Source organism: Paramisgurnus dabryanus, chromosome 23, assembly GCF_030506205.2.
Source record: "Paramisgurnus dabryanus chromosome 23, PD_genome_1.1, whole genome shotgun sequence".
NCBI lineage: Eukaryota > Metazoa > Chordata > Actinopteri > Cypriniformes > Cobitidae > Paramisgurnus > Paramisgurnus dabryanus.
In genome coordinates this window covers 5,535,248-5,636,601 of record NC_133359.1, presented here as the reverse complement: position 1 = coordinate 5,636,601, position 101,354 = coordinate 5,535,248, and the positions used below count along the sequence as shown (strand labels likewise).

General features: G+C 36.8%; 5 protein-coding genes across 9 annotated transcripts; 2 read left to right on the top strand and 3 right to left on the bottom strand.

Annotated features, from left to right (window-relative positions):
• Positions 1-10,421: 10,421 nt before the first annotated feature.
• Positions 10,422-54,765, top strand: lsp1a (lymphocyte specific protein 1 a). 2 transcript variants are annotated; one of them, XM_065292205.2, is made up of 13 exons: positions 10,422-10,622; positions 22,189-22,335; positions 29,397-29,778; positions 29,861-30,000; positions 30,905-31,109; positions 32,338-32,478; positions 38,559-38,602; positions 39,260-39,341; positions 39,933-40,073; positions 42,862-42,960; positions 47,833-47,925; positions 48,007-48,091; positions 53,931-54,765. In XM_065292205.2, the coding sequence occupies exons 1-13, from the start codon at positions 10,564-10,566 to the stop codon at positions 53,954-53,956; spliced, it is 1,644 nt and encodes a 547-aa protein (XP_065148277.1). In that variant the 5' UTR covers positions 10,422-10,563; the 3' UTR covers positions 53,957-54,765. The 2 variants fall into 2 exon arrangements, with proteins under 2 accessions (XP_065148277.1, XP_065148276.1); XM_065292204.2 differs by having other exon boundaries at positions 30,902-31,109.
• On the bottom strand, positions 48,410-56,342 carry prr33 (proline rich 33). Its single transcript, XM_073813370.1, has 3 exons — positions 56,185-56,342; positions 55,860-55,895; positions 48,410-52,832 (listed from the first exon to the last, which is right to left on the bottom strand). Exon 3 carries the CDS (start codon positions 52,815-52,817, stop codon positions 49,938-49,940), a length of 2,880 nt encoding a protein of 959 aa, XP_073669471.1. The 5' UTR covers positions 52,818-52,832; positions 55,860-55,895; positions 56,185-56,342; the 3' UTR covers positions 48,410-49,937.
• Positions 56,343-57,523: 1,181 nt separating this feature from the next.
• tnnt3a (troponin T type 3a (skeletal, fast)) lies at positions 57,524-68,071 on the top strand. Of its 4 annotated transcripts, none has more exons than XM_065292207.1 (13): positions 57,527-57,614; positions 59,772-59,811; positions 59,933-59,946; positions 61,010-61,027; positions 63,161-63,179; positions 63,296-63,341; positions 63,436-63,552; positions 63,641-63,718; positions 63,805-63,918; positions 66,658-66,770; positions 66,866-66,956; positions 67,198-67,238; positions 67,830-68,071. In XM_065292207.1, the coding sequence occupies exons 2-13, from the start codon at positions 59,792-59,794 to the stop codon at positions 67,864-67,866; spliced, it is 708 nt and encodes a 235-aa protein (XP_065148279.1). In that variant the 5' UTR covers positions 57,527-57,614; positions 59,772-59,791; the 3' UTR covers positions 67,867-68,071. The 4 variants fall into 4 exon arrangements, with proteins under 4 accessions (XP_065148281.1, XP_065148279.1, XP_065148282.1 ...); XM_065292208.1 differs by lacking the exon at positions 57,527-57,614 and adding an exon at positions 57,797-57,814; XM_065292209.2 differs by lacking the exon at positions 61,010-61,027 and having other exon boundaries at positions 57,524-57,614.
• A 1,653-nt stretch (positions 68,072-69,724) lies between these two features.
• On the bottom strand, positions 69,725-72,170 carry myod1 (myogenic differentiation 1). Its single transcript, XM_065292206.2, has 3 exons — positions 71,442-72,170; positions 70,940-71,015; positions 69,725-70,579 (listed from the first exon to the last, which is right to left on the bottom strand). Exons 1-3 carry the CDS (start codon positions 71,949-71,951, stop codon positions 70,341-70,343), a joined length of 825 nt encoding a protein of 274 aa, XP_065148278.1. The 5' UTR covers positions 71,952-72,170; the 3' UTR covers positions 69,725-70,340.
• An 832-nt stretch (positions 72,171-73,002) lies between these two features.
• LOC135781872 (ferritin, middle subunit) lies at positions 73,003-76,660 on the bottom strand. The gene is made up of 3 exons (XM_065292436.1): positions 76,313-76,660; positions 75,246-75,392; positions 73,003-74,413 (listed from the first exon to the last, which is right to left on the bottom strand). The coding sequence occupies exons 1-3, from the start codon at positions 76,478-76,480 to the stop codon at positions 74,117-74,119; spliced, it is 612 nt and encodes a 203-aa protein (XP_065148508.1). The 5' UTR covers positions 76,481-76,660; the 3' UTR covers positions 73,003-74,116.
• Positions 76,661-101,354: the final 24,694 nt, after the last annotated feature.

Here is a 101,354-nt window from a genome sequence, read left to right as displayed (position 1 = left end):
AAAGCAGTAACTTCCATCCTCCACCATAAAGTTCAGACTGATGACGTCCCGCAGAGATGCTTGTTGTTTTTACAACTTCTGCTCTCTAAGTACCTAACCAAATTCCTTTTCTAAATTACTTGCTAGTTTTGTGTACTCACAAAACAAAAGTGTCAGTCAACTCTAGTCAACACCAAGACTGTTGACAACTTTATTTGCATGGGTTGTTGTCTTGTTGTAGCACTCATTATGCAAATTGGATAACAGCGCAAACACCCAAAATAATAAATATATTTTAACAAATTATCTGGGCATCGAATCTACAGGGTTCACTTCCCACACCTTAGTTAACTCTTTAAATTCAAGGACCTTTCAAGGACTTTCCAGGTGCAATACGCTCAAATTCAAGGACTAAATGTGAGGACACATTTCAAGTGAGAGCAAGGTTATATTGTGTTACCTTTTAAGATACATTGTTACAGTTTCCTTTTGAGGGAACTCGCGCTGCGTCACCGCAGTGACACTTTGGGGACGCCTCCAGGGGTAAGTGCGTCTGAATGTCTATATCAAATTCAACCAATGGTGAGGCTTAACGACAAAGACAGGGTGACGCGGGAGACAGGAAGTATATCGCTATCTGAAATATTGCTAAAGACGGCGTTACAGGGACGCAGGATGTATGGCAAGGGAGACGCAGCGTCTCGTTCCCTTCTCAGGGAACAACAGTTACATACGTAACCAGAGACGTTTTCATGTGTCAAACACAACTATGCAAAAAAGCATTCGCATATAGAAGATATAAGCATTTAAAGCGAACAGTTTAGCACGTGTGTTTAAGAAGTCTAGAATTTTTATGATATTATCCTACAATGCACAGGGAATAATACAGATTTTTTTTTTCAGAAAACTTCTCGCATAAAATAGATTCAAGCACTTTCAATGACCTGTATCTATGTATGTATATTTTCAAAAACTTCCCAGGGCCTTTAACTTTTTTACCCAGATTCACAAACTTTCAGGCATTTCAAGAACTCAATGGAACCCGGAATCTATGGCCTTGGTGTTGCAAACGCAACCTGGGAATCGAACCTATGACATTGGCATTGCAATCGTTGTTTTTATGTGGTTTGGCAAATTTGTTTACACGAATTTGGCGTTTTTTTGGGGTCCTTTTAAACACGGGTTTCAAAGTGCAAGTTAACGCAAATCTGTGACCACAGTGACATCATGTGCTTGTGCTCATTTTTATAGGCATGCGCAAGTATATCCAAAACAACAATGATGGCCTACAGGACAAAGTGTAAAAAATTTGTGCTATAGTTTGTTGCTTAGGGTTGTGGGGTTCATTCAGGTTTCAAACCCTAAATATGAGCGCTAGTGTTGCATGTCTTAGCAAACAGCACTTATACTCACTGAAAGAAAGTACATGAAGGGGAAATATAACAGATGAGCTGGTTTGTGTGTAATTATGTGTATTTGAGAGCGCAGGATTGAGTAAGTGGGAGGTGACAGGAATGTGGATCATGGTTTGAAACTCTCACCGATATTGTGTGCTTGTGAGGGAGTTCAGGACTGTGCATTCCCATGGTGAGTCATAGGTTAGCCCTTAGATAAAAAAGGCCTATTTCCTGTAATCGTCAGCATTTTGTCTTTCATCTGTGATCTGAGAGAAAGAAAAGAGAGAAAGATGGAGTGAGAGATACACTACAGGGTCATCTTTTGCCCTAAAGCTTATAGCAAAGCCCTCAGTATCAAACAACACAACTGAACAATGTTTACTTTTGAACAATGTTTACTACAGCGTTGTACATAAAGCATTATTTAATTATTGTGTAATCATAGCAACAATGGCTATTCATGTTTATGGGTTGTATAAGCTAATATCTCTTTAGATGACATAATAGGAAAAACAGGAGAAACCTGTCATTATTTACTAACCCTCATGTTATCGGAAACTCATATTATTTTTCCTGTTTTTCCCTGTAAGTCTCAAATTTCATTTACCCATATTCAATCATGTTACGTCAGGTTTGATGTCAATAATGCCAAACAATATTTATTCTTGTCTATCTTGACTACACTCTAAAAAGGATGGATTGGTTATCAACATTGGGATTTAGAAATAAGGGAAATTTCATGAACAACCACCAGTGGGATTTTTATAGAAAGATAAATAGTCAATTTTCTTTAAAAAATCCAGATAATTTAATCACCACCATGTCATCCAAAATGTTGATGTCTTTCTTTGTTCAGTCGAGAAGAAATTATGTTTTTTGAGGAAAACATTCTAGGATTTTTCTCATTTTAATGGACTTTAATGGACCCCAACACTTAACAGTTTTAATGCAGTTTAAAATTGCAGTTTAAAATTACTCTTAACGATCCCAAACGAGGCATTTTTGGCAAGAAAAAAAATGCACTTTTAAACCACAATTTCTCATCTTCCTCTGGTTATGTGACGCGCCAGCTCACGCAATACATCATCACATCAAGAGGTCACGAATGACGTATGCGAAACTACTCCCCAGTGTTTACAAGTGTGTTGGAAGAGGACCGTTCCGACGTTTTTGTATGTGGAATGATACTAAGTAATGTCTTTGTGTCAGTTTATTGTTTAAAATGGTCCGCAAATGTGCGTTTCATATGTAACACGTGACCTTTCGACGTCATTACGCAATTACGTGAGATCGCACTGGCTCGTCACACAGCTGGAGGAAGAAGAGAAATTGTGGTTTTAAAGGGCATATTTTTTTTTCTTGCCAAAAATGACAATCGTTTCGCTAGATAGACCATTATGCCTCGTTTGGGATCGTTTAGAGTCCTTTGAAACTGCAATTTTAAACCGCATTAAAACTGTTAAGTGTTGGGGTCCATTAAAGTCCATTAAAATGAGAAAAATCCTGGAATGTTTTCCTCATTTCAACTCATCAACATTTTGGATGACATGGTGGTGAGTAAATGATCTGGATTTTTTTTAAGAAAATGGACTAATCCTTTAAAAATACGTGAGAAATACAGGAAAATATTTAACCGGGATGATATCGGCATAGAATGGTCAAATACAGGAGAATCCCGGGAAAAACGTGAGGGTTGACAGGCACTGGTTTAACTCATGGTTAGGTTTTCCATTAAAAATTTTCAGGTTAATTTTAGATTTGTCCATGTTTTACCCAACCATGGATTGTAAAAACCCAGCAGTTTTAGAGCATAACAGATCATGACACGACAAGTTTGAGTATGTAGACATGCAAATGAGAAATTTTGTATTTGTCTATTTGGGGGTCTGACAGTATTTATCATCATCCATCCCTGTTGTTGTGAAATACAGCTCAGACTATCTGTCTAACCTTATAGAAAGTCATCTTGACTGGAATGACGTAAGGGTGAGTAAATGATGACAGGATTTTCATTTCTTGGCCAACAATTTATATACGACAAACTTGAGCTGACTATACTTAAAGGATCTGGGTAGATATTTGCTAAATCTTTTATTTGACCAAGTATGTAGTCATTTACAGTATCATCAGATTATAATGAAAGTCCCTAAAAATAATCTAGAGGGCTTGCTTAACACTTTGAGACTGTTTTGCTCAACCACTATGAGACTTAAACCAGCAACCTACATTACATCTTTCCAAAGCAAAGCTATAATGCACACAATATCCTGTTTCTTTGTTTAATGAAGTGGTGAAACAAAATTTTCTGCCAGCAAGTTCTCTCTGTGGACTTTTATCTACAGGAGCCTATATGAGCTATACACTGTGCAGATGCCTGGAGATGTTGAAGTTCACAGCATGCACAAGTTTTTTTTCAGTGTTGCACAGTGGCGGCCGGTGACTTCTTTTCGAGGGTGCAAGATAGGAAGCTCGTTACAACATGTATGTAGCCTCATAGATATATACACTAGATGTCACCTTGGGGTTCTAAGCATGCGTCAAAACCGCCGCCATCTTGGAACAGGGGTCTTGTCATAGGAAGTAGCTGGGTAAAGCTGCTATCTCCGCCTGGACTTCGAATTCTTGACTTTTGAGCTGCGTATGGATGTTAGGGCTACTAGCACTATGCATTACAGTTGAAAAAAGTAGATTTTCAAAATATCAAAACTTAAATTTTTTTCTGGACTCAATGCTAAATACATGTCTGACTGTTGAAATGAACCAAAAGAAAACCTAGAAAACAGCATTCATGACGATTTATGGTGATTTTAGTTCCGTTACACCAATGACACTGATGCAGGGCTTCCCTGTTTCAAGATGGCGGCTCTAATTGACGCATTCGTTCCAATGAACTGCCGTAGTCAAGGCGACATCTAGTGTACATATCTATGTGTAGCCTTTCATGTATGTGGCTAGTCATTTGACAATATGTGTTCGCACATGTGATGTCAAAATACAAGTCTGCTGCAGATGCTTCTAAGGGGTTAATGATAAAAGAGACGCTCGCTTAATCTAATGTGTAATCAGAGTTTAGTGTTAAGTATCTTGCGAATATTTCGTGAACATGAGTGTCTCTTTTATCGCAAAATCCTTTCGACGCGTGTGCAGGCACGTATTTTGACAAGACGCATGGTTAACATGGCGTAACAAACACATATTTTGACATGACGAGCAACACACATAGCACTCCAAACACATATGTTGAATTCACGCTTCTCGGAAGGGAAGTCACCGGCCACCACTGGTGTTGCAGTTTATAATTGTAAGATTGTTGGTGTACTGCTACACCTATGACTAAAAATCAGACATAATATTTAGCTGGAGGTGCATTTTGGACACAATTCAAAGGTCATTCAGAGTTTTTGTAGCAACATCCATACTTTTAAAAACTTTTTAAAAAAGTTTAAAGAGGACATTTAAGGAAAATCTGACTTTTCCATGTTTAAGTGCTATAATTGTGTCCCCAGTGCATCTATCAACCTAGAAAATGTGAAAAAGATCCACGTAGTAACTTAGTTAACCATTCTCTGCAAGCATGTGAAAAAATAGGCCATTGAAAATTTGGCTCCCCTTGTGATGTGAGAAGGGGATCTTATTATAATAATACCCCCCCCCCCCCCCTACCTGCACAATCCAACCACGGCACTGCCATTTAGCATTTAACAGGAAACATCCAACACATTTTGGCAAACACCTACAAAGTGGCAATTGTTATAATAAATTATATGATATTTTGAGTTAAAACATCACATATGTACTCTGGGAGCACTGGGGACACCAAAGATTTAATTTAATAAAACGTAATAAAACATGCTAATGACTGATGTCTTTAATAGCTAACATACGTTGCTAATTGGTCATAAACCTAGCATAACTAGCAAAAAGTCTTCTTGCCTCTCCTCAGGCGACTAAATAAGTTAAAAGCTCCAAAAAGGTGATCCATCCATCATAAAAGTAAACCATACAACCCCAGGGGATTATTTTAAGCACATATTTTGAGGGCGGGGGCATTTTTCGGTGAACTATTCCTTTAAAGTTCCTCGCTTTTGCCATGTGTTCATCTTGTTTATTTTTATCCCACTATGCATTTCCTTCACACACTGACACTAATGCATCATTGATATTTAACCTCACAGATGTGAGAAAGGGCTGCCAAATGTACTGTCTGCCTATGAACGTTATTCGTCATCATTTCATGCTTCACATACTATGATTTATAGTTTATGATAATTATGAGCCAGTATACAGATGTGGTCTTGGATTTTCTGGTGACAATATTGACATGTTTCTAGCTCAGAACATCCTGGAAGCAGTTGTAATATTTGCTTTCAGTAGAAATCTGTCCATCAGCACATACAAATAAAATAGACAGCACATACGAATAAAATCACAATTGAAACCTGGATAATAAAGATAATTGATTTAAGATTAAAATAATGTTAATATCCAATTTAACACTGATTCAAATCTATTATTTTTGCTATCTGGGTATCGGGTGTGATTTTGTTTGTATGTGCTGTCTTTGTGACTAACTCACAAACACAGTATCAGTTGAATCATCCGTCTAGACCAGTAAGTTTCTGAGTCGTCGCCTGTTTTGACAATGTATATGACCCTAACCCATGTAACAAAATGAAAGCATTTTAGGATCACACAAAACACATTTCTCATAGTAAGCATCAACCATGTTAAATTACTGGTGTATTTATTGTTTTAAAAACAGTTTGATTTAAGTGCGAGAGAATTTACTTATTTAAAGTTGCAATCCATAACGTTTGCCTCACTATCGCCATCTGTGTTTGAAACATAAAATTGCAGCTAACTTTATATACTAATGTAATAGTGTTGGGCGATATGCCCCATTTTGAGATCGTCCTATCGTCAGCCTGTGAGATCGGCGATACACGATAGTATCGGGGGGCGGGGCAGTAGTTTACTCATTTATTTATTTGTTCATTTATGACAAGACTTGATTGGTGGAAAAAAGATCAAGAGCAACACCGTCATGAATGCATCTTTCTTAAAACTAATGGCATTAATCTGAGCGCGTCATTAAAGCCAGACGCTCTTTGCGTACCAGAGAGCGAGAACAGGACACGCGCTGGTTTTAACCCTCTGCGCGCTAACAACCTCTCTAGTGCAAGGAAATGTCAGAGATAGGGCTGCTCAATTATAGGAAAAATCATAATCCTGATTTTTTAACACGATTACTTAATGACTGTAAAAACATGCACCTGCGCAGACACACGCAGTGCACATAAAAATAATTAAATGCTTGAGTTTAGTGCTGTTGCAGAAGGTTACACGTGTCAAGCAGTGGTGCTCTCAGAGGTGCTTTTTAAACACACTGGTCCAGCGAAACACGATCATATTTTAAACACGAGGGATGTATTGCTAAAACTCCTTGAAAAGCATATCATAAACAGGATTACTATCTGACTTCAAGTTCAGACAGAGCGCAGCTCTCTGCACGTACGAGAGAGCGGTGCCAATATGCAGCGGGTTATATTTTAAACAAAAGGAATAGTTTGCCTCAGCTCTCATGAAACGCATTAAACCGCACAAATACATAAGGATTACTACTTCAGTTTATGTTTAGACTTCGGACAGATGCGAGAGCGCGTGCATGTGAGACAGAGGGAAGCGTAGCTGCTAATCCACGCGCTGGATTTAGGTGCTAGAACGAGTCCGAGACGCGCACATTAAGTCCATCTGCGTGCAAGAAGGAACTCTCTCTCTACAAGCTCTTACCGTAAAGTGACGCACAAACCCTCATGCGAGGAAAAGCATGCAAAACTATGATGATGATAATAATAACAACCATTCGCCAACTATCGTCATGACTATCGCCATGAAAGCTTGCCATTGGCGATATGTCGGACGATCGTCGATACACGATACTATCGTCTATCGGCACAACACTATAATGTAATACTAAAAAACAAATTCCGACCCAATAGCTCAACTTATAAATTATTATTATACGCCTACTGTTATTAATTGTGGTAAGGTAGCCAATTTTTTTTTTTTATTACAAACTGCAGCTTTAATTCTTTCCACACGGATATAGACTGGTATCACAATTGGGTATTAAAAGGTTGCTTAAAAGGTACCATAGATAAAATCTACTGTGAGCCACATGGCTGGTTGATTAGCAATAATGTTTCAAAATCAAGCTTGACCACCTTTAACTGGTATGACCAGCTTTTGCTCGTCCAATGTGGTTAAGTTGAACCAGTTATTGTACTATGCTTCAAAATACAGTGACCACCCTAGGTCAGATTTTCCATCAGGTGACCGGTGAAAAGTTTGCTTGTTTCCTCATAAACTTAATGTCAAACATCAACAAAATCCAACTACGCAACTACTGTAGGTCTCAAATAGAAACTCAAACAGAAACACCGTCATCTAACAATACTGAAAGGCTTGAAAAGGAAGTCTCTCTCAAATTCCCCTTTTTCTGTGTGGGCCGGTGGTGTTGAAGTGAGGAGCAGTCTTGTTATACAAGGCCCAGTAAAGTGCTGAGGACAGCATGAACTGAGTGCCTTTATTGTCTGGAGTACGACCATAACAGCTTCGTTGGCCTGAGCAGTGTGTAGTTTACCATAGTAACACAGTTAACAATGTGGCTACTTGGGTAGATGGCTGTGTGTGTGGTGAATTAGGGAGTAAATGGCATCAGGAATAGTATAAATATATGTTGCTATAGAAACGTGTGTGTAAACCAATTGAAAAATGTCATTTTGGTTTGGTTGCCTGACAGTTAAAGGACTAGTTTACCCTAAATTTACTCTTGTCATACTACATATGAATCATTTTCAGTGACAAATATATCGTTATGTACTGTAAATAAGACATTTATGTGACCCTGGACCACAAAAGCAGACATAAAGTTCAATGTTTTGAAATTGGTAGGATAGGACCATATTTGGCTGAGATACAACTATTTGAAAACCTGAGGGTGCAAAAAAGGTTTTGATTGAGAAAATCGCCTTAAAAGTTGTCCAAATGAAGTCTTCACGATAAACATCTGGGATGGCATGAATAAAGTATGATTTGGGTGAACTATTCCTTTAAAGGTGATTTTCTATTTATAAATATTTTCCCATTCGGCAGTTTGAACTACTAAGTAACCCGTTTGTAGATTGACGGTGGCACTTTCAGATTTGCTCTGTTTATTTGCACAGCCCGACCAGCCTGACTCAACAACATTGGCTTGACCGATGATGTGATTTTGGGACAGGACTCTCTGTTTGTTTACCAATGGCAGGTAAAGTATATATATATGGTCGCTCTTTTTTGTATTTTTCTTTATTTTTTATAACCTTATTCCCAGTTCATTTAAAGCTGCAATCCATAACCTTTGCCTCCCTGCCCAGATAACAATTTTTGGTTCCCAGAAAGTTCCCCTTACATTCCCAGAACTTTATTTTTCAGTGTTTGTTTTTAGTTATCCAGGAAACTTTTCTTTACAAAAACAGAACGGTATTTAGGTTAGTAAAACGTTGTTCTAATGTTATCCTGATGTTCTCCTAACGTTATTAGGAAATAACCACCCTGCAACATAGTGGGATCGTTATTTTATGATTGCAAAAGATAAAACCTAAAAAAAAAAACATTTCCATAACGTTATTATTTGGTACGTTATTATGGGAATGTTCTGTGTTTGCTGGGTATCGCCATCTCGGTTTGAAACATAAAATAGAAGTTACTTTATATACTACTGAGCCCCTAAGATGACATTGGAGTAAAAAAAAATCTAAAGTTTAGTTTCGCGTGCTCACGTGAAACTTTCGCGTGCTCACGTGAAACTTTCGCGTGCTCACGTGAAACTTTCGCGTGCTCACGTGAAACTTTCGCGTGCTCACGTGAAACTTTCGCGTGCTCACGTGAAACTTTCGCGTGCTCACGTGAAACTTTCGCGTGCTCACGTGAAACTTTCGCGTGCTCACGTGAAACTTTCGCGTACTCACTTCATGTGCAGAATTTTTTTTAAAGTCTAGTTTCGCGTCCGCACGTGAAACTTTGGATAGTTCACGTGCGCAAGCAAAACTAAACGTGATAGTTTCATGTGCGCATGCGAAACTAAACTTTATTTAATTTTTTCTCCATGTCCCCTTAGGGGCTCCGTAATATACACTGTAAAAAAAAAATGTAAAAAAACGTTACAATTCCATCAGCTGGGGTGCCGGAAAAATACCGTAAAATACCGTAAAATACCAGGACTTTTTTGTGATACAAAAATACAGTTTTTTTCATAATTTTAAATTACTTAAATTACATGTATTTAAAAACAACTAACATTTCTTGTCTGACCCGACAGCTAAACTAAGGCCCAAGGTCGGTCCACTTTTTATGCATATGCGAGGGTCCGCTTAAAGATTGCACATGATGCAATTTCTGTCATCAGTAGAGTTTGCGCGCTATTAAGATAATGTAGAAAGCATATGGTAGTTCAGATTACATCTTGTTTATGGTGTTTGAGTTCAAATAATTTCTCAGAAATTCAAATAACTTTTCTTGACAACACTCGCAGACACATGTAAAATGACTAAGGGTTTTTTTTTATTAGAAAAATGCGAGAAGCAGAAGACTTGGGCCTCTCTATTTGTTTTGCATTTAATATCACTGCTGTCAAGGAAAAACAATTAAGATATCAGAGAGATCTCTTTTATGACTTTTCCTTCTTATGAAACAAACAATTCGTAATAACATTTCCAGTTGTTTGTTTGTAGGTGTTTTTAGGTGAGCTCTGTTGCCTGTGTAAACAATGGCAAAGAATTGTTGAGTTCTGGGTTCGGGATGGGGGTTTGTGGGGGTCTGGATTCATAGCATGGGGTCGGGTATCAACTTACATTTTCCCCTGGGATGGCCACATGAGCCTGAAAAAAGAAGGAAAGGAGGGGAAAAGATGGTCTGAGCTCGCTCAATGAGAACCACATGCAGGAAAAAAGAAAGAGGGAGGAGAAAAGAGAGAGGAGGGAAAAGTGTGTGACTAAAGCGTGTGTGTGAAACAGAAGCGACTGTCGCGTGGATCTTTTCTCAAAAGCTGAGCGTCTGAGGAAGGGTGCGAACGTGTGCAAGGGATCTTTGTGAATCACATTCGTCGGATTACAAAACTTCCCAGAATTCCACAAAAGAAACAACAATGTCAAGTGCAATGGTGAGACGAAACTCCAGCAAACAGGGTCTGCAAAACCTACTGAGGTGAGAATTGTTTTGTAAACTTGAATTTAAAGGTTAAAGCCGGCTTCTCAGGTGTGATGATGCGAAGATGATGTTGATCTATTGTCTATAGGGGATTCTTGTTTTGAGAAAATGTAATTCATATTATTATATATTTATATTTTTGCACAAAATGTATCTTTTGTTGTAGCACATGGTCTGTCTCGTTGACATAAACATAAATGAATGAACTTTTAATTCATCATGAAGATTTTAGGATTAATTTATAAAATGTGTATCTTAGTCATTATTTGTTTTAAGGTATTTGAATAATTTTTATTGTGTTTTTATTTAGTTTATTTTAAATGCAGTTTGAACTTTTGCCTACAAATGCAGTATTCAATGTAGTCTCTATATTAATACAGTGATACAAACGTATCAAAAGCATGTATATATATCTGAAAGTTTCTTTATAAAACACTTACTAGAGTTACTATAGGGTTAGGGTTAAGGTTGGTTGCATGATTACAGTATGCATACTATACTGTTATCTGTAAGTATAAAGACACTGTAAAATTATACAAAAGTTTTGGTTGAACTTTTATGGTGGCAAATATTGAGTCTTTAATGATGAATAAGGTAAGTTAGTGTACACTGTCAGACAAAATGTTCAGAAAAATCATTTCTAGAGTTTATATTACTACCTCAAAGGTACATTTTGGTACCAAATGTATACATATCTGTACTTAACGGTAAATATAAGGACCTTTTTAAAGCTATAGGGACCATTTTCTGACAATTTTTCTGACCTACGGTTTAAGAAACCTTTAAATGTACCAGTAACATTACATATTTAAATATACTTATATACAGTACAATAAAAATGCAATATACATTTTTAACACAGTACATAACACAGTTATTAACAAATTAACACATTTTTCACATCACACCTTGCTGTTTTAATAGAGAAACTACGTCATGTGTAGTTTAGTGTGACTTTAAGATCAGAAATGTGGTCAGGGTTCCAGTTGAGAGTTTATTGTTTTTTCCAGAGGTGCTATGGGATTGTGGTGGGGGGATAAGGGATCGTTTTAGGGCATATGGGACCCATTATTAACCTAATGACCTTTGTTGCAGTAATTTAGATTGATAGGATCGGTAAAGGGGCTGTAAACTAATTAAATTACTAAATACTTTAAAAACAAAATGTCTAGTATTTTACCATGCAGAGCCTATCACTTCTAACAACAAGGTCATTGGTTTGTTCCCAGAAACACGCAGGCTAAAATGTATTGTATAAAGAGTAAATAAATACTGTAGTGTATACCTGCACTGTATCTCGCATTCTGCCAAATGCAGTGTAAATGTTTAACCATAAACATATCCATGTCCCTTCAAGCATTCATCAAGAAAATGACTCGGGTATTCATGGAATAGCAAATCAAATGCATATGAACAATACGAAGGTGATAAAACAATACAGTAAGCTCTCAGGATGTGCACACTGTTACTGTATTGTTTTCAGTACAGACAGGATTTCAGGTGGATCAGGTGTATGCTTTGTCAAACAGGTTACAATAATGACAGATTTCCCTAAGCTTTTCAATGTTGCCAACAAACAGCTTTTCTCACACTCATCCAGACGCTTTCTCTAATAATGGATTTAGTGTCAGTGCTGTGCCGTTTGCAAAAACACATACCGGATATGTCGAATAGATTTCTGTGTATACAATGTTTTGTATACACTTGAATGGTTTTGAAAACCATTACAGGTTACAAAAACACTGTGTTGCAATGACTCTTACAGTAAAGTGTAGATCGTACTATATAAGGATATTAGCCCAAAGTTAAAATAAGTTATTTATTTCCCATTAAATACCTTAAGCAAGGACAAGTAGGTGTGTGGATAAAAATGCTGAGTGTGCGCTTGTAATATCAGCTGGAGAAGTGATTCAACATTTCCTTTCCTATCTTATCTTCATACGTACAATGTTAGAAAAAATGGTCAAAATATGTACCCCAGCTGTCGCTTGGGCAGTACCCTTTAAAAAAAAAGTTATAATATGTACAATTAAGGTACAGATATGTATACATTTGGTATCAGTACAGTATGTACCTTTGAGGTACCAATACGTACTATTTGCTACAAGTATGTACATCTGAGGTACTACAGTAATATGAACTCTTTAAAGGGATAGTTTACCCAAAAATGACAATTCTGTCATCATTTACTCACACCCTAACCTTGTATACATGTCTTTGTTTTGATGAACACATAGGAAGATATTTTGAGAAATGTTTATATTTAAACTGTTCGTGGACCCCATTCAGTTCCATAGAATTCGTTTTTTTCCTAAATGATGAGTAAATGGTGACAGAATTTAAATTTTTGGGTGAAATATCCCTTTAACCGTGGGTTCACACCAGCCCTGTTTGAGGTGTCAAATTCGCGTCTACCGCGTCTAGTTTGCTGCTTGAACATTTTGAGTTTATTCGCACGTGAAGGCCGCACTTGAAATTCTAGTCATTGAGACATTCACGTGGTAATTCATGTCATGGGAGGGGCTTCTGCGACTCTGCTTGCTTCCTGTAATCATGTCACAACTAGAGCAAGCTCCTGATTGGTTAACAGCGGGCGCGTTTTTCCGCCAAAGTTCGAATTTTTCAACTCGCGTGTTTCTGGCGGCAACGCTCAATTTGGGCCATGAGGCGGAATCACATCTACCATGCCAAACGCCTCATTCATGCCACAAGACCTCCAGACAACCATAGACTGTAAAAAAAATATGGACGTAGTGTCCGTGACATCACCCATTGGTTTGTGAAGATCGTTTTTGAAGCTTAAAGTAGGCGTTACCTGCCGTCGCCATCTTGGCCGTGCATCACCGCGAATCACTCGTGGATAACCGAAAATGTGTAAAGAGGCGGGACATGGGTGAAGCTGAGGTGGCTGGGTGCTCAAACTACGCCAACTTACCACAATTCTACTGACAGCAGTGGCCGTTCACCCCTCACTCAAGTGGCCACGCCCTTAATTATGCAGAAGTGTAAGCCTTAATATAATTTAAACGGATGAGTTACAAAGAAATTCACTCCCCTCACAGTTGTCATGCAGGGCAAAATTAGCTATATAGGCCAAAAACACTTTTTGTACCAGTCTGTAAACATATTATTTTCTACTGTAAAGTTGGGCATTTTAACACCAGCCTCAAGCGGCCAGTCGAGGAATTGCAGTTTAAATCACTTCCGTATTGGCTTTATTAGAGAGATCGGAAGGTTGCCCCTCGGCGTCAACGTGTCTTCACATTGATTTAACATTGAAATCACTCATGCTTGACGCCTCTACCGTGGCTGGTGTGAACGCAGCATTAGTCCAAAGCTGTAGTTTTTGAAAGGGTACCGCTGTGACAGCTGGGGTACACCGTAAAAAGTTGGACTAAAAAATTACTTCAAAATTGGTAACACCAAAAAAAAACTTTTTGATCCAACTTTTCACTTTTTACAGTGTACATACTGTATTTTGACCATTTGTCTGACAGTGCCGAGACATAATGAAGTCAAAATTTGTATCTCAAGTGTGTCTGCTGTATGGTTGCACTCCTTAAATTACAAATTTACAGTCTTTTTCTTTCATGAAAACAGACCCTAAAAATAGTTGACTCATCTGTAACTCTAGAACATATGTATGTATGCTTTAAAAAACAAAAATGTACTAAATAGGGTCTCTGGATGTCAATGACAAAGAACCTTTTAGAAACCTTTATTTTTAAAGGGATAGTTCACCTTAAAATGAAAATTCTGTCATCATGTTCTCACGCTCATGTTGTTTTAAACCTGTATAAATTTCTTTTTTCTGAAGAACACAAAAGAAGATATTTTGATAAAGATGGTAAGCACACAGCTGTCGTACCCATTGACATCCATAGTAGGAAAAACAAATATGATAGAATTCAATGGGTACAGACAACCATCATTTATCAAAAAATCTTCTTCATAATTTATCACAATATGTCCATAATATTTGTTTTCATACTATGGCAGTCAATAGTTATGGCAGCTGTGTGCTTTTTTGAACACATTTTTGTTCATGGTCAGGGACAATTTTTTCTAGTGGAAGGAATGCTTTTTATTGATTTAACTTTATGAAAGTTGCACTCATATTTTTTTTTAGGGATGCACCGATAGGATTTTTTTGGCCGATACCGATACTTATTTTAACAGACAACTTCTGGCCGATACCGATATTAAACACTTGTATACAATACTATACAGTTGGTCTATTAGCTAGTTTATTTCTGCATCAAATTATTTTTACTGAACATGGATTTGATCTAATTAACATTCAACTGACCAACATAATAAGAGAGGCACAAATTAAGCTAAAACAAATATAAAAAGACAGCATGACAACCTTCAAAGGTGGTTTTTGCTATTCAGCATTTATTTTATTAACAACATTAACTAATTTTTTTTTACATATAATGGATTTCTTTATGCAGTTAATTAATAAACAATCGGTATCGGCCTTTCTCGTGCTATTGCCGATGGTTTCAAATTCATAAAAAATCGGCCGATAAATATCGGCGGCCGATACATCGGTGCATCACAATTTGTTTTACTTTAATATTGTTAGGTAACCATTTTATAAAAGCAATAAGGAACCTGAGGCAAGTGCTGTATTGTGAATAAGTAACGGCTGAAGGGGTTGCAGGCACTCCGCTTCCCGTCGTGCCTAACAACGCCCTTCAGCCGTTACTTATTCACGATACAGCACAGCATAATAACATAATCTTCTGTTTTCATCAAAATAAAAAAACTCATACAGGTCTAGAACAACATGAAGGTAAGTTAATGATGACAGAATTTAATTATTTCAACTATCCGTTTAAGAGTGCCATACAAACTTTTGTCCAATAAGATGGTCTCTAGAATGAAACTGTCCCAGTGTCCCTAAAGCACAATATGTGGCAAGGGGCAAATGATAGGTCCGCTGGACTGTGACACAAACAAAATGCTATTTAACACAAGTTTACTGTGAATAAAAAAACATCTGTTAAACTCTCAGGAGGATTCAACAATCTGTTTCAGATTTGGCGGGCTGTAAAATTTGCAATTTCCTACATCTAATGACAAACAAATACCCAAATGTCAGAGAAAACAATGAAAACAGATTGGGTAAGGGAATTGCTCAGTAAATTCATGCTTTCATTTTTAGGCTGAATAAATAGCATCTCTCATTGTGGTCAAAACCGTGACCCTCTAATCTAGGGACTTTACGTAAGCCGCTCCTCTGTTTACGATACTCTGATAAGAGCTGCAGGAATGCAGGTTTAGCTGTTTGACTGAAAGGGGGAATAAACTTTACAGTTCCCGTGGTGGAGCGCTCTTTCAAGGTTCACCGATTTAGGGAGCACGGAAGAGTAAACTTTTTTGCTGTTATGTACAAGAGTCCTTTTTATTTGGTGTTGTGTGTCTTTTTATGTGGACCAGATGTTAGTCAAAGTCTCTGGGTAACTGCAATAGTTTATGTCCATATAGTTCACCCAAACATGAGACGAAACAACCAAGATTTTTTGTGTGTAATGTATTGAAAAATGATTCAATGCATTTCAGCAACATATAATTAATTTGGAAAGCATTTATAAAAGTATAGCATGTTAATACACCAACGTTTTGGTGAATGTTTATGCGGGAAACGGTTTTGTTTTTTAAAGTGTGTAAAGACATAAATCTGCTCTGGCACTCTCTGATAAAACGACATAATTATAGATCACCGTCCTCATGACACACTTTCCACAGCTTTGATCAATGCTTTGAAATTCCTTCAGTCGTTCAGGGAATGCTGGGAATCTTATGCGGCCACACACACTGACTGCAGGAGGATACTGTCTTTGTCCGGGACAATAACTCTCCTTTACTGCGAAAATCTGTCTTGTTGTGATGACTTCATCTGGCTGAAAGAGTCTGTAAACCCCACGACCGCCCTTCAATACAGATTTAAAGAGCGCGAAGAGGAAATAACAACATCCGTTATTCACATCTCAAATACCAACATTTGTTTCTTTGTAAACATGAACAAAGGAGAACAAAAGAAAACATTTATATGGTTTCAATTAAAAACAACGATTTGTTCTTTCATACATAGAGGATCAGTAAACAGTTGAAGGGAGCAAGGTGGCACAGCAGGTTATAATCCCATAGTGAGATATTCAGGTAAAAAGCTTGGCACATTACGCAATTGGCAGACACTTTTATCGTCTTCTTTGCATGTTTCTTTGAGATTGAATTCATATATATATATATATATATATATACACATAGTAGGGCTGGGCGATATGACTCAAAAAATTATCGAGAAAATGTTTTCCATATCAGTCGATATCGATAATTATCATGATAAATAACAAATCTTTACTCCTGTCAAATTTAAAGGCAGATTTTTGCTCCTGAATGAAAATTGTAAAAACCAGACAGTTAATAATGGTTTTAAACTACTTTTTATTCAGAACATGACAAATACAAAAACTAAAATCTTGTTTTAATGCATCTGTATTAAATGTAAATCTATTTGTTATGAAATCAACACATTTCTGACACAAAAGCAGCAGACTACTGTCACTTTAAGACCCAAGACAGACTGCTTTAAGTTTCAATATACTGAGTAACAGCTGTTTATGTTCACTTAAACAAGAAAGAAAACTTAGTTCAGTGATCACGCGTGTGTTATACATATACGAGCTATACACGCTGATAAATGGATGTCAAGGGTGTCACTTTGCTGTGGGAGCGCACATACCCAAACACTATATTCACTGCAGTGGTGGATCTGCTGCTTTTCCTCAGTTTCCTGAATTTGTGAATGTCCTGTAAATATACTTTTAAAGCTGGGCGGACGTGTGCGTGCGCAAGGCGGACGCTGAATGAAAGTAAAGTATACTGCACGCACCTGTGTCTGCTATGTTTGACGAACCCTGTTTGCGCGTCCAACATTACACACAAGAAAATGTTTCCGCGCATTTGGATTCCGTGATTCCGTCCGCGTTATCCGCATCGCGAAAATCATAGGTCTCTACTAATAAATGAATAACTTGCCTCATCTTCCACTGCTTCAAGTCTGACTGTCACTGTGATTGTAAACCAAGAGCGCGTGCCGCATCCGGAAGTGCTCGCGCAACATTACGCACAGTGCTTAAACATTATCGATCACTTATCGAACTGTCCTTATCGCTTTATCGAAAAAGTTTATATCGGTAAAATTATCGTTATCGAATTATCGCCCAGCCCTAACACATAGTGGGAAAAATAAGTTTTTGACACATCAGCATTTTAATCAGTAAGGGGATTTCTACGTGGACTATTGACACAAAATTTCCACCAAATGTAGCCATCAAGCCAAATATTGAGTTCATACAAAGAAATCGGAACATTTAAGTATACAAGTTGAGTCATAATAAATAAAGTTAAATAAAGTTTCCACATCACTTGCTTATTTGCATAAAAGTAGACTTTGTGGAGTCTCTAAGACATTCCCAAAAAAGATGTGTTGGTTCAACTTATAAAAGAAAGTTAACCTTTTGAGTTATTTTGATATTAAAGAGCACATATTGTCTGATTCACGATTTTACATTTCCTTTGGTGTGTAAGTGTTTATTAGTACATGTTAACGATATGCAAAAGGTACAAACCCCAAAGTAAAAGATGATGCGAGTTATCGTCTCCAACGCAAATCTCTTTTCTTGGACTACAACAAACACACAGATTGTAGGCAACAGTTTACTTCCTGGGATTGGTGATGTAGACAAGACCGACATTATCATAATTCCTCTCGCCTGTAAGTTATCTTTCAAACATGTTACAACGTACAGATTAGATGGCCAATCAGGGACACAGCGCTTTTCAAATCCGTGCGTTTTAGGAAGAAAGTGAAATCTGGAGCTACAAAAATGTACGGTATGTAGAAAATAATGTGGGTTTTTTTTAACCATAAACCACACATTGTATTATACTAAATACACAAAATAATAGGGATGTAACGGTATTATAAATTTCGTGGTATTGCGGTATAAAAAATTTCGGTACAACCGTGGTCACGTGATTCGGTAAAATATTAGGTCTTCCGGGCAACACGTGTAGTTTTTTTCCGGCCAAGTGCAGCGAGTGGAGGGACGCGGGAACTACAATTCCCATAATCCCACGCGTGCCACTCTGATGCCGCTCTACAAGTGGAGCGACAATGGCGGAAGCAAAAGAAACGCGGATTTTTAATCTGATGTGTGGAATAAGTTCGCGTTCGCTGTGACAAGAAACGAGAAAGGACAAAATGTGATGGACATACAAAAAACGAGTGTGAGTAAATCCGTGAATGAGGAGAGTATGTGCCGTTTCTCAATTAGAAAGCAGCCTCCTTAGATCGCATATGCAGGCTGCATCCGTCATTACATGCCTGGTGTATTTAAGTTAACGGAGTATTACATTCGCAAGTCATGTTAGTGTGTTACAACAATAGACAATTAATAAGAATAATTGTCAACTTGAAAAATATTAATATTCTGAAATAAGACGGTCTTCATGACGTATGCAGCCTGCAAATGCGACCAATGGAGGCTGCAGACTTCCGATTGGGAAACGCGCCCCTGCATTGAGTGAGCTGACCTCAGCTCTAAGTCCAGCTACAATCAGGCTACAATAAGTAAGCTGCTATTTTCATTTTTACTGGGTTGTTTTTGTTTTCAGGAATTGACCCGCTTAAAACCCATAATCTTTTCTTGATTCTACAATCACAACTGTTGCTTTCATAGGAGTATCAAGCATTAGCATTAATAATAATAATAAAAACTAGGTCAATTGAGGGAGTGACTCAATTCTTAAAACCTGACTGATTGGGAGTTGTTTAAAGTTGACAAACTAAACTGAAACTTTATTTTTTATTTTATTACATGGTCTAATTATTTTTGTCCTTTTTATGAAAATTGTAAACACTACACTAAACTAAACTTTGTACATTGTAATGTTCAGTCTTGTTTAATGTACACTTATGGCAGTTTTTCCAAGTCTTCATATGTTTTTTCCTTCTTGTAAATGTTTCAATAATTACCGTACCGTGGGCATCCTACCGAAATACTACCGTACCGTGAATTTTTGATACCGTTACATCCTACAAAATAACATTGTTTTTTTAGAAATGGAATATGTGCTCTTTAACTAAAAAAAAAAAACTGTTGCATCAACTAATATTTTTAAGGCAACCAGGTAACAATTTTAAAGTTGAACCAACTTTTACAATGGTCAATGTTGATTATGGCGATAATAAAAATGTCAACTGTTAATGAAAATGAATGATGTTTAGTCACTAAATGTAAATGAAGCCTAAGACAATTAGCATGAAAAGTACAATTTCAATACGTTGAAGATGAAACACTTCAAAGTGCATGTCTCAAACAATAGACACATTATACTTATCAGCTGGTACTTTGCTAAATAGGGTTACAAATTGGAAAGTGAAACCCAGGTCAGAGGTCAATCTCCACATGACCCATTTATACGACTGACCCATCTAACTCAGCCCAGACCCTGCAAGACCAGACATGGCCGTGGTAAATTAGGGCAGGCAACAATAGGGAAAAACATTTCCCAAACTGTCAACCCCTCCAAATCCTTTCTGCCTCTGGGCACCAGGCCGTGAAAGTATAGTCAACACGGTGTCAGGGGAGGTGAAATAGGACGAATTTAAGACAGACTATTCAAGAAAAATTTGGTCAGCCCGTGTTTAACAATACACTTACCAAATCTAAAAATCTGTTTTCACTTCCATGAACTTTTGGGAACGGCATTTCTGCACCACATGAAGGAAAAGTGGGCTGCATAACCCGACTGATAATGGTAAAAAATCAGACGTGGAATGATATCATAGGCAAGATTGACATCATTCAAGAGGCTTCTGCCAATAAATGAAGTCATTCCTGGGTGATTAACAGCATATAATAATGAGAGGCACAGGAAGCTCTCTCTAAGTATGTGTAGTTTCAAGATGTGGTTTGGTCATCAATTGCACTATGAGTGAAGGCTGGATTTTCCTTTGTCTGGGTAGTTACTGTAGCAGATTTTTCAGCTTCCCTAAAGTTAAAAACTTGGATCTTTACCATTTTGGAATCTATTCAGCCGATCTCCAGGTTTGGCTGTACCACTTTTAGCTTAGCTTAGCATAAATCCCCTGGCTTACTTTCAATAGCAGGGGACTATTTTTGAGCACTGCGTAATATCGTTGCGCCTCCTGCTGCCATGGTACGGCAGCAAATTCCTTAATTATTACGTGGAATGAGAGTATAGTTCCTATGTAGGCCTAGAAAATCGCAACTTTTAATTTAGTACAAGATGTAAACAACAAAAGAGTCAAATTTTAAATAGGAAAAAATATTGAAACTTTGGTCATTTTTGAGCGCGATGCTAATGGTCTAATCAGAATCAATGGATTATGTTAAGCTATGCTAAAAGTGGTACCGCCTTCAAAATGGTAAAAATCAAATGTTTAACTCTAGGGGAGCTGGAAAATTTGCTTATTTTCAAAAAAAGTAGACTCTCCTTTTAATAAAAGAAGCCGAAAAAATATAAAAATTAGAAAATATGCATAAAACGGATTTTTATTGCAACCTTTTGACGTCATGTATTGTGATGTAAACAAAATAGGCCTCAGAGTAAAATTATGACATTTGTAGTGTTTATAATTTCACATTCATATAGCCAATCCCAGTGTTAATCTATACAATACATATGTTTAACATAGTCGCGTTACCCTTTAGAAAATAAACAATTGGTTTGTGGAATCTAAGGAAGGAATTATCTATGTCGCCAGGCTGTTAAACCCATTGTGGCTCTGTCAGGAGTCTTTATCTTTATTGTGTTGACCAAAATATCATGTCAACGTTTGCTTTTACGGCTATTGTGAAGCTGTTGTAACAGCTTGAGACCTCTGTGATGGACCTAGCATTCTTTAAAGGGACCTGCATACACTTCTAATTGACCCAAAATCCAAACTTAAAGACCATAATCCATAATGCGGACCACTTAGGCTTCGGGACAAGCAAAGTTGATGCAAATGCTTTTAGCATTTGTTAGAAATTAGCAAGGCTTAGTGTTAGAATATACAGCTTCCCAATAAAGTAAAAGTAATTATTTTGCTGGCTTGTTATGAATAGTTTATGGCCGTGTCAAAGGAAACTAACACATTTAATTTTCCAACAAATGCATGCACTTGAAGAGTATATACATAGTGTCAGAGTTTGCATGGGTTTATGGGCTAAATAAACGCAACAATGCTTTAGTGTCTCGAGTGTGTGGTTACATCATGGGTCCAAGATCTTCATCATATAATCACTGACGGTGTCGAATGCCAGAGCAGATGTTTCCCTGGCTCCAAATCCCAACCATGGGACTAAACAAACTATTGTTGGAGGCATCTTTCAAGAGCTTCTATGTATCACAGCTAGTAACTCTCTACTGTGCTTGGGGTCGTTTATCATTTGAGCATAGTTTTCATACAGTACGAGTCAAGAAAGAAAAATTATCATCTTTGTTTAACAAAAGCACTTGTTCACGCATTTTCTTACAGAGTGACGGCCCAGCGGAGTATCGAAGATGCCGAAGAGATCGAAAGGGAAAGACGACGTCGGGCCCGGGAAGCTTTCCGCAATCAAAACAGCCTGTCTGGATCCGCCGGGTCGCCCGAGGACAGCGTGATCCCACCTGAATCTGGCCTGTAAGTGTAAATGCCCTGTTTCTGTTCTTCACGTGATGCCTACCCTTACAAAAATAAGTTTATTGAAGTGTGCTATTAGTATGGGTTTGGAGTTAGATTTGTGGTATGGGTTAGGAAGTCACTTTAATTATTGGTTTGTTTATACTATTTTTTTCTGAAATTTAGACAATTGTCATCTGACGTTAGGGTTAGAGTTGGGTTTGGGTTAGGATGTCATTTTATGTAACAAAGTCGTTCTAACACCAAACCCAGGCAACAATGGCAAGAAAATAGGAAAAACAATTGAGTAACCAATACGTGAAACTGACATGGAAAAGAAAGTCCATGGTATGGTGGGGATTATGTGGGGATCCGTGACAATGACACGGATAAATTAGCAAAATATTCCGTGACTATAACACGGAAATTCTTGAGATCAGGTTGGTTAACAATATGCAAAAGGTACATAACCCAAAGTAAACAATGACACGAGTTAACGTTTCCAATCTAAATCTCTTTTCTTGGACTACAACAAACACACAGATTGTAAGCAATAGTTTACTTCCTGGGATTGGTGATGTCCTAAAGACCGACATTATCATAATTCCTCCCGCTCCGAACCTTCAGCCTGTAAGGGGCTATGCACACCAAAACTTTAATCGCGGCTGAAAACGCCTGGACAATGTCGAGTGCCAGCTTTCTTCAGCTAAGCGCTTTGGTAACTCTGATACATCAGCTGTGAGACGGTTGGTTGCTGTGATACTTGTCCCGCCCCTCCTCCACTGTGATTGGACGGCCATGTGAGAACCGACATTGACGAGCGGAGCTTTTCTACCAAAGTTGAATATTTTTCAACTCTCAAAACCGCCGGGTGCCGAATTTCAGCGCGGAAGAAAACCGCTAGTTGCTGGCTTATTTGAAAAACGCAGAGCTTTCATTGGAAACAATTGAAAACATGCGCCGGCCGCCGGTGTAAAGCTTTGGTGTGCTTTTTTATTTTGAGCTTTCAAACACGGTAAGGAGCATCACATTCCGACTGACGTCAGAGGTATTTAGACCAATCACATTGTACAGATTAGCTTGCCAATCAGGAACACAGAGCTTTTCAAATCGATGAGTTTTGTACAAAATCTGAGTATTTGAGGAAGGCAGGATATCTGAAGCTACAGAAATGTAAATAATGTGTTTTTTGAACCATAAATCACGCAAACACATTGTATGATACCAAATACACAAAATAATGTTGTTTTTTAGTAAAGAAATGGGTGCACTTTAAATACACAGAATACAGGCAATGTTTGTAATAAAACACCAGCTTAGAACTTAAAATTTTATATTTATTGTTTATTTATTTATAGAAAGTGAATAATCAAAGTTGTTTCATACTTAGACAAAAACTCAAAATCTAACCTTCACCAACGTGCTGATATTGATCAAAGCGAAACATAATTTGGTCATTTTATGAGCATTTAATTAAATATTTCAATAAAAAGTGTATCCCTTACACGCTGTATATCCAAACCACACATATACACGCACATACAAATATATGCAGCATGTGCAGCTGCCCTCTCATCATGATCTAATATCCGAAGAATTTCAGCTGGGCATGCCTTTGGAAACGGGTTTATGTCATGTCCCAAACCAGAGCGCTTTGCTTTTAATCAAAGATTTCATATGTGTAAAGTTAAACACAGCTCTAAGCTCCGCTGTTTGAAATAGAGTCGTCTGGGCCACTCTGTGATTATCCACCATGATCATATGTGAGGTTCGCTCTCGGCTTAGAGACACATAAATCTTTATGGAAATGTGTTGGATGTGTTTAACTTGGCAAAAGGTCTTTAATAATGTTTGTGCATGGGTAAACTAATCTCACACGACAACACACCTGTGCATTAAACAGATTTATAAACCGTACAGTTTTATTGTTGAGTGTCAGTTGTTTTGCTATGCTGAAAATCTGTTTAATAATCATGTGGCATGTGCTCTGCATTCCTTTCGGGCAGCTTCTGGGTCATCTAAATAGATTTTAATTCAGGGCTTTTCAGTAAACAGAAAACAATGTGAGGTGTTGCTGTGAAGGGATGAACCCTAAACAAAGAGGTTTGAGAACCTCTGGTTTAGACAAACAGATCATTACATCATTGGTTGAGCAAGTGTTGCTTTTCCAGGCCTACCTCTGGCAGATTGTAATATTGTGCCGAAATCACGCAACGCATATCTTGTTTGTGAGATAAAGTGATATTAAGTTACTTTCGTTTCATCTCTGTTAATATCACGTCTGGTTGCCCTTAGCGAATGAAAGAAAACAGCAACAAACAGCACATAAATCCTCACACGCATCTTAAACATCTGTTTTCTAAGCGTGTTTGATGTCGGCTTTCGTGTTAATAGGTTGGCACCGTGACATCAGCGCATAGTTTCTCTGGTCATAGAAACAGCAATACAGGTGTGTGGGCCCATGTGGTTCATGCCTGGCTGACTGTTAACTCACCCAGGTACCTTATGAATATCTTTGTGTGGGTCTGGCTCTCAGTCTTGTAAAAGAGTCTAGCGTCACCACCATAAAGTAATGGATATCCTGTGCTGGGTTAAATTGCTTGCTTAGATCTCTGCTAGGGATGCTAAACAATTAATCGTGATTAATCATTAGCAGAATAAAAGTTTTTGTTTACATCACATATGTGTGTAAACTGTGTATAATAAATATGTATATATATATAAATATGAACACATTCATGTATAATTTTAAGAATTTTTTTTATATATATTAAGTAAGGGATAATGTAGAGGCAGCCGGTAGTTATCGGGAAATAAGCCCCGACAGTGTGATCAGGACCCGACGCGAAGCGGAGGGTCTTGTATCACACTGAAGGGGCTTATTTCCCGATAACTACCGGCTGACTCTACATTATCCCGCTTATTACACGGCTACTTGTCACATAAGAAAAAAAACTGGACATGAATATGAATTTGAAACATTTTATTGGCATATTTGTTTTAAATTAACATTTTTATCCTTCCGCGAAACTTTGCACAGATGCATAAAATGATCGTAATTCCTTATTAAGATCCTCTGCTTCATACTTGTCTGTCTCCATTTTTTTCTCTTTTAGCCAGTCTTTGAGAAGTTTTAATGCCCATTCTGTATTTTTTTGTGTGTTGGCTTCGTAGCTGTCATGCTCTATTTTGTCAAGTTCAGTCTCAGTAAGCTCTCTGTGTCTTGTCGTGGTTGTCCAGTGTTTGTCACAAGATGGCGCCAAACAGACAGTAATCTTTATTGATCTTTATTGGCGCGGAGCGATCTTACTCGTAAAAGTAGCACCGGCTATGCGTTATTATTTTGGAGCGGTTATTATTCGAAAAGAACGAACCTGCAAATGTCTCAACTGACCAATCAGAATCAAGCATTCCAGAGAGCCGTGTAATAAGTATTTATATTTATATATAATATAAATTAAACATAAATATACAAATGTATATACACATTTCTAAAACATATACATGCATGTGTGTGCATTTATTTATACAAAGTTATTATACACAGTTCACACACATATATGATGTAAACAAAAACTTTTATTCTGCTAACGATTAATCGTGATTAATCGTTAAGCATCCCTAATCTCTGCTTTAGTAAAAACCACTTAATAATCCATAATTTTCTGCAATTAATAGGAGGTGTTCAGTTGGTATTAGTGCAGGTTTCTTAATAAGATAAATGAACGACTCGCCCTATAATATGAATGGTTGTTTGTACATTGATGTTCACATGATATTTTTACTTAGCAAATGGTTAACACAGTTTTTATGTATCAAATTTACTACAGTTTATTCAATTCAGTTCTGATGAGAAGACATTGTATCATGATAGTTTCCTGGGTTTAAAGAACAGGGTTTAAAGCTGTAGTGTACGATGTTGAAAATCGGTAGAGAAAGCCTGAGACGGTTAGTAAGTTTTAAAAAACTCATCCCGCCCCTCTGTGCTACCTGATCCCTCCCCCCGGGGAACCACCTGAACAAAGTCACTCATTCAAGCTGTGATCACTGGTAGTAAACATCAGAACAGAGATTTACCGAGCAGTAAACACATAAAGCCTTGAAGGAATGTACAATTACAATTATGATTGTAATTGACGTTATTTACTTTCACAACAACGTTTGGCATACGTTTCCCCTCCTGAGCTTCAAGAAATGACTTTATAAATATAATTATTTTGACCCGTGATACGCGATGCTAAACGGCTAACATTCCGATGCCGACCGACAGCATGTTGTCAGACTCACACAATACAAAGTATAAATAAATGCGTACCTGTTCAACAAAAGTCTGCCGTGTCGGCGTCGGTTTTCAGCCCCAAATCTCCCAGAAGCTTCCTCCAACAGTCAATGGCGGAGCGTCTCTCCAGTTTTTGCAATTTTGCAGTATTATTCCTGCTCATCTCGGGTCTGTTCGTACTGAACAGCTTTGCTTTAACATCATACACCCGACAGGAGCTTTTGGGTATCGGTGAGGACTTTACCAGCAGTTTTATCACCAATCTTCGACTCTAGAACGCTAGAACAACCGAGGCTTCGCACTCTACCCGGCCGGGCGGAAGTGCTCGCAGGCGGCGTCGAGATCGTAAACAAAGGCGGGGGAAGCGCGGAGGTCTAAGAGCCAAGCTAAAGCTAACACCGCTCCGGCTCTCTTTACCCAGCATTTTCCTCGCTAATGTGCGGTCACTGGTGAACAAAATGGATGAGTTACGACTCCGCATCACCCACAGTAAGAGACTTACATATTATAGACCTTTATTCTGTACTTACTGCTTATTGCACTTCTGGTTAGATGCTAACTGCATTTCGTTGCCTTGTACCTACATGTGCAGTGACAATAAAGTTGAATCTAATCTATCTAATCTATGTTGCTGCTTCGCTAGCTACCATACACTGACACAAATTTCATGTCGCAGGCAGGAGAGGGGCGGGGTGGTGTGCGATGGGGTGGAGACGCGAGCACGAGGTGGATTTTCAAATGTAGCAGGGATTGGATGAGAGCAGTTAACCAATGTAAGCTGTCCGGCCGGACAGTTTACATTGGTCAACTTATCTGCTACCATACACCCAATAGACTGAATGGATTTTTTAAATTCTTTTTTCTCTTTATATTGTTAGGATGTTACTGTAGAACCATAACCAGCATATAAACGAGGTTATTAATAATGAACAATCTTTGAAATCGTAGACGATAGCTTTAAATTAATACAGGACTAGGTCTTATTTATATTAGGCTATTTAAGAAGTTTTTACAAGCATACCTTACACCCTAAAGACTACAGGTGTGCATCTTAAGACAAAACAATGTCACCGATATATGTTAAAATTAAACAGGACAAAGTGTTTTTAAATTAAAGCAGCTCAAACGTGCATTTTAGTCTGGGACTAGAATAAGCCCTGTTTTGGGAAACCGCCCCTATAAGATATTTAGTCAATTAGCCTGACCAGGTATCATATTAAACTAGAGATGACAGTCTAGTTTTCATAGAAATGGGCCAAAAAAGAAAGAGGATAATATAAAAACAAGAAACTTATAGTAAATGAAAAATAAAAGTTACCTTAGCATTACTGACCCACGTGGACCACCTTGGAGGGCAAGAAAGCAGTAGTTTACATTGGGACCTTTTAACAGATGAAAAATAAAGGTATGAACAATAACTACAAGTTTTTGTCACGATGATACACAGCAACCGATTCCATATTTTAGTCACTAAAAACAGTCAGATTAATGCCCTACACTTTGGCTATGTTTGGCTATGTAACTTATTTCGTGAAAAAAATGCTTGCCATGATTATATTAATATTATATCCTAGTATTGAATTTTTATATTTACAATACAGATTTGTCTGATGACATGTAACTTACTCTTTGTACAGCAAATGATCTAATAAAGGTGCAAAAGGATTTACAAACATTGGATTTTCACTCTTCACATTACTTTTGCATTTTCACATGATTTCTCTTTAGCTAACTTTAGCAGGTAGTGTAAACAATCACTGTAACTTAGTTGTTGGCCAGAGGACTACAATCCAGGTAAGAAAATGACGCAAAGATATGATTTATGGATAAAAATACAATGGTTATATCCAGTGTTTACGTACAGTAAGGTTACCTTTGATGAGGTCACTGTAAATACGAATGGCTGCCATTCTTTCCCCTCACTAGTATGGACAGATGCACATTAACAAATTCCTCTTTGGGTTTTCGTCTCTGACGGCATTCAAAGCCCAGGCTTGACTCTTCGTCGGTTGGTGCAACAAATATTCCGTTTTAGGCTAAACAAAAAGAAATCGTACACTTCTGACTGACAACGGCGCTATCTTGCCCTACTGGCGTGCTGTAACGTCTTCAGCAAACGATGACAGGCGGATGACGTCAAAGTACCGCGAGGGCGATTCGAAATTAGACTTCTATTTATGATTTTTCGTATCGCTCTCGCGGTATTTTGACGTTATCAGCTTGTTGTTTTTTTGGCAAGCACAAATACAATTTTTTTTTGTACTCTTGTTGTTAATGTTATAATTTGTCATTTTTTGTTAATTGTACATTGTTTTTAAAAATAATAAATAAATAATAATAATAAAGCCCAAATGCAACGCTCTGTATGGCTGCTCTGGCAACATAAGCCCGCCTTTTGTAAAAAGAACCAATCATCATTCGATAAAGACAGATGATGACGCTCTGGGTGAGGCTGTGTGAGAGAGTCAAGTGAGGCATTTGCCAACCTGTGCAGATGCTCAGTAGCTGAAACGACCTCGAAAAAGGGTGCAATTTGAGCTTAAGAAATAAAAGTTATGGTACTGTTGATGTTAGCTTAAATTGTTGGTCAGAAAAAAATTGTTTAATTGTGATTTTAGCACGTGAATTAAAAGATACCTGTCTATTTCCATTCAAGTAGGTAGGGCTTTAGTCTTGAAAAAACTGTAGGTGATTTTTAACATAACCAACTACAGCCCTTGTGGTGAAAATTACCAGCCTAGATATTTAACCACATGCCACAAAAATCCTTTGTTTTTATAATCTTACATGTTTTGTTTTGCAGCTATGAAGGTGACCTCAAACCCAGAATTCCTACGACTCTCGACGAAGATGAGGGCTTTAGCGACTGGACCCAAAAGCTGGACAGAAGAACACGAGCCAGAACGGAAGAGAACGGCCGTGCAGAGTCGCAAGATGAATTAGACAGAGGAATTAAAACAAGACAAAGCGAGAAGACCAGCTTCACCACCTCAATACAGCATCACCAAACCCAGGACAGAGAGCAGGAGGTGGAAGAAGCGGAGGAGAAAAGACCAATGAGAAGCAGCGAGAGACAAATGGAGATCAGTGAGAGGCCGAGCAGTCAGAGATCAGAGGAATGGCATGAAGATATCAGAGATATCAAAAGAAAACAAGAGGAACCAAAACCACCCATGGAGAACAAGGTAGTTTGAGAAATTATACCTTTCCTAAAATACAGTATTGAATAACATATTCATGTGTCTGAAATAATACCACCATTTACAGATGAAAGAAGAGAGGAAGGAGGTGAAAGTGTCATACACATCAAAGGTCTTCCTACAGCAAGAAAAGATGCCTAATGGCAATGGAGAAGCAGCTGTTGAGGAAGTGACATCACTGATGCTCAAAACCAATAGATCTCCTAGGTAAATTGTTTCTCTATGCAAGTCATCACAAAACAAAGTAAACAAATCTGAGAAAAGAAATTTGGCCCAATAAACACAGACCATTAAGATGTTTGCATTATTTCCTCTTGCACCACTTACTGTATCTGTTTTTTGGTATAAAACCCATACCAATCCTTATTTGAAGGGTTTTAATGCTCAATGCTGATGTTTATGTGCTTTAGTTGTGTGTTGGATAAAAGTGTCTGCCAAATGCAAAAATGTAAATCTTAAATGTCTTACTTAACAAGTTGAGGTTAGCCAATCAAAATTTACATAAAGTCTTAAAGTTACAGTTACAAATACAGAATCGCAGACAAGCTGGAAAATGGTCCAGCTGTTTTTGGTGCAAAAAGTTTGATTAACATTATAACTGGAAAAGTAAATGAATAGTTAAATATAGATGCTTATGTCATAGACATGACCTAATATTGTAGCTGCCAAAAAGTCTTGCCAAAAAATTTCCAAAAGGCTGTTAAGGGAGTTAGTTCATATCTAGTTTCACGTAGCCAGACCTTTGGCATAAGGTTTGGGCTGTGGTACAGTCTTATTTTTGCCAAGAACCATCCGCTTAGACAGGAAAAACATTGTACAAATTAAGTACTAATTATACCACAGACATAGCTTGAAAACAAAGTATCATATAAAGTCTTTCTGGTGAACTTGATACGTACATAGCACCTTGAGAGATTTGATCCCATGACTGTTTCCAGGCAGATTGATACTGGAAGCCGCCTACTCAGATTAGACCTTGCCAGACTGATTTTTTTTTTTTAGCAATATGCATCAGATAGTTAATAAACATGGACGGTGTATATTTAAATAATATTTGACCCTGTTTTTCATTCACATAAATCTATTTCACCCTTCCGGTTTCATACAGGAGTAGTTTAGGTGTAGGCCATGCCATTGGGAGTAAGAAAGACATGGACACTGATCTGGAGAAGATGAAAATGGAGCAATTTCGCCAGCATCAGGCCGATGCTGAGCTGGAAGAACTGAAGAAGAAGAGAGAGGAGCGTCGCCGATTACGTGAGGAGGAGGAACGGAGGATAGAGGAGGAGGAGCAACAGAAACTAAACAAAAAAGAGGTATATGCAGTATATTTATACACTAAAGATAGTATTATGGGAGAAGTACATTCTTATTTTAGAGAGAATTTGATTGGGCAAAACTGCACAGTGCAGGATGAGTCATATATTTTAATGGTACATTTCTACCGAAAGAGAGTTTTTACGAGTGTTTATCTGCTAAGTCAGACCGATGTTGGGATTTGACGTCAATCTGACTTTTGACATTAGCCTGACCCTGGTATTTGACGCCAAGCCGTGACGTTGGGTCTTGACGCCAAGCCGTGGCATTGGGTCGTCTTGACGCCAAGCCGTGGCGTTGGGTCGTCTTGACGCCAAGCCGTGGCGTTGGGTCGTCTTGACGCCAAGCCGTGGCGTTGGGTCGTCTTGACGCCAAGCCGTGGCGTTGGGTCGTCTTGACGCCAAGCCGTGGCGTTGGGTCGTCTTGACGCCAAGCCGTGGCGTTGGGTCGTCTTGACGCCAAGCCGTGGCGTTGGGTCGTCTTGACGCCAAGCCGTGGCGTTGGGTCGTCTTGACGCCAAGCCGTGGCGTTGGGTCGTCTTGACGCCAAGCCGTGGCGTTGGGTCGTCTTGACGCCAAGCCGTGGCGTTGGGTCGTCTTGACGCCAAGCCGTGGCGTTGGGTCGTCTTGACGCCAAGCCGTGGCGTTGGGTCGTCTTGACGCCAAGCCGTGGCGTTGGGTCGTCTTGACGCCAAGCCGTGGCGTTGGGTCGTCTTGACGCCAAGCCGTGGCGTTGTTTATATAACTAGACCACACCTTTTCAGCGCTAATTATCCATTGCGCGTCTTTATTAAATCCCAACATCATTATTTAACGACAAAATTATGGTTTGCGCTGGCGCAAGCTGTTAGTAAATCTGGCCCATAGGCTTCAAAATATGAGGTCTCGTTAGATGTTTTAACAATATATAATGTTTCAGTACTGAGTCAACTTCTTGCATATGTTGAAAGAACTGCTTCATTTTCAAAAACATAAGAACACTCTCTTAACATCATTTTGAAAACTGTTTGTTCTCAACATTTATGCAACCTTTTCAAAATATAAACCCAAATCTTTGGATCTTGGCCTCATAGCCGAGAATACATGCGCATACATTTCATATAAACACAGACGTTTCCTGACAAACAGTTCTGCTTTATGCCACGGCTGCAGTGCCAAAATGGATGTGTTGACAGATTATAAGTGCTTGGTTGGAAATGTCGTAACCCAAAGTTCTTTGGATCTCCAGGAGGAGAAGAGGCAAATGAAGGAAGAGATCGAGAGGAGGAGGATGGAGGCGGCAGAGAAGAGAATGAAGAGTCTAAATGTCTCCGCCACGGATGCCGATGATCCATTTAACCCTCTTAATGCCAAAAGTCCCACTTTCAAGGTAACTGCACGTGTTTTTGTAGCCATTTTCAAGCTTCTATTTCAATTTGGTACCATGGTATGGTAAAGTATATACTATAGAAATACTACATTATTGTGTTCAGATATGGCCATCCTAAGATTGCCATGATATTACCACTGTAAATTTTAATGTAAAAAAATATATATATAGTTTGTACAATTGTTCACTCTAAAAATGATGGGTTATTTAATTTTAAACCCAGCTTGGGGAAATATTGGACAGTGTTAGCTTAAAAGTTACCCAACGCTGTTTTTTTTTTCAACCAAACGCTGTTTTTTTTTCAACCAAACACTGTTTTTTTCCAACCAAACGCTGTTTTTTTTTATTCAACCAAACGCTGGTTTTTATTAACCATACGCTGGGTTTTTCAACCAAACGCTCTTTTTTTTTTACCAACACTGGATTTTTTCAACCAAACGCTGGTTTTTTTCTACCAAACGCTGGGTTTTTTCAACCAAACGCTGGGTTTTTTCAACCAAACGCTGGGTTTTTTCAACCAAACGCTGGGTTTTTTCAACCAAACGCTGGGTTTTTTCAACCAAACGCTGTTTTTTTCAACCAAACGCTGGGTTTTTTCAACCCTACGCTGGGTTTTTTCAACCAAACGCTGGGTTTTTTCAACCCTACGCTGGGTTTTTTCAACCAAACGCTGGGTTTTTTCAACCCTACGCTGGATTGTTTTAACCCATTGCTGGATTGTTTCAACCCAACTGCTGGGTTATTATAACCCTGGGTTATTATATTGAATGAATCGAATTACATCATAATAAAGAAGCCTGTTGTTTTTTTAGATTACAAGTTTCCTATTATTTTGTAAGTTATTTTGTAAGTTATTTTGTTTTTGCTTGTGTGTTGTTGTGCAGTGTGCACGTTTGCAGTGTATATGACCCATCTGTGAAAACAGAGCTAAAGTCATTTTTTGCGATTTACTGTTTTCTAAAATCATCCTATATAAAAAAAAACATTTTGTGAAAATATAACCTTGATATCTTTACTATTGCCTAAGTTATATCACGTCAAAGATTAAAAAATCATTAAGAAAAAATGTGAAATCAAACTTTTATGCTTTTATGTCTAACCTCATCATTAGATAATGACTTTAGCCTGGATTTCACAGACAGGGTCACACTTAGTAAAAGTAGCAGAACTAAAGCACATCTTAAAATGACATGCATGCATATTCACATTTTCCTGTGGTTTATATGACTTCAATTTATTTTAGCTGGACTAACAAGACTTTGGTGCAATCCTAAATTCATTTGACATTACAGTTCATTTCTCAGATGTAAAAGATGAGCTCAGGTGTGAAACAGAAAGCTGTGTCTGCCTTACACAGGAGTCTGGTTTCAGCTTTTGATGTTAACTAGTTACAGTGATAAACAGCTACCATTAGTACTTAATGGTGAAGCAAATGTACGACACTTCTGAGCCAAAGTACAAGTTACCGGCGAAGGGGGCTGGCGGGGGGTTGTAATTGAGTTCAGGACCTAGCAGTTGAAAGAAGTGTGAAAACAGCTCTTGTCTATATGCACCGAGCCCTTAAACTGTTTTCTTTTTAAATAAGATATGAACCATCTGTGTTTCACCAGTGCTTCTGGGGGATTTTCTATAATGAACATCTTGTGGGATTTATTTTGGAGCCTCTGGACGTGTTTTCCATTTATTCGCTTCACCACTCATTTAAGTAAAGTCATCGGTTCTGACACAGCTGATGATGTGGCGAAATGATGTGGTGACACATTTGTAGATGATGTCTGGATAAATGCTTTACATCTTCAGAGGTGCATTAATTATTAATAAAATGTCTTATACACAACAGTGGGCAGACAAAATTATAAACCTCACAAATGGAGGTTGCTGGTAGTTTAATTTGTAGTTCGAAATAAGCATATTTTCCAAAACAGTACAATATAGTATAGGTTGCTTCCCTCAAATATGACCAATAGGAGCGTTTACTAAATAAGTGCATCTATTGGCAGCAGGTGATGCCACTAGAAACTTTAATGCTTAATCAGTGGCCATGGGTTCGATCCTGTTTCGGTTGCAGCCCAAGTCAGAGTCTAAACTCCTTATCTTAAAAACTTGATTTAAAATATTTACACCCTTAAAAAAACCCTTTACCGTGTAGATTCCTCCTGACTGACAGAAATAGAGGAAAAATACTCTGCTTGTAGGTCGTGAACTTAACAAAGCTGGATATATATCTAAGCTCGCTTTCATTCACTGGAATCCAGCGTCAGCCACAAAGATGCAGAACATGGTGTAAAGAGCACAAATCTTGGACCCCCTAAGGAATGAGAACAAGTAATGTGGTCCGATGAGTCATTCAGAAGATTTGTGTGCTTACAACATCCCGAAAGATTTACTGTTTCCAGTGATGGAAACTCATTTCTATTGCTCCTGGAGAGTCACTAGTCAGCATCAGTGAACCCTGATGGGCAGATTTCCTTACCCACAAATGGAGAATTTTTTATTATAGTTTTTAATATATTACAGTTTTATGTTTGTGAGAGTTCATGAGAATTTCATAACATTTCAAAACACTGAAACTGTTCTTAGAACAGTAGACACAGTAGAGTTACTACTGTTATGCTATTCATTGTTGTAGGCATGCGGTAATTAAACTCTAATAAATATTGCTTTAAGCTTAACCACAACATGATAAACAATTTTTGGCACTTTTATAACCATGCATTTTTGGGGTTAGAACAATTCCTACCATTCTTTATCAAGTTTATAGTTACTTTGAAATACAAAAAAGTCATAAAAACATGCAGTCAGTTGTCTTTAAAGGATAGTTTACCCAAAAAGGAAAACTCTTGTCATTATTTACTCACTCTCAAGTTAGTATAATTTTTTTGTTCTGCTGAACACAAAGGAAAATATTTGAACCAATTTTTGTAGCCAAACAATTTTTGAGCACAATTGACTTCCAGAGTAGGAAAGAAAAATACTATGGAAGTCAATGGTGCTTTTGTTTCCTGCTTGATTACAAATATCTTCCTTTTATGTTCAGCAGAATATACATTTCTTTGTTCTGCTAAACACAAATAAAGATATTTTTGAGCACCATTGACTTTCATAGTATTTTCTTCCCTACTATGGAAGTCAATGGTGCTTCTGTTTTCTGCTTGATTACACATATCTTCCATTTATGTTCAGCAGAATATACATTTCTTTGTTCTGCTGAACACAAAGAAAGATATTTTAACCAATGTTTATAGCCTAACCATTTTTGAGCATAATTGACTTCCATAGTATTTTTCTTCCCTACTATGGAAGTCAATGGTGCTTCTGTTTTCTGCTTGTTTACACATATCTTCATTTGTGTTTAGCAGAATGTACAGTACATGTCTTTGTTCTGCTGAACACAAAGATATTTAACCAATGTTTATAGCCCAAACATTTTTGAGCACCATTGACTTCCATAGTGTTTTTCTTTCCTACTATGTAAGTCAATGGTGCTCCTGTTTTCTGCTTGATTACCTTTGTGTTAAGCAGAATATGCATTTCTTTGTTTTGCTGAAGGCAAAGGAAGATATTTTAAGCAATGTTCGTGACCAAACCGTTTTGGAGCACCATTGACTTCCATAGTATTTTTCATTCCTACTATGGAAGTCAATGGTGCTTCTGTTTTCTGCTTGATTACACATATCTTCATTTGTGTGCAGCAGAATGTACATGTCTTTGTTCTGCTGAACACAAAGATATTTAACCAATGTTTATAGCCCAAACATTTTTGAGCACCATTGACTTCCATAGTGTTTTTCTTTCCTACTATATAAGTCAATGGTGCTTCTGTTTTCTGCTTGATTACATATATCTTCCTTTGTGTTAAGCAGAATATAAATTTCTTTGTTTTGCTGAAGGCAAAGGAAGATATTTTAAGCAATGTTCGTGACCAAACCGTTTTGGAGCACCATTGACTTCCATAGTATTTTTCATTCATACTATGGAAGTCAATGGTGCTTCTGTTTTTTGCTTGATTACACATATCTTCATTTGTGTGCAGCAGAATGTACATGTCTTTGTTCTGCTGAACACAAAGATATTTAACCAATGTTTATAGCCCAAACATTTTTGAGCACCATTGACTTCCATAGTGTTTTTCTTTCCTACTATATAAGTCAATGGTGCTCCTGTTTTCTGCTTGATTACATATATCTTCCTTTGTGTTCAGCAGAATATGCATTTCTTTGTTTTGCTGAAGGCAAAGGAAGATATTTTAAGCAATGTTCGTAACCAAACCGTTTTGGAGCACCATTGACTTCCATAGTATTTTTCATTCCTACTATGGAAGTCAATGGTGCTTCTGTTTTCTGCTTGATTACACATATCTTCATTTGTGTGCAGCAGAATGTACATGTCTTTGTTCTGCTGAACACAAAGATATTTAACCAATGTTTATAGCCCAAACATTTTTGAGCACCATTGACTTCCATAGTGTTTTTCTTTCCTACTATATAAGTCAATGGTGCTCCTGTTTTCTGCTTGATTACATATATCTTCCTTTGTGTTCAGCAGAATATGCATTTCTTTGTTTTGCTGAAGGCAAAGGAAGATATTTTAAGCAATGTTCGTAACCAAACCGTTTTGGAGCACCATTGACTTCCATAGTATTTTTCATTCCTACTATGGAAGTCAATGGTGCTTCTGTTTTCTGCTTGATTACACATATCTTCATTTGTGTGCAGCAGAATGTACATGTCTTTGTTCTGCTGAACACAAAGATATTTAACCAATGTTTATAGCCCAAACATTTTTGAGCACCATTGACTTCCATAGTGTTTTTCTTTCCTACTATGTAAGTCAATGGTGCTCCTGTTTTCTGCTTGATTACATATATCTTCCTTTGTGTTAAGCAGAATATAAATTTCTTTGTTTTGCTGAAGGCAAAGGAAGATATTTTAAGCAATGTTCGTGACCAAACCGTTTTGGAGCACCATTGACTTCCATAGTATTTTTCATTCCTACTATGGAAGTCAATGGTGCTTTTGTTTCTTGCTTGATTACAAATATCTTCCTTTGTGTTCAGCAGAATATACATGCTTTGTTCTGCTGAACACAAACAAAGATATTTTAAGCAATGTTTGAAACCAAACCGTTTTTAAGCACCATTGAATTCCATATTTTTTTCTTTCCTACTATGGAAGTCAATGGTGCTTTTTTCCTTCTTGATTACAGATATCTTCCTTTGTGTTTAGCAGAATACACATTGCTGCTGAAAACAAAGGATGATATTTTAACCAATGTTTTATATGATTGTAACCAAACCATTTTGAGGCATCATTTACTTACATAGTGTTTTTCTTTCCTACTATGGAAGTCAATGGTGCTCATGTTTTCTGCTTGAATACAAATATCCTTTTTGTTTTCAGCAGAATATACATTTCTTTGCTTTGCTGAACACAAGTGAAGGTATTTTTGAGCACCATTGACTTACATAGTATTTTTCTTTCCTACTATTGAAGTCAATGGTGCTCTTGTTTCCTGCTTGATTACAAATATAATCATTTGTGTTCAGCAGAATATAATTTTTTTTTTTTTTGCTGAACACAAAAGGAAGATATTTTAAGCAATGTTTGTAACCAAACCGTTTTTGAGCACCATTGACTTCCATAGTATTTTTTTTTATTTATATTTAAAGTGTCGGGGTATCTGTCGTTTTATATTTTTTGATAGTGTATAATATTTTTAGCTCTTTGTTTTGTCAATAGTGTTTTAGCTTTCGTGTTTTTCTGTATATGTTCTGATGAAACAAAAGGGATGATTGATAGTTACTCAACGAGCAGAGGTTAAAAAAACAGAAGGCTGCACTGCCACACAAGTAAACCTTTTGTGGGCCTGAAATGAAAGAATTATAATTGACAGTTAGGAAGTGAGAAATAACTGAGAAACTATGACGCTCTTACATATAACACTAACTTGAGGAATTCATTGTCCACCTGTTGTCGTTCGAATAGACTCATTCTTTATTCTGGCACATCTAATGCATTCAAAACCACTTGGTTGTTTCAAACATCACCTTTTTTTACTTTCTTACCTGTCTTTTTTTACAGATCACAGAGAGAACGGAGTCTCTAAATCGGTCTTTAAAGAAGAGGTGAGTTCATTAGACAAAATATAATCATAATAGGACAAAGCAAACAAGAAGCAAACATTTGGCTTGATATTCTTGGACTATGTGTCTTTGCAGACTTCTGATAAATCCATGTTTCTTTTGATTTTTTTGATGCCGTTATGTTGACAAACACATTGAGATGGAGCGAGCACAAAATAACACAAATTAATATTTTAACTGCCTTATCTTGATATGATAAGCAAATATTTAACAAAAAAACTTTACAAAAATATTATTTTATATAAAATTATTAGTTGAACATTTACATCGGATCCTGCACCCAGGTTGGGCTGCGATGAACTCTTTTTGCACCTTTCCCTATAAGAATATGCTTGCAAAATGGTTGTTGTCTGAAAATAAATATTGACATGGGTACCATAGGTCACTCTCATACTTTGTTCTTGTCAGCAATGATTTATGGGTCAGCTAACAGCTTACAGATGTGTAGTGTATGCTTTTCTTTTGATGGATGGTAAGATATTGGAAAATGAAATATGTATGCTGTCATACATGGATATTTTATGTATTTATCATTATGTCTACACTTTGTTTAATTTGCTTTGTGTTATTTAAGTATTTTGTCTGTTTAATGTTTCATATGCACAAAGTAAGAACGTATTTTTTTGTTTTTCAAAACAGTAACAGTTTTAAGAAGACCCAGAGACCTGTGCTGGTGCCCAAGATTGATGACAAACTGGAGCAATACACCCAGGCATTAGAGGTGACTTACTATCCTTAAAAAGCCATGAGATGAACATGTTTGTGAAATCCAGGTTAAAGTCTCATAATCTAATGAGCATCAAAGTTTGATTTCGCATTGATTTCAATCATTGACATGACCTTACTCAGTCAATTTTAAAGATATCAAGGTTATTTTTCACAAAATGTTCTGTACATTATAGGATGATTTTTGTAACAGAAAATCACAAAAAATGACTTTAGCTGGGTTTTTACAGGCCCGGTCACAAATATGAACTCATATTGAATGTATTGCATCTAGACAGAGTCCCGTATTCAATATTTAATGCTATCTGATGAGATCGTATGTCTCTTCTGCTCTGAATGTCAGATCTCTCAGAAACTAGCAGAGCATTTCGTGCCTGCCTTAGGGAAAAGTCTCTCTGTTGGTTTATTGTTATTTAGTTCTTTCTGGTTGCATTTAAAATAATGGATCAGATGGTTGATATTAAGAGATTACATGGGATTTCTCGCATTACACCCCCCAGACAATTCCTCCTCAAGAGTATTGTTCTGCTTGTTGTGCTTCATATTTCCTCAGAAATGATTTATTGCTCTGATTCACGTGTTTTAGATCTCCTTCAAAGAACCAAAGGTGACTAAGCCGGCAGCGGTGGACATGCCCTGCGTCTCTGCTCCCGTGGCATCTAAGAAGAATATGTTTGAAGCAGGCGAGGCCTGGAACCAAACCACCCCGAAAGGCACACCAACGAAGGTCAGAGATCAAGCACGGATGCTCACACAACAAAGCAAACTTAAAGGGAAAGGAATAGTTCACCTAAATGTGACCCAGGACCGCAAAACCAGTCATAAGTCGCACTATATTTGTAGCCAACAATACATTGTAAGGTTTACATTTTAATATTAAGTTAAGATCATGTTCCATGAAGATATTTTGTAAATTGTCAATATTTCAAACATGTATTTATCATAAGTGTTGCTAAGGGCTTCAACTTTAAAGTTTTTATTTAGATTTTTTCCCCACACTCAGATTACATATTTTCAAATAGTTATTTTTCGGCCAAATATTATCATATCCTAACAAACCATACATCAATGGAAATGTATTTATTATTTATTAACATAAATTTCTTTATTCAATTTCTGGTCCAGGTGTTGTTGTGAGACACAAATATAAAAATTCTCAAATAATTTATTCAACCTCATGCCATCCTATATGACTTCCTTTGTTCAGCTAAACACAAATAATTGTATATCATTTTTTAAAATTAACTCTTTCCCGCCATTGACGAGTTACTTTTTAAGAGAAAGTGTTCCCTGCCAATGATGAGTTTTTACGGCAATCCATATTTCCGCTATTATCCACTAAGTGCCGGTCTTACCCAACTTATAAAACACTGAAGGATCCACTGATCCAAAAACCGTAAAAACACTGTGCATGTCCATACAAAAGTCTATTATCTCAGCGTTTTGATCACGATTTGCTATTTTTGAAGAAGCCTACCCATGTTGAGGATAAAACGTTTATTTTTTTGTTTAAAAGCAAATGATCTGTTCTTTCATTTGATATATTGTATGTTTATATATTTAAAGAAGTTTTGGGAAAATCATTAAAATACTGGCGCTGACTGGCAGCTTTTTTTAAACGCTGGCAGGGAAAGAGTTAAGTTTATTTTAAATACCTGTCCCTCCAGAAAAACGCGATCGAATGATTCAATGCATAATCAGCCAAAGTCTGCATATTTATGCGAGGGCCGCATTTTTTTTCAAATATGCCACACTTTCGGAGCATAAATTGCAGATTTCCATGTACAAAATATAAGGGGCTTGCATGATTTCATAATCCCTGCATTTTCATAGTAAAAATCACATATATCTTAGCAGAAAGTTGAAAAATGTTGCGTTTACTTCACACAAGCGCAGCCATGTCCCCTGTTGCGATGGGAACGTTATGAAGTGACATAATTATGTGCCTTGAACAGTTTTGGCAAGTTTCCGCAATTCTGGCAAGTTCCCGCAATTCTGGCAAGTTCCCGCAATTCTGGCATGTTCCCGCAATTCTGGCAAGTTCCCGCAATTCTGGCAAGTTCCCGCAATTCTGGCAAGTTCCTGCAATTTCATCGCATAAAATTCCATAAATATTCTACATATTCCATTGCATTTTTTTAAGAAAATGTGTTGCAAAATCAAGGATTGCTGCGTCCACTGTGATTGGCTGTTGGCCACGCTTCAGACAAGCCTTCCGTTAAGCGTTAATGCATACGCCCCGTGTGAATGCACCGTTAGTGTGTTTTTTAAAGCTTCACCTGTTGATCCCCATATAAAAAGATAACATGATGCAATTTTAGTATAAACTCGTTTGTTTGCGTTTAACTACAGAAATAAATCTGTGACGGCATAAATTATGAAAGAATTTTCACATTTCTTTTAAAAGGCTTCCCACGTTTTACCTCTTCATTCAAGTAAATAGTGATTAATGTGTGTCTGCGTGAGGAAATATGTCAAACCATTGAGAAATAAACTATGTCGTGTCATGACTTTAAATGTTATGAAGAAAAAAACTGACGTAAAAGCAGTGGGCGTCACTTCTGTTATGATTTTGAATGAGTATCAGATTGTGTGCGTAAGGTCATGCGCTGGCCCCAGAGCTGTAACAGCAGCGTGAGATAGGTCATCATGTAGTCATGTAGTGTGCAACATCTGTTCTCTGTGCTGCTTACACATTTGTGTGAGTTTGAGACACTTGTATCATAGGTCCCGCGGCAATCTCTGGAAGCTGTTGCATAGGAATTCCTGGGAAATGTTGGCTTCATGAATCATATTCAGCTGTCAAGTGTAACTGTATAAGAATAATGAAGTGACTTTGTCTCCAAACTTATAGACTTGACTCACTGTCTGGTCACCAGCTGTACTGTATATTGTACAGAAACCTAGTAACTATTATGATACCTATTATGAGTAATGGATTGTAGACTTCATTGATCAACATGTCAGTCTATTTTAAATACTGTGTTTTTATAATTTAGATACACATACTGACACTGATATTGTTGTTTATACATCTGAACAAGAAAAATGTGACCACAAAAACAGTCAAAAGAAATATTTGTAGCAACAGCCATGCATTTGTATGGGTCAAACATTTTTGCATGACAAAATCATTAGGATATTAAGTAAAGATCATGTTCCATAAATATATTTCGTAAATTATCTCCCGTAAATATATACAAATATATTTAGCATTAGTAATGTGTTGCTAAAGGCTTTATTTGGACAAAATAAAAGCGTTTTTCTCAATATTTAGATTTTTGCACCCTCAGATTTCATATTTTTAAATAGTTGGATATCGACCAAATATTGCAAACCATTCATCAGTGGAAAGCTTATTTACTGCATAAATTTTAATAAAAATGACCCTTTTGATTGGTTTTGTTGTCCAGGGTCAGAAATGTGGTTGGTCGGCAAGCCAAAATAATATATAAACAAATAATAACAGACATACAGACATAACTGCATTGAAAACCTGTGTTATACATTTTTAGGACACTGACTGCGTAAAAGTGGGTGTGGCAAACCTGATCAACCAATGGGTGAAAGGAAGTCCAGAGGGCGGGAACAGAAACTGCCCTTCAACTCCATCAGTAAGCTTTTAATGAATTCACTGTATTTAGTACCTAATACAGACCATTCATAGATATCATAGAGTAAGGGTCTGATAAAAATGCTTTACAAGAAAACATGTCAGATGGGATTTGCATCTGAGCTCTTCAATTGTATTGATTTGAGTTCAAGCTAAATATTGACTTGGAAATATTACGATTTTACAGATTATAGAGGGAGTTTTCATATTTAACAGATACTCAGACATATTAAATATAGTCAAATATAATTTTACAGTCATAGGATGTGCATGTATAGTGCCCCCTTGTGGGAGAATGACCTACAACTTCAAAAAAACTCCACAGAGGATTTTTTTAAGACACAGTCTCATTATTTTTTTTTTTAAAGGAAAATGTTAGCCAATTTCATGTGTTATTTTTGATTTACTTTTAATTTTATGGTTCACATACTTACATCTTATAAAGATCCTACAATGTTTATCATGACTGGGTTGCTGTAAAAATGTCTTTTATGGTTACTAGTCTTGTAGTATCCAAGCTTTCCATAACATTTATTTATTATTATTTATTTACATTTACATTTACATTTACATTTAGTCATTTAGCAGACGCTTTTGTCCAAAGCGACTTACAAGTGAGGTAGACAATAGAAGCAATTATGGCAACATAAGAACAGCAATACTCATCAAGTCCAACACAATATACATAGCCAAGGGTATGTTAGTGGTTTTTTTTTTTTTTTTTTTTTTAGATAAAGAGGAAGGTAGATAGAGAAAGAGATAAAGAGAAGGGTAACTAAATAAAGATAGTAAATCTGTAATTAGGAAGTTAGGTAATGGTGGAAGAGATGGGTTTTTAGCCGAGTCTTAAAGACAGCTACAGTGTCAGCTGATCGTGTCACGACCGGCAGATCATTCCACAGTTGTGGGACAGTTCCTGAGAAGGTACGCGTTAGTGTTTTCTTCCCTTTTTGAGATGGTACCACAAGTCGTCGCTCGGTGGCAGAGCGCAGTGATCGAGAGGGTACATAAGGCTCTATAAGCAAGCGAAGGTAAGGGGGTGCTGACCCAGTGGTGGTTTTAAAGGCCAGGAGCAGAGCCTTAAATTTGATGCGGGCTGCTATAGGAAGCCAGTGTAACTTGACAAAGAGAGGAGTGACGTGCGCCCTCTTTGGCTCATTGAAGACCACTCTTGCCGCTGCGTTCTGAATCATCTGTAAGGGTTCGGTCGTGCAGGCTGGAAGTCCTGCCAGTAGCGCATTGCAGTAGTCCAGCCTGGACAGGACAAGAGCTTGGACCAGGACCTGCGTAGCATGCTCATCTAGGAAAGGTCTAATTTTCCTAATATTGTAGAGGATGAATCTACAAGAGCGAGCGGTGCTGGCAACATGCTCCGTGAAGCTAAGCCGATCATCAATGACCACTCCCAGGTTTTTGGCCGTCTTGGAAGGCGTGATGGTCGAGGAACCTAGCTGAATGGAAAAGTTGTGCTGAATCTTTGGTTCGGATGATATGACAAGCAGTTCTGTCTTCGCAAGGTTAAGCTGGAGATGGTGATCCTTCATCCAGAGTGAGATGTCCCTCAGGCATGCCGAGATGCGGGCAGAAACCGTAGGATCATCAGGGTGGAACGACAAGTGGAGTTGAGTGTCGTCTGCATAGCAGTGGTAGGAAAAGCCATGTTTCCGAATGACAGAGCCCAGGGATGTCATGTATATCGAAAAGAGCAGCGGTCCAAGCACAGAGCCTTGAGGGACCCCGGTATCTAGACGTTGGGGTTCGGAGACGTCACCTCTCCAGGATACCCGGAATGACCTATCTGAGAGGTACGACTTGAACCATAAAAGCGCTGTGTCAGTGACACCCATAGACATGAGAGTCGACAGGAGGATGCGGTGATTGACGGTGTCAAAAGCTGCAGATAGATCCAGTAAGATCAGCACAGATGATTTGGAGGCTGCCCTTGCCTGCCTTAGGGCCTCAATGACTGATAGCAGCGCAGTCTCAGTGGAGTGACCACTTTTGAATCCAGACTGATTGCTATCCAGGAGGTTATTTTGTGTGAAGAAAGTGGAGAGCTGGTTGAACACAATGCGTTCAAGAGTCTTGGAAATGAAGGGAAGAAGAGAAACGGGTCTGTAGTTCTCTAGCATAGCAGGATTGAGAGTGGGTTTCTTCAGCAACGGGGTTATCCGGGCCTCTTTAAATGCTACAGGGAAGGTGCCAGTGGAAAGGGATGAATTGATAATGTGAGTGAGAGCAGGGATAACAGACGGAGAGATGGCCTGGAGGAGATGGGTGGGTATGGGATCTAGCGGGCAGGTAGTCGGATGATTAGAAGCCAAGACCTTGGAAACATCTGCTTCGGATAGGAGAGAGAAGGAGGGAAGGGAGCATGTCTCAGGGATTTGAGAATGCGCAAGAAGCGGCGGCTCGGAGAACTGACTGCTAATAGTTTTCGTTTTCTTCACAAAGAAGGAAGCAAAATCATCAGCCGTTAGGTCGGATGAAGGTGGAGGGGCAGGGGGACAAAGAAGGGTAGAGAAGGTCTTGAAGAGAGTGTGAGAGTCAGGTGAGTTGTTAATCTTTGAATGGTAGTATAGGGTCTTTGCAGAGGAGACATCCTTGGAGAAGGAGGCAAGAAGAGACTGATAGAGGCAGAGATCAGAAGGATCATTCGATCTGCGCCACTTCCTCTCTGTAGCCCTGAGTGTGGAGCGATGCTCACGGAGAACCTCAGTTAGCCAAGGAGCAGAAGGTGTGACCCGGGCCGGTCCAGATGTCAGAGGGCATAATGTGTCTAAGCAGGATGTAAGAGTGGAACAAAGTGTGTCTGTGGCATTGTCAGTATCTAACAGAGAGAGTTGGCTGGGAGCGGGCAGCGTGGAAACAATCGCAGAGGATAAGCGGGAGGGAGAGAGCGTGCGCAGGTTGCGCCTGAACGTGACCAATGGGGGATCGTATGTAGCGACAGGGGGAGTCAGGTCGAGGTCGAGAGTAATTAGGAAGTGATCAGATGTGTGAAGTGGGGTGACCTGGGTGTGGTAGGTGGAACAACAGCGTGTGTAGATAAGATCTAAAAGATTACCAGACCTGTGTGTTGGTGAAGTAGGGACTCGCTTGAGGTCAAACGACGCAGTCAGGGTGTTGAAGTCAGCTGCCTGTGGTTTCTCCAGGTGGATATTGAAGTCACCAAGTACTACTAAAGGAGTACCATCCTCAGGGAATGAAGACAGAAGTATATCTAACTCCTCCAAGAAGTGTCCAAGTTGACCTGGGGGGCGATAGATAACTAAAAAATGCATTTTAGTAGGGTGGATGATAGTAACAATATGCGATTCGAAAGAGTTGCTGTCACATGAGGGGGTTTGCTGTTGGAATTTCCAGTCCTTTGGGATGAGCAGACCAGTTCCTCCACCCCTTCCTGTTGTGCGGGGACTGTATGAGAAAGTGTAGTTGTTGGAGAGGGCAGCCGGAGTGATATAGAGATTTATAACGATTAATCGCAACTAATCTTAAAGAGATACTTCACCTATTTAGCATTCAGCTTTGTATCTGTAGAAACCCGGCAGTATTACTGAATGACCATGTTTCCCTCCATCATTTCCCCCTGAGAGGAGAGATATCTGCATTTTGGTTCTGCAAAAAAGTCCTCCGATGATGCAAAAATCGTCATATTACATCATTGGAGGACTTTTTTGCAGAACCAAAATGCAGATATCTCTCCTCTCAGGGGGAAATGAGGGAGGGAAACATGGTCATTCAGTAATGCCGGGTTTCTACAGATACAAAGCTGAATGCTAAATCGGTGAAGTATCCCTTTAAGTTTGTGTTTACATCAAGCGTGCCGCACAAGCCCTGAAAAGTGAAGCCAAAACGTCTCGATCACCCCCCAGTGACTGGTCCCAGTATAGGTCATAAACCCCGCCTCCCCATGTTATTCAATGGGACTTGAGACCAACTAAAAAATTTAATTACGCTTTTTTTCCAAAGCTTGTTTCTATCATTTACTGTAGTTTTTATCACGCTGATGTGAATTCAAATGTTTGTTTTTAAAATAAGTTGGTGTTTAGTTAGTTATTTAATTATATAAAAACGGTGGTGTCACGTCATGATTGACAGCTGGGATATCGTGTGATATGCGCATTCTGCGAGGGCGGCTCTTGATTTCGCGGCTTTACTTCATGCTCACTACTGCGCATGACTGGTCCTGAAATCGCTACTACGCAGACTCAAGACCCAAGATGTCAGCGTCATATCGGGACACTGGCGGCTTCACTTTTCACCAATGGAAGAGAGCGAACAGGCGTCGTCCATCTTTTTTTACAGTCTATGGTTTACATCATATGTGTGTGTACGGTGTATAATAATGATGTATCTGTAAACACACAGACACACACATCTGTGTTTAATTTGAAGAAAAATATTTATTTATTAAGTATTTTTATTTATATATAATATAAATTATATAAAAATGTATATACGCATGTAAATATTTCTTAAATATTTTCATGCATTTGTTTGTATTTATATATACATAATTATTATATACAGTACACACACATATACAGTATTATGTAAAAAAAAAAACTTTTATTCTGCATACGATTAGTTGCGATTCATTGTTATGCAGCCCTAATTCATTTAGCTAATTATTTTATTTAAAGCAACCTACAAATGAGAAAACATCACTAGCAATATCTCGTAAGAGTAAAAAATAAATGCAGTAGCTTATACAATATTGTTATGGATTTACATGCTTTTGCATTGTTTGCCGTTTGTGCTACTGTGCTGTAACATCCATTATGTTAATAAAGGATGTGATGTGTATCAAATAGCAGGATAGTAAAGTGATTCTCAAGTTAACAATGCTTTCTAAATGCTCATCTCTTAGGATGTTAAACCTGGAGATGTTCTGCAGAAAAAGAACATGTGGGAAATTATCGGAGAAGGCGGTGCCGCCGAGAGATCAGGACTGGGAAGAAGGGTAAATACCTTGAACTCATAGGTTTGATTTTCACCAATTCAAAATGTTTAAACTGACTTTTGCTCACCTTTATATTTTCAGCGTTCCTCTTCGGGCAAACCGTACAAGTTTGTTGTGACAGGACATGGCAAATACGAAAAGATTTCCACTGATGGTGATCATTACAGTGAGTAGAAGACAGTCTTTACACTTTTTAAAATACCTCACAGCAAGAAGGTCCTCGGTTCGAACCCTGGCTAGGTCAGGTGTTTTTTCTGTGTGGGGTTTGTATGTTCTCCCTTTGTCAATGTGGGTTTACTCCAGTTACTCCGGTTTCCTCCCACAGGCCAAAAAACATGCAAGTTAGGTGATTTGGAGAGACCAAATTGCCCCTTTCCAACCTGTGTATGGATTAACTTGTGTACTTGTGTATGGATTAACCAGTTCTCGCCAAAAATATAGTCATAGATGCTGAAATGTCGTGAAGAATAAAGAAAGAAGGAAAGAAAGAAAATCAGATGTTTTATTAGAAAAATATATAAAATATTAAATCTAGTACAGTGCACCATTTGAATGCAAAGCATTATACACATCATCGTCAGTAAAGAGACAATGTTCTCAGCCCCGACAGTTTCTGCGACAAAAGACAAACATGCAAAAAAGAGGCAAAGCTTACAAAATGACCTTTACATAGGCCTGAAGTAAGAACATGCAGCATTTGACAGTCAGCATTCACAGATTCACTTGCAATAATGATTTGAAAAGTTCATTTTTAGAGCCGTTTCATCTGTGAAAACTAACTGTACCCAATACAGAGTACCAAGTACTCAAGAGTACCAAGTTCCCTGCAAGCATGCTGTGATCTGCTGAGTGCATCATGCCTTGCGTTCAGGCCTAAAATTTGACATACATGCGATTTACATCTCTTTCATATACAACTTCTGATTCTTTTTTCTGCACTTACCAAGTTTTACACTTTAAAAAATGATGATGCTTCACGATGCTATAAAAGAACCATTTTTGGTTTCGTAGAGATCCTCATCTTTCTGTTTCGCAAATTGTTCTTTAGATTATAAAAAGGTAAAACGTTGACCGATTGATTATTTAAGGAATCAAAAATGATTCTTCTATGGAATCGCTAATGTTACGTACACACCAAACGCGCGGCATCGCGTTACTCGCCCAAGATTGATTACTTGCGGGATTTAACTTTTTTCGCTCGAGTTGAATATTTTCAACTTGGGCGAATAGTGCGTGTTTTCACGGCAAATGCGCCGCCCATATCGCGTCATTCACATCGCCCCACGCGAGGACGTGTTTGATTGCGTCTTTGAATTGACTTTGTATGTAATCTACTCGCGCAAATTGTTGAACTTGCTTCAAGTGTGAACGAACAGTAAGAAGCACCATTATTTTTAAAAGTGTACTCGCCTGCCCACCTTTAACTTACGTTCACTTATTCCAACACCTTAAAAAACAGCACTTCTTATTAGTATGGTTTCTTTAGCAAGCAAAACAGAAAAAAATCTTATGTGTGGAGAGGGAATCTGCAAAAACAATTGTGTCAATTAACTAAATTGTATATATATCATTGAACACTATACTTTTTTATTATGTTAAGAAAAAATGCTATCAGTTTAAAACTGTGTTGCACTTGTCTGCCTAAAAGATTGCAAAATGCTGATGTCATAACATTGCTTTTTTGAATAATGTAAAAATGTTTGCCGTTTGTAATGATTATCAAAATATTAACATATTTAACATGCTTAAAAATAGTTTGCATTGATTAAAAAGATGAGCTTTGAATGTCTTAACAAGTAAAGTTTTTAATCTAAATGTGACGTCTCAAATAAAAATGTTTTTTAGCTTAAAACTTTAGGACTGCAATGTACATTTGACAGAAAATGTCAATTGATCTTGATCTAAAGTTTTACATTTTTAAAGAGAACAGGTTTGGATATTTATCAAAACTCTGCCATTATACCAAAAGCTATCAATATATTTTCCCATTAATTATACCGTATGTCAGTGGTTTAGGAAGTAGGGAAGCCTTTGGCTGTTCTGTTGAAGTCTTTTGGTTCTTCCTCTTTATTTTTGCGGCCTATGAGTCCCATTTCAAAAACTGTTGCGATCTTTGTCGCTGGTCGTGAAGCTGCCTCTTTTAGTCTCCTGGCATCGAATCGTGGGCAGTAAAGGAGAAGTGGTAAACGATGTGCAAATGAAGGAACTTCTGTCGGTGCCTTCTGTTCTGCTTCCAGTTTCTTTTGCTCCTCAGTTTTATTGGCTTCAATTTGTTGCAATATGCTCTCTTTGCTGGAGAACATTTGGAAAAGGACAGCGTCCCACATTTTTGTTGCCTTAGGGGGGTCCTGGCTCTCACCAGTCTTTGCTTCGTCTATTGACTTCACCTCAGCTGAGTTTTGATCAACACCAGCAGGGACTTCTCTTTCCGACCCAGGTTCTGGAAACTTGGGTTCCTCGGCTTCAACCACCATGTGTTTCTTGAGACGAGACCAGCCACTGAGTTTCGACTTGGCGCCTTTTGGTTTCTGTAATGCTTTCAAAAGAGGCTCTGCAGATAGGGAGGGTGCATCAGCTTCCTTCTCCGCTACAGGCTTGATCTCCTCTTGGCTACTAGGTTTTGTCTCGATTCTTACTTTTTTATCATTCTTTGTTTTAAGGTTTCTCTGGTCTTCTTTTGGTTTATCCTCTTCGTGCTTTTCGGGAGCTTTTTCAGAAGCAACTTTTTGCTGCTTAATTCGCTCCAACAAAGTCATTTTACCCTCTGTTGGCTTCTCTGCCAGTTTCGATGGTTGGGTATCACTTTTATCTTCCGACACCTTTGGAACCACTGGCTTTCCCATATCTTTGTCAGCTAACAGCACAGTTTTACTTTCAGGTTCTGGGGTTTCCTTCACAGTTTGAGCCGTTGCTGCCATTTGGGAAAGTCTAGGAGATCCATAGGTTGGAGTTCTTACTCTTGGTGTTACGATGGTTGTTATCTTTGTTTTTGGCGTTTCTGATGCTGATATGTCAGGCACAGTCACTACAATGGATGGAATTTGTCCTTTCGAATCTGTTGTATGTGCCACAGATTCCTTGGGAATGTCCCCCATAGATTTTGCAACCTTTAAAGTTAGAGGAGCCACAGTGGTTTCTTCTTGAACAATTGCCTGAGATGGTTGGATTGAAACCTGCTGTTTAGGCTTTGCCTCAGGCTTAACGTTATCTTTCATGGTCTTGTTATCATCTAGTTGAGGTACTTCTGGTTTCTGTTTTGGAAGTTGAGGTTCCTCTACAGTTGGTTGTGCAATTGGTGTAGAGATGCTAAAATTTGGTGAATAGCTTTTTATTCCACCGTGGGCTGCATATTCAGCGGGGGTCAATCCATAATATGATGTTTTGGATTTAGGTGTTGTTGGCGTTTTAGGTCTTTGATTGGCAAATGCTGGGACTCTTTGACGCCCAACTGAAGATAAGATAGGCTGTGCCGGTTCAATACTTGTTGTTTGGGTTGCAGGCTTTTCAGGTTCCTTTGCAACAGGTTTTGGGGATTCAAGTGCTTTAGTGTCCTGTATTTGAGCTTTTGCTGGTTCTGACAAGCTTTCAAACGTGGTTTTGTCTACTTTTTCTTGCGGAAGTTGAGTTGATTTCGCATATATATCCCCATTCTGAAGACTAGTGTCGTTCACCTGATCTGATATTTTGGGAATTTCATCATGTGGCTCAGTCAAGCTTAAGGTTGGTGTTTTAGATCTTCTTCCCTCCATGTGTAAAGGAGATACAGCAAATAAAAGTGGATTTGGACTTGAAATCTGAATCACAGGTACAGTAACGCGTTTCACATGATCTGGGGGTGTTTTGGAACGTCCTGAATGTGTTTTTGATTGGGTATAGTCATATGTTGGTGTCCTTGCTCTTATTGGAGTTGTAAGCACCTTTGTCTCTAGTGTTTGAGTTGAGATTTGTTTTGTCTCAAGAGATGAAGGCGTTGTATCTGGTTTAATCTCTGGAGTGCCAACCTTCTTTATTTCAGAAGATGGAATCGCCTCTTTCTTGGTTTCGGCAGTTGGGGTTGGGGCTTTCTTAATTTCTGAAGTTGGGGATGCAAATCTCTTGACTTCAAATGTTGGAGTCGCAACTCTTCTGATTTCTCTGGTTGGCGTTCTACCTCTTTGCAGTTCAGAAGTTGGTGTAACAATCTTTCTAACCTCAAATGTTGGTGTTGGGGCTCTCAACAACTCTGCAGTTGGTGTTCTACTCCTTGTTGGTGAAGAATATGATGGTGTCAACCCTGTTGACTTTGCAGTGTAATTGGTAATTTGAGGAACTTCAAACAATGACTTTGCGGTTTTAGAGACAGCGATTAGCTGAGGGCTTGGAGCCAGAGTTCCACTAACTTCCATTTTTTGTGAAGGTTGTAGCAGCGTGTCTGAGGATTTCATGTGTGTGATGTCTTCGGTCACTAAAATCGTGATTGGAGCCGTAATATGTGCATCATGTCTTAGTCCTGGTGATGGTGTGTATTGAAATGCTGGAGCTGGACCCACATATGGTTGAGGGGAAATCCTTGCTTTCTGGCCAAAAGAGAAACCTCTATGATGAGGGTAGGGAGATGACACATGCTGATACAGTGGTCGGACACTGAAACGTTGGTGTACCGTACCAATGAATAAAGGTGTTTCTGGAGTTTTGGGAGGTGTCGAGTGGTCACTGCGTTCTAGGTCGGGACTAGCTTCATTGACTGGGGAGAGGGTTGAGCGGAACGGGACGGATTGCTGTGAGGCCTGGGCCGCAGCCTTTTTCTTTGCCGTCTTCTTAAGTATTTTCCGGAGTCTGACATTTTCTTTCCCGGGTTTTGGGAACAGAGGTGGTGGGTAGTGCTGGGAAAGCAGGCCTGCTCGGGCAGCCATGAAATCTTTAGCCCCCTAAAACAATTACATAAGAGACACTGTCATGTTCACTTGAAAATATATATATATATTTTTACTCTTTGGTCTCCCAAAATTCACAAGCATGCCATATTTTTTCACCCTTATGCTGCTCCACATAGCTTTCTTTCTTCTGTGAAACAAAAAATGTAAAAGATTGTGCTAGTTGCTATTTCCCATTCAGTTACAAAGTAGGGACAATAAATAGCATATTGTGCATATACAGTATAGCATATAAAGCACTATATATATATTTTTTTTAAATAAAATCTTCAGCTATTATTCAGCTTGAATCAGTAAGAAATAAATCAGTCCAATTTGTTAGCAAATTAAATATCAATATTTTCACTAAATAACAATTTACATACAGTAACACTGTTTTTCCCCAAAGCTGGTTTGTGTAGCATGTAAATCATCTAGACTCTTTTAACTCTTTTGCCGCCATTGACAATCTAATCAATTAAGAGAAAACGCGTCGCTGCCATTGCCGAGTATTTCCGGCTTTCCGCAATATTGCTTTTATTCCGCAATGTATAAAACTCGGAAGTATCGCCCTAGGGCAAGCAACTGCATGTCCGTGAATGTTTTGAAGATCGCCCTGAATCTGATCTCTATCAAAAGTCCTTCCAAAAAAATCTAAATTTTGATCAAAATTTTGTGTTTTTGAAGAAACCTACCCATTTTTGAGAGGTAATAAAAAAAGAACTGATGAAGGTGGGATGAAAGGTTTTTTTTTTTTTTTTTTTTTTTTGGAAAGCTGAGGTCTGCTCTTCCATTTTATATATTTTGCATGTTTATATATTTAAAGAAGAACATTTTCTGGATGGCATTAAACTTTTGTGAAAATCATGTAAAAGTTAATGATATTTTAAGGTGATTTGCTTCTTCACACAGGTTTTAGTAAATTATGCAAAAGTTGTTGTGTTTTGGAATAACATGAGGGTTAGTACATGACATGAGTACCAAAAAAGTAGGGCCTATTGACTTTTCCTAGTAGAATTAAAATTACTATGGTCAAGTCGATAGGGACCATTTTTGGGTGAAAAACAAGCATCTTTATTGTTTTAACTAATAATATTGTTTTCTCTTTTTCAGGTGAATTTTCCTCTGATGACTTTTGAGGACTTCACAAACATCTTTTTATTTTCTGAGGTTACCCATCAAACTTGTTTGTTTATTTTAGTCACATAAGTACAATAAAAGTTCAATATAAATATATACCACAGTATGACAAACACCTTAAATATAAAGAAGTAATGCATTACATTTTATTGAATGCACTTTTCTGACTTACATTTTTTTTTATTTTCACTTTTTAATGTTTTAATGTCAGGTCTTTTTTGATTTTCACATATACGATGTTTATAGCAAACATACTCTCAGAAATGTATCTAATGCATTCCCACAGAATATTAAGTTGTTATCAATATTTTCTGCAGTATTTGTGTTGATAGTACAATATTCCTATTTTTAACGCTTATAAATTGATGAGTAACTGAATGTAAAATAGTTGATGTTTTCGTCCATTTTTGTATTGATTATCTATGCTGGCTTTATAAAAATCTGAAACATTGTTACATTTATATAAATAAGATTCGGTTAAATAAAATGTTTACACCCCAAATTAATTTGAAAAAATGAATAAACTCTCCATTCAAATTTTACAGCTAATTTTAATTGGGATTATAACCTTTATGGTGTAAGTTATGTCTTATTACAAATATATCCTTTATTTTTTTTTATCTCTTTGCATATTTTCTATGTACCGTAGTTCTGCATAATGACTACATAATGAATACACTGGAATTTGTTTTTTTTATCATATTTGTTTAGTTATAACCATTTTGCTACCCAGTCATATACAGAACGGGAATGTGATGTAGTCCATAGCAGCTTTTTTAATAAATTTGATATTTTGTATGATTCTTAATTTTTGCTGTATTTTTATATTAATTTTACAATGAGGTGCTATTATTTTGTACACATACAGTAAGACCCAAAACTTTTGTCAGTTTTTAATAGGGCACAACACATCTAGAATGCCTCCTTGGCCTAATTTTAGGCTGCGCAAGTCATCCATCCCGTGTGACAGTGTATGGTGGCACCTTCACTGTAATCTAATGCCAAATGATAGGGGGACAGTCACTGCTTAAGCTAAATACAGGGCAGCCACATTTTAAAAACAAAAAAAAATTGCACAGACTGTTATCAAATATCAATATAAAATATCTCTTATGTTACTGTACAATTATAAAACTTTACTGATACAAAGTGACATATTTACTAAGCAATGATCATAATTGTTAACATTGGTCTACAATATTATTAATAATATTAATTATACTATTGCACTGCTTGCTATATGTGACCCAGGACCACAAAACCATTCATAAGGGTCAATTATAAGAAATTGGGATTGACACGTCATCTGAAAGATGAATAAATAAGCTTTTTATTGATGTATGGTTGTTTTGATAGTTCAAGTGCAACTTTTTGAAAAGCTAGAATCTAAGGGTGCAAAAAATTTTTGATTCATACAGTACAATGTATTTTTAGCTATTGCTACAAATATACATGTGCTACTTATGACTTATTTGTGGTCCAGGGTCACACATAAATCACAAAGTCGTGCAAATTACACATTCTGGCATTGATATAGATCAAAATTCAGCATTTCTGACCCAATTATTTGCAGTGGTATTGCATATAAGTGAAATACTTGAATGACTCGTATAACACATTTTACCATGGTTTCAATGTAGGCCACCTGTAAGAGTATGTAAAACAAGCCTTCAGGCCACAGAGTGACACACAGAGACATACGAGAGCTGGTCGTCCTTTTAAGGCCCTGGTAGGCTGGGCTGCCTGGAAAACTTCCAAGATACGATTTCAAAAGAGGAAAGGGCAAGAATAGCCAAGCAGAAATTCATGCACGGCATTACTGCTTATTAGCAACTACAGTACTGTACCTATGGTGAACAAATATGTTCAGGTGTACAGGTGGCACATATCCAGTTAACTTACTAAGAGACTGTAGAAGAAGACGGATGAAGAGGTCCCCTGTAAATATAAACATGAATGAAGTTAGTCAGAACTGATTTTTACGTGTCAGCAAATGTAAGCAATTTAAAAAATGAAAGAAAGAACAATGCCAGTTTTTAGATAAAGTCACATTATAACAAATATACGAAAATGTATCATACGAATTCCATTTTACCACAAGTTAAATGGTTGCAATCCCTCTAAAGCCTTTTCCTAAAGGACTGACACATCTTTCCAAAAATGGCCCACAGTGGGCATTAACATGTTAGCAAAAACATTAAATTTATAGCTGTTGCTTGTACACTACCTGTGTGTCTGCTCTTCAGGGGTGTCCGGCGGCTGCCTGCTTGTCCCAGCTCGGACTGTCAAAACGGTACACTCATGTTGAGTTCAACTATTCCCCCTTCCTTCAAATGGAAGGCACAGGCTCCATAGCAGTCCAAAAATAAAACCCAGAGTCTGTTACTCAGAATGCACGCTGAGCAGTGACGGCGTACAGGAGCCGTCAGCAAAGCGCAGGGGTGGGGGTGAACCAGGTCACCTTATGATCAAGTGTCGCCCCCCTCCCCAGTGTGGACGGGACACACACCCTGAGTTAGGCAAACTGTTAGCACAGCGTCACCTACAGTTAAGGCGCAGCAGTTGCTACTCATATGAAGCTGGGGGTGAAATTAACTAGTTGCAGCCTGGTTGTAAACAACATAGAATATGATACATATAATATGACAACATACATACAATATCTGTGTGACTCAAGTGTTGTCTGTGTTTAATGACTCAGGAGTTGGGACTGAGGAATTTTGTCAATAGACATTCCCGATATACAACGTACATGCAGCAAAATATTTGTGCATTGCACAACTATGTGGAAAAGTATCAAAATAAAAGATATACACATTTGTTAGTCCCCAAAAAATGCATTTTTTACCTACACAAATGTATTGACTATTAATATATTTAATAGTATTTAATTTATTTATTTATGTAATTTTATGATAATTTATTACATTTAATTTTAATTATTTATAATATACAATTATTATAATATAATTATTATTCATAATATATATCAATAAAATTAATAATATATAATTATATATATTGTTATGGAAGGTGAAATGTATTTGAAACATAATTTTCATGCAGTTTTATAATCACCATCTATAATCATTCCGAGCAACTAACAGTCACGTTTCTGAACATTTATAATGAAACACAAGCTACCTTATCTGTGTGAAACATATGCCAGTTTTTATTTAGGTTCAACATATCATTTGACAAACAGTTTCGTATGGGGTTCATAACACATCCCGTAAGGCCCTATGAGCGAGCCTTGTGGGACCCCACTGCAAAAACATTCATTAATTACCTTAAAAACTGCATCAAATGCCAAACCGCATACATTCTCGATTATCCCATTTAGATAAAGGGTTAATTGTGCTTGCGAAGTATTATTGCAAATATAGCAACAGCATTTTAACATTCCAAACTTGTAGGTCATTCCAGACTTAAGTCTCTGACACAATTCTTCAAACCCTCATCCATCTCCTTTTTCAGTGCCCGGGTCAAGATCTGGACCTTCCCTCCTAAACCAATCCCACTACAAATCTCCACCAATGGTAGATCTTCAAGTGTCGGGTGTCACTATAACAGACAGACTTATTCAGGCCTGCATGTTTGGAAACTTTGAAGCCAGTCTCGGCCAGCAGGGAGCTCACTTCTTTCTTCTTGTCTAAGGTAAGGGTGAGAGAGAGAGAGCATGAGAGCGAGTGGGTAATGGATCAGTTAGGGCGGGAAGACTTGCATAGCTGTAAATGAGGTCAGAGTCCCCCCACATCGTATGAGGATCAGCAGATTAGACAACTGCAGAAAAGCACTGCAAATGAAGACCGCATTGTGGTCGATTCAGCAACCTCTTTTTATTTACCCGTAAAACTGTAAGAAACATACAACTGTGCATGAGTGTGTTGATACATAGTCTACAGCATCATTCATGTGTACGACTTTTTACTGGTATCTGTCACTAATTAATACATTTGCAGATACATTTATCTTTCTATCTTCATGTTGCTGTAAAGACAGACCGTGTCTCATTTCATGTAGCCTGTGTATTTGTGCAGTGGGGTCCAAATAACTAAAAATCAGTAAATTATGGAAAAAAGTCGGCTAATTACATAGTCAGTATCAACTTTATGAATCTCTCAGACTATAGGAAATAAAAAAAGATATGAAATGGCTTTTGAAAAAATCTGAAATTCATAGGTGTCATAGGTTTTTGAAAATAATAGGGTGTGAAAAATATACAGTAACAATATCATTTATCCGTTTGGCAGTCGCTTTTCGAACTCATGACCTTTGGCCTGCTAATGCAATTCTTCACAAATTAAGCTAACGCTGTAATATATCTAAATTGTGGTCTATGCAGAATTTAGTTTACATTGTTTACATCTATTTAACAGAATCTAAGTTAAAATAATATAATATTGGCTTTGTATACATTTTCATGCAATGCTTAGATGTTAGTGTGATATTGGTCAGTAAGTCTATAGTTTTGAATCAGGCTGGGGGCCTCTAGGAAAACTGCTGTCACAGACCATTGTTTGAATGACAAGAAATACTCTGTCCCATTTAAACTCTATAGATTCTATGTCCAGATATGGAGGGGAAATGTACCATATAGATACTATTTCAAGAGAAAGAACCTGAGCTGGGACGTAGAAACTAGATCCTGAACAATGTCTGAGCCTATTAACTGCAGCTGTCTAAGTCAAATTCTAAGGCTTGAGATGTTTGTAAGGATGTCACATCAGTGTTTATTTCTATTTTAAGTCATCAAACCCTTGTTGTTTTCTTACGGATCCTCAGAAAAATGTGAGACCTGCTCGCGAAATTGGTAAATAGTACAAAGTATCTGACAAACAATATAAAAATATGTTTTTAAAGATCAATAAATGATTTAAACCACCCAAGGAGGTGTATTAAAGAAAAGTCCCTGACTTTTGATCTTTTCAATGACCTTTAGTATCCTGACCTGACCACGAATCTCAGCAGAGTGGAGAACAAACTTTCACATAAATCTAAGTATGGCCGAGGGGACTTCTCACTTATCATGTGTCTGCCAATTTCCAAGTCAGCTTCAATTTCGTCAGATTTTATAGCTAATAATAAAACATTTTGGGCAATGCTAAGCTAAACTAAGGTGCCTCGTGTGACCTTGAACTGTGAGGATAAGCCACAAGACTATGGTATAAAATAATGTTTAATAATTACGGCTTTTAAACTCTCGACTGAATTTATGGATCTTAAAGTTAGTCAGAATTTCTTTAGCAGATATTCTGGTTTACAAGCGACCTAACTTGTGTTTGGATAAAAATATATTTTTTTGCATTAGCGTGAGTGTCTTATTAATGTTAATGAATCTTAGTTTCATTTGTGCTTCAATTTTGTCTCCAAAAATTTTCTTAAAATCCATTCAAAAAATAAATATATAAGATATACAATATAAGGTATACAATAAAAATATAACACTTTAAAATAAAAAAAATGACTTAAATATTTAAATATCCAACATTTGAGATCTAAGCGCACTTAAATACATTGAGACCTCATCAGAAATATTTACAAATTAACAGTCATTATGGAAAAATGTATGAGATATTTAAGATCTCAGATGTCAATTTTCTTTGGCTGGCAGTCTGCATTATTCAATTTGGCATAAGCCTATTGGTTCAGCATCAAAGGGAGAGAGGGTCAGCATGGAAAGGGGAGGAGACCATTTTATGAATCACCATTCCAAGGAGGTCTCTGCTTATATATTTAGTCTTTGATTGGAGATTTTCACTAGGCTGTCTGTAGTCTTGCTTTAATGTTCTGATTTGTCCCATTATCTTGTAGTCTTAAAGACAACAGCCATCATGTCAGACACAGAGGATGTGTGAGTATCATTAACATCATCATTTCATTTTAAAAATCGATCTACACTTTGTTTTGGATTTGTGTGGAGTGCAAGGCCATAATTAAGGTTTTCTATTTTTTTTTTTTTTTGTTATTTATAGTGAACACATCGAGGGTGAGTAAATTTTCCTTTTTTTATATTCACTTATGCATTTTTTTAATTCTATGTATTGTAATTGTTGGTTATGTATCACCTGTTTGTTATGTTGATAAGAACATTGTAATGTCATCACTAGCATTATAGTTTACAGAAAATATATTTAGGGTGCAGGTGTATTCTGGAATGCATGATATTGTAAATAATTTTTGCATGATAGCAAGGTTTCTCTATTAGTAAAAGTTTTGCATCTTTATATGCCTACCCACATTTTTACCATAATTCATTTTATTGACTTTAATTATGAATTACATTGAATATTTAAGCAGTTTGAATTGTAATTTATTTTGCATTGGATTTTGCACCACAAATGTTTCCAAATAAGCACAGACAATGTTAAGAACGAGAATTAGGCAATGATCACTGCTTGTGAAGGAGGCCACTGGTATCTAATGTCATGCAGTCGCTACTTTAGTGTACTTTAGATATCTAGTGGCATGTGTTTTATATAAAGTTATGGATGCTCTAAATGGTTTTCATGCTCATCTATGTGCATTTGATTTTAAATGTATTATTGCACAGTTTTGGGTGTGTGCAGAATGGCATACTGTCATACTACTACATTCACCAAAATATAATTAAACATGCAATAAAATATGTATTAAGTTTGCATTACATCATGCATACTATTTCACATACTACTTTTGAAGTGCAGTAGCCCTAGCAGTATTCCATTCTGAACACAACACATAGCATTCAGTTCTTCCTTAATGGGGGGGATGTATGTTTTATCAAATGCATTTTGTTTTTATGAAATCTTCAATGTTCTCCCCTTTTAAGGATTTGTGTCATTGTCAAGGTTAAAGCGATGATACTCAGTGAAGAAAGACAAAAATTATTATTAATTTAAAAATGCCTAAACATTTCTTCTTTATTAAGTTGTGCAGATCACTATTCTGTGATCCTGAGTATCATCGCTAGTATCTTGAGTATCATCATTGGCTGTACTGTATTGGCTGTATTGCTAACTTCATGAATTCTGTTCTTGTTTCTGTTCTTGATCAATGCTTGCTGCATGCAGAGGGCACTGAAGAGGGAGGTAATGTTGATGTGTCCTCTATACTGTTGTCTCCCTCTAGTGGAGCATATCTATACTGATCTCTGATCAGGGAGCAGTGCTGTGATAATCTGACAAATATTCAGTGCTCATTTCAGCTAACCACAGTACTGTGACCTGCTGTTTGCTGACATTGCTCTGCATGGCATGTGCTGAAAGCTCACACTTTCATTTTGAATACCTGTCGCTGGTTTAGATGTCGGGGTACTAGTAGAGGAACTTGCACCATGTTGAAGAAAGAACCTTCAAAACATTGTGTGAATGCAATGCACCACACTTTCAAAAAAAAAAATACAAATTTGTCACCTGGATGGTACCTTTTAAAAAAATTTAAAACATTTTGTCACTGATATGTAACTTTGAAGTACACTGCAAAAAATTATTCATTCAATATAATACATTTTTTAGGGTGATAATAATAAAAAAAATCATTCAATTTACTAAATCTTTTTAAGGTAAGTGGTTGCAATCAATTTATTTAAGCATTTAAACAAAAGTTTTTATTTTTCTATTTTTTGTTTTGTTATGTTTACATGTAGCTTAATAAATTGATTGCAACCACTTACCTTAAAAAGATTTAGTAAATTGAATGATTTTTTTTATTATTGAAAATTATTCAATTATTCTTTCAATTTACTCAAATTTTTTAAGTAAGTGGTTGCAATCCATTTATTTAAGCTACATTTAAACAAAAGTTTTTATTTAATTTTTATATTTTTTGTTGTTGTTTAAATGTACACTGTAAAAAATACTTTGCTGCCTTAAAATTTTTTGTTGAATCAACTGGGATTATCAAGTCATTTGAACTTACTAGTATTGATCTTGACTAGAGATGAGTTGTTACAACTACAGGTGAGTTGTTATAACTTACAAAAGTAAGTTGACTTTTCGCAACTATATTTGTGACAACTCATCTCTGTTGACATAACTTGTAAATCTGAGTTGATTTAACAAAAATCTTAAGGCAGCAAAGTATTTTTTACAGTGTAGCTTAAATAAATTTACAACCACTTACCTTAAAAAATTAAGTAAATTGAATGAATCATTTTTTTCAGTGAGTGACAACTTTTGTACCATCTTCTCTAGAAATAAAAACAGATTAAAGTTGTTTCGATAAAACCTAAAAAAAAAACTTGATTAGTTCGGAATGATTTAAATGTATATTCATGTAAAGATTTTTTGGATAGTAAAAATTTAAATAAATCGAAAATTGTATTAATAAATAAATTAATGGTTGGGTCTCTGTTGTGTTAGTGTGTTTGGCGTTTGAATTAAAAATTTTAATACGTTTTTTTATTTTTTTATTTACATTTTTTTTTTCTGCATATTAATTTGTTTGTTTGTTTCCTGTATATTTATTTATTTATCTATTTATTTTCTATACATTTATTTATGTATTATTTATTTTTTGTTATCTAATGGTAGGCAACTGTTTATTTGTTTAAAAATGTAAACAATACATTTTAATTATTTATTAAAAATGTATAATTATTATATATTTTAAGAATGAATTATTAATCTATTAATCAATTAAATATAAGTTTTATAGGAATGCAAAACTCCTCATTTTGTGAAAATAGAGTGCTATGCAAATACCTGTAACATTATTGACCTGTAACATCAGTTTGTTTCCTGTATTGCCTGCACTGTAAAAAAAATCCGTAGAAATTACAATGATATTGCAGCTGGGTTGCCGGTAATTTACCGTAGATTTACATTTATGTTATTTACTGGCAAGAGTTTGTTCAAAGTTAAATACATTTTTAATATTAACAAGTCTTTATCTTTACAGAATAAAACTATACAATAACAGCCTCATGCAAAGCATTCTGGGAACCAGAAATCATCATCAACCTTTTTCTGTAAGATTTTGTTTCCCAGAATGTTTTGCTTGATGCTGTTTTTTTAGTTTTACTCTGTAAAGACAAAGACTTGTAAATGTTTAATGTTCATTTAATTTTGAACAAAATATTGCCAGTAAAAAACATAAATTTAAATCTACGGTAAATTACCGGCAACCCAGCTGCAATTTCTACGGAATTTTTTTACGGTGTGGCATTGATTTTCCAATAACCCAGTAACATGTACTTGTCCTCTTTTCATTCTCATACACAGAGGGAAAGCCAAGGTTTAAGTAAGTATTCATTATCACACTAAAACATCATTTATACATTGCTCTGATTCACAGTAATACAATATACAGTATTATATTTGACCATTTGTTTGATAATATTAAAACTTTTTATAAAGACCAACAGGACCCAAAATCCCAGACGGTGAAAAAGTGGACTTTGATGTAAGTGTTTTTAAAAAAAATATATAAATAACAACTTGTCCATCAGTGTACAGTAATTTTTCAGATGACATTTCTTGGTGTTTCTGAAATGCAGGACATCCAGAAGAAACGTCAGAACAAAGATCTGATCGAGCTGCAGGGCCTCATCGATGCTCACTTTGAGCACAGGCAGAAAGAAGAGGAGGAGCTTATTGCCCTCAAGGACAGAATTGTAAGTAAAAATCACAAACTTAGCCACCTAAACTTCTCAGAACATATAGATCAAAGTGTCAAAATATGGACGTGTGTTTGGTTTTCAGGAGAAACGCAGAGCTGAGAGATCAGAGCAGCAGAGGATCAGGGCTGAGAAGGATAAGGAACGTCAGGCGAGACGTGAGGTATGCGTTTGTTTCTTTGACCTGGAGTCCAGGATGTGCTTGTCCTCCAGCTGTGTGTTTATAGCCTGTCTTGATGGTTCCTACAGGAGGAAAGACAGAGGAGAGAGGAGGCAGATGCTAAGAAGAGGGCAGATGAAGAGGCAAAGAAGAAATCAGCTCTGTCCAACATGGGTGCAAGCTACAGCAGCTATCTGCAGAAGGTCAGCCCTTCTTCTTTTTTTTCATACTTTGTTGGATGTAAAAATCAACTTTATAGATTTATAGAGAAAATTTGTATAAGTTTTAATGCTAAAAGGTTCTTCATACCAGTACCATATACTGAAGAAGAACCATTTTTCCCTCAGGACCATTTAGTCTATGGTGCTAAAGACAAACTTCTTTCTTTCTTACCTTTTAATAGTTTAAAGGTATAGTTTGTCGAAAAATAAAAATGATGTCATTATTCACTGTCAGAATAAAGGTACAAAGTTGTTCCTTTTTCTGTCGCTGGGGTGGTACCCTAAAAGGTACCTTTTTGGGGTGCGTTCTCCGATAACGTTATCTCTTAGCGCGATACGAAGACTCAAAAGGTACACCTTAACTACAGGTATACCTTTCCTACGTGTGTTCTCCGAACTATACCTTAGGATGTTGCTTAAGGTAAACCTTCTTAAGTTCGACCTTAGCGGGTGCTGTCCATGGTGGAGGTGCTGAATAGGTTGATATCGATTGCTCGACAATCAATTATTCACTTCATGTAATAGGTTTCGCTGCGTTATGAGATAGCGGTGTTCTTTATTAAAGAAACATTTTAGAAATAGTTCAAGTTAAATTTATTAGGAATATCTGGTAAAAATATTTCAAATTGCAAACAACTAAATTCAACCTTCTAAATTTTATATCAAACCCGTGCAAAACCCGCAACTTTATTTCCAAACGTATCATGCATAAACTGCTCCATTGCATCCGCCATGCCTTCACTTGAAATTAAAATTTATATTAGGGGTTCCCAATAAGTGCGTTGCAAAGGGGAATAAAGTGGGTCGTGCAGGTACTTGGCTGTGCATTACACTTAAAATATCTAAAAACAAACTGTTGTTGTTCATTAGTTGACGCGTTTATTGTGCTTGGACACTGGATGCGCAAGCAGCGTGGTTACAATGCGGATAAAGCTTAATGAACGCATTTCTGGAGCCTGTCTGTCTACTTCAAATATAACATAAAAATATATATTATATAATAGCCTTTATAAATATATAGTATGATTGCTTTAGAATTTAGCTTGATTAGTTTTAATGTGGAAATTTTGTTGACCTTAGGAGACTACAAGCCGTAATCAAGTGGAGCAGTTTATTTTGAATGTTTATAAAGAATATGGCATGCAGTTGCCTCAAAGTTATAAAACGTCAAAAAAACTTCGATGCAAAGTCGAATTAACATTAATAATCATAATTAATTTTTTTTACCCGATTTATTTATGCAACTAAAATACTAAGATTTAACGGATATGAAATGCACAAATTAAATAGTAGGATTCGCTGTATAGCTGCCATAGTTTCACCAACTCCAACACCCAATATATATTTTTTAAATAGTTTCTTAAGCCTGTAGCATTTAATAGTTCGCAGCTGACGTCCCTTTGGAAAACATAATAAAAAATCTAACAACCATCAATCCAATGATGTCTAATTATGTGAATGTTTTATTCTTTAAATATAAAAATATTTGCCTAATTAAACACGGAGTGTATAAACTTTTTTTTTTTTTTTTTTTTTTTTTACAAATATTTAGTTATATATGACTGCAATGTAAGCTTTTATGAAAGTGATGGGATGAGTCATGTGGGATAAGGTATAGCTAAGAGTGCTCCAGACCAACCTTACGAACGTATGACTTACAGAAGGTATACGTAACTAAGAACGTTTCGGCAAACACGTATTAGCGATAAGGTACAGCTTAAGGTACAACTTAAGAACGACGTAGCGTTAAGGTAGTTTCGGAGAACGCACCCCTGTACCTTTATGGGTATAAAACACATTGAAATGTTGAACCTTATGGGGTACAATATTAAACTTTAAGGACCTTTTGTGAACAATTTTGTACCAGTTCAATTTTAGGGGTACAAAACAGTTAACTGTACCTTTAAAGGTACAAAATAGATCCTTAAGGAACAGTAATGTACCCCAAAAGGTACAACATTGTATTATGTTTATATACCTGTAAAGGTACAAAACAGTACCTTGGGGTACCACCCCAGCAACAAAAAAGGTACAGTACAGTACTTTTTACTCACCCTCAAGTTGTTCCAAACAAGTTGGTAAAAAAAGAATACTATGGAAGTGAATGGTGCCCCAGATATGTTTGGTAAATTTTTCAAAATATTTTAATTTGTTTTTAGCAGAACAAGGACATTTTGAAACATCTTGAGATTAAGTAAATGATAACTTTTATACCTTCTTGTACCTTTTATTTGATAGTGCAGACCTCCTCTAGAAATTAAAACCTTAAAAACCTTATTTTTTAATTTTTTTAAAACATTTGAACTCATTAGTTCTGAATTATTTAAATGTATGTTTTCATGTAAAGCTTTTTTTGATAGTAAAAATTGAAATAAATCGAAATTGTATTAATAAAAATTTGATGATTGGGTCTCTCTGGATAAGTTGTGTTGGTGTGTTTGACATTTGACTTAAAATATTTAATAAGATTTATTTATTTATTTTCTGCATATTTTTGGTTTGTTTGTTTCCTGTAGGCCTATATTTATTTATTTTCTATACATTTATTTATGTATTATTTGTTTTTATATCAGAACAAAGACATTTTGGAACAACTTGAGATTAAGTAAATCAGAACAGAATTTTAATTTTTCAGTGAACTAATTTTAATGGAGTTTAATAAGTAAACGAGGACAAATATTTGATATAAACATGACTGAAACTTCTGTTGGTGCTTCACAGGCTGATTCCAAGAGAGGTGGCAAGAAACAGACAGAGAGAGAGAAAAAGAAGAAGATTTTGGCTGACAGACGCAAACCGCTCAACGTTGACCATCTCAGTGAAGATAAACTCAGGTAAATCTAATCAGGATTATTCAGCATTGTTATCTGAACTGTACAGAGTAAGGACAGTTCTTATACTTCCTTGTGTCTTGTGTCCTGGCCATTAGAGAGAAAGCAAAGGAGCTGGCTGATTGGATAAAGACCCTGGAGTCTGAGAAGTTTGAACACATGGAAAAGTTAAAGAAACAGAAGTATGAGGTAAGGAATACAAACAAACAGTCACAAATAATATTTAATTTTTAATATTTTTATTTAATAATTGTTGAATCAGAGTCATTAAAAAAGTGATATATTGTGAATATTCTTACACAAAAGTCTTACCCAACAATATTAACCATATAAGATTTGATATGCATTGTTACAGTTTTTTGTGCTATTGTCAAAGCTGTATTTTCAAGATCACTATAAATCATAATAAATCTCTTATCATCTTCTCTAGGTCCTCACACTGCGTCAAAGAGTGGAAGAGTTGAGCAAATTGTAAGTGCAGTTGCATAATAAATGAATGGCGCCCCCTGCTGTGCATGTTGTGTTTGTTGCGGTCTCAGCATATTCACCGTTTTGTTTATAAATAAACAATCTTAAATTCAAGAAAACATTTATAGCCCTTTTAAGATTAAACTTTAAACTTAAAACAAGTTTTTGAACAATTTTTAGCAATTTATCAAGACTGATACGCCTACAGTGAACTTTAGCACACTGGAAACCTAAACGAATATAGTTCACCCAGATATGTCCATCTTAGATAATTATGACTTCCTTTCTCTATATATTTTTTTATTATATATGTAAAATATTGTATATTTGTTTGTGCTTATTTGTACTTTTTGAATCGCCTGTGACATGCATGTTGTTGTGTAATCCAGTGTTAATGGCTGATGGATGGATGGATGGATGGATGGATGGATGGATGGATGGATGGATGGATGGATGGATGGATGGATGGATGGATGGATGGATAGATAGATAGATAGATAGATAGATAGATAGATAGATAGATAGATAGATAGATAGATAGATAGATAGATACGCCTACATTTGCTCACCTGTATTGTCACTTTTGTATTACAGTAGCAAGAAAGGCGCCGCCGCTCGTCGCAGAAAGTAAGTGCATCTTCCTGCCTGCCAAGACTGCTAAGATGACCGAGAAGAAATGCATCTCAGACAATAATTATTGTAGTGTCAAAGATCAGCAAACTCCCTCGACTTGGACTGTGATTTGGTTCCTATGTATGTCATGTAAATAAATTCTGACTATAAAGCAGTAGATCTGTTCTTAGTGAAACATCAATAAAATCAATGTTTTTAAATGATGTCATCCAAGATTATTTTGTTCATGATTCCACCTGTGCATGATCATTCTTGAAGTGTGTAGTGGGTTTGGTACAAGTAGCATACATGGGGAAGATTTAGAGTTTGCATTTTAAAACAACACAACAACATTTAAACTCTGACATTCATAAGTTTAGGGTCATTAACTCTTACTTTATTTATATTTCCCACATTTTAGAATAATAGTAAACGTATTAAAACAATACAATAAGGTTGTATTTGTTAACATTAGTAAAAACATTAGCTAACATGAAAAAGCAATTTAGTTTTTCAGCATTTATTCATTTTTGTTTATGAAAGTTAATGCCAGTGCACTTGTTCATGTTGGTTCACTTGCATTAACTGATGTTGACAATTACAACTTCTGATTTTAAAAATGTATTAGTAAATGCTGAAATTAAGATAAATACATTTTGTAGAGATTCTGTAGCACTATTGGAAGGGTTCCCAGCAAGGCACCAACTAGCTGCTTTATCCTTATTATTGTGTCATGCTTTCAAAAAGAAAAAGAAAAACTAATATGCTTTGACATTTATAATTATATTTTGTCTACAAAAATAAGTTCACATTTTTAAATCATTCTTAAAGTTATGAGAAATATTTATGTCGCTTTTGGAGGATGAAGAAAGAACTAAATAAATAAACAAATAAATATATGTTAGGCTTAAATTTCTGTAAATAGCTTCTTTTACAAGCTGAGAACGAATTACTTGGTTTATTTCGTAATTGTATAGGCCTATACGTCAAAGATACTGTCAATACAGGTTAACATTTTTGATAACATTTAAACACAAAAATGTAATGCATGTGCAATTTATTGAATATTATGTTGCAAAATAATGGTGATCACTTACAAAAACACAAGGTATTTGACTGCTGACTGTATGTCTGAAACGGCATTTATCATCTGGTCACATGCACCTAATGATCTATTTTGTGATATTTAAAATAAACAGCATTAAAAAATATTTGTAAGAGTAGGCCTGGTATTGTTTCCTTCGTTTTTTCCCCATTTTTTTCTGCATATAACTCACAGAATAAACCAGCGATAAATATGCAGACACATCTTTAATAAAATAAATCCATCCGTAACTCACACATTATAATTTTATAGGTTTTTTAACAGATGATACAATTAAATATTTCAAAATGTATGGAATTTAAATGCATACATTTGTGTCAAATTGTATGCCCATTTTGATCTGCATTAATTACGAATCTGTTAAGAATATATTTTATTTTCTCAAAACATTATTATAATGTATTACTTTCTTGTAAAAGTCAAACCGTAAAACCGTTGCTTTCATAAACAAATCGTATAAGTTCATGGATTAGGTGTCAACAATGCTTCTTCTTTGCTTGTAAAGTAGAGTATACAGTAGTTTGATTTTTGCCGTAATATTTACTTCTAAAATAAGTAAAAATCTTTTTATTAAAAAATAGCATTTTACATTTACAAAAGTTTACTGGCCTTTAACACACTCGGTTTAGCTTTGTAAAGCGAAGTTAAGGCAGTTTCGTTATTTACAGTATTTTTTGTAAAGACTGTAAATCCTAGACTTTAATGATACCTTAATAACACTAAATTAATGAGAAACTTAATGCAAGGAATAAACCACAATTGCGCCAAACTATCCGAGTATAAATAGTTATATTTTATTAATCCGACATTCACTCATTTAAGAAGTATAAATATAAAGTTTAACACAAGACACAACAAACTGAAGTTTCAAACAGGCATCATTAAATACATAATATGTTTGTTCGTTTTCGTTGCTTTAACAAAACAGATCTTATTTACACATGTACAAAAGTGGTCCTACGTTTCGCATCTGAATTACGACTCTCTCGTTAATAATTAGGAAATACAAAGTTTGACAGAAAAGATGGGAAAAAATATGGTCACATTTTTAACTTGGATACAATTATATAAATAAGCATAGTTAAAAAAACTCACTTCAGCTGATCTGCCAAGCGATTTTCATAAAGGAATATGATGCTTTCCACAGCGTGAAAATAGCAAAGAATAAAAACAAGAAAGAAAGAAAGAAAGAAAGAGAAAGAAAGAAAGATAAAGAAAGAAAGAAAGAAAAAAGAAAGAAAGAAAGAAAGAAAGAAAGAAAGATCATTCGCTAGTTTCCAGTGGATCGATATGGTCTTTCTTGAGTCTTTAAGATTAAATTTGTCATTTTTATTCTGCTTGAATGTTTTATGTTTTAGATTGTCCCTCTTCAATTGTTGAATGACTCTTTATAGCACTTGATAGATGGGATCCTGAGCCTGTTGTTGGGTACAGTTGGTTGGGGATGGTGCAGGAGCTCCAGAGTCACTCAGGACAGAGCCTTCCTGTGGAGAACACGGGTTCCCATCGGACCCCTCCGGCACTGACAGCGCAGGACAAGCGGGGGTCTCTGTGGAAATCCTCTCCACGATACTGGACAGACAATCCAAACTCGACACCACTGCGTTTTTATTACTCCGTACGTCAGCTGTAAAAAACAGTTGAAAAGATTATTTAAAAACAATGTTATGTTAATAAAATTATATGCATAAATATTTAATTGGATAATATTTATATACATTTGAAATATATACATTTACAGATATATTATACTACCTAATATATCATTTATATATTTCGTTTTAATTTAATATATTTCGTTTTAAATTTTTCGTATTTGTACGCTTTTTGGTGAGAATGGGTTGATTTAAAGATAGGCTATTTTAAGAAATATATAGGCTATTTAAACAATTAATTAAATATTTAAGGAAATTTAGGATTGACACTTAATTTCTCGATAAAAACAAATCAATTGTTTACGATTATACTCTTTGGAGAAATGACCTACCATTTGGCGTCTCGCTGAAGTAAGCGCTGTCATAACTGTTGCGTCTTCTCTGACATGTGGGACCCATGAAATCCATCTGCAAGCAAAAAGCGAAAATTAAGACAAATGTCAAAAAAGTCACATCTTTATTATTAAAACTATTATAGTAGCAGTATTATTATTGTTATTAATTATTTATAATGATCGAAGGGTATTTTCCCTTATGTTGCATTACTAAATGAATGGATTGATCAACGCAATAATAATAATAATAATACAGTTATTTTTGAAGTTTTCGTTTTGCAAGTCAATTCAACCTAATATTTTATAGTTTTGACTTTTGACTACAAAAATTGTTATGCCTTCAGCTATAATAACACAAGCCAAAGTCAATACATTTCATTTTAGAAATGTAATGCATTTTTATAGTGTGCGCCCGAATCGAAACAATAACCTTTTCTTTGCTAACGTATCGCTCCTACTATAATAAAATAGATATTATAGGCTATTATCAAATACTCACCATGCCATCAGAGCAGTTGGATCTCGGGCTTGAGGCGTCAGAGTCCCCACTATAATGCTCCAGGACTGGGTAATAGTTGTCCTCTTGACTCCTGAGCAGCGCTTGCAGGGACTCAATGTAACTGATGGCGTTTCTCAGGATCTCCACTTTGGGCAGCCTCTGGTTTGGGTTGGTGGACGTGCATCTCTTGAGGGTCTCAAAAGCATCGTTGACTTTGCCCAGTCGTCTCCTCTCACGCATGGTGGCGGCTTTGCGGCGGTCTGCATTAGTTGTTTTTCGTTTGCAGGCTTTGCACGCCCACAGCAGGCACCTGCCGGCCTGGTGATGCCCGCTGGGCGCTCGGACGTGCTCGTCCTCGATGTGGTGATGTTCGTCGGGCTTAAGCAGGCTCACGTGGACGAGCCTGGGGTCCAGGTCCTCGAAAAAGTGCATGTCGTTGGTGTTGAAGCAGGGGTCATCGTAGAAATCATCGGCTGATGGGATGGGGAAGGGAATATCCGACAACTCCATCTCAGAAATTGGATACACTGAGTGCGTAAAAAGGCCTACTCGAAGTAGTCTTGAATGTTTCCAAAATAATAATGGACCTCGAGAAAGTTTTGAAGGATTTAGGAATATTAAGATAAATCCTTTTGAACTTGAAAGAACTTGGTGCTCAAGACAACAAATGGAAGTTCCTCTAAAGGTTTTTTTCTTGTACCCCTCAGGTAGGCTACTTGTTGGTGAATAGAGAACACGGATCGATTATATAGCGGCTCAACCCGTCGGGGGCGTGTCCTGTTGATGACGCTTTAACCAATGGAAAAGTGCCTTGAGGAAGAGGGCGGCGCTTTCGAAGCCCATGCAGCTAATGACAGTGTCATAAAAACGTTACAATGATTCATTTAAATGTCATTCATTTGTAAATAATGAGAATAATGAGAAATCACTTATTATTATTACTCACAAATTATTTTCAGACAGTATAAAACGAACGGCAATTGTTTTAAATGTAGGCCTATTTGACATAAAATTCAAAACACAGATGTCTGCACTAATCATCAATTATTTTTTGTCTAAATATTTGCAGGAAAATTATAGTAAGAATACGAAACCTTTGAAATAATAGCAAATATTTGTTACAAAAAATTGTATTTTACAAGATAAATTAGGCAGTAATATCAGAAAAATAAACAATCATTTCTGTTATCAAAAAACGTTTTTATTTTGGTTCCTTATGCTTTCGGAAATCTCAAAATACTTAATTTTAAATAATACAGTTAAATGCATGTAGGGTAGGCTACATGCTTTGAGTATAATCGATTGGTTTACAGGCTACACTATAAGACAGTTGCAGTTTTGTTAGAAATGTTTTGTCACTATAAGTTTATCAAATTTTTTATCTGAAAAACATAGACTGAATAATGAAATATAATACAGTTCCTTAAGGTTTTACGTCGATTGTTAAAAAAAAACACAAAAACATCAAAACATAATATGCTAAACATTTATATTAAACACACACACCCTAGCGAAACATGGACAAACACAAATACCAATGTTTTTTCGTTGTGTACCATAATTTAAATTTTTATTAGCAGCAAATTTATTAGATAAATTCTTTAGGTTCATGATCTTTACGTTATCGCCCATTTAATTTCTTACAACAGCTGTCATACACCAGTTTGACAATAGGGGGCGTTAATAAGCCAAATGACACTTAACATTTTCTACAGCCTTCTCTCTAAAAGTGGCTAAACATGCACCCTTCAGATTTTATTTTAATGGGATAACAATAAAGCCAGTAGCCTGACATATATTTCACCAAAGTCATACTTTTATTGGAGATACTTTTAAACCTATAAAACAAGTCATGAATGACACAAAGACCATTCAGTTCACAATGCATTTGAAAGGGCAAAAGGTGAATAAGACATATATTAAAGATCTATTAATGATCACATTTTTATATGCAATATTTTTCCTTCAGTAAAACATTTTACACAAAAAGCAACAAACGGCAGTAAATTAAACAATAAACATACGTGCATATGAATGTTGCATTAAATAAGCAAATGTAATTTAGACATAAATTAAAGATCTATTAAAGATCACATTTTCATATATAATTATACCAAAATATTTGGTATAAAACATATTCTTCCTATAATAAAATATTTTACACAAAAAGCAGCAAATTGCAGTAAATCTAAAATCTAAATTAAACATACGTGCATATGAATGTTGCATATAAGACAATGCTTATGTTTATAGTTAGCAGTATTAAAAACATACAAACAAAAACAAAACATTCAACTTACTAACATTGTTAAAAAACCTGTATTCATAATCTAAAAACGGAGTGACCTATTGTTCATTCAACTCTCAGATCTGCTTGAGAGCCTCACTTCACCTTAATTTTCTCTTCTGCATCAATGACGTTTATCAAAAATCAAGTTTATCTGTCGATTTTACTTTTACGTTTATGCATTTAACAGATGCTGTTAACAAAATGCTCTAACTGAGCTACAGAACACTGCTAATAATGTTTGACAATCATTTGCAGAAATGTGGGGCCGCTGCAAAAAAATTTGGGTGCAAACTTTATCTGCATACTGCTTTGGGCCCCTTACCCTTTAAAAAAAACCTTTAGGAACCTGTGGGCCCCCTGAACTGTTCCCCCTTCCCCTCACCCACTAGCCACAGTCTTGTAACTTCTCCTGTTGCTGGTCAAAAAGGAACTCGCCAAATCCACCTGCACTGTCTTTGGTACATCCTGCTCTGCAAGCTTCGGTCAAGAGGTCACCCACAAGCTTGACCTTTGGGATAAGGGGCTGAAGAAACTGACTTTTGATTATGCTGGCAGTGTGTGGATCTCCATAGTTAAGTGCCAGTTGACTTAGCTCCGTCATAATGGCCATCTCCTCCTTCCACTGGTTCAGAAGGATTTTTAGAGCCGAAAGGACATCACACCCATTTTCGATGCCTGGCCTCTGCTCATACACACACACGCACAGCAAACAAAACAAATAGTCAATGATATAATAGTCCTTCACTATGAAGGTTGATTATCATTTGTTAAATGAATCATTGGGTGTAATTTTTAAAATAGACCATCACAATTTGGCAATCGACGGAGTGCAATTTTCTTTTATTTTTTCTTTAAATACTGAACAACTACCTAAATAACTAACTTTAAATAACAATACCAAGACTTTGTTTCAACCATCTCCCAGTGCGAACAAAGGATAACAAGGTGTTCAAAATCGCTGCTGATGGACCCTCACCAGTCCCAGTCAGGATCGATTTTACACGAGTCATAAAATCGGGGAAGGGTGGACGGGAAAAAACAGAAAGAGACGATAAAAGGCAGTGTAAAGTGACAACGGTACGAGTGCCATGGAATCCATCTGGAACTACAATTAATGCCTCGTCCTTCCTCCTCTACATTAATCTCCCCAATTTTCCGGAACTCAGTGGAAACGTATACCCTAACAGGCATTAAAGGGGAGATCCTTGCAAAGCCCCCCGTGGGTTTACCCCCATCTCTCTCCCTCCTGTTCCCTGCCCTCCATCCCCCCTTTAAAGCTGCTGACCAAGCCAGCAAGAAGCCCAAATTAAAAGTGATTTCGTTTATTTTTAAAATCTAAAGCTGCACCGTTCCAAGGTTCAGGGTCACTTCCTTGCTTTTCTATTAATATGTTTTCACATTTTAGAAATAAACTTTGAAAAATTACCCAAATGCAACTTTGGGAACCAAGCATATGCATATGTTATGTTGTATCAAGTCATACTGTTTTGTTCCCAGGTGGGTTTGAAAGTTACCTGAATATTCTTGCAGCACAAGTTCCCTCCACGCTGGCAGAGGTACTGCATCATCGCCTCTGCTCGCTCTTGTTCCATCACAGATTCCCGATGAAAAAATGCTGCTACTCTGGGTAAAGCCCGATCACTTTGCTCAAACATAATAGCCTAAAACACAAAGCTCAGATTTAAAGGTGCAGTGTGCAAATTTTAGCGGCATCTAGTGGTGAATTTGCGAATTGCAACCAATGGCTTAGTCCACGGCTCACCCCTCGCTTTTGAAACACATAGAAAAGCTACGGTAGCCACCACCGGACAAACATGTCATCGTCAACTTGGTAAAAAAAATGTCCGTTAAGGGCTTCTGTAGAAAAATGGCAGCACAAAATAGCTACTTCCATGTAAGGGGACCCCCGGTGTATGTAGATAAAAAGGTCTCATTCTAAGGTAATAAACACATAACGGTTCATTATGAAAGGTCTTTATACACCCCTGATAAAATAGTTTTTTATATTATTTTGCATTTCTGTCAAAGGATCCTTCTAAAAATGTAATACTGCACCTTTAAAACTAGACTAACTTGTGGTTTTGCAAACCACAGTTTCCTGTAATACAGTTCCTCCTGTAGCCTATGTTTGTTTGAAAATTGGTTGTTGAGTTGTATTGATTTGTTTTTGCATTTTATTTTAAGCAAACCAATAAAAACGTAATTATGGACTGTATATGAATACATATTAACGGACAAAAACTAAAAAAAATCTGTTTTGTGATTAAAAACTGTGCACTTTGCAAAACAATGCATTTATACAACACAATAAAATGTTGCTTTTTCTAATATAAGTCAATTCATGAAACTGTCATGCAATGCAGTAAACTGATGTTTTGATGAGCTGTGAGGTCGATCTAATGTGTCGTTGCGCAGAGCATTCGACGAATGACATCAACGTATCGCGAGAGCGATTCGAAAGCGGCGTTCTCGCGGTACTTTGAAGACATAAGCCGATCGCTCTGCGCAGAGTCGGACACAGCTTTTACCTCAGCAACGCAACACATCTTGCGCATCGTGTTTGCTGTAAAGTTCATCTTACCAGCGCCTGCAGTCTGTAAGAAACTTCCAGAAGTAAGTTAGAAACCCCACACAAGCTCTCCTCCACCACAGATGGAAAGTTTTGCCTCGTCTGACTCCCCACAACACACGCGTGACTTTTGCAGAGGGGCAGACTGGTCTTAATCCTCTTTACTCTCGGTTCAGACATGTTTACATTGAACTGCCCTGAGAGTTTGTATCGGTTTAAAGTTTTTTTTACCTCAATATATGATAACAAACGACGAATTTCCGTAGTTTCAAGTTGATAAGCGATTAACTGATATTTGAAGCGTACAAATGCTGGATAAATATAGCAGCAGCCAGGGAGGAGAGATCATCATGCGATCGTTTCCTGTACATTCAGTCAAGTTCATCCGGTGTGTGTGTGCCATACACTACCAACTAACTTACAGTATAATAAATATAGTTTACAAGTGTGTTTAAAGTACAGAAATTAACATTTTATAATACCATGCTTACATTGATTTTACCATGGCAAGGAAGCACCACCCCTATCTGGGGTTATCCTATATTCTTATTACAAATATCATAAAGCCTATCAAATAACTGTCAAATTTACCACAAAAATACATAAATTTGCTACATAATTTTTTATCCTATTTTTATATGTTTAATATTCTCCACTTTAATATTTAGGACATTGCAATGAACAAGGGGAAAATGGGAGCAATATTGCATCTTCAAAACCTCTTCACAATTTGTAGACGCCATCTATAAATTCATTAATATAAATGCATTATATATTATGAATGTAATTAAATTATGAAGTTTTACAAGATGTAAACTGTTCAAAAACATGATTATTACAAAAAAGAAAAAATGAAGGCCCATCCCTAAATCTAAAGTCACAAAAATGTACAAATGCACAAAAACTGGTCATCTCGTAAAACATTTATGAATTACTAAGACGTTGTCTTTGAATGACACCAATTACAGTAAATACGATCCACCAGCAAACTAAATAGACGTGTGTCCCTTTTGAGATTCATTCAGTTTATGCATTATAGCACTGTGTGCATCATGTGGGATTGAACCCATGACCTCTGTTTTGATGGCGCATCAGATGCTCTACTGGATGATCTACAGAAAAGATAACATGCCCTCCACTTTTTCTTCTGGTTCTTCATCGTGTACCCCCTGCCCTCTCTCCCGGTGGACCCGTCTCTTGTTTCACCAGTGGCCCGTGTGATTGCGCCCTCCTCAGTGCGGATGACTGACACAGGGGACTGGACTGGGTCCCGGGGGGCCGGTTGTAGTTGGATGGAAGAAAGGCGAACGCTCAGCGTACATCGAGTCTCGGGTCAACAGGACCTGCACTCTTGACTTGACCTCTGAACCTCTCAGACACGTATATAATGACCCTAGCTGAACTTAAGTGTAACAAATTACAGACACGCTCCGATTGTACCAATGAGTTCTGAATGAAGTTCAGTTTAAATTTGGGCTTAAAGTCGTAAATGTGATCAGTATTTCCTAAACTAGTTTGAGTTTACAATTTGAGCCCTTGTACAATGTTGGTGGGTGGGTGTTTTTGTATTGTTGTTTGCCGTGAGACAAACGATGCAGTAGAGTTGTCATACATTTGGGTAGCTTGCTGTAGACCTCCATCAAGGATACCACCTGCCTTTTGTCCATGTTTTGTCTTGGTCTATGTGTTTCTTATTGCAGCTGTCCAGAAACACTCAAGACTTTGATTTGAAGTCGTGTTCCCTGTTTGTTCCTTGTCTCACCTGAAATCTTCTCCAATACATTCAGTAACAGTTTTTCAGAGATTTGGTGAAACTATTAGTGTAGTTATAGTATACAGTTGTATAATAAGTCAAGTAATATCTATTAAGTCAAGTAATATCTATTTTAATACAAATATTTATGGGTAATTATTTATAGACCTTTTTATATGGGTATCGGCCTTATTTATGTATTTCGCTTCTTCATACTTTTAGGAGAATGTCATGAAAACATACCCAGGTAAATTTTGATATGCAATTCATTGATATTTTTCTTTATCATTCCCATTTAATTTTTACAACATTTTATTTCGTCCATTGTCATTTTCTTTGTAATGTTTTGTTGTTTTTTATTATTACAAACTAAACTTATAAAAATTAACTATTATGTATTTTAGCTTTTACATTATGCAGCATTATATTTTACCTTGCAGTAATGAGATTTTTAACAATAAGAATTTGAGAAAATTCTGACAAAATTATCAAAATGCAAATTAATAGCATCACTTCAAATTAAAAAATTTATTTTATTATTGTGGCATTGACATAGACATCTTGACAGTTTTGTGGCATTCAGTCTTTGCTCTATAAATTTCTTCAATGACATCAATCATTTACCCACCATTTCGTGTCAGTCAAAACAGAAAATTTACTTTAAACCACTCATATCGGCACATTAACATAAAATATATATGTTTACACATGCATACCCCTGCATAAATCTGTTCTGATGCTTGTTGGCGATGGGGCAAAACTCGCATCCCACACCTGCTTTTAGCTGTAAAAATGGTGAACTGCCTTGACAAGACATTTTTACAACAACCCTGGCTCTGTGTTTGGACAGGCCCTGCTCTAGATTACATTACCAATGGATTACACAATGGACAATGAGTGGACAGTGAGAGGCAGGGAGTTCTCTCGGACCCCAGTGCCTGACCGTGTCACAGAATTACAGGGATTATAGACCCCAAAAACAGATTTATGAATATGTCATGCAGGAGCCGGTCAATGTGGCTGTTTGTCTTGCCTAACTTCTAGTCTTTGGGGTTATAGGGAAGAAGCCCCTAGCTTCTGTGTCCCTAATTGTAAAAGGACTGGCAGTATTGTCTTTACTTATTAATAGTCTAGGGTGGATCATAATAGCCAGACGTCTGCCCCATCATGTTACCCAAACACGGCAGAGTTAGTCAGCAGGGCTTAACTGTTTAACCCAAAGAGATATAATTTCCCGCCCAAGCAGAATGATCTTAAAGCTTACATTTGGTGTGTTTGTGATGCTTACTACGTTTTTAGTTGTGACTATTGTGTACATATCTAACATGATATTTGTGGCCCAAATTTAACTTCTGGTAGACTTTCTCAAAGAATCAATAACAACAGAGTCCATCTAAGGTATATTATTTCTGATAACAAGCAAAATAAATAATTAAATAAAATGTTATTTATATAGCACTTTTCACAATTGTTAATTGTTTCGAAGCAGCCTTACATTAAAAGATGCAGGAGAAAACAGAAAAATTGATGGACAACATAAGCACCAGAATACAGCGGCAAAGATTAAACTGTACTAGCGAGCGTAGTAATAATGTAACGTATAGAAAAAGGTGGTAATTTAAGCCAATGTCAGCTGACTCCCCAGGGGTTAAAACAACCTACTAGGAGGAAACCCCCCTAGGAAAAAAATCCTAGGAGGGAAAAAAACCCTTTCAATAAGTCAATTACCTTAGTTAAATCATGGCTAAAGTGCGTCAGCTACTTCACTAAGCTAACGTTACAGTATAAAATAGATGTATACAATGTTAGCTACAGATCCTTGAATTCTTGCCTAGTTGCCAAATTTCTTTTCACATAGTGGTGATGCTTGCCTTCTCCCCTCGCCTTTAGAAAACTAAAAGGTTTTTATTTTAAACAAGGTATTTGTTTCAGAGGTCAGTTTAGCCACTAGCCAGATCGTCAAACAAATTTACTTAGGGCCAGGCACATAACCATGGCAATGCATGTGCGTCCGATGAAAGTCTATAGAGTAATGGAGATCTAAATGTTTGACCATTATTGTAAAGTGTGGCCTTACTAGAGTATTCTGGCCAATTGCCACCCACTTTGACAGGAAGAATTTCACCGAAATGTACAGTTACTGATCACAGTTTGTTATTTTAAAGGTGACATAGAATGATTGAACGGGGTATTTATCCTTGTTCTGTGATGTGACATGTAGACAAAAAATATTTTGTTAGAAGCTTCCTAAAAACCTCTCTCATGGCGCTTTTCCATTGCATAGTACCCCACGGTTTAGTTTAGTTTGGGTCGGGTCAGCTCACCTCACTTTGGCGTGGTTAGCTTTTCCATCGAGTTTAGTATCACTTCGGAGTGGGAGGGATTATAGGCGTGTCGTTATATTTACGCTGCCTACTGCTGTGACATCATACACGTGAGAGCGTTGTTGTACATTCCCATACATTCATTTATTTCTCAGTCTGCCACAAAATTAAAATTGGCCACCACAAATAGATGTTTGCACATCGCATTTATAACTACCTCTGTCTCACATGACAGTTTCTGTTCAAACACCCGACCCGTGGCGTCAGTCGACGGCGCTCCGCTGAGCCTCATTCAAGTTGCATTTAAGCATATATAATGCGGACGTGCACGTCGCGAATGTGCCGCAACAAACTGCAAGTCTGGAAAAAACTGTTATGGTGTCCCGGATTCTCAACCTGCGGATGTTTTTCATCGCTAAAAGGGTGTTTGGAAACTTATAGCAGAACACAGATAACAACATGTTTGCTTGAGACAGCGCAAGCTAGCAGTAAGCTAAAGCTAATATTTACATTATAGCTATGACGTGACGATTCTCTCAGACCAATCAGTGATCTACAGTGTTTTCGCGTCACGTTTGGTATCAGCTCGGGTCGCTTGGAACCCCAACCGAGGTGGTACGAAAAAAGTATTGGGTACTACGTACTGCACCCAATGGAAAAGCTCCCAAAAGTAAGCTGACCCGACCCAAACTAAACTAAACCGTGGGGTACTATGCAATGAAAAAGCGCTATCAGATAGCTCTATTAGGCTCTATTAAGTGGTTTTTCATTTATTTGGCTCCCCCTACTGACTTAACTTGCAATCTCATTACTGATTGGCTGAGTTTGCTGCCACTCAAAAAATGTAGCCAATTATTTTAAAGTGGAGGGGCAGTGAGATGCCTGTGATGTCATAAGCATCAGTTTTTCAGATTGGGCCGTTTTCTGGCTGACATTTCTAAAAGAGGAATTTCTATGAGACTGAGATGTTTAGCATGTCTAGCACTTTTTGTATGTTTGTGAATGTGGGTAGACTACCATTATTCAACAAAGACAAGGTAAAAATGGTTTTTCATTCTCTGTCCCCTTTAAATGATTATACCAAAACAATTGACCAGTGTGACATATAAAGTAATGTCACTGTCTTATATTTACAGTAACGATGTATAACTGCACCTCGACTTCGGGCACAGTAATATTGACGGAAGTTTGAGCGAGGGGGGCGTAGTCAGGAGTGATGATGTTACTGCGCATCTAGGTCAAAGTGCTGCAAACTTAGTGCTCTTTCGACATACGATATAGTTCTCATTTTTTATCCGCTTAAAAATCGCCACGCTTGTGTAACTACTCATATCACAGTCTTTAAATAGGGAAACCTGGAAGTGTTTGGTGGCTTCTAAATGTATCCCTGTTTGGATCCTAAAGAATGAATGGGGCTAGGCTAAAAGCTTACCCATTCACAACGCTCTGTACAAAGATTAAGTGCATTCATTGAGAAAAGATAGGGATGTATTAATTCATCTGAGTTGAGTAAGAACATAGTAAAATATTGAAAAACAGTGGTGTTTTCCTTTAATAACCCTAGCATGCCCAAATATACACCCAACCACATCCAAATGTTTTCAATTACTCTCACTGGCATCACAATATCTGCTTTATTTTAATGGTCTCTTTATTTAATGCTCTAATTTGTCTCTTTTTTTTTACAAATTTGATGGAAAATATATGCAGTTTCCCATTTTATTTCCAGACGTTTCCAAATTTCCAAAGTAATAGATAACTATATGATACAATACATTACCTTGACAAAACAGCAGCTTGCCTTTTCTCAGACATAATTTTATCTGGTTAACTTGTGAATAAACTAAAATACTAAAATCTGTGTTGCCTGCCCTCATGGGAATGGAAGCATCTGGGAATTAAGGATTCAAACTGTCCTAATATTGTCTTAATCCCGGACTCAAGCCATTCAGAAATAGCGCTTTATTGGCATAATCCATTAAGAGACTGATAAAAAAATTCTAATTTATAAGAAAACATGTCAGATGCACCTAGAGGTTTTTGCATCTGAGCTCCTCATTTAATTACACAGATTTTAAACCTTCAGATTGTTCTAATTTGTAATAATTTAACCATACACAAATGTAAGAATAAAGTCTTGGAAACTAAGAGCAAAACTAAGAGCACAAAGTAGCCTGCTCAGTTGTACTATATCATGCCGGTCACAGTAATTACGAGATGTTCTTCCTTAAAAACCTTTGGATCTCTGGAGGGGTGTAATGTCCCGGTTAGATCATTATTCCAGCTATTTTAATCCAGCCCTATTTATCACTTACAGTCGAACTGGTTAAAGGACATTGCCTAATATTTTTAATACATTCTCATACTTTAATTTTAGATTAATGGATGCTAATGGTGTCTGTTCCTCTATAGTTTAACCATCTCATTTGTGGAGCTATTTTTGTGGACGTTGATCCTGGGCATCTGGGAGTTTGTCTGTTTAAATTCGTACCACATCAGCATTGGAATGTGGCCTTTTACATTTAATGCCTGTCTCTCATCACAGAACCCAAAATATAAGAACACACTCATGCGTGGGAATCTAGCACAGTTTCTTGGCACTTGTCTATAACAGAAGAGGCATTAACACATCGGATGTGACTAATATTTATAGATGTATTTTTTATTAGCTGCATCCCAATAAGCAGAGTATGTCCAAATATAAACCCAACTATTGCCAACTATTGCACTTGCACTCAGTGACATTACAATTTTTAGTATTAGACCTTTACATTTATTAGTGGAGCAAAACTTGTTAGTCTTATAATGCTTTCATAACATTTACATTTGAAGAGTTTTGTTGCAAAGTGAGATAATTCCGTTTTTAACATTTTTGTCAAAACATGTTTATTATTATGTTATCATGTTATTATTTTGTTTTATGGTGCTACTTAGCTGTATTTAAGTTTTTAAGTTATGAAGGTTTAAATCAAAACAAACCAACTGCAGTGGAATTGATTAATTGGAATGCACAACCAAAAAACGAGATTTCTGAAAAATTAAGAAAACGGAGTTATCTCGTTTTGCCAAAGCGACATGCGGTACATCAGTCTATACATTTTATCAGTATGTGTCATCTCTGGGATCACTCAGAACACCTTAGCAACCACATCACGGCACCAAAGTCCCTTTAGGGAAGTCGCACCACTAGGTGGACCTATGTACTTGAATGGGGAAAGGCAGATACCTCTAAAATTTTGTGCTAACGTTTTGTTGCTTAAGCTCTAATCACTAAAAACACTTTTTTAAGTTAGCTTCTGCTACTGAGCTTTATTGATTTGTGATTGGTTCTTTTAACTAGAAGGCGGGGCTTCCGTCACCACAGGCCATATTAAGCGTTGCATTTTCCCCCATTCAGCAGCGCCCAGTCTTGTTATATCATTATCTTTGGCGAGACCCTGAGAATATAAAAATCTATCAAATACGCTGCTGAATAATGCATGCTGGGTAATTGTATATTTCAAAGTGATTGGGCGGTCAGTCTTATGATGAGCTATATGAGGGGTCACTCTTCATGTCCAACAGCTCTTAAGAGAAGCAGAGGCAGTCTGTAGCTTACAAGCACAGCTGGTGAATACATCAATGAGCCCTAGCTTTTACCAGGGCCAGCAGCTGTCTATAAACAACACTGGGTAACGTCACCAACACAACTCAGCCCGACCTGGCAGCTCACTAATTGACACCTAAAGAGGGTGGAACGAAGGGTAAAGAAAAATACAATGGTGGATCATAACACACGAATAGTAATCCTTGGGTCGGCGTTGTCTTTTATAGCCAGCATTTGACACCGTCCCTGAAATTATCCCTGATGGAAAGACTTTGTTATGGGAGACTTTACTGTTGTGTAACGGGGTTTTGGAGTGTGGGTCTTGGCTGCCGTTTGTAGTGCTGGTAAAGGTGTAGTTAAAAGTTCTGCGTGCCGAAACGTTGAAGACCGGAGTGCATTAGGCATTATGTGATGCTGTATGGGGGTGTCCGAGCAAGGCTGTATTAGACAATGATTGGGGGAAAACCTTTCTGGCACACTGAGCCCTTTTTAAAGAGTAGGGCATTTTATTACGTGTGTTATGAAATACTCATTGCTGTTTGGCATGAATTACGGACAGATAAATTAATGGTGATGATGATGTGGAATGGTTTGTAGAGCTGAGGTGTTTGGATGCCTGGTTGTTTTTTACATTATCAGTTACACCAAACCTAATACTTTATATTTGGGTAATAAGGTAAGACTGTGAATAATATGAATGTAGTCATGGGCTATAGGGCATTGTTAGGCACTTTATTCGTTAGGGCTGTAACTTTCTAATTACTATACGTATCCTGATACCAAATCATTGCAATACTTACATTTTAAATACATTTATTTGTTCAAATTAAGTAAAATTATTATATCTGTACGGTACATTACATAACCAGTGTTTGGTTTTGCCATTCATTTTTTAGCTTTGGGGGAACTTGTGGAAAGACATAAAAACAATTTGGTTGGTATCAGGGCTGGGCAAAAAAATAGATTTTTCGATTAATCGTTTTTTTAAATGTGGTCAATTCAAAATCGATTCTCAAAGAGTAGAATCGATTTTTTTTCTTTCATATTTATTTCCACAAACATTAAACGTAAGATTAACGTTAATCTAATTACTAGTCTTCTTCACTCTTCACTCTTCATTCATTCAGTGCTTAAAATGGCAGTTTCAAGTGCTTCATCGACGTTGATGCTACCTTCACATAAAAAGTCAGAAGTATTTAAGCATTTTAGATTTCACAAGCAAGACGACGACGATAGATTTCTTTTAATCAATTACCAACTTGTAAACTGCTGTTCACTGTTCTTCTTTATAGTATTTGTATTAAATCTATATTCATTGAGCTGAATCGAAAACCGAGTATAAAAACCTACCCGAGAACCAGAATCGAAAATTTAATTGATAACCGAAATCGAATCGAACCGATAGCTTGCGAATCGAAATCTGGAACATCTGAATCGATACACAGCCGTAGTTGGTATGATACTTCTGCTTTGTTTATTAGTCTGAGAACTAGGGGTGGGCGAAAAATCGCCTGCGATTCTCATGCGTATCTCATCAGTAAAGCCGGTTAGTAGTAAATTGCCATGACCGTCTTTCAAATGGAGCGGCATTTACTAAACATAGCCGTATTTTACCAAGAAGCTAGGGAAAATTGCGTTCATAGTCGTGGACAAATCGCATCCAATAATGTATGCAATTTTGACGAGCTTCTCGGTAATATGGCTTTGTGTAGTAAATGCCGCTCCATCTAAAAAGCAGGTGATGGCGATTTAATACTATTCACAAAATCGGCTTTACTGATGAGATACACATGAGAATTGCAGGCAATTTATCGCCTACCCCTACGGAGAACGATGCGCCAGTTGGTTGTCGTGATATTTGTCCCGCCCCCATCCACTGTGATTGGACGCAGAGTGAGAAGTGACATTGACTTAGCGCGAAAAAAACACTGAGTGCCGACGCTCAGCACGAACAAAACCCATCAGCTGCTGCCGTTTTTGAAAAGCGCAGCGCTGGCCACCAGAGTAAACTCTTTGGTGTGCACACCCCCTAACAGTAGTTTGGTGTTGAGGTCATAATTTTTTTTCGTGAATAAACTATGACTATTGACCAGTTAGCACCAAGGAATTGTATTTTATAATCGACTGTAATCTACATATATATTAGTTTTTAGGGCGAGGCTAGGTGGTTGCTTACAAGGCTCAAGTCAAAAGCTTAAATGCAATGTATAGATATGGCTTAAGTCTGTCTTTTAAAGTACGTTCATGCTAAGTTAGTCTTTGACTATTTTGTTCCTGTAGCGTTCCGTATACACCGTTCTTTCCTGTAGCTTACTTGGTGACGCATTACAAATACCAGCTTACATCAATAAAATGTTTGGATACAAGTATTGGTTACAAGCGACTGCCAAATGCGCTTAAATCCAGTTTGCTTAGAACGTAATAACACCTTTTTCTTTAACTTGCCACATGATTTAATTTCATTTTTGTCCTTAGCACATTTCAAGCATAAAGTTAGTGGTTCAAAACGCAGAAACCACATTTGTTTGTTCAAAGGTAAATGCAAACATGTACGCCAGTCGGCAGGGCGATGAACCGCCCGCAGGCAGTGTAGAATGTGAGTCACGTTGAATGTTGTGGATAGGAGTACTGGCCTGGGCTGGGGTAAATATTTCGGAAGGTAGAACCTCGGCACTACCGCCCAGATCACAGGCTCATGTTTCAGCTCAGATTTTGTGAATAGTGATGATGACGCTTGTACCATATGAAAGTCATCTCGGTTTCAAAGCTTCTCCAACAACATGTATTGTAAAGCTTTATGTTATTTCTTCCCCCTTCATATATGAATATCATTATGCCTTGCCTATAAGTAACCATTTAGTCACTGGGCTAAAATGTGTCTTTCCAAAACTAAAACCCCTTATAATCCTATCTAAATTGTCATAGTTGCCATGCTATTTGTTAATGTTTATAACACTAGATTTGTAATCAATATTCAGTCGTGTAAAACTTGCGTCAGTAAAAGGTGAAATATTATCTCGGGTAACAAGAACATACTCAAGATTTCTTCTAGCTATTACACTTAAAACTCTTTGGCAGAAGGGACGATAAATGACTAAGGAGAAATTAGAGGTGTATAAAGTGTCAATGTGTGGATGTATGTTTTTCAGATGGTGTGGGATTTTCATTAGGGGGAATTCAGTGAGACTTTAAATAGAAATGTAACTCTACAAGATACACGAAACGTAATACTTTAAAGTTGTGGATGGCTAAAAAGTGGGTTGGGAATTGGGTCTCTGTGTGTGTGTCCCTGAAAGTGTGAATCCCTGGTGTTTTGTGCCCAATCTTTGGCACCCCAGTAAACATGAGCTTTGAAGAGAAGCGTTATAAAAACGACTCTAGCGGTCGTCAACGTACACCTTCAGTTTGGCCACCCAGACACAAATTCTGTCACATGCTATCTTGTCGCCAAAAGTTTTGGCATGCTCCTCTTCATCCATTCCAGCAAAATTGTGTCATCACAGCAACATGAGCATCATGTGCATTAATGTTTGTCATTGTGCATCAAATGATTCACATCAGAGCCAGTTTCACTTGCCAGAGAGAGAGTCAATTTACGATGGCCTCTTTAATTAGGTGTGATGTTCATGCCGATCGTCATTGGTGAAGACCGGAGAAGGTTTTTGTTCCATATGCACCCTGATGATCATCTTCCAAGTATTTCAGAGGATTTTAATAAGAGTCATGTTACATTACAGATAAGGCACAAGGTCATTCAGATATGATTGTGTGTGTGTGTGTGTGTGTGTGTGTGTGTGTGTGTGTGTGTGTGTGTGTGTGTGTGTGAGAGAGAGAGAGAGAGAGAGAGAGAGAGAGAGAGAGAGAGAGAGAGAGAGAGAGAGAGAGACAGAAAGAAAGAGAGCTGTCTGTGTGGTCTTTCTCCTCTTAACAATCCCAAAGTCATAACAACTCTTCACGTCAGCTCAGACACAATAACCTAGATGGAGGACTATTATTACATTAACTCAGATATACCAACACTATACAGGACAGTGTACAAAAATTTAGCAGTTTTTGATATATAACCACAAATAAGAAACCATAACTATTTGCACTTATTGGTTTTGATTTTACATTTTTATTTTGCATCCTTATCTGCAATTATTTAAAAGAATAGTTCTCCCCCAAATAAAAAGTAAGCCGATAATTTACTCACCCCATGTCATTCTGGGTGTATACAGTATTGTGCAAAAATCTTAGGCCACCACCACCAGATTTGTTGTTTTAGAAGTTGTAATGTCTATCCATATTAGGGTGATTCTCGCGAAATTAGACTATTTTACACATGATTTCAAATGACATCATACAAACCAATTTTGTTGTTTTTTCCACATAAGGGGAAATTTTCATTACCCCAATGTGTCAATGACTTAATTTAGGTTCTTTGACATGGAAATATTTATAATTAAAAAATCTAAAAATAAAAAGCTCCAGTGCATGTTATACTGCACTGAAAAAAAGGATTCATTAAATTTACTCAATTTTTTTAAGGTAAGTGGTTGCAATCAATTTATTTAAGCTACATTTAATCAAAAGTTTTTTGTTTTGTTTTGCTTTTCTAATTTTTTTTTGTTTAAATGTAGCTTAAATAAATTGATTGCAACCACTTACCTTAAAAAATTGAGTAAATTGAATGAATCATTTTTTCAGTGACATTTACAGTAAAGAATCATGTGGTATTTGGTCAATGTAGAGACAATAAGGAGTATAAATGTGTCCAAGACCAATTTTCTCATCCTCCGCAACAATTTTCAATCATTGTTTAAGCCCTCAAGGAACTAACATTTAAAAAATAATAATTGTTGGAAGGGACATAATTGACTGTGACACTCAAGATGGCTACCAGGTAAGCAGTTCTTATTTTTTCTCTGCAGATAAAAGTTGACATTTTGTTTGTCATAGTACCTAGACAACTTTTTAGTTCTCATTACCGAAACATGAGTTTGTAAATGCATATATTTAATGTAATATCATGTTGCGGTAATGATAATTTTTGATAATGATAATCTAAAAAATGTACATAATTCTATAGGAAATATTTTTTAAATCCTCTAAAAATAATGGTTATAGTAAGTTCAGACCTTAATCTTATATGTGCAAAAAAAAAATAATTGGCTTCAAGGGCTTTTTAAAAATTCTGATGCTGGACACCTAAATCTGGATTTCGTGAGAATCACCCACCAGTATTGTTTCATTGTAAAAACGTTTTTGTAAACACTCAAATTAATGCCTAGTCCTGGATTAGTCTGGGAAACCGCCCCTATACATGATGTTTTCTGAATTTATATGATGTGACAGTAGCAGACCAAAATTGACAATTTAGTTATACAAACACGTTTGTGCATATCAAAATCAGACATTGAATGCCCCTAATTTTGCATGTTATGTTGGAATATGATAAAGTGCAATTTAGAATTGGATGCTGCTACAGAAAAGATGATTTTTATATTTATTAGAATGTATGGCTTCAAAATATATATAATCTAGACTAGCACACAAGTCATATTACTGCTTTTATAATACTTTGCTTCTTGGAGCTTGCCTGGCTGGATTGACTGTATTGTATACTATTAGGTCACTTTAACAGTAGTCGCCCTCCACCGGGGCCGCTGTCCATCCTACAACAGTCTAACTAAGATCACAGCACCCCAATATTTTCAAAGCGTCCCTTCTTTGATCTCTCTGTGTTAGCATGCGTCCCATGGTGAACGTCTTGGGGAACACACACAGAGACGCTGCCATGCCACAACAGGACATTAAAACATAAGCTCAGGATTTGGGACCTGGATGGTGACAAGATGGCAGGTGTGAAAACCAGTCTGAAGACACACCGACTTCTGCCAAATTTAGCTACTGGAGGCCAACAATAAGGTGGAGATGGGTCAGGGTGGTGCCTCTGTTGCAGTTAGCTGCCGTCACCTCCGCCGTTTTGTTGCTTTTGTCTTGGTGGTCCATTTTGCAACATTTTTTGTCACATGCAAATGGTGAAAGGGGTTGAGATGCAGGGTGGCCCGTGTGTATTCTTTTGGTAGGAAGGAATGCGTACTGCTACCAGTGGCAATTTCACTCCCCAGGATTCACACCTTAAAGTGTCTTAATCTTTTGGCACTGGATTGGAATGTGATGAATGGTGTCAAAACAGTTATTTACTGTATCTCGAAATATTGAACTTTTGCTTGCAAAAGATTCTTAGAAATGTTTGGCTCTTTAAATATGTGCTGTACTCTACAGATATTTTGTTGCACATTTAGTCTTTAAAGGCCAATTTACTGCATTAACACAATGATGCTAAATGGACACCACATGCGTGCTGAGAAGGGATAGTGTGAAACAGAAGGCACTTCTTGCTAATTACACTAATTTACAGTAATTAGTGAGGTGGGAATTTCTCTCCTCTCCTTGTCTTGTTTACTGGCTGTCACTAATCACATGGATGGAGAAGATCTTGATCCTGTTATCTTCATGTTGAGAAAGCTGAGGGTCTTTGATAGCATTTGGTACCTGTTGACATTGGGTGTTGACAGTCATTTTACAATAGTGTTTCTTGTTGTAATTCTTCCTTATTTTACTTTGATTATAAATTAATCCTGTACCAATATAAAAAGTGTATACTCAAAATTAAATATCTGAAAGGTCTTTCAGTATAAAATGCATTTAAAATAAATTGCATGTAATGTAATGTTTGGAAGGTAATTTGACACTTGAAAAAAATATAATTATTAATCAAATGGTTCACAGTTTCCCTGTAGCTCAACATTAGGCACGTTTACATGCAACCAAATAATCAATCAATACGATTGAGGTCGATAATGTAAATTTCGATCGTATTAAAAGGGGTGATGTAGTCTGATCTGTGATCCGATCATCAGGAGAAAAGTACGCATGGAAAACGTGAATCGTAGTATTTTCTCAATCAGATTCAAAAATACCTTCTGCACATGCGCAGAACAATTGTGCTTATATTTATCTCTTATTTACGTATCACATGATCGTCAAAGAAACACGCAATAGCAAGGCAATGGCAACATGCATTATTAAAGAATTAGTCCATATCTTAAGGAAAATCCAGATAGTTTAGTCACCACCATGTCATCCAAAATGTTAATGTCTTTTTTTGTTCAGTCGAGAAGAAATTATGTTTTTTGAGGAAAACATTCCAGGATTTTTCTAATTTTAATGGACTTTAATGGACCCCAACACGTAATGCAGTTTAAAATTGCAGTTTCAAAGGACTCTAAACGATTCCGAACGAGGCATAAGGGTCTTATCTAGCAAAACGATTGTCATTTTGGCAAGAAAAATAAAAAATATGTACTTTTAAACCATAACTTCTCGTCTTCCTGCGGTCCTGTGGCGCGACAGCGCGACCTCACGTAAATGACGTCGAAAGGTCACGTGTTACATATATGAAACGCACATTTGCGGATCATTTTAAACAATAAACTGACACAAAGACATTAATTAATATCATTCGACATACAACAATGTCGGAGCGGTCCTCTTTCTCCACACTTGTAAACACTGGGGAGTAGTTTTGCACACGTCATCCGTGACCTCTTGACGTGATGACATATTACGTGAGGTCGCGCTGGGGTTTCACAGGAACGGAGGAAGACGAGAAGTTGTGATTTAAAAGTGCATATTTTTTATATTTCATTCCAAAAATGACAATTGTTTTGCTAGACAAGACCCTTATGCCTCGTTTGGGATCGTTTAGAGTCTTTTGAAACCACAATATAAAAACTGCATCAAAACTGTTAAGTGTTGGGGTCCATTAAAGTCCATTAAAATGAAAAAAAAAAAAACTGGAATGTTTTCCTCAAAAAACATTATTTCTTCTCGACTGAACAAAGAAAGTCATCTACATTTTGGAAGACATGGTGGTCAGTAAATTATCTGGATTTTTTGGACTAATCCTTTAAGGTAATGGGATCACGCGCTGATCAGTCTGCAGTGTTCATGTACTTTTGTAACATTAGGCTACATAAAGCAATAAAATTGTGCCTTTCGAAAATATTTTCATTACCTATATCTAAAAACTTCTTAAGAACAACTTTCTCTAACTCAGCTTTGACTTATTTCCAGACATAAAGTGTGAACCCGACGAAAGATGCTGTGTGTAGCGTGGCATTGCAAAGTCAGCTTTTATTTAGTTTAAATTTGGGCTGCTGTTTAAACTGTTTTCACCAGTTGTTTTTTTTCTGCGGGGTTAAAGATTAAATGATTTTGTTTATTAGTTATTGGTATTTGGGCTGTGAGTAGTCATTGGGATGCTTTTGGGCTAGTTTTGAATGTTCAATAGGATGGTTTTGATACGCAAATCTGGCAACCCCGGCTGTGCGCTTGCGCAGACGTTCGGATTATATAGAATGTACATGTAAACTGTATTGTCGTAAGCTTCAGTCGGATTAAATTCAGTCGGATTGACAAAATTTTGTGCATGTAAACATAGCCAGTGTGTTAGCAGTGCAATGGTATTGGGTTCAATCACAGGAAACACTGGTGTGATGTTAAAATGTATTTAGATGTATTGTATATCACTTTTGGCAAAAGGTATTAGCCAAATGCATAAATGTAAATGTGTGACAACTAAACACGGTTTCTTATATAATGTATATCACACGGTGTGTCTATTAACTTTCCATTAAACAAATAAAATAATTTTCTGTTTAATAGTTTCTGATACAGTTATTGTATTTATTTATATTCTGTTAAATGATTAATTATAAATAAACCCTTAAAGGAACAGTATGTAAGAAATTTATATCAATTAATCATAAAATGGCCCTGATATGTCACTGGACATTAAGAAATAATTTTCATTTCAAATACTTATATCACTGACAACAGTGGTCTGGCCAGGATATTGTCATTTAAAAAGTGGAGTTGCTGCCCTCAACTGATGTTTATGTTGTCATGTTGTGTATTGGCCACCAGTTGGGTGATTGCAGTACCAGTTTTAGCCAAAAGTTTTGTTTTTGCAATACCAGTTTTGGCCACAATCCTACATACTGTTCCTTTAAAATATTCCCTTTATTGAATAAAGTTCAATCTTTCTACCATGCCAATGGCAACACTGTAAAACTTTACTGTACATACACCTTAAATACGCCAAGCAGAAGATTGCAAAACTAATTTTCTTTCCATTCATGATCATTTTTAACATCTTAATTCCCAGAGTTACTGCTATCGCCTTTGTGTCCACGTGACTCATTTACTACCCAAATAATTTAATGCTAATCTAAAGCGTGGCTGTGACGAAAGCTCTGGAATGTGCTTGGTGTAGACAAGAGTCCACCTTAGTGTTTATAGCCAGATATATATGCAGTTCCCCTCCTAACGCGAGGTGTCGAGACCCCTGCAATACGGCTATCTTAGGTTACACAAGCATGCAGGGTGAACCTTACAATAGCGACTGCGGATTTTTGGGGCCTAAATCGTAAAAAAAAATTCATTAACAATATTTGGTTATTTTTACATAAACCTGATTTGAAATTCAAAGATGGCATGATACTTAGAAATGTCTTAGAAATGGTGAGTTGTTAATGTCAATATACCTGTTTAAAAATCCATCCAACATCTTTTTATTTTTTGGTTTACTGTTCTCTACATAAAATCATCCTACATAATGTAAAAAACAGTTTGTGAAAATATATCCTTGATATCTTAAATATTGACTAAGTATGGTCATGTCAAAGATGTTAAATTAATTTTAATCTCATTATAAGATTATGAGACTTTAGCCTGGATTTCACAGACAGGATTACATATTTTTATCGTAATATTACACCAATTATGACTGTCTCTCAATTACAGCATCATTATTTTGTACAACAGCCAATAATTTTACTACTGTTTTCTTTTAAAACGTTTATTTGTTATACTTTGGTAAAATTAAGAAAAATAAAGTTTTATCAGTTCACTAAAGTTAATAGTATACATTTGCAAGTGCAGTACTTATAATACACTACAGTTTACTATAGTAAATACTACAGTATTTTTCATATGTGTATCTTCAATTCAGTCTGTAAAGTGAAATACAATCTCCTTGTCATACACAATGTCAATTCCCCTTTGCCTTTGGCAACCTCTCGCTGTTGCCATTACTAAAAAACGTTGGCGTGCGTGTGCAGCATCATGGACCTTGTCCTATCAGCACCTGCACCGTCTGCCAAATCTTTCCAACTGGCCTTGGTCAAACACAGCAACAGAGATCTGGAGACCCTGTTGAACATTTAAGCAAAGTCGTGGACCCTAGAGGCAACACTGAGGTTGAAATAGGAGTGGTCTGTTTTTCAAAACAAAATGGCATGGATAGAGGAGATAAAGTTAAAAGGATGTGATGCAATTATGTCTTATGATGAACTTACAATGGTAGAATGCTTGGCCAGTGTAAGTGACCCGGGACGGGAGGGGGGGTTGCGATATGCTTCTGAACATTTCAAGAGTTTTGGCAGAACTACTGTGCTCACTGTGACAGCACCATTTGGATTGTATCACACTCTCGTCATTTCTCATATAACGACATGTTGAGCTTCTCATCTGAGGGGCTGCTCGACCCAATCCTTGCTTTCTAAGCTCCTTAAACGAGATTTTATTATCATTTCCGAAGCAGTTTAAAAATGTAAACGCACCGGGCCTTCGGTTATATCGAATGTCTGGGAACATTTTTAAGTTCCTGTTTTTTATTGGGCACTTCGTGCCCACGCCAGGTGCAGGTGTATCCCACTAGATCTCAATCCGTTCTTCAGTGCTGGGTTTTGTAACAAGTTGTGTCCTTATGCAAAAAACCATTGCCTTCACAGGCTTTAAAGAACTTGTGGAGAATAATCCTGACTCCTACAGGCTTGTGAAACATTAAATGTGGCGCCATCCAGCCTGTTCTGTGCTTAATGCGGGCACAATGCCAACCTCAGGGTGGGGGGTCTGGGTGCTGGCACCAGGCTTGGAAAATTGGAGCGTGTTCTTGCTTGAGAGGGAACAATGTGAGGAGAGAGACGATCGGGTCCGAATGATGAGAGATGTCGAGGGGCTGTGGTCGTGGACCTTCAATAAACCCCTGTCCCAACAGGGTTGGTCATGAACTAGAAAACAGACACTGAGGAAAACATTATGGCTGTGTTCTGTCTGTAGACACAATATTAAAAACTAGAAAACTAAATCTATTAAATAAATTCATAGTTTGCACAAAATTAATGTTATTTTTATAAATAAATTCATGTTTTTTTCAAATGCATGTGATGTTTTTTGAAGTATTCAAATATTTAACTTATTGCAAACCAGTACATTTTTCCTTAATTTTGGATATTGCAAACTTATTTAAATGTATGCTTGTATATCTTGTTATTGGGCATATTGGATTTGATTTAATGAAAAGAAAACAACAACAACACAAAAAACCCAGCTGGAGTCCTTAGATCTGGGCACACTACTTCTGAATGGCTTGAAGAGTTAAACCATTGTTGTGGGGTGGCATGGAAAAGCTCTGTGAGGTGTTGACAGTGGACGTCCTGCAGGGGCCCTTGCCATGCCCAATCCTATCGTCCACGCTGCATTCACACTATTAACATGCGATCATCTCCCGCACGCTTGCTCCTATTGTGAGATCTTAAAAAGGGACAGTTTGAACATATTTTATATTTTAGTGTATTAGGATCTAATATCATAATATTTATTATGCTTAAAAAATAAATCATGATTTTTTTTTGTTCAAACTTGAATATGTAACTGGTTACTTCAATTATTTAAGATATACAGCATGTCCAACTGAAGAGCATGTCAGTTATTATCTTACGTGTATGGTGAAATATATTTGTCTTGAACTCAATATTTGAATACACTTAAAAATTATTTATTTAAAAAATATTCTTAAAACACTAAACAACTTTAATAAAGTCATGCATAAAATATATTACAATTTTAATATATGCAATAATTCAATATAATGCGAATATAATACTTATCAGATCGAGAGTTCTTGTACTTTCAAATAATAATATATCAAATTATAAATATATAAATGCTTATATATAATACAGTTATACACAAATATTATTAATTTACAAATGTAAAATTCCTACATTTTCTCTCATTTTTAAAGCTTAATTTATAATATTATCAGCTTCATTATTTTTCGTATTATTTTATTACTTTTACAGAATATAATAAATATAATTTACTATAATTATCATCATTCCACAAAGTTAATTAACTTGAAACGTAACCCGTACTCCAGCTCAGGACTAAACACGCTTAACGCTGCTTTCCTCACAGGCTCGTACCGGATAACAATGAAGTGTAGTTAAACCTAAATATGTTTTTTGCATTGCCCTGTCTGGCAGGATAAACACCACTGGGTATCAGATTTAATATCAACCTGTATATCTATGTGCTTGATGCTTCTAAAGCATGCTATAAAGCGTTTGTGCCCCATGTACGGTGCAATTATTTGTGCCCCATGTACGTGAGCGAGTGTGAATAATCACATCACATCCAAGTGTATTTAGTCTGAAAGACTTGGTGCTTGTCCTAAACATTAAATGTAGTTGTAGTGTAGTGTAAAAAACAGGACACATCTGTATGTTTGGTAAATAAAACATGAATGCTAGCTTTATTATGTATTACAAAAATATTAGTATTTTTTTAGTAAGTAGACACCTTTGAGTAGGGGTGGGCCAATCCGATATTCAGTATCGATATTAGTCCGTTATTGGCGAAAATATTCAGATCGAATATTGTAGAAGTTGGGGAGTACAATTCGATACCAACACGGACCTTGTCATGGCAACTTGGCGTAAAGCGCGACTTGCTAAGCAACATGAATTTGCACAAAGTTGCACTTTTCATTTTCCAGAGTTACAGCTTAAGTTTCAATTTTTATTTTTGTGCTGACTAACTAAAAACTAGTTGCTACTAGTCTGTTTGAAACATTTTAATAAAAATGAAGCAGCAGTATTGCATTACATTTGCACAGTCATTTGTTGCACAGTAAAACGTTCTGTTGCTCTGTTTAAGCTTTTTGTACGGCTAACAAATGTGTTATTTGCAGTTTAATTGATTAAAAGGGCAATAAAGATGGTATTGCATCGGTATCGACAGATACTCAAGGTTGTGGTATCGACATTCGTATCAAACATGAAAAAGTGGTATCGGCCACATGTAAAAGTCCAAAAACATGTAAAAAAAAACCCCATAAAAATGATAAATGTCCAGTCATAATAATGATAAAAATGATGACCAAGATAAGCATTCAAGTAGATTTCATGCCCTACATTATAAAAAAAATTCTGAAACCAATATGTTTGCCATGGGCAGATCATAATTAAAGATTCTGGGGATTTATTGCTAAAAAACAACATTATTGTATTTGCGTAGTTTATGGTTCAAAAAACACATTATTTTCCACATACCGTACATTTTTGGAGCTCCAGATATCCCTGTCTTCCTGAAACGCACTGATTTTGTATAAAACCTATCGATTTGAAAAGCGCTGTGTCCCTGATTGGCCAGCTAATCTGTATGTTGTGATTGGCTTGAATACCTCTGATGTCAGCCGGAAATGTGAAGCTCCTTACCATGTTTGAAAAATTTGCACATAATGCAATGCTAACAGGAGTTAACTTATTTGCTGAGTCCAAAATGGGGAATTATGATAATGTCGGTCTTGTCTACATCACCAATCCCAGGAAGTAAACTTTTGCCTACAATCCGTGTATTTGTTGTAGTCCAAGAAAAGAAATTTATGTTTGAAACGAAAACTCGCATCATCGTTTACTTTGGGGTTTGTACCTTTTGCATGTTGTAAACATGTATTACACACACTTACACACCAAAGAAATGTAACATCGTGAACGGACTATAGGTGCTCTTTCATGGTGCGTTCACGGTAGAGGCGGAAAAAACGTGCTATTCGCCGTAGTTGGACGCTTGAAAATTTTTTGTTTTCTCGCTTCATTCGCGCGTGAAAGCAGCAAGTGAAATTCTAGTCATTCGAATACAGCAAGGTCCTGATTGCTAAACGCGGCGCGGAAATTCGGAAAAGTTCAGATCTTTCAACTAGCACGTTTCCCACTGCAACGCTCAATTCGTACCGCGCCGCAGGATGCCTATTCGCGTCTTTGCATTGACTTAACATGTAAATCACTCGCGCTTGCCGCCTCTACCGCGTCTGGTGTGAACGCCCAGTACGGCTGCAATCCACATCTTTTGCCTCTCTATCGCCATCTCTGTTTAAAACATAAAATTGCGTGTTACTTAACATACTTGCGTGTATTGAAAACATCTGACATTTCCATAAAATCCAGCAAAACTTATTATTAATTATTTTGAATAGTGGTAAGAAGATTGGTAAGGTTGCTGTCACAACCTGTTTAATTTTTTATCAAAAAAATTTACAAATTGCAGCTTTAAGTATCTGTCATGCCATAAATATAGGGACTTGCATGAATGAGGCAAACTTTACTACAGCATATTACTGTAATTTGCTTGGATAGGGTGTATTTTATTTTCAAAATGTGTTGTAACTCCAAACTTCCTACTTTCTCATGAACTCATTCTGAATTAGTCCGCCACATTGCGTTCCTTTGCAAACAAATCTTTGACCCTAATTAGATCTTCGACAGGTCTTGTTCTGTGGGACTTACGGTCGTAGCCTCTTCCCAATCACATCAGCACAGACCTGAGAAAGCAGCCTTCAGAATCGTCCCTTTCTGTCTGATCTGAGATCAGTTCTGCTGAGTCTCATATGTTGGCAGACTGTCACGAGAAACTGATTCCAGAACAGTGTCTGCAGTCAGTGAAATAAGCCCAGGAAGGGACATGTTTCAACATGCTGTTCCCGCCTGGGTGTTAATCACGCTGGACTGTCCCCACCGTGCTCTGCCCCTGTAGGGGGTACAAGTGGGGGTCTTCAGAGGGAGAGAATGGGAGGGGGTCTTTAGAAGGGTGGCATTAGATTAACTTTCCATATGAGCCATGGGGGTTTCCCCAAGCACCACGTTGTTTACATTACTTTGAGTGTTTTTGGCAGTTTTTCTTTGCAAAGTAGTCACAGTGTTGACTTCAGCATTTATTATTAAGGTATCAATAGTTTTTTTTAAATTGATGATTATTTGATGTTCTTGGCAAAGTAAAAGTTTAAAGACCTCCCATCTAACCTGTGGACTATTGTGCTTTGTTGTTCAACACGACCTTATTAGACAGGTTACTCCAAAACAGGAAAACCCAACAGGTGGCCTTAAAACTTATCGTCCATCTGTAAAACATGCACAAACTAGCTAAATACACACCATGAAATATAGAAAAGAAATAACGCAACACTAATTGTGTTTATTTAGTGCAAATATTTTACCTTTTTTAAATAACTAATATATTAAAAAACATGCACAAACTTGCTAAATATACACCATGATTTATAGAAAAGAAATAATGCAACACTAATTGTGTTTGTTTAGTGCATTTTTTACCTTTTATTTTAAATAAATAAGATGCAAAATAAGGTATTTAATAATTTACATTTACGTTTCATGCATTTGGTAGATAATTTTATCCAAAGTGACTTATAGTCGGGGTTTCCAGGTCTAAGTATCAGAAAATCAAAAATAGCCCAATGACCTTAGGCCAAATGCCAAGACTTAGAAAAATGCCATTTCCATAATTAAAATACATTTACATTCACTTTTATGCATTACTTTTTCTTCTTAAAAATCCAGATGGTTTCAGCAGCAACAACATAAACAAGCGGCTTTCGTGGTCAACACATAACTTCCGATAAACTCCGCTTAGAATAAATAACAACAAAGTACTTTAAAGTAGTTTATTTATATAACATTTATATAACATAATTACCCAGGAAACCAAAACATTTGTTTTTTTTCAATAATGTACTGGTTTAAAAGTTCAGTTTAGCAAAATAAAAAAAACTGAAGTAAAGTTCGGACTACTAGACGTGTATCGCGTAAAGTAATTATAAGCACTGTCGGATTTCATAAATAAGATCATCATGCTTGAAGATGGACAGCAAATGAACAAAATCCTTCAACCTTCAACACGCAGACAATTAAACATTTAAAATTAGTTCTGCTGAAAAAACATGGACTTGGCAACACTGCTTGTAGTACATGCAAGCTATACATGTTTCAGTATGTGTTTCCTGAGATCAAACCCACAACGTATGCTCAACCAGTTGAACAATAGAAACACCATCTCATGCATTCATATCTGTTTATGAACTTTGTAAACATTTTTCAATTCATTTACAGATGAACTACTTTTAATTTGACAAAAATGGGTGCCATTAAAACAGCAAGACACAGTAGCGTCATCCATGCTGCAGCAACGTCAATGTGCATGTGTGCGCAAACCAACAAATAAAAATAGTGCAGACAGAATGTGACAACATGTGAAACGTCTTCTTGGTTGGTAGAGCATTGGGTTAGCAGTGCAGTAGGTCATGAGTTTGATACCCAGGAAACATGTTGATAAAATGTATGGTTTGCAATGGATAACTTTGGATAAAAGTGTCTGGCAGATGCATGATCTAAATATAAAAGATGTCCTTGGAAAGATTGTCAATTTTTGCCTGTTGTCCAGATTTCTTTGACAATAATTGAGGAGCTTAGATGCAAAAGCCGCTCATCGTCACCTCCATCAAAAATGGGATAATGCAGCCTGATCTCACTAGAATTCGTACATATTTTACGAGTTGGCTAATATGTATAAATTCATACGAAGTTAATCGTGCATAAACATACGATTCGAAAAAAACAATAACGAAACCAAATCTCAAACCCCGCACCATAACCCAACGTCACAGGGGTCAAGGCAAATCGTACAAAAACTTACTAATGTGGTCGTATGAATTAATACGAATTAGCCAATTCGTAAAATATGTACAAATTCTCGTGAGATAGCGTTGGATGATAATATTAACTAAATGCTCTCGGCATGTATTATACGTTTATCAAATCCTTTCACTTCAAATCCACTTAATCTCGGCCATTTAGAAATACCATAGATAGAATCTATTAAGTTTTATTTCCAACAAAATGCTTATTTACAACAAAACATGTCAGATAGTTTTGCATCTGGGCTCTTCAATTGCTAAACTATTGGCCCATATCATTTTACAATAATAATCAATAGTTATTTCAATTCTGTAAGTGCCACATCAATACTAAGAACACAATTTCTGGATAGACATCAGCTAAGAAAATCTTTTTTTGCATTTGCAACTAAAGTACTCGGGCTACAGCTTTTGCGACATATTAAACGCTGCTTTCATAGCATGCATCAGACGAGCCCTGGTCTCATTAATCTCAATAGAAGAGACGAGAGACATGCCAAGATAGTGAA

What these genes read in the sequence shown, in the direction of transcription:
- myod1 (XM_065292206.2), bottom strand. Translation starts at nt 71,951, where the DNA reads ATGGAGTTGTCGGATATTCCCTTCCCCATCCCATCAGCCGATGATTTC. An exon ending in CCAACTGCTCTGATGGCATG is followed by an intron (nt 71,016 to 71,441) that starts GTGAGTATTTGA and finishes TTTTGCTTGCAG; the next exon opens with ATGGATTTCATGGGTCCCAC. An exon ending in CTTCAGCGAGACGCCAAATG is followed by an intron (nt 70,580 to 70,939) that starts GTAGGTCATTTC and finishes TGTTTTTTACAG; the next exon opens with CTGACGTACGGAGTAATAAA.
- tnnt3a (XM_065292207.1), top strand. Translation starts at nt 59,792, where the DNA reads ATGTCAGACACAGAGGATGT. An exon ending in TTGCCCTCAAGGACAGAATT is followed by an intron (nt 63,553 to 63,640) that starts GTAAGTAAAAAT and finishes TTTGGTTTTCAG; the next exon opens with GAGAAACGCAGAGCTGAGAG. An exon ending in GTGGAAGAGTTGAGCAAATT is followed by an intron (nt 67,239 to 67,829) that starts GTAAGTGCAGTT and finishes TTTGTATTACAG; the next exon opens with TAGCAAGAAAGGCGCCGCCG.
- LOC135781872 (XM_065292436.1), bottom strand. Translation starts at nt 76,480, where the DNA reads ATGTCTGAACCGAGAGTAAAGAGGATTAAGACCAGTCTGCCCCTCTGC. An exon ending in CTTACAGACTGCAGGCGCTG is followed by an intron (nt 75,393 to 76,312) that starts GTAAGATGAACT and finishes TTTGTGTTTTAG; the next exon opens with GCTATTATGTTTGAGCAAAG. An exon ending in TGTGCTGCAAGAATATTCAG is followed by an intron (nt 74,414 to 75,245) that starts GTAACTTTCAAA and finishes GTGTATGAGCAG; the next exon opens with AGGCCAGGCATCGAAAATGG.
- lsp1a (XM_065292204.2), top strand. Translation starts at nt 10,564, where the DNA reads ATGTCAAGTGCAATGGTGAGACGAAACTCCAGCAAACAGGGTCTGCAA. An exon ending in AAAACCAATAGATCTCCTAG is followed by an intron (nt 30,001 to 30,901) that starts GTAAATTGTTTC and finishes GGTTTCATACAG; the next exon opens with GAGTAGTTTAGGTGTAGGCC. An exon ending in GATCAGGACTGGGAAGAAGG is followed by an intron (nt 47,926 to 48,006) that starts GTAAATACCTTG and finishes TTATATTTTCAG; the next exon opens with CGTTCCTCTTCGGGCAAACC.
- prr33 (XM_073813370.1), bottom strand. Translation starts at nt 52,817, where the DNA reads ATGGCTGCCCGAGCAGGCCTGCTTTCCCAGCACTACCCACCACCTCTG.